This window comes from Rhipicephalus sanguineus, chromosome 10 (genome assembly GCF_013339695.2).
Source record: "Rhipicephalus sanguineus isolate Rsan-2018 chromosome 10, BIME_Rsan_1.4, whole genome shotgun sequence".
Taxonomy (NCBI): Eukaryota; Metazoa; Arthropoda; class Arachnida; order Ixodida; family Ixodidae; genus Rhipicephalus; species Rhipicephalus sanguineus.
Genome location: NC_051185.1, coordinates 23,566,979 through 23,711,157, shown reverse-complemented (window position 1 = coordinate 23,711,157; position 144,179 = coordinate 23,566,979). Strand labels below are relative to the sequence as shown.

Genomic DNA, 144,179 nt, shown 5'->3' with positions numbered 1-144,179 from the left:
TCCACCAAGGCACGACATTCGCCCGTCGAAATCGTGTCCTTTTAGGGGCGAAGCTCCTTAAGGCGGCACCCGTTCGTCCCTCGTAGTCGTCGTGGCCGTAGTAGTGAGTAACAAGTCTTACGCTTTGACCTCCAAGGTGGTGCCGGTGGGAGATTTCTCCTGTGCGTTGTTGAACAAAAAAAAAATTCGCAGCGTGCGCGTTAACTAAAAGCCGAATTCTTCTGTCTCTCATTCCCCATTAGCAGCCATTGGCATGTTCCAGTAGGAAACGTTAGTAGAAGTAGAAGTGTAAGTGTTAGCTAAAAGCCGACTTCTTCTGTCTCTCATTGCCATTAGCAGCCATTGTTACCTCCAAGGTAGTGCCTGGTGAGATTTCTCCTGTGCGTGATTAACAATAAAAATTTTGTTCAAAACGCCGTTGATTGATGAAATAAACCAACGAAAGACGCCAGATGTTTTGTAAAAGCAGAACGAAAGAACGCCAGATGTTTTCTTAAAGTGTGGTAGTAGTAGTAGTCCACCTCGCCCGATCGTCAACGGGCGAGGTGGACCGGCAACGGCGCGAGGACCCTGCCGTACGAGAATTAAATCACACTAAAAGACATACTTTGCGGGCGATACACTCTAGTGAGCTTTCAACTTTTCGTCTTAATGTACATGATAAAGAAATTATTTCTACGAAAAACGCAAGGCACACCTTGAGCAATATGTTTGGTTTTGGGACGCTAAATGGAACCATGAGGCGATGCGAAGCCGGAGCACTTGCACGATCGCGTTCCGTTGGCTTTCGTTGGGCATGCTACCGACCTCGCGTCGTGGAACGCGCGTCCTGTCTTCCCTCTAGCCTTGCCTTTAATTCGCACAGGGCGAGCGGGGAATGCGGTCGCTCTTGGCGCTCTTTCGCTCGGGAGCGGATTTCTTCCTTGCATTTCACCGATCACAAGTGATAATGAAGGGACCACGTAAACCAACAGTACAATAAAAGTTTGATGTTTAATATATACACGATGTTTCACACTCTTTATATTATGTACTGGGCGCATTTCGCGGAAGAGTTTCACGGTTTACAGATGATTCCCTCCGTAGCTTCGCCCCACTCATCATCATTCACACCGTGGATATGCTGTGATTTTCTTTTTGCAACGCGTAATGCAGCAATTTTGTTAGTCGGTGCTCTCGCAATCGAAGTAGTCGTCGGTGGAGAAATCCCGTTGGTGCATGTGGAAGCTGCACTACTCCGATGAGCCGGCGCACGCTAACACGAAGCGAAAGGCAAAATAACGTAACTGCGTCTAGGTTCCCTCGGCGACGCCTACGCGGCCAGTGTCCCTCGCTGGTATCGAGACGCTTTAACTATGACCTCCGATATCGCGCGCAATCTCGGAGTAAGCGCTAGAAAGTGTCGATCATGACGCATTACTTCTTTTCACCTCTCACAGGCGGCGGCACCGCCCCGCTCCGCCCCGCCTATTTACACCGCCAACAGAGAGCACCGTGCGAGAATGTGTGAAAGATATAAGGCGCATTCGCGGAGTGTCCGCAATCTGCTAACTTGGTGTAGTCGGTTGAGCGTTGGGCGCTTACCGTCGCGGCCGCAAAGTCGTGGGTTCGATTTCCAGTGGCAGATCTCTTAGTTTTTTTTCTTTCTAACCCGTTGGCGTCCATTTTATCAACGTCATAACCGTGACGGAAGTACTTGGTGAACCCCGGCATAAAACACTTTCGTGTTAAAAATCCTGCGCCAATATCGTTCTTGACTTCTTGTCTAGGTCTCGGTGTTCTTCAGATCCTGCGCCTAATGCAGCTCCACTCCCGTGAAATCTGAGTAGGTGCGTAGCACAGGCAACCCAGCGATTCTATCGACAATCGCGCGCTTGCCGAGGCCATGGCGCCCCCTCTTGCAGGAGCGGGTATCAGCCAAATCTTTCGGAAGCGTTTTTCGGAATTTTAGTTAACTTTAATTGCGATTGCTTCTTCGTTATTTCTCTTGTTTACATTATTTTGGGCCTAGTTAGTTTATCTTGCGCTGGTTTTGGGCATTGCTAGCCTTGTTTTAGGCCTGTATTGACCACTGTGTGACCATGCGACATGAGACAGCGGATGGACGACAAGCTGGGCGCCGAAAGTCCTACGCACTTAACACAGTATTTGTCAAAAGAGGAAAGGGAGCGGTGGTGGAGGCTGCAGAGGAGCCTACCCAGCGCAGGTCTCCGCTATCCTCTTGCCCCAATCCAGGATCTGGTCCTGGACCTCGGGCGCAGAGCTGCACATGGCAGCGTTCCACTGTTCCTTACTACTGATATTAAGATGTTTAGGTGGTGAGTTCTGAGAACACCACCACATGATATGATCCAGATTGGCTCCGTGATGACAGGGAGTGCATAAGGGGCAGGGATCTATCAAAGGGTGTATAAGATGGCAGCCAGAGGGGGAAGGGAATGTACGGGTCTGTAACTAGCGTCGTAGTATTTCGTGGTGGCCAGTAGCTCCCCGGTGTAAGCGGGTGTGTATGGGAGCTTCCTAGCGGCGTCCTTCCACGGAACGTTGTTATCGGCCGGCATCGCCGCGGCGTCTTTCTTCTTAACAGCGTTCGTGAGCGTCTGTGCCGTCACGGAACGCGTATCCCGCGATCACTGAAACGCGTGTTTGACATTATGTTTTCGCAAAGTGGGAATTTCTTTATAAGTACAATTCTTCCATGTCGTCTTTACACAATATCTTAGACAGGCCTCGCATTCTACCACCACGCCCTCTGCGCATTAACAACCAGGAGTGCCTGATCTCAACACAAGCATTTCCAACACATCACTAATTTCCTTGTCATTGCTCCCTTTAAGAAGTGTACTCCTGGGGTTTCGTGCTCCTTTTTACTTTACCCTTAAAATATTTGATTTTAAAAGTCTGGGCTACGAATTATATTGCAGTCTAAGAACTCGATCCGTACTGATCATTAACCAGTTAAGCTGAAACGTGCGACCCCGGTGTTTGTCGCGAGTTGCGATCTATCCAAGTGTGTTCTGTGATAGCTTTTGATTTCTCTATCGCCACATTTAAGAGATGCGTGCTTCGAACTTTGCCGTTAGCTTTGAGGTTATTAAGAACACGTACCTAAACGATTTCATAGGAAGCGATTCGGGTTGCGTCGGCAATCGCCCCTATATGCTGGCGAAACTGGAAGAGGAAATAGTGGAAGTGCGGAGACCCTTCCAGGTAGCGTATGCGAGCAATTATGCTTCGTTCCAGTTTCTGAGCACTCACGGACCACCATCTTTTTCCACCTATAAGTCCTATGCAGCTTCATTGTAATAATGAGGCTTTTTTTTCATACCAGGCGGTGTGTTCCACAACCTTGTTTGGTCACCCACTCCTTCGGTAACGTTGCACGCATACGGATACCAGTGGTGAGCAGAATCTTTACTCAGTAACATTACACTCCTCACCCGTTGCTAACGGCACTTCACTTCAGCACTTCTTACTTTTGCGATTGGCGACTGTGTTCTTTTTCATTTGATATTACGATTACTACGCTGCCTGCCCCGAAAATAATCGCGGATATTACAATTCGTCACGATTCTGATATGTTCTGACCAGACAGTAATTCCCTAGGTCTGTGAATCATCACGATTGCTCCACATCTGTCCTGAAGAGCATCGTGCGCCTAAACACTCGTCTCAAATCCTATATCTTTTTTTTTTCAGAAGGAATCGAGTTGTCTTACAATTATTCACAGTTCATCTGCGCATATCCTCACAGGAATCGTGTATACAAAATTCGTCATGTTTGCTTCTTTGTTTTTCGTCTTGAAATGAATTGTGTAGTTTCATGAATCGTCATGGTTATTTTATGTCCATCCCGAAAAAAAAAAAGATCGCATGCATATGTATAACTCGTCACTACTTTTAATAATTATTATTGGGATTTCACGTCATCGCACCACGATGTGATTATGAAAGACGCCATAGTGAAGGGCTCCGGAAATTTCGACCACCTGGGCTTCTTTCACGTGCACCTAAATCTAAGTACACTGGCCTCAAACATTTTCGCCTCCATCGAAAATGCAGCCGCCGCGGCCGGGATTCGATCCCGGATTCGAGAGGGAGAAAGTGTGAGAGATATAAGGTGCGTTGGAAGAGCATCGTGCATGTGCGTCGGTAGCGCAGTGAGTGGAGCGCTCAGCAAATATAGTCGCGGCCCGAGAGGGAATCGGACAGTCATCCACGTTCTTAGCATCGCAGTGCCTCAGTTGTTACAGGCAATAACGATGGTCATGCGTTAATATCCAGGCAACGTGAAATTACAAGTCACCTCGATAACCTCGATAAACGATCAGACATCCGTATCAAAAAGGGTTCTTCGCCGAAAAACGCATGATCGAGGGAAATCAATTGTCGAAAAACAGCTCATAGAAATACACATATGTGACCGGTGCGCCTTCAAGCGCCGCATTGCTTTGCGCTGGCGGGCGGCGGGGTTTGCTTGCGGTCACAGCTGCAATGCCAACAACACTTGTGAGACAATACAAGCCACGCTCTAAAAGGTAAACTACTCTCCAGTGGGAGAGCTATATGCGCATGTAAGGCGCAAGTTAGACCACGGCAAACTGCCAATGGAGCCGATGGTGCGGAGCTCCAACATTGCGTTCCATTGTTTCAGCAGCAGATGTTGCACAACCTTCCCCGACAAATTTTTGCTGAAAGAGTGCTTTCAAATTGAAAGTGTTTACGACTATACAGAAGAAACAAAACTATTTTTCGCAAAACACGCCGGTCCTTATTTCGAACTATTGATTATGATGGGTAAGCGCCGCTACAAGACCGGAACTGTGACTTTAAACGCCCTTCCCCTCTCTCCATGGCAAGGGCACGCTGCTGACTCGAGGAAGTTTGGTTTCGGGAGGAATTCCACGCAGTTTCTCCTATGCGAGTTGGTCTAAGTGGTGCGTGTAGGCGTGCAGCTTTTGTTGCAGGAAGGGGAGGAGGAGGGGAAAAAATTCCTGCACTCATGTCGTTCTTGTGTAGTTCTCGGGGTAGTTCTAAATCATGCGTTTAATGCAGCTCCACCACCGCGAAACCTGAGCAGGTGCGTGGCGCGGGCAACCCAGATATTCCCTCGGGAATCGCGCGCTTGCCGAATCCGTGGCGCCCTCTTGGGCGGCTTGGGTATCAGCCGAATGTTTCACAAGTGTTTCTCCCGATTTTAGGTAAACTTGCGATTAATTCTTGGTTATTCCTCTAGTTTACATTAGTTTGAACCAAGTTAGTTTACCTTGCGCTGGTTCTGGGCATGCTAGCCTTGTTTAGTCCTCTGTTGACGACTGCGTGACCATGCCACATGAGACAGTGGGTGGACAAGCCGGGCCCCGAAAGGGCTACGCACTTAACGCTATATTTGTCCCAAGAGGAAAGCGTGCGGTGGTGGAGGCTGCAAAGGAGCCTATTCGGCGTAGGTCTCCGCTGCCCTCTTGGCCCAATCCAGGATCCGGTCCTGGACCTCGGGTGCCGAGCTGCACATGGCAGCCCCCCACTTCTCCTTACAACTCATATTAAGATGTTTAGGTGGTGGGATCTGGGTACGCCCTCACATGATATGATCCAGAATGGCTCTTTGATGTAAGGAAATGCATAAGGGGGAGGGAAATATCGAAGAGTGTGTAAGAAAGAGGGGGTGGGGAACGTGCGGGTGGAGCAGTACCCAATTCTCGGAATGAATTATCAGGGATCTTCTGCCACCATTATCGCCAAAAACTTGTGTGGTGATAACCCTGAACTTTACGGAATCACTGTACAGCTCCGATTCACTTGGCGCCCCCCTTAGATAAAAAAATGGGGGAGGGGGGCAACTGCTCCCCCTGTGCGCACGCGTATGGTGGCATTGGTACTTGGAACTCCAGTAGGCACTGGCCGCACACTTCTGTTCAATGACTGTTATACGAAACTACGCGCGAGAAACACCAGTCCAGCATGGTTCGTAAATGACGTCACATTTCTTAATCTGAAGGATGGGTGACACGGCCAATAGACAGGCTTCACCGTTTGAAAAACTGAACCGTACGAAATCCGACAATGGTTATATTGTAGTCCACGTTCCGAGAAACCGTAGTTGACAGAAAAACACAAGAATACAGATGCTGCTTTTAATGTTGCAGCGACGTGAGCGGGAACCTGACGTCATGCGCCATCACAATTTGCTTTTTTTTTTTGTTATCTTTCCTATGGTGCCCTGTCTCGTTTTTGCAGGGGGGGGGGGCGGAGCTTTGTGGGGTTATTGGGGGAAACCCGGTTTGCCAAAACAAAAGCATCCGTGATCGAAAGTCGTGCGGATACCCTACCACAGCGTTTACCGACTTTCTCGCTAGAGGAAGGGTGCATGCGCCGTGGCACCGAGGGAAAAAGCAGGATTCGGTCTAGCAAGAATATCATTCTAGCAAAACAACTTCTCTTTGGGCGAGTTGGTGCTTGCATTGCTTAGGCACAGTTGACTGTGGCGCAAGATACATTTCGTGAAAAAGGGGCGTAGAGAAGAGAATGATGATGATGATGTGCCTCTACACATGGCTCATACCCACACTGCGGGATTGGCCAAGAATTGTAGATATGAAGATTTAAAGTTATAACTACTGAGTTAACACAAAAGACAAGCAAACATAAAAAAGAACTAGTGCAATAATTATTTCTACATTCAGCCCAGACTTCTTACCCTAACTAGAAATTAGAATAATGAAATTAATGTGAAAAGAGAAGAAGGCGGCGCTTCACTTTGTTCTCTTCTCGACGCCCCTTTTTCACGAAATGCATTTTGCGCTACAGTCAAGTGTACCTAAGCAATCATTCTAGAAGCCCTGACGGCGCGAAGTGTCTCTGCTGGTGTAGTGCATTTCTTTACGAGAGTGTGCATGTTACCGATATTCACTTAACAAAGAAAGTTTTCTAGTGGCAGGTGGCAAACACAATCATAGAAAAGACACATGAAACCTCTATGGTATAACTCGAAGACAGCTTAGGCTGAAAATATATCCCTTCGACGGGATCCACAATTTCTTTTATGCGACAGTCCGTAAGCTGACAGTTTACGAAGAGCGTTGCATGTAAAACTTAGTCACCTGACACGAAGCGACTCGGTGACACCACGCCACTCGTCCATAACTATATGCAGGTCAAGATCCACAGCAAGGTAGTCGTTCACTGTCAATGGAGCCGATTGAACGCTGCTCCAACACTGAGCTTCTTTTGTTTCAGCAGGAGCAGTGGTGCAAGCTTCTTTTACAACCTTTTGCTGAAAGTTTGCGCTTAAGCTGAGTGTTTCCGACAATAAAAAAAGAAGAAAAGACTGTTTTGCGCAAGAAACGTCGATCCTTCTTTCGAACTATTGATTATAAATGGTAAGCGCCGCTACAGGAACGGAACTATCATTCATTTTAAACGCGATCCGTTTGTGTCAGTACCAATAAGGCGACGCTGCTGACTAAAAATCTAAGTAAATGTGGTCCGGCCCCTAGACGTCCGGGAGCCCCCTGGCCGACATCTCTAGGCAGGCCCGGTGCATCAGCCCCAGCTGGTCGTAGTTGGGCTTCAGGAAAATAATCCACGCAGCGTCTACATTGCGAGTTGGTCTAAATGATGCGTGTAGGCGTACAGCTTTTCTTGTAGGGAAGAGGAGGAGGCGCAAGCCTGTGTTTACCCCAAGAGGAAAGGGTGCGGTGGTATAGACGGAGCAGAGGAGCCTATCCGGCGTAGGTCTCCGCTACTCTCTTGGCTCAATCCAGGATCTGGTGCTGGACCTCGGGCGCCGAGCTGCACATGGCAGCCTCCCGCTTCTCCTTACTACTGATATTAAGATGTTTAGGTGGGGGGTTCTGAGTACACCCCCACATGATATGATCCAGATTGTCTCCGTGATGGCGGAAAATGCATACGGAGGAGGGCTATATCGCAGGGTGTATAAGATGGTGGAAAGAGGGGATAGGGAACGTACGAGTCTAACTAGCGCCATAGTATTTCGTGGTGGCGAGTAGCTCCCGGTTTAAGAGGGAGGTATGTGGGAGCTCTCTAGCTGCGTCCTTCTACGGAACGTTGTTGTTGGGTGGCATCGCCATGGCGTCTTTCATTTTCTTCATAGCGTTCGCGAGCGTCTTGAACGGCGCATACCGCGACTGCAAAACGCGTGTTTCACATAAAATTGTCGCAAAGTCTGAATTTTCTTCATACCTACAATCCTCCATGTCCTCCTTAAATCGTGTCCTAGAGAGGGCTATTATTCCACCATTACGCCCTGCGCTGTATTAACGGCCAGGGCATTCTGATCCCAACCCAAGCATTTTCCAACACGTTACTTATTTCTCTTTCATTGCTCCCTTTAACAAATATATTACTAGAGTTCCGTGCTCCTTATTTGATTTACCCTGATAACATTTGATTCATAAACCCTCGGCTAAAAATTTTAAAAAAATTACCGCCCAAGCACTCTCTACAGATCATTAATCAGCGAAGCTGAAACCTGCGGCCCCAGTGTTGATCACGAGCTGAGCCCTGGTGTTGACTCACCCAAGTGTCTTCCGTCCTAGCTTTTTGATTTCTCTATCACCACATGTAAGAGATGCGTGCTTCAAACTTTGCGTTTGGTGACGTTAGCTTTGTGAACATTAAGAACACCTAAACTATTTTATGGTCTGCAATTCGTGCTGCGGAGGGTGTGATTCCTAGCTATGCATGCTAAATAAACCTGAACAGAAACTAGTGCAAGCGCGGTGACCCTTCCAGCTAGCGTATGCTGTAGCACTTATCGTTCATTCGAATTTGTGAGCACTCACGGACCACCACAGTCAACTTCACTGTAAAAATGAGGCCTTTTTCGCACCAGTCGGTGTGTCCACAAGCTTGTTTGAGTCGCCCTCGCCTTAGGTAACGTTGTACCTATGCGTATACCAGTGGTGAGCCTGAATGATTACTCGGTACCATAGCACTTCTCACCCATCACGAAAGGTACTTCACTTCAGTATTTCTGATTTTCGCGATTAGTGTCTGCGATTTTATTTTTTTTTTGCTATTACGATTACTACGCTACCTGTCCTGAAAATCATCGCGCATATCTACAATTAGTCACGATTCTGGTGTTTCCTGACCAGAAAGTAATTGCCTAGTTCTGCGAATCATCACGATTCCTACATATCTCTACTGAAGAGTATCGTCCGCACAAAACTCGGCACTATTCCTATAGTTTTCATCCTGAAAGGAATCGAGTTGTTTTACAATGTTTCACAATTCCTCCGCGAATGTCCTCAGAGAAATCGTGCATGAAAAACCCGTCATGTTTGTTTCTTTGTTTTTTTTGTCTTGAATTGAAATCGTGTACTTTTATGAATTGTCATGGTTAATTTGTGTCCATCCCGAAAAAATGTCACATGCATATCTCGTCACTACTACTCTTAATAATAATTTAGGTATTTCACGTCCCAGCACCACGATGTGATTATGAGAGACGCCGTATGGTGGAGAGCTCCGGAAATGTCTACCACCTGGGCTTCTTTGACGTGCACCTGAATCTAAGTACATGGGCCTTAGCATTTTCGCCTCCATCGAAAATGCGGCCGCCGCGGCCGTGATTCGATCCCGCGACCTTCGGGTCTGCAGTCGAGCAGTATAACCACTAGACCACCATGGCGGGTCCGTCACTATTCTTTTCATTATCTGTCCTGAATTCATCACGATTTCTCGATTTTATGTCCAGAAACGAATTACAGATATAAAAAATTATGCATGATTCCTCTAGATATCTCCTCAAAAGAATAGTGTGCCTATAGCACCTCACCATTCCTGTGTTCTCTATACTGAAAGGAATGGCGATGTTCTGCAGACCATTACAATTGCTCTACACATGTCCTCAGAAAAATCGTGCGTGCGAAACTCATCACACTTCGTTTTTTCTCGTTTTTTTTTTCGTCTTTCTTGTTTTCTCTTCTTTTTATTTGTCTTGACAAGAATAGCGTTGTTCTACGAGTTATGATGATTCCTTCATATCTGCCCTAAAAAAATCGCGTAAATTTACAACTCGTAGCGCTTCCTCTATTTCCTGTCTTGAAAATAAAGACGGTTCCTTTATTTCCTGTCCTGGATAAATTGCGCAGTGCTGCCAATCCTTATAATTCCTCTAAACCAAACCTAAAAGATAATCGTGCATCTATAACTCGTCACTGTCCTCCTATTTTCTGTCTCGCAATGAATTGTGTAGTTCCACAAATCATAAGAATTTCTCAATATCTGTCCTCAAAATAAATGCGTTCGTCTACAACTTTTAATGAATCCTGTATTGCCTCTTATAAAGCGAATAGCGTGGATTTTCAACGGTAAACTATACATTTATGACGGTGCGCAAGACCTAACTTGTGGCTTGTGAAAGCTCACGCGCTATATTTCACCTAAATTAATTGTTTTTAGTTGACATTTGTTGATTTCATTAGCTTCGACATTTCGAAAAGGAAACGTAACGCATCAAAGGAAACAAACTAGCACACCGCGAAACGCCAACGTTTCCCATTTAGATTACTTTTAAAAATTATCGCTATCACTGTCTTGTTACCATGGTACTGATTGGTACTACGTTGGCTTGTCTGATCTTTATCTTCGTTAACATCGGACGTAACGGTGGGCTTAGTTATTAACGTTGATTGTTCTAAATTACCACGCACTCATCTTTTTTTCTAAGCACGGGAAGGAGACACGTCTCTTCGCACACCAGCAATCATACCTGACTGTTGCAATTAAGTAAATATTGAAAATGCTCAACTCGCAACGCTACAAAACCACTTTAAAGACAGAGCGACGTTCAGGCGCTGTGAGCACGCTCTGCCTGAAAAGGCCGACACCCTTGTCTAGCCTGCTGTGACTAAGTAGTCTGGCAACTGTGATGATTCATGAAAGCCAAGCCAAATCACGCCGTTTCGACTAATGATGTGAGAGGTATTCTACTGTATCCTTACTGTTAATAAAACCAATCGCCTTGCCGCACATCTATGTACTACAGATTATCGTCATGTTGAACGAACGATGTAGCGTGGTACTCATAGGCGTGCACAACGTTTTAGGGGAGGGGGGGGGAGAGAAGGGGAGCAGAGGCGGTGACACTTGCTCCCCCCCCCCCCCCCCCCCGGTCGAGTCCTACATGACAGCGGCTTAAGCTGCTTCGCACCGGACGCAAAAGTGAAAATGAAGGGAAGACGTGCCTCCCACAATGGCCTGCCTTTGGTCCTCGGCTTTCAAAGGGTAAATATGGAAGTACACATTTCTTGGAATGCATCATCAGGGATCCTCGGCCGCCAGGGTTGCCACTGACTTTCGAGTAAATATCGCCAAACGACGGGCAAAAAGTCGGCAAAAGTCGCCATTTCTTTTTTACAAATTTCGCCAAAAAAGTAGCCATTCTAGATATGTGCGGCATACCCAGTAATAAAAATTTCCAGTCACGTATAGCCCCGTAGAATACAGTACCATCCAAGACCCTTAAATTATATTGACCTTTCTCGATGCCAGTCGTATCGCCCGCTTCACCATGGGAGTGCATGGTGCTGCTTCTCCGACTAGCCGCAAGATGTGCGTGGTGGCGCAAGGGTGAATGAACGAAACGCTCATGATATCCTTCCATCCCTGTCCTCTCGTTTCAAAGCTAAAAGTGGGGTATAAACCTTGGGCGAAAACCGTGAAAGCATTATTTGTAGACAGCTTTACGTACTCTTATATGAATTAAAAGGATTAAAAGGTTTATTGAAGGTAACACGACAGAATTCTTACAGGAACCGATCATTAGTGAGTCTTACACCTTTTCAGTGTGAACTAATATGATACCGGACATCACCGACCCTTTCTTATAGTTACTTATATCTACACGCGTCAACCCGATGCGTTATTGCTGTATAACAATGTAAAATGTTATATAGCAATTGTTTTTATTGCACACGCTCACCGAGAACAGGGAAAAATGCCTCAATAAATAATTTGTATTGCAGAAATAGCCGCGTATCCGCCTCTCTTCGCTATTCCAAAACAGTCTTTGCGAGCTGAACTGGGGGTACTGCAAAGTGAATAAGTCGCCAAGCTATTCAGAGCAGTTGGAGCTTTGGCGGAACAAATGGTCGGAACACGCGGCCAACCCGTCGTCTTGCCCCTCCAGATGCGAAACTTCAGATAAGCTTAAAGCACCTAAAGCCATAAACCTATAGTCAATCACTGCCCCCTCGCGGTTTGCAAGGCAGTCCGCTGACTTACATTTTGCTAGAATGTCGCTGGGGGACGTTCCAGTACCTCCTGCATCTAGATGACATCCCGAACTAGGGATCCCACTCATTGATCTTATTTTCACAGAACATCAAATAAACGTTTTATTATCTCTCTAGATGAATTGAGGAGGTACACACGAGTTACAGGACGGGCATACCGAATGACGCGTAATGTTCACATTCTACTCGTGGGTCTAAAACCAAGAAAAGTACTGAGAATGTTGCCGCTCATTCGTTGGGAAGACACTGAGCTTAGGATTCAAAACTCGGTGGAGACCTAAGCCGAAAATCGCCAAGAATTCGCCATGTCGCCATTCATAATTTTAGGTCGCCACGGGCCTCTCAAGTTCGCCAGTTTGGCGAAAAGTAGCCACCATTATCAACCCTGTCGGCCGCCATTATTGCCAAAAACTTGCGTGGTCATAACCCTGAACGTTACACAATGACGGGACAGCTCCGACTTCACTTGGCGCGGCCCCCTTAGATAACCAAGGGGGGAACTGCTCCCCCTGTGAGCACGCGTATGGTGGCATTGGTACTTGGAGTTCCAGTAGGCACTGACCGCAAACTTCTATGCAATAATTGTTATACGAAACTAGGTGCGAGAAACTGCAGTCCAGCGCGGTTCGTAAATGACGTCACATTTCTTAATTTGAAGGATGAGTGACACGGCCAATAGCCACGCTTCACAGTTTGTCAAATTGAAGCCTACGAAAGTTGACAATGGCCAGACCGTAGTTTACGTACCGAGGCCGCGTAGTTCACAGAAAACTAGAGGAATATCGAGGCTACTTGGAAAGTTGCAGCAAAGGTAGACATAACTTAACGTCAAGCGCCACCACAATCCGCCTTTCTCGTTTTTCTCCTGTGCTGCCCTCTGCTTTTATTACAGGTGGGCGGAGCTTTGCGGGGTGATTCGGGACAACCGCGATTACGAGACCAAAAGCCGCCGAAATCAAAAGGCGTTCGCAGACCCTACCGCAACGCGTCGCATATTTCCCACTATGGCATGGGCGTATGCGCAGTGACGCCTAGGAAAGAAGGATGATTCGGTCGATCAAGAATATCATTCTAGCGACCCTGACGGCGCGAAGTTTCTCTGCTGGTGTAGTGTATCTCTTTACAAGTTGCCATTGTATCGATATTCACATAACAAAGAAAGTTGTGCGTAGTGGCAGGTGGCAAACACAATCATATTAAAGACGCATGAAACCACTATTGTGAAACTCGAACTCACCTTATACTGACAAACCATTCCTTCGAGGCGGCTCACAGGTTATGTGAAGAAACGGTGCGCAAGATGACAGTCTGCCAAGTGTATTAAATGTGACATATAGTCACGTGACATAATGCGGGATAGCCATGTTGTGCTCCTTCCGGCATGACAGCGAAACGATTCAGTGAACGTAGTTGAGAACACTGCGGGAGCCGTCCGTCCTGCGAACGGAGCCAATTAAGCAGATCTCCAGCAAAGTGCTCCTTTGTTTAAACAGCAGCTGTGGCGCAAACTTCTCCAACAAAATTTTCTTGAAAATGTGCGCTTAAATCGAGTGTTTCCGGCTATAAAAAGAAGAAAATACTTTTTTTCGTCAGAAACGCCTATCCTTATTTTGAACTCTTGATTATAATGAGTAAGCGCCGCTACAGGAACGGAACTGTAGCTTTAAACGCGATCCGCCTGTGTCCGTGGCAAGGGGACGCTGCTGATTCGAGGAAGTCGCGTTTCAGGAAAAATTCCATGCAGCTTCCTTTGCTAGTTGTCTAAGCGATGCGCTTAAGCGTACAGTTTTGTTGTAGGGAGGAGTAGGAGGAGAAAACCTTTGTTTACTCCAAGAGAAAATGGTGAAGTGGTGGAGGCGGCAGAGGAGCCTCTCCGGCGTAGGTCTCCGCTACCCCCTTGGCCGAATCCAGGACCTGGTCCTGGACCTCGGGCGCCTAGCTGCACATGGCAGTCTCCCACCTGTCCTTACTACCGTTATTAAAATATCTAGGTGATGGGTTCCGACTACATCCCCACATGATATGATCCAGCTTGGCTCTTTGATGTAAGAAAATGCATAAGGGGGAGGGATATATCGAAGAGGGTATAAGATGGTGTAAGAGGGGGTGGGTAACATGCGGATCTGTAACTACCGCCATAGTATTTTGTGGTTGGGAGCAGCTCCCGGTGTAAAGTGGTGAATATGAGAGCTCCCTGGATGCTTCCTTCCCCGGAAGGTTGTTGTCGAGTGGCATGGCCGCGACGTCTTTCTTCTTAACAGCGTTCGTCAGCGTCTCGAACGGCGCAACGGAAGGCGCATACCGCGACCAGCGAAACGCGTGCTTGGCATTAAATTGTCGCAATTTCTGAATTTTCTTCGAAACGTACAATCCTCCGTGTCGCGTTTGCAACATGTCCTTCAGAGGGCTCTTATTCAACCACAACGCCCTCCATATATTAACAGGCAGGAGTGCCTGATTTCCCCACAAGCGTTCCCAGCACGTCACTAATTTACCCGTCGACATCATTGCCTTTCTCTACCGCTTATTGTAGCAGTTTTATTAGTCGGTGTTATCGCACTCGTAGCAGTAGCCGTTGGTGCATGTGGAAACGGCACCACTCTGTTGACGAGGCGTCACACGCTGACACAACGCGAAAGGCAAAGCACGTACTGCGTCATAGCCGAATCGGATCATTGCATACGGTGCATGGCACCGACCGTACAGTTTCCTACAATACTTTGCTGAAACGACCCAAGCCGTCCCTGTCGGCGCTCGTTAGTGTCACGATGTACTACTTCACTTCATCGCTCAAAGACGGCGACATCACCCCGCGAGAGGGAGAAGGTGTGAGAGATATAAGGTGCGTTGGAAGAGCGTCGTGCATGTGCGTCGGTAGCGCAGTGAGTGGAGCGCTCAGCAAATATTGTCGCGGCCGGAGAGGCCGGCGGTTCGATTCCTCTTCATAGGTCGGCAAACTTACTCATGAGTTGACTCACTCGGACTCACTCAGACTCAGATCGACCCGTGAGTCTGAGTTTGACTGAGTCTGGGGGAGTAATATTTTGGTGAGTGAGTCCAGCTGAGGAAATTTTTAGTGAGTCTTAGTCCGATTGAGTCCAGTTGAGGAGAATTTTGGGAGTTTTGGTGAGTCCGAGTGAGCCCGAATCGTAAAATATATTTCTTGAGTGAGTCTAAGCGAGCTCCACCTTTTAATGCAGATCTATAGTCCTATCTACTCATCTTCAGCATTACTGTCAGCCTTCTATCGGCTGACGTTTATACTCAAGTTTATTCACACATACCTCAACACACTCACGTTCATGTGCCACTTCGATATTTATTGGTCAGAGACGTGAATTGGACGGGGTGCCACGACCTCTCCCCACAAACTCTTTCACGGGAAGTTCTTGATAAAAATTTCTCGTTTAAGTCGTGTATTTCATCAACATGTCCTTACTGGATTACTGATAACTCGTATTTGAAGGTAGAAGATCAGAAGGCGTATCGACGAGCACCGATTATTTGAGATATTTGTATTAAATAGCATTGTCACCAAGATGGAAAAAAGGTAGTTTTACACTCACGGACCCATGTGTCTACTCACTCAGGCCACTCAGACTCAAGTCAAGCCGTGAGTCTGAGTTTGAGTGAGTCGGCTGAATAATATGTTGGTGAGTTCGAGGAGTCCGAGTGAGTCCGGTTGAGAAAAGTTTATTGAGTCTGAGTCCAAATGAGTCCGGTTGAGGAAAATTTTGGTGAGTCTGAGTCTGAGTGAGCCCTCAGAGCAGAATATATTTGTTGAGTGAGTCTGAGTGAGCTCCAACTTTTTTGCCGACCTATGTTCCCAGGTCATCCAAATCAACGAAATCTTTCTTTTGGTTTTCCCTATATCTCTTCGTTTTCATTTTCCCGACGTCACTTCCGTGACGGACTTGATGTCAGTGAAGTATTTGCGGACCACGGCAGAAGACACTTTCGTGGTATAATTCAGAAGCTCTTGTCCTATGGGAAAAGCGGGGGTAAGCTAAGTTTCTCGTGTCCTTGCCTGACGTACTACTTTTCCTAATTTCTTTCTTTATATCGCATTGCGCAATGCTCCCTTCTAATTTTTGCCCTCCTCATGCCGCGAATATGACAGTCATCCTCGTTCTTAGCAGCCTAGAACCTCAGTTTCGGCAGGCACCAACGGTGGTTATGTGTTCATATTCAGGCAACGTGAAATAACAGGTAACCTCAATAGACGATCAGATATGCGTATCAGAAACGGCTGATCGCCGACAAGCCCACAGTCGAGTGACATCAATTATCGGAAAACGGCAGCATACAAATACGGGGTTTTATCAGTTTTATTGTCGGTCACACCTACAATGCCAACACTACTCGTGAGGCAATGCAAGCCATGCTCTAAAAGGTAAACTACTCTCCAGTGGGAGAGCTATATTCACAATTCTATTGTGTGCTTTAGCAAAAATTTATTGTCACAGACGGTTAACATCAGTAACAATTCAACGTAACATTTGCTTGCTAGACCTACGTTTACGAGAATGACAAAACAAACTTCAGTTACATGGAACAAAACACGAAGTGACGGAGGCAACACGTACAATCGATGTTTCAGAAACATATATATACACACACACAAATTTGTCACAAAAAGATGGATATGCATATGTACATTACATGGCAAACAAAAAGCACAAATAAAAAAAATTACAGCATATCCACGGGTGAATGATGAAGAGCTTGGGCGAAGCTCCTTAAAAGGGTACTGACACAAAACTTCGCGGGCGAGATAGCCTGCTGGATCGATTTCCGTGTACGTGCGTGTACCATCTGCAAAATATCGACAGCGAATAAAGCTTGGAAGGTATTTTATATGAATTTCGAAGTTCGCGTGCACGATCCAGCATTATAGGCCGCACCTGTTGCATTGACACCCTCGGAGGTCACCCGAGGTGACCCCCCTACTTCCCCTACGTAACCGTTGTAGCCGGTACAACATGTTATGATGACGTCGTAGCCGCCATTTCTGTTTTGAAGTGCTCGCCGCTGCGCTGTTGGTGTCTCAAGAAAATCGTCGCCAATAGACGACGATGAGGAGGACGACGACAACGAGGACGATGATGGCGACGACATCGCGCAGCACGTGCGGCAAGCGTGCGAATGCGAGGAGAGTGCGTCACACTTCTGTGTGCTGACGTGCTCGAGCGCTGCAGCCGCTAGGTGGTGATAGTTGCACCCGGAGGCCTGTCGTTTTTGAAACCGAAACTGACACTGGTCGGTAATGAGGAGCCTGTAATGAATTATCTGTCTCGCGCTGCAGCAGACGATGTGCCGTGTTATGACTAACAGGCCCCCAGCAACACATTGCAGCAAAAAAACGCGAGGCCAAAATTTTTGTGTCAGTAGCCCTTTAAACAATCATGCTTACACCGTGAAATGTTCAGTGGTTTCGCCCAGCAGTAATCAAAGCGATACGCCGCTTTGATTATTTTTCCTTTTTTCTTCTTTTTTATTTTCTTTTATTTTTTATTTTGTTTTATTTTTACTTTTTATTTATTATTTCTTAATTTTGTATTTTTTTATTTTTATTTTATTTCTATCTCTATGCGACAGCGGCATCTATTGAATGATACGGGAGACGCGACGGCAGGGACACGCCGCATGGAGCTACGACCGACAAGGTGATGCTATAAGGAGCTCCGCTCCTAAAACGTGAGTATGTACATTTTGCGTATTTACATGGTATTTCGGCCGGCACCAAATGAGACATCAGCCTACCAGAACCAGGGATGCTGAAAGACAAGCTTCACGCGTCTGTCACAGACCAACAGAAGGCGTACGCTCTGGCATACCTTTACTACCGATGGAGCCGAGGGAGCGGAGTTCGAACACTGTGCTCCTTTGTTTCAGCAGCAGCTGTTGCGCAAGCTTCTCCGGCAACTTTTTTCTGAAAGAGTGCCTTTAAACTGAAAGTGTTTCCGACTATACAAAAGAAACAAGACTATTTTTCGCAAGACACGCCAGTCCTTATTTCGAGCTCTTGATTATAATGGGTGAGTGCCGCTACAGGAATGGAACTATTACTCGATAAACGCCATCCGCCTGTGTTCGTGGTAAGGACACGCTCCAGACTCGAGGAAGTTGGGTTTCAGGGAAAATTCCACACAGCTTCTCCTTTGCTAGTTGGTCTAAGTGATGCGTGTAAGCGTGCAGCTTTTGTTGCAGAAAGGAGGTGGAGGAGGAGGAGATAAAACCCTGCGCTAATATTGTTCTTGTGTAGGTCTCGGTGTTGTTCTAAATCCTGCGCTTAATGCAGCTCGACTTCCGTGAAACCTGAGTAGGTGCGTGGCACGGGCAACCAGAGCGATTCCATCGGCAATCGCGCGCTTGCCGAGGCCATGGCGCCCCCTCTCGCGCGGCGCCTGTATCAACCGAATGTTTCAGAAGCGTTTTCCGCGATTTTAGGTCAACTTGCGATTAATTCTTAATAATAATAATATCTGGGGTGTAACGTCCCAAAAACAGGATATGATTATGAGAGACGCCGTAGTGGAGGGCTTCGGAAATTTCGTCCACCTGGGCTTGTTTAAAATGCACCTAAATCTAAGTACACTGCGTGACTATGCAGCATGAGACAGTGGATGGACGACAAGCCAGGCCCCGAAAGTGCTACGAACTCAACACTAAATTTATTCCAAGAGGAACGCGTGCGGTGGTCGAGGCTGCAGAGGAGCCTATCCGGCGTAGGCCTCCGCTGCCCTCTTGGCCCAATCCAGGATCCGGTCCTGGAACTCGGGCGCCGAGCTACACGTGGCAGCCTCCCGCTTCGCCTAGGCTACTGATATTGAGATATCTAGGTGGTAGGTTCTGAGTACACCCCCACATGATACAATCCAGATTGGCTTTTGATGGCAGAAAATGCATAAGCGGGAGGGATATATCACAAGGTGTATAAGACGGCGCAAAGAGGCTGTGTGGAATGTATGGTCGTGTAACTGGCGCAGCAGTATATTGTCACGTGGTCGTGGTGGTGAAGAAGACGGCACTCGGTCTATTAGAGACGAAACTCTTTATTCGGGTGAACTCGTGCCCTGGAAAAAAAACTTTTCAAGCAAAAAACCCTGTACACTGATAGCGGCGATCACAGCGTCGGTAATCTGATCATCGGCGGAACGCGTTGTCCTGTATACATCAGTCATCGAACCTTGCAGCGTTATAGCTGGTGCTCGCGCAAACTCTCGAATAAACTTGACTAATCACGTCCTGCTCCTTTGTTGTGGCTTTTGCTTCCTCTGTCACGACATGCAAGAGCTCCGTGCTTCACGCATTGTCTTTGGCAACGTTAGCTTAGAAGATATTAGGAATGCCCAAAGGATTTTATAAAAATCATTTAGGCGAAAAAGGTTCGTTTGGTCGAGCAAGATAATCATTCTAGAGACCCTGATGGCGCGTAGTTTCTGGGCTGGTAAACTGCGCCTCTTCGCGAAGGTGGCCATGTTATCGGTATTCAGTTAACAAAGAATGCTGTTCGTCCTGGCAGGTAGCAAACACAATCATATCAAATACGCATGAAACCACTATAGTGAAACTCTTGAAGACGCCTTACGCTGATAATATATTCCTTCGAAGCGGTTAACAATTTCTTTTATGAGACGGTGCGTAAAATAACAGTTTACTAAATACATTAAATGCAAGAATTAGACACGTGACACAAAGCGGGAAAGACATCAGCATAAGTATGAAACGAGTTTGACGAAGATAAACAAAACATGATTGATCCCGCCGTCATAGGAATCGGTATAACGCGAAAGTGAACCGCGTGTCCACACAGGAGTAGTTGATTGTTTATTGAGCATTCATTCACTATGAGAGCTGCACAATGTCTCTTGGTGTTTGACGTGGATGCACCCATGTTGACGCCTAGTGGCACATCTCCATCCCGATGACTAACGTTCATGATCATTATTTAACCCTTGTGGTGGCTGAAGTAGTCAACATACACCTGGACACCTCACGCAAAGATGGCTTAAACAAGCACATAATAAACACTGGTACTCGATACGCATTCATTCAAGGCATCGTCATTTGACGAGAGAAACGCCAAGGTGTGCGCTCCCTAGTAATAGGGTAACGTATACGCGCGCGCTTATGCATATATCACAAAGCGCTTCAGGAATGCGGGAGGCAGAGTTCGTGTATATCTTGAGCCGTGAACGCGGGAAGGTGTTCCGCTGCCCCCTGGCGTCTCTCGCTGCGCCAAAGCGCTCGTTGCGCGACATTCGCCCGTCGACATCGTTGCCTTTCTGTGCCGCTTTTTGCAGCCGTTTTATTAGTCCGTGTTATCGCACTCGAAGTAGTAGGCGGCGTAGAAACGCCCTTGGTGCATGTGGAAGCTGCTCCACTTGGTCGACGAGGCGTCGCACGCTAGCACAACGCGAAAGGCAAAGCACGTACACTCTAAGAAAAAAAAAGGTGTATGTGTGACTCCTTTCGGGTAGTCCTGACTTGCCACCTATATGGGTATATTTAAAGAGGCACGTTAACTCCCTTGTGGGTCACACGACTCTCAGAAGAGAGTATAATGACCCCCGAAGAGAGTTGACGTGCCTCTTTAAAGGAGAATGATAGACGTGGCGAGCCAGAACTCTCTAAAAGAGTAAAAAAACTTTTTTTCTTAGAGTGTACTGCGTCGTCGCTGAACCGAATCATCGCATACTGCGCATGGCAACCACCGTACAGTTTCCTACAATAATTTGCTGAAGCTACCAAAGTGCTCCCTGTCGGCGCTCCTTAGTGACACGATGCACTACTTTACTTCACCGCTCAAAGACGGCGACACCACCCCGCGAGAGGGAGAAGGTGTGAGAGATACAAGGCGCGTTGAAAGAGCGTCGTGCATGTGCGTCGGGAGCGCAGTGACTGGAGCGCTCAGCAAATATCGTCGCGGCGCGAGAAGCCGTGGGTTCGATTTCCATGTCATACAAAGCAACGAAATCTTTCTTCTGGTCTTTTCTTTGTCATCTCTTCGTGTCCATTTTACCGACGTCACTTCTGTGACGGAATTGATGTCAGTGAAGTATTGGTTGAGCACAGCATAAAACACTTTCGTGGTAGAATTCAGGACCTTTTGCCCTATCGGGAAAACGGGGGTAAGCGAAGCTTCGTGTGTGCGTGCCCGACGTGCTATTTTCCTTAATTTCTTTCTTTATATCGCATTCCGCAATGCTCCCTCCTAATTGTTTCCGTCCTCACGCCGGGAATCGGAAAGTCATCCACGTTCATGGCAGCGCAGCGCCTCGGTTGCGGCAAGCAACAACGACGGTCACGCGTTCACATCCAGGTAACGTGAAATGACAAGCCACCTCGATAACCTCGATAAACGATCAGATTGCCGTATGGGAAACGGCTGACCGCCATCAAGACAACGATCGAGAGATCATCAATTATCGGAAAACGGCGCCTACAAGTACACATGTGACCGGTGCACCTTCAAGAGCCGCACTGCTTTGCGCTGGCGGGCGGCGGGGTTTTATTACGGTTATACCTACAACGCCAACAACGCTTGTGAGGCATTACAAGCCACGCTACAGAAGGTAAATTACTTTGCAGTCGTGGAGCTATATGCAGATGTCCATTGAAAGGCGTAATAGTGCGCAATCTGCCACTGCCAATGGAGCCGATTGAACGCTGCTCCAACACAACGCTCCTTTGTTTCAGCACCAGCTGTGGCGCAAGCTTCTCCGACAACTTCTTGCTGAAAGAGTGCGTTTAAACTGAAAGTGTTTCCCACTATGCAAAAAAAGAAGACTATTTTTCGCAAGATACGCCGATCCTTATTACGAACTCTTGATTATAATGGGTAATCGCCGCCATCCGCGTGTGTCCGTGCAGGGCACGCTGTCGACTCGAGGAAGTTGGGTTTCGGGAAACATTCCGCCCAGCTTCTACTTTGCGAGTTGGTCTAACCCCCGTATTCAGAAACGCTCCTTCACTTGAACCGAGCAGAGCCTCGACCGCACTTTCAATCCCCTCAAACACTTCAGGAGGATATTAGCGAGGAGGACAACGACCCATCCAGAATGGCCCCTCGCGAAATTCTGGCGCACCAGCGAGGCACTCGACAAAAATACAGCGCCCCCCACAAATCATTAGAAGGGGAGGACGCGATTGACCTCCGTAGGATTCAAACGGGGGTCTTTCCCAATCTACAAAGGTTGAACAAAATTTTCCCAACGCTGTATGGGCACGTCTGTCCGTGGTGTGGCGGCTCGCCATCCCTATATCACATCTCGTGGGGATGCCTAAACCGACCACCAACTTTAGATGCCTTTTTAGTAGAGCTGTGCGAATAGCAAAATTTTGGGTGCGAAGCGAATTCGAATATTGAAGTCTGAGTGCGAATCGAATCGAATATTTTTCGAATATTTCTCGAATATTTCTAGAATATTTTTCGAATACTTCGAAGTGAAATTGCAGAAAAAAACGTCAGAGAGGATTCCTAAGCATATTCTTATGAGATAGCAACATGGAAGTGTTTGTTTTCGCTCGGTTGATGAAGCACTGGCGGGGTGGTGTTTCATAGTTGTGTTATCAAGAATGAGGCAATGTAGACGCCGAATTGTATTTATGTACATGATTTGGTGCAACCAAAGTGTTGCCGACAACACTTTACGCGTGATAGGCAAAGATGCTATTTCCTTAGCCTCTCCTCTTTCAACTTCTGTGGAAGCCCAACTGATGTGGCGGACAAGGGTGTGCTCCCGCCCTTCAAGTCTGGAGTTCCAAATCTGCCTCATAGACGTCGATATATAGGAACATCTGAAATTTTGGATGCTAAAAAGCTTCGGCTTCCGATTTTTCGGACTTCCTGCCAAAATTTCAGGCCCAAAACAGCATTAATTGAGCCCCCAACTCTGCCACATCTTTCATCTCCATGTTGGAACCAGCGTTTTCTTTCTTTCTACATTTGCGCATGTAGCGGAGCTTGAAAGATAGCTTTGCCGCAATACAGGGGTGTAATGAGGTGAAGCATATTAAAAAATCTAGGGACCACTTCCAATCGGACGTTGACTGTGGTTGGCAAAGTTCGACCGTAAAAGAGCGTGAAAGGCAGCTTTGCCGCAATACCGCGGTGTGATGAGGTGAAGCATATTGAAAACTTAGGGCTTCTAATCGGACGTTGACTCTCTTTTGGCAAAGTTCGACCGTAACGGAGCTTGAAAGGCAGCTTTGCCGCAATACCAGAATGTAATGAGGTGAAGCATATTAAATATTTAAGGACCACTTCCAATCGGATGTTGACTGTCTTTTGGCAAAGTTCTACCGTAACGGAGCTTGAAAGGCAGTTTTGCCGCAGTACGAGAGTGTAATGAGGTAAAGCATATTAAAAATCTGAAGGGGTCACTTTCAATCGGATGTTGACTGTATTTGTTTTTGGGAAGTTCGAATAGTTCGAATAGTAAAATTCTAGTGCGAATCGAATCGAATAGCAAACACTATTCGAAAAATATTCGAAATTTCGAATATTCGCACACCCCTACTTTTTAGGCCAGTACAACCTATCTAATACTTTCGAGCAATGGGAGGCCCAGCTTGCCAGCTCTGACCCGGAGGTACAGCTTGCGCCTCTGGGTCACGTCAGGCAGGCAGCAGTAGCCAGTGGAGCCCTGGACTTGGGGCCCCACCCATAGAGCTCATGACCCCTTATCCCAACCCTTATGAATAAAGTTGTACTACTACTACTTGAACTTGACTTGCCACCACCTTCAACGCGTTTCGAACGCGCTGCCTTTAGGCTGTGCCAAGGCAGCGCAAACGCGTTTCGAACGCGCTGCCCAAGGCGGTGGCAAGTCAAGTTCAAGTCGAGGAGCGTTTCTGAATACGGGGGTAAATGATGCGTGTAAGCGTGCAGCTTTTGTTGCACGGAGGAGGAGGAGGAGGAGGAGGAGAAAGAATCCTGCACTCAAGTCGTTCTTGTGTTGGTCTCAGTGTAGTTCTAAATCCTGACATTAATGCAGCTCCACTGCCGTGAAACATGAGTAGGTGCGTGGCACGGGCAACCCAGCGATTCCCTCGGCAGTCGCGCGCTTGCCGAGGTCGTGGCGCCCTCTCCTGCGCGGCGCGGGTATCAGCCGAATGTTTCAGAGGCGTTTTTCGCGATTTTAGGTAAACTTGCAATTAATTCTTGGTTATTTCTCTAGTTCACATTATTTTGAACCTTGTTAGTTTATCTTGCGCTCGTTTTGGGCATTGATATAGCCTTGTTTTAGGCCTGTATTGTCCACTGCGTGACCATGCGGCATGAGACAGTGGCGACAAGCTGGGGCCCGAAAGTACTACGGACTTAAAACTATATTTGTCCCAAGAGGCAACAGACTGCAGAGGAACCTACCCAGCGGAGGTCTCCACTAGAGTCTTGGCCCAGTCGAGGATCTGGCCGTGAAACTCGTGCGCCGAGCTGCACATGGTAGCCTCCCACTGATCCTTACTGCCAATGTTGAGAGATTTAGATGGGTTGTTCTGAGTAAACCTCCCACATGATATGTTCCAGATTGGCTCTTTGATGGCAGAAAATGCATAAGGGGGAGTCATACATCGCAAGGAGTTTAAGATGGCCGAAAGAGGGGGTAGGGAACGTACGGTTCTGTAATTGGCGCCATAGTGTTACGGCAGAGCTGTTATGGCCTAGGTTTGCCGTGTGTCGTAGATAGAAAATTGTCATCATCATGAGACGGCACGCGCTTTTTTCGTCCTCTTCTTCATCTTCTTCCTCTTCTGCTTCGCTCCCAGAACACGTGCGCCGATTTGTCAGGCGTGGGATTCAATAAGTCTGATGACTTATAGAACAAGTATAGGGATAGAGAAAGAAAGAGAGAAAGAAAGGGAAATTCTTAGCGAACGGAGTTTCTTGGCGAGGCGATATTCGAAACCGCCTACCCGCGATCCGAAGGCGCGAGGGTCCTAACCACCCGGCTATCCAGGAACGCTAGCAGAGCACAGCGTAGTCTTGAATAGTATAGTATAGAAAGGGGTGGGAAAGAGAAGTGAGGGTAAGGAGGAGGGGAGAACGAGTAAAGAGAGAGAGAAAGAAAGAGTTGGAAGGAAAGAGAGAGAAATAGATAGAAAGAAAGGGAAGAAAGCGAGAAAGAAATGGACATAGAGAAAAAGAGATAGAAAGAAACAGTCACAAAAAAGATGGAAAGAGAACAAGCATTGCCATGTTTAGTATAGTATAGCAAGGGGTGGGAAAGAGAGAGGTGAGAAGGTAAAAGCCTAGCCAAGCCAGGACCAGCTATAAGTGAACACCAGCTCTGCTGTGACCCAGCATTGAGCGACTTTGTGCAAGCTGAGCAATTTTTTTTTTTTTTCGTGGCTGATCGGCTGATCGCCGACAAGCCCACAATCGAGGGAGCATTAATTATTGGAAAACGGCGCATGCAAATAAGGTCATGTGGCCGGCGCACCTTCGAGGGCCGCATTGCTTCGCACCCGCTAGAGGTGGGGTTTTTAACAGCCAAGCAGTTTAATCTCGCCATTGGTCCGTGACATGACACCCAATTTTCGATCATAATCTGTGACGTGTGGGTTAACCCTTGTGGGTTCACGAATAAGCTGGCGAAATTTTAGCGCATTTGGTCGAGCACTTAATTTTTAATTGAGTATTTTTGTAAACAAGTGGGCGGTCTGAGAGTAGGGCAACAATGGCGCGCTCGCGAGCCGTGACGTAACAAGCTGCTTGCTGTGCGAGCGTCTGCATACCGGCGAACGATTTTGTTCCGAGGTCAGCTGCGCGTGTAATCGAGCTATTCAGGATATGTGCAGTTTGGCAGAGATATTGAACGATTTGCAGCGGCTGAAACTTCGGTAGCAGACGACGGCTCGGCTACATGCAGCACATAACGTCACCCACGCCAAAGCAAAATAACGGTCGCCGGTGGTCGGCGGCGTCTATAGGCGGCGACTTGTGGAGCTTATTTTGCACTGAAATATTAATTCACAGTCCATTTTTCGTATATGCATCGGCATAATATACCCCCTACTTCTATTTTTCGCTGAAAACCACAAATTGATAAGTGACCGTGTCATGACCGTGTCGTGACCAACGTTTCTGAAACATTGGTCGTGACCGTGTCGTGACAATGACCGTGTCGTGACCCTTTGAAGAACTGGCGCGGCTCTGAACAAAATCCCTTATGCAAGGCGAATAGCACCTGCAGTAATGCTCTTTAAAAGTGTTATGTACCAAATCTGGCAATAAAGAAAAAAAATCTGGCTCGGCTCTGTGGTAGAATACTTGATTGCCACGCATAATGCCTGCATTCGAGTCCGGCACGAACCCTATTTATTTTTTTCCCTCAATGTGAGAGATGATGGCTGCGACGGACAACACCGCCACTAAAAGCAGCTGGTGGAAGCTTGCGCCTTATAGGTACACTAAAAAGAAAAAAAAACGATTTTTCACACATTAGTGAATTACTCTTTCACACTTCCAAGGTCACCACGCTTGCCGCGAGAAGATGCTTGGTAGGCGAGAAAATGCGCAAAAAGAAAATGCGGGTGGCTACCGGCCACCTTGAAATACCCACACCAAACGTCGTGACGTCGCAAATTTTGACGGCACCTACTATGTCCCACGTAGTTGCTAACCAGTAAAAATGAAGTTGATCTCTAAGGGGGCCATAGACTTAACATAATAAGTTTCAGAAAATTTCGTTGAGCCAATGCCACCAAAATACGAAAAATACACTTTGAAATCCGTGACGTCACGAGCGGGGACTTCAGCGCGAAATTTAAAAAAATAATAATAAACTTTGACCTTCATTTTTTCCTCTATTAATAAACCTATGATGGTGAAATTAACGACATCAGATTACTCAGAGTTTATCCCTCTGAATCGATTAATTGTTTCATTTTAGTGTCCCTTGTAAACTACCCTGCACTGTGAGTAAGATTATGAATCAGAAAGAGAAAAAGAGAGTAAGGTTCGAAGGTTGTGGGTTCGGATCCCACAGACGGAAAGTACAATTTTTCGCCCACTTTAATTTCTTTCGATTTAAGTGAGAATCATTACAATACAGTTAAGAAACCACAAATAACGTCCCCTATGCTTTCCTTGCCTTAATTGTCTGTCGGTTTCATTAGTTCGGTTTTTTTGTTTTTTTTTAGCTTAGTGCTGTATAAGGGCGAATGGCGTGTTTTCCCTTTCATTTATCCCCGCAGTGTGTGTTCTATGACGGTTATACGGCGAGCGGATACGGTACACCGTTTGCGACCGGACCCAGCGAGCCGGCCAGCTCGCAGCAGGCCCACGCACCGGCTGCCCGCTCTCCGTGTTCCGCAGCCTCCAGTTCTCGCGCGGCTCTCGAAATTGAACCCGTTACAGTCGTGTACAGTATCGATTCCGAGGTGCGGCGCACGGCTGGTATCCGGCCTGCGTGCGCTAACGTTGCTGCCTCCTCCGTTGCCAGGGGCAACGGGGCCACCCTCCTGCGTTCCATCGGACCACTACATCTCCACCCCCCCCCCTCCTCACTCTCCCATCCTCTTCGCTCCCAAAACCTTAGCCGCTCCATAGACGAGGACTAGCGCTGTGGCTGCCGTGCAGAAGTCGAGGCTCGCTCGTGGGTTCCCTTGCACGACGTGGCAACGTCGATCTTGTACTCGCAAGCTAAGGCTTGCGCACGGGGAAAAGGGGGGGGGGGAGGGGGCAAGCCACCCTCCCCCCCGCCTCTAATACCTTGAAGAAGCGCGAAAAAACGGGGACAAAGAAAAAGGGAAGGAACAGGAGAGGGCCGGAGGAAAGGAAGGGATGTTAATCAGTCTGGGAAAACTAGTATTACACCCTTACGCTGCAGGGGCGGCGCCAGGATTTTTTTACTGGGGGGGCACCCACGACAAGTGGGTTCCTTCAGGGGGGCAGAGAGGCTGGGAACATATGCATTGTATTTTGACTATGCTTGCTCTTGGGGGGGCAAAAAGGGGGCAGGCGGAAATTTTGGGGGGGCTGGAGCCCCCCCAAACCCCCCACTGGTGCCGCCCCTGTTACGCTGGGTAAAGGGGTAGGAGAGGTTGACAGTTAGAGGTAGAGAGAAAGAGAGCGAGGGGGAGCCCACACGCACAAAGTCGCACTCCTCGCAGTCACAATATCGTCGTTAGTCTATAACCACCGGTGCAAAGTCTGTTTGACTTCGATACTATGAACAATATGCCTTCGTCGTCTTCGTCCGCGATGACCTCTCGGGACGACATTCCAAAATGACTACTGCCGTCGTCGGTCTGTGGTCTATGCGAGATAGAGCGACCGCGAGTAAAACGAAGAAGGAACACACACGAGAACACTTGCGCTGGACGTCCCTTCTTTGTCCGCGTTGTTTTTGTTGTTTTTTTTTCGCGCTGGTTCAAGTTACTCGCAAGATGAACCGACTCGCCCAGGCCTACAAGTTGTTTTTGTTATCCCTAATACCTCGTAATTGCACTGCCTTCTGATGGTAAGGAACTCAGTGGGAGGGGGTTGGGAAAAAAGGGGGGGGGGGGAGCTGCGACGAAAATTCACCACCTCGCACCCCCCCCCCCAAATGTAGAACACTGCGGACGCCTATGCCCTCAAACCAGTTGACGCCGATGTGCATTTATTAACCCATTGCATGTTTCACCGACGCTGTCATCTTCTAAATAAATCCCATTCAGTATAAGCCATTAAGTATCCATATGTTATGATGAAACATTGTCTTTTAAATATCTCATTAAAACTAATTTGAATAGAAAATAAATTTTTTGTAGCGTCATGTTTGGAGAGAAGCTAGAATCGTTCCGAGTACTGCAGGAGTGTGACGATGCCGATAATTGTGCGTGCAAGTTGAAGAAAGAGTCTACAGATGGTCAAGGATAACACGCAGCACTCCCTGTCTACTACGCTTCCATCATTACTATTATATTATCGATTATCTATTATATCGTCCTCAGGTGCTCACAGCAAAGTTGCAAGGTTTGAACTGACTAACAGTAGGCGAACAAGAGAACTCAGTACACGTCAGGATCCAATACTCCGGCGGGCAAGAGCCTGTCTTCATCAAAAGGTCACGCATTGTGTGACGTTTCAATGGATCAACTGAGGTCGAACGAAGCATTGAAGTCTTAGCAAAAAACCCACGTTTTTACGTGGAGCTGTCAAAGTCACGTAATTGATAGCTACTGACGTTTCAGCTGGCTAACAGTAAGCGAACTAGGGAACACTCTGTCAAGACGTGAATTAGTCAAGAGGCCACTGCAGGACAACGATGTTCGAACTATAACCAATAGGGGACGAATAAGCCAAGTTATGGTCAGAATGACAGCATTTCAACATGTCTGTCCTCGTCAAGCGGCCACAACGAGATGGCCATGTTTCAATCTTTGAGTGGGCGCGCTAGGGAGGTCTTAAGCAGGAGCCAACACTTAGACAAGGATACATGTCCTAGTCAAGAAGTCAATGGAATATCGTGACGTTTGAATTGGGCAACGGTGAGCGAACTATGAAAGTCTCGGTCACACGGCCTACGTTTCGAATAGGTGACCCCTGTTCGTCGAGAATTACCGGAATGTAACTCTGTTGTACCTGGTGACATTAAGGAGTGCATCTGTTGACATCAAGAGAAGTCTTCTTCCTGCAGCTCAACACAAAAAACACGATGATGATGATTTACTACAACGTTATCCTTCACCGTAATATAAACTTTACACTTCGCCGTTCCCGTCAGCCGTTGACGCATTGTTGCGAAAGCAACACCCTTGTCATGCACCACTGCAGAAGAACGTGTTGCTGGGCGAGTTGGTACTTGCTGAATGACATAATGCAGCGCTAAAAACACACACCACAAAGTAAGTCCCGTCGGTTTGTGTTCCTTACTTTGTGGTGTGTGTTTTTAGCGCTGCATTATGTCATTCATGCACCACTGTTTCGCTCAGAAACACCACCACTGTCGGTAAGTTGATGCTGCCTTCTTCGCGTTCGCAAGGCGTAACGTAATAAATCGAGACATTTTCACGGATATGCCGCACGCTATACAGCGCCAAGGCGCCGAACAGTCCGCTCGTATCAGCCGCATACTTGAAACACACGCGAAGTCGAGCCATGCGAATGTTTTGTTTCGTCATTTCTTCCTGTTCTTCATATAGAAGCTCGCTCTGTCAGTATACCCGCAAGACCGCCGTGAATTATTCATTCGCACTGCCTCGAATTTCTCGGGCGTCTGTTTACAGCGCATACACTATACGTCACGGCGAGAGAGAAAGCGGTGCGGGAGAGTTTCCAACCCTCTCCCACCTCCCCGTTCCCGACATCCCCTTCTTCCCTTCCCGCGTCGTGGTATGCGCGCGCGATGCAGTAACAGTAAACCTGGAAGCAAGAATGCGTCGCAAAAACAAAGGCGGCCGCGTCCGTGGCAGCGTTGAAGACGTTACGTAGCCGGACGCGATGACAGCGAGGTTTTCTGCATCAGCGAATCCTAAATGTGCCGTCATCCTCAGTAAAAGCGTGCAACGCTCTGGAAGCTTAGCCGTGTCTTGTATAATCTTGCGCTGATACATACCAGGGTGTGACTGTTCGACGCGTGCTTTCACTGCACTCAACAGAACGGCGAGATATATCTCGCCGTTGTCGTCTACCGTCGAATGGGGATGACAGACGATGCCTCGAAACACCAGGGTGCGGTGCATGCATGAACTAAGCTGGCTTGATGGAAGGGCTAGAGCCTGTCTGTGGCGCAGGCTTTCAGTGATAACAAGTATGCTTCGCAGCGCACTTACTATTAAAGCTATAGATACAGTTGCAACCAAACTCCCAGTTCTACTTTCACTTTCACTGGCAACGTTACCTACCGAGAGGCATGTGTGAGCGACTGGCGAGCACAGGGAAAATCGGGACAAACTCTATTTCCAGGGACTCTTAAATCGCAGTATTCAACTCAGACCCTGGGATTCGCCGGTCTACAGCTGTAACGTTAATTGCTTCAATTGGTGCTTAAGTTCGGTGCCATATACCTCCCTTTGCGCAATAAGGACCAGTGTCTAAGTACGTATTCTTGCCTGTCTGCAGCACTGCACAGATTCTGTCAGATAAAACATACAGAATCGCCCGACAGGGCTGCCCGCAGGCTTCTCCAAAAGTCTGCCAGACGTCTTCTGCTCTGGAAATGGGCGGAGAAAACAACCATCGACTGCGGCGTACAAGCAAAGCCGGGGAGCACAAAGGAAATCCGGCAAAATGGGGGTCTAGGGACGCGTGCGAGGCGGAAGGTAGCGCACACTACGCAGCCCTTGGGGAAAGAGAGTGCAGTGCTCAGTCGCGGTCTGTGCGAACTAAAGCAAACATAACGGGACAGAAAATAAAGAAAGGAAACATCTCGTGGAGTGCGACGGCTGCTGACTGGTCGATAGAGAAAAGACCCGGCCGCCGCTCCCGCTAGCGCGCCACCAGCCAGCCATCTCCCCCCCCCCCCTTTCCTTCCGTCCCCATTCTCTTCCCGAACTCCCGGTTGGTCGCCATGGCAACGGAGGCACGAGAGAGATCTCGGTTCCACACCATGGCCTCGCTCGCAGACGGATCATCATGCTCGAGGGCTGCACGACCGCGCGTTGCTTTCGTTATGCGTACAACGCGACGTCAGTCCTTGTCGTACTGACGTCGTTCCTCGTATGCTTTTCTCGCATCGCCGTCTGCGTGCACTCCCGCGCGCCGTCTCCCATCCAGCGATGCCGTCCGCTATATATTTCTCGCGACAAAAACCGCCGCCGCCTCTGCTAAGCCTCGTCGCGCTTCTGCACCGCCTACGTATAAATTGTTGATGGCAGGCGTGGACGTGGGAAATAATTCACCGCTCGAGCGTCTCTCGCGAGCGCGGTGCACGCTGTACGCAGCCTCGGGAGGGAGAGAGTTCGCGGTATGATTCGTGAAATGGGGACTTTCTTCCTTTTTTTTTTCCATTTACGGGGCTGTGTAATGGGTTCTCAGCGCAGCAGCAGATATCACGAGCCATGACATTTCGCGTAAGCCCCCGTAAAAGGCGCAATGGGCGGTGGAAGCTTTGTATGTATAGCTGCGTTTCCTACGAGAAAGTAAGTGCCTGCGGCATCGGTTCTTGCGGGGACCGTTTTAGTGCGGGAGCGCGCGTACTCGTGCAGCGTTATTGAAAACGTCCGGACGTCGATATTAATACCGTTCCCTTTGTTGCGTGACCTGGCGCTATGTTCAAACAATACGGCCTCTGCGCAAACGTATATGCGACACTCGAAGTCCGCAGAAAGAAGCGGCTGCAGAGTTTGAGGGGGTAATAAAAGTATACTGCCATTAAAAGATATTTTGTCTGTTCGGTAGGAACAAGAAGAAGCAATTTCACGAGCGAGGACAGCGAATGAAATTGCTTGCACGTGTGACGTCAAATACGCGTGAAAAGTGGAGGGCGGGAAACTGTGCTGGCGGGAGGACGTTTTGAAAACGAACTGGAACGAAAAATTTCACTTGGTGAGTCGCACGTTAAACCTTCGAAAAATGTGCAGTACTTGCACGTTATCGTGCGATCTCAAACATGACTGGAGCGTTCGCATTACGTCATCTGCCGACGTAATGAGCCCTCTATCAAAACAGTCAAATCCCGTCAAAGTCACTTATTAAGCAGGAAGGTAATTACACTGTACCAAATAAAAAACCTTGTTGAAATATTGGCCTGCCTGATCGATTTGACATGAGACTTGAATTACGAGCGACCGGACATCCTGACAAAAATCAAAAGGCAGGCTGGTAAACCAGACGCACACCCGGTTTTCTAATTTGCAAGGAATAAAGAGGCAAAAAGAGTTTCCTTATGGGAAGGGGTGATAAACTTACGATTCTCAAATAGTGTCACAATGTGGGAGCAAGCATTGGCAGCACAACCAAGTACATTCCATCACACAGGCGGGGTGACGAATTGCTAGCTATAGAACTTTAGGGGCCCGGCCTGTCGTCCATCCACCATCTCATGTCGCACGGTCATGCAATGGATACAGGCCTAAAACAAGGCTAACAATGTTCAAAACCAGTGCAACATAAACAAGGTCTTAAATACTATAAATTAAGGAAATAACCAGGAGTTAATCGCAATATTTTCCTAAAATCGCGAAAAACGCTTCTGAAGCATGCGGCTGACAACCGCGCCGCGGAAGAGAGGGCGCCACCGCTTCGGCAAGCGCGCGATCGCCGAGGCGGTGGCAAGAGCCAATGGAATCGCTGGGTTGGCCGTGCTACGCACTTCCTCAGGTTTCACGGTAGCGGAGCTTCATTAAGCGCAGGATTTAGAACTACACCAAGACCTGCACAAGAACATTTTTTTTTGTACGCGTTGTAGCCGCCAGCTTTCAATTCTCAAAACGTACGGGTTTCCATCGTAGATGAATGATATAGATCTATATATAGCAGGGGCGTAGCCAGAAATATTTTTCTGGGACGGTTCAACCATACATTATATATGTTCGTGCGTGCGTATGTGTGCGTGTATGTATACGCAAGCAAAATTGAAAATTTTCGGGCGAGGGGGTTCGACCCCCCCCCCCCCCCCCTTGGCTACGCCCTTGATAGATAGCATAGACGAATTACAACTTCCCATTTCACGATCTTTTCTCCACACTGCCGGTTTCCTCAGAAATGATTTTCCAGTGACACTATCCGTGTGCTCGACTTGCAAATGTGTGTCGATTTTTCGATGTTTCTGCCTGCGTAATGCAGCAGATGTCGGTATATAGCCCGCCGAATAGGCTTACCTTTTAATTTTCCCACGTTTCAATATAAGCGCAAAAAAAAAAAAAAAAACTAAACAGACGGCGTACAGTTAAAACCCCGTTTATAGAAGTGGTGACCACGTTCCAATTATTTCGTTAAATCGGGAAGTTCGTAAAATCGAGAAAGGAATTTTTTCGGCCCATCGAAATCTGAAGTTGCATCGCAGCGACACCGAGAAGGTATACCGTATTTTCCGCTAAACCAGAACCCAACTAGATCCACGGCCTGCAAGTGGGATCAATTTGCTTCAAGTAAGCTGAAGTGATTCCCAACCGATACCAGTTGCTTCTAGTTCAACTGGAAATGTTTCCAGTTCAATCCCACTTTTATAGTGAAATGTTCTAGTTCACTATAACCACTTTGAACCAGTTGGTCTCCAACTGGCACCAGTTGCTCCAAGTTCAACTGGAAACTTTTCCAGTTCAATCCCACTTGGAACCAGTTGCTTCCCAGTTTGTTTCCAAGGGGAACCAGTTGATGCAAGTTTAGTCCAGTTAAAACCAGTTGTATTCCCAGTTACCTATTTTTTTCCCGGGACGCAGCTGCAAGTCCGCGAGGGCGGCGTGGACATGGGAGGCTCGATCTATATACGGGCAATGCAGGCTGGGTAGACGGTCACGTGAAACTATGACAAGCTGCCGAAGTGCAAACACGGGGAGAACGATGCAGCGATTATGCGAGCAAGACAGTTGCGAGGAGACGAACAGTGTCCCCTGTTGCATAAACCATGAAAAACTCACAGGACCCCTTATGCATTCGCCTAAAACGACTCGAAGGCGAAAGCCATCTTCTCTTTCTTCTCAGTCGATGTATTGATACTCCCCCACCCCTCACAGAAAGTCTTCTGCACCTCACAGCTGGTTTTGCACTGCCTTCATGATGGGAGGCACGGCAAGCTTTCTGAGCCTCACCTGGTTTTGCACTGCCTCCGTGATCAGCCCACCTTCGACAAAGCGACGATGGCATGTGATGACGTCATCACATGACGTCACAACTTTTGGCGATCTGTGACGTCATCACGTGATGCTTCTTTGCATCCCTTGTGTTGACGCCGCTGACGGTCAATTTTCGCGGTTGATGAGGCATCATATAAGACGAAGCATCTAAGGCTAAGGTATCTCGGGCACGAAAGCAACGACCATAGCGTTTCTGTGGGAGAATTTACGGGGACGCCAAACCACTGCAGCGCCTAGCACAATTTGGCACGCAAGAGCTCTACCGACTGTGCAGTCCACTGTACAGGCATGGGTGCGGCATGCAGCCTCGTCAAGTAAAGCTAAAGTACTGAATAGGTCGGCTGTTTAACGTTATAGTGCACCCCCGAAGAAAACCTGTCTGCGGCAAAATTAGAAACAAGTTTTGTACTATTATTTGAGGTTGAGGAAAAACTTCGTTAGAACTGGTTTCGTGCAATGTCACTTTCGTTCATTTGTATTGATGACAACCCTATGGAATTCCGGGGAATGGACATTTCTTCGTTTGATCGGCAACTTCGTAAAATCGGCTTTCATATGATCGAGTTTCGGCTTTATACGTAGACGACAAAAGCACACATCGCAGAAAGACATTGAAGGGACCGACAACTAGCTTTTATGTTATGGTACCAGTTTTCTTTAGTGCAACGGTAAGCTTACCAGTCAGAGTGTCTAATCACTGAATAGCAAAGCAGCAAATGCCGTGAAACATTTATCATGTGAAACATATATGCTGCAAACAGCGGGGGTAGAGTGTGAAAACTGTTAAGTCTTTGTGAGCAGCGGTTTGCTGCGCATGCGCCACGACTCGACATGTTCCACTATTTGCCACGAAGGCAGAGCCACTTCTCAGCGCGAGCTTCTCTTACATCGTAAGCAGCACAGAATGAGCACCAATTATGGTTTGCTTAAAGCAATCAGACTACGTAATGCAAACGGAACAACTCCATTGCAGCATCAAGGCTCTTCCGCTAGGCTGCGCGACGTACCGGTCTTTTGCGGCTTCTGAACTCGGATGTAAATGTGGACTCGTACAATAGGTCGTGGTATGTGGGTGTCCGCCACACGCATACCACTCCACTCTTGAAGGGGGGGGGGGTAAGAATGATCAAGCATGTTGCTGTAAGAACTTGTAACGATGGAAAAATATGTTTATTCTTTCGCAGCTCACCAGAACAGAAGGTATTGCCACATGGTTCAACTTGGCATTGGCAGTATAGCTTGCAGCTTGATCACAGGTATGTGTTCAAATATCTGCCTATCACAGGTACAGAATTACATTGCAACATATTTATATAAGCTTGTCCCCTCAAGCATCACTTATGAAGGTGCCCTTTTTGAGAGAAACACCAGTGTAAAGACAGAAGTGTGACCCTCACTCTATGCAACTAGCACAGGCAACATATCCAACCCTCTAAAGGCACCGTTCACATTGAAAAATATCCGGTCGGCGATGAGACTGCCGACACTTCGTGCGACGTTACGAGGCCGAAGGAATGCTCTCGTCAGGTCGATTGGTCAGACCGAATTTCGTAGCCGGGAAATAAAAGCTTCGTTTGCCAAAAGCCAACTGGAATGAGGCATTATGTTAAAAAGGGGAAGCTTGTGAGAAGCGAAACTTTTTTTTCCACCGGCTAAAAATATCAGTCTCGGGCTGACCAGTTCATTGACCACTTTTTTTCCCCGTCATGTGACGTGTCACCGACCTCTCTGCTCGGGCTTCACTTTGAAAGTAATTTGTTGGCACGCAGCTAATCGCCACACAAGACAGCGGTCTAGGGCGTGTCCTGCGCAAGTCCACTAGTACACGACTGTCCGTTTCATTGCCCGCCGATTGGCTAGAGCGGCAATGCCCGAATGGCCACACAACTTGGCGATTTCCCCTGCCCGTTTTGCCAAAAACTACTCGACTAGAAGAAAGCTGTACACGAAACTACAAAAATGACAGGCTTGGCTTTTCTTTGTTGGTCTCGACTTGCATTGCAGTAGGATCACTGTAAACTGAAACTGCTTAAGCCAATTTCTTCAAAGGGACTTCGCAGTACACACACCTCCTTGGAAACGAACGTAAGCTAAGCTTGTAGAAAGCTATACGCACTCTTAAGGCCAGACTTTGAACACTTGTCACATCACCGTAACGACATCCATCAACGCTCGTCACGAGACTGTGTTCTCTTCACTCTCTTGAAAGACTAGACGCTGGGTGACGTTGAGAGCACTTGCGGATGTCACCGGTGTTTGCTCTCAGAGGAGAATGCGGCGAGTGTTGCCACAGGAGGGACAATGTTACCATCGCGCAGCGTTGCACGCCTCCGCGACTCATGCTTAAGGATTGTTAGTTTTTAATAGTAGCAACAGCCTCGTTTGACACACACAAAAAGTTTGTGTTCCAAGTGTTTCAAGTGGCTCAACAGAATCCATCTGGGTGCCTTCAAGATCTTGTGAAAGACTGCAGAAAGCACAACTGGTGTTGGCGAGACTGGAACAATCTTCTGTGAAGGCACCGTGCAAAGGCTCACAAGCAGTCTTGTTTGCACAACATCAAGTGAACAGGGGCAAAATTTAGCTAAATGATCGTCTTAACTCGTCCGAGCAGTTAAAAATCTGTATGTGGCACAGCTACGGAACTATAGGTACTGAGCAATGCTTGTGTTCAAACACAACACGTATGTTGAAAGGACAAGAACAAACTATGACACATATCTTCTTAACACAATATGAACTGCACACTGCTGGTCTACAGCCTATGAGAATGAGAAAACAAAAACGAATGACAAGTGTGCTAAGCTTTAAACCAATCAATCAATTTCCGCAATTCCACTGATGACAAGAATGATTTGACAAGGAAGTGAGAGTGAAATAATACCAGTGCCACATGGTGCACAGCTGATCCGCTTAAGCATGACCAGGATCGAATTTCTCAGCGGTGATTGGCTCCCAATCGCGATTGAGAAATATGACTCGGATCGGGCCCAATCACAATCAGAAGTGACCGTGCGACACCGGTACTATTCGGCCCTTTATAGCTTAGCACACAGAAGGCTGTGGTCTATGTCACAAAGAGATGCAGTCATGGACAAAAAAAAAATGTAAACGAGAACTCCCACTGCAATTTCACTTAATTGGTGGCAAAACACTATGTAGCAATTAAAACAGTGTTATGAGCGTGAAGCACAGGAACTAACAAAATAGCAATACAGTTTCATTGTATGGCAACCCATCGTCAAGCAATTGTAATGTGGTGAAGCAAACAGTGCTTTTTGCAGGAAGCACTACAACCGTACTGGGTGCAGCTGATGAAAATGAAAAAAAAAAAGCATGTAGAGTACTAATTGGCTCTAGCAACAATTTCATTCGAACTGATGACAACAAGCTAAAGTACCAAAAAAGTGAGAATGAAGCAATAAATTATTTCAATGCAAAATGCCAAAAGCTAACAGAATGAAAAAAATAAAAGGCATAAGTACCCGACATCTCCGGTTTCACTGATGACAAGATTCACCTTACAGACAAGCGAATTTGGTGCATAGGAAGCCTTGCCGTTGTCTTTCTTACTAGCTAGTTCTTACGATACGGCTCGATGTGAAAAAAAAAAACTGCAGACACTGAAAAAATGAAAAGGGCTTTTAACATTCCTTCACAAGTTCAATGTCCCTTTGGAACAATGGCAATTGTGACATGACTACACCATGTTCATGTTGAAAAAAAAAAACTTAGGGAGCAGAACAAAAAAAAGAAGGCACTCGGGTGTTGGGCCATGAGACTCTTGCTGGTACCGCACGCACTTGGTGGCTCGGTGAGCGTTTGTAGTCCATTCGACGTGGTTGTTCACGCATCCCCTGAAACATAAAAAAAAAGAGGCGGAAACACTTCAACACGCCTGCAAGCAAGGCAGTCTGTAAACACTACAGGGTCTGCCCATAAAGTAATGAGACTGGGTCTGGTATGAAGAATTTACTGATCCGATCTATACATATTTAAACTCTGATAGTTTTCTCGGGCGTCTATACACAGATTTCAACGTGATTAACACGCTCCGTAGAAATGGCGACCTTTCTGGCTTCCCTTAAGATTTGGGAACAGGAAGAAGTCTGCCGGGTTCACATCAGGGCGGTATCGGGACTGCATCAACCCTGATGCGATGTATGCATTAGTAGTCGGCTTGTGCAAATACTCGAGCACTTTGAATATTTGAACGAATATTACAGTATTCGAATTCGCTTCGATTCGAATTTAAATTATTGGAAATTTCGAAGTATTCGAAATGAACGAATAGGTGCATAATTAGTCCGCATTTAACCCCCTGTAAAGGTGGTTTCACTGCAGTGGAGGGGTGCTATACCGTGAATACACCTTTCCAAGGAAAATCCGCACTGCCGCAAAGCCCCACTTCAAGGTTAAATGAACACATTACCCTCGCATCGAATCATCGTTTTTTAAGTTTAAAAGCTTGTTATACCAGCTTATATGCTCTATGTATAGTAACTTTTAAAACTTGACATATTTTACAGGTTAGCACTTGCATCTTACCGAAAGTCAAATCCTGCTACTATTCAAAGTTGCTTCCACTTGCTCTGAACCAAAAAAATTACACCATCTCCCGGCTAAGGGGACCATGAGGCAATGCAAAGCCGGAGCACTTGCACAATCGCGTTCCGTTGGCGTTCGCTGGGCATGCTACCGACCTCGCATCGTGGAACGCGAAGAGGAACGCTACGCGCGTCGTGTCTTCCCTCTAGCCTGGCCGTTAATTCTCACAGGGCGTGCGGGGAACGCGCTCAACAGGCGCGCAAGAGAGAGGCAGCATAGGGGAGGAGAGGGGGAGGGGACGCGCATGCGCTGGCCCTCATCGCGGCGCTGCACAGGAGAGAATTTCGGCATGTCGAGCCCGCGTTTCAGAGGAGCCAACCGAGGCAAGCGCTGGACTGAACGCGCGCAGCGCTCTACTGGCTCTACCACTTGAAGGAGAGGAGACTAGAGGAGGAGAGTAGCGTATACGCCGTGAGAGCAGAAGCGAGAACGCAGGAGAAGCGCAAGCAGTTGCTGGTAGAGAAGTGGAGAGAGTAACGCGCAGCTGGAGAGAGGGAAGGAGGAGAATCGCGCATGCTTAGTGTGAGTGCGGACCACAACGCTGCGTGCGGATGACCACGCCGCGTTACATACCCCCGAGCAAGAGATACTTCGCATCTAAAAGAATGACATTTGCACGTGCCTCGTTTCAATTAAAAAAGAAATATTGTGCAGCAGTTTAGTTAGGTAATGACAAATATGCTCATTTTTCTTTATTAATATGCGACATATATACTATTCGAATTCGATTCGAAATTATTCAACCAAATCACTATTCGCTTCGAACCTAGAATTTACTATTCGCACAAGCCTAGTTAGTTGGGGCACAGTAGGGGGATTTCTAAAGACGCAATTAGTCTTTAGAAATCCTGGTATTCGTATTTATTAATACAGTAGACTATCATTAAACGGAACCTGAAGGGACCACAAAAATATGTTCTATTTAAGAGGAGTTCCGTTTCCTGAGAGATGACCAGAAGTGCAGAATTCAAGTACGACACCAATCACATTAGAGACAGTTGTTTCGTTTACGCAGCAATACCGTTTAAGAGATTTCCGTTTACCGAGTCTACTGTAATCACGACATGACAATTCTAGAGAACACAGCCAATAACTGTGACTTATTTGGGGTGGCTAAAAATCGCCCCATTTTCATAGAGTAGTCTTTGGTTAAACCCTAAACAACAATCCAATTTGAAAGCGAATATATGTTTATCTCGAAGAAGATTACAGTGTTTTAGCAGTGCCAGTTCACTGTACAGTGCTACTAAAGCAGAGAAATACCGTACCCTCGTGGTCAGCTAGCAGCATTCTTTAGAACTTTTTCGCCTTTTGAGTTGCTTATTGCGTACGCGAACTTGATTATATGATTGAAGTCGCTACTTGACGACCAAAAAAAGCTACATGCTGGTGATGATGATACGCTACTTCCGTACTTACTGTACGATATTGTCGTTGCTGCTAAAACACCCTATCATCTGCCACTTCTTTCAGTCGCAGAAACGGCAGGCAGACTCCTGAAGGGGGTCGCCAATTTGTACTTGCGGTTCGTTAGGCTGTTATCATTTCGGGACAGGCCCCTTTACACGAATTCTTTTTTTTTGCGTGAACGATCGTAACTTCACTAGATGAGGATAATTCCCTACATGGAAATATAGTGCGCAACAAAAATGTTTAACAAGTACAATGGTATGCCTCCCACTATAACGAATTAAGACATTGCTTCTAATTTTATTTTTGAAGTTGTTGATTGATTTCAATGAAACTTGAAGAGTTTGTGTCTATTTGTGTGCTGATTTCAAATATGCCATTATTTTTATTGTACAAGATGCAGTTTCTAAAATATCAGTAATTTCATGTGCCGCTATGGGTGTGAAATTTTTCCTATGCTGGGACCGTTACAAAAGTAAATCAGCACATCTCAGTATTCTGGAATAAGAACTTCAGGCAGTAGAACAAGAATAGATTTCAAAGTCAGTTTGTAAAAACGTTATCGCATGTTCAACATTCATGAGTGAACCGATGTGAAGCTGGGATTTCGCACATTAATGTTCAACTTATCACAACTCTTGTTTGAATGGACTTACAATATCCATTCTTGTTCTACTGCATGTAGTTTTCATTGCAGATTATTGAGATACCCCGATTTGCTTTGTAGCTGTCTCAGTTAAAAAAGAAAAAAAGAAATTTCGCTCCAAGTTAGGGACATGAAATCTTTGATACCTTAAAAACTATGTGTATTGTACTAGAAAAATAATTGCATATTTGGAATCGGCACACAAATCAAGAATTTTAAACGTTTTCAAGTGCCATGTCCCCCCTTCACAGAGTACCGACACAAAAATTTTACTTGTTTTTTTCTGTTGCAATAAGTAGCTAACGACCCACTTGTCATGGCTGGCAAATCCCAGCTTGAAATTGACTCACTTGCGAGAGAGAGAGAGAGAACAACTTTATCAAAAATAAACGAACCCCAGTCCGGGTGCACTAATAAAAAAACGCAAGGCTTAGCCATCAGACAAGCCTAAAAGTTTCAAATATCCGAGTAGTGCCTTCATGATGTCTGGAGAAGAGTCCGTCAGCCACTCCTCCAGGGTCGCAGGTCTTAGATTGGTAAGCATGTGTTTGAGGCTCTCGCCCATGGCTGCATGGCCACCCGGACAATCCCACAGAACGTTGCACTACACACAGTTCCGATTCCACATTGTTGTAATATGCTGATTTTCTTTGTAACTATGACAGTTTAAGAAAAATCACGCTCCTCAAAAGGCACATGAAATATTTATATTTTGAAAACTACCCATTATACTAGAAAAATAACTGCATATTTGAAATCGGCCCACAAATATACATAAACTCATTATTAAGTTTCATCAAAATCGATCAACACATAAAGATTTTTTTCAAGGAGCCGTGTCCTCCCTACCGTGAAAAAGGAAGAAAATTGTGCCAGATTTACCGGAAACTTTATCCGCTCATTTTGTAGAGCTTTTTTTGTAAATAAAATGGTGCCTTTATTTCAATTCAATGGGGTTCCATTATTTCACTAATTGCGTAAAAAAAGATATATCGAAGATGGTTTCACTGCATGGCAATAGAATGAAAGCTGACAATAAAATGAAAGCCAAGACACAAATGTCCCAACAGGGACATGTGTGGCCATCTAGCGTCAAGTAACAAAACTATGAGTATGGTCATCATTGGTTCCAGATGGGACCAATTTTTGTTGATGACAAATATACAGTAGAACCTCGTGGATAAGTTTCTGAAAAAACACGGAAAATAAAACGTACGATCCAGGAAAACGTACGATCCGAATCCAGTAAAAGTTGAGGCTGACAAGCCCATACTGAGGTGCAAGGGCAAAAAAACATTTATTTCTCAAAAAACATGGAGGGAATCTTTAATTTTTGAACTCCTGGCACCTTGCTCCACGGAGAAAGAAGTATTTGAGGAGGAGAATCTCTCGGCCGCGGCAGCGCGCGAGGGCGGCGCGATAGCGTCACGGCGGAATGCGGTTACGCCGAAGCACGACAGATGACGCTTTCGGCCTGTTGCCATCTTTTACATGCTCTTCTATGGACGCGACGAATAAAAATCGTGATAGCGGCTCGTACATTGTAAAATTTCTAAGATTTCTGTCTGTAACATCAATCGGTAGATAGGACAGATATTTTATCTGCAGTTCCTAATCGATACTGCCAGAATTATAGGCCGTACAGCGCTTGAAACGAACTGCTAGTAGTGGCCCCTGAGCAGACGACGTCTGCCGCCGCATGCACGCGCCCCTCGCTCCTCGCTCGCATGTTGTGCGCGCGCATGCGTAGGTGGCCTTGAGAGGGAAAGTTCCCTTCGCGATGTGCTGGTTTCTTTCTCTTTAGCCCTCTCAGTGGCTCTCGCGCGTTGCGCCGGCGGCGCTGACTCCTCGATGTTTGCGCGCGCTTTTCACGCCGCGACAAAGGAGAGTGCTTTGCAGATTTCGACCAGTGCTTCTTCAGGGTGTGGCGGAAATGTGCCGTGCTGTGGGTACAGCAGTGGGTACGCGTCCTGCAAGGAGAAGGTAATTACCTTCGAAGTTCCTAATGACCCAGTGAGGTTGGAAGCGTGGGGTCGCGCCATACCAAGAAAAAGATCGACAGCTGACGCCTCGTGACTACGTTTGCGAGAAGCACTTCTCGGACAGTGACATAGACAGACGGCGCTATTATGGCGAACTTGGTGGCGAAGTTCTCCTTGACAAACCGAAACGGCCAGTGTTGTTACGAGACGCCGTGCCTTCAATCTTTCCGCGTGCTGTCCCAGATACTTGTCTGATGTTCTCAAAAAAAGACAATGTGAAATTTGAACCACCTGGGGTTTTGTAACGTGCACCTAAATGTAAGCACACGCGCCTTTAGCATTTCGCCTCCATCTAAATGCGGCCACCGCAACAACCTAAATCTGCATTGATGGCATATAGGGTAAGTCCCATCATTCGTTGAAATAAGTTGCATCTAACTCATTGAGTTATCAAAAATTATAGATTTCACGTTGTACAAAATATATCACGCTGGTAATTTTCCTGTATGTGATGCCATTTTTCTCGTTAATTTACCGAAAAAACTTGGAGTGCGCTTGAGCTTCGCCTTTAGGAGTAGAACGCGATAGCGTAATCGGGCCCCGTGCGCATCGCCTTCTCAACTGCTAGCCTCACCGACACGGACGCCTACACCGGTATTTCTGCGAAACGGACTCTTTAACGCTGTCGCGTTAAAATTTGGAGCCGGCGAGGACGCACAAAAACACATCCATTCGGGCGTGAAGCGCGAACGGCGAATCGGCGACGAATGGCCTTGAACCGGCGAGATTCGTCTGAGAGTGCGGTGAGAGGGACGCACACATTTTTCCTTCTCCGCTAGCGGACTCTCACGACAGAGGGCGCATGAGCGCTGTGCCCGATTACGTGACTTTATTAGGACGCCCGAGCGAGCGCAGTTTCGCCTCTTCAAGAATTCTTGCTCCGTGCCTTGCTCGCAGCCAGAGGTCAGCCAGCAAAGAAGCTTTGCACCGCATGAGCGTTGGTTCTTTCTGCATTGTTACTTGGAAATATGGGGCTACGTTTGCCGAAGAGCGGAAGCGATATTCTCGAGCATATGCATTTGGGATACGATTTCATACATTGGCGACACGCCCCGTCCATGAAGAAAACTGCCACCCCGCTAAAGGCTTAACAAGCTCAACTCTGCGCAGTTGAGGAATCGCAATACAACATGATATGCGAAATTTCACGGAAGTGACAAGCGTCCTCGCGGATATTGCATACTAAATTGCACACTCACGCTGATCAGTTTGCGTTCTGTCTTAACTTGAGACATGCGGCGGTGTGTTCGCCGCCCCTCGTAATCGCACCATCTCGCACGGCGGAATGGGCTTTAAAAGGTAACGCCCGGCATAATGGCAACCGAAGGTGAAGTCCCCAAGCGCCTGCACTACGATCCGTCGAGTCCTCACAAAGATGGTGGCGAGCGCGCATCGTCTTGCTTTGGCGTCTGATAACCAGAAACTTTCCAGATATCTTCCAGAACAAACTTTTTCTGGCAGCTTCTGACGACCCACTGGTAGGCAGAATTGTCCAGCCAGAGAACAACGAACGCCGAATGGTGCCGCGCGATGGGCGGAGCAATCCGAAAACGAACGCGCCCTGGGAGAAAAATGTGGAGAAAATTATTGGCCGTATCCACTGGGCACAATGGCGGTGTTGCTATGGTTACGTTATAGTTACGTGTTGCGGCGTGTTGTGCAGCGTGCTGTGCAGTGGCGGCGATGTGGTGGCGGCATGTGTGTTTCTGTAGGTCTTGTACCGAACCGTGGCGGACTGGAGGAGCGACAGCCTCCATTCTTTGTGCCGCATTGTTAGTTCCCCCGGCTGTTGTTGTAGCCAGAGGGTCTGAACAAAAGTGTGTGGAACAAGCGTGTATCTGTGTACCGTGCTACGGATGAAGGACTTGCAATGCTCAGCGAAATCGTGTCAAGTGCTACAAAGAAGACTTTTTTTTAAAGCCATTTGAGGATCTTGATGGCCAGCGTCGCCGCCTGCCTTCGGGTCGGTGTGTGGTTGACAGAGAGCAGCGATCGAGCTATTTGGAGAAGATGTGGAGGGGGAAAGGCACTGGGGAGGAGCCGCCGCGCAGCGGCTGTCTGCCACTTCGCGCTTCACAAGTGCACGAGAGGACCCTTTTTGCACACCTGAATTTCTGGTGTGACACATTGCACACCTGAGTTTCTGGCTACAAAATGTTATCATATGACCGCAGTTTTCCGCGGTGCTGAACGTTGCTGCCGAATAATCGTATTTTCCGGGAACGCATTCACTGGGACGTATTACACACAGGTGCATTGAGTTATTTTTAGTTTTCGCGACTGCAAGCGTAGGAGCCGGGAAATCGTACTAAGTAGGAATGTATCAACGAGGTGCTACTGCAACTGTGATCAGTCATTTTGTTACAAAATCTCATGACGACAATACTCGTCAATGGGAAGGAAAGAATTACAGTTGCCGACCAATTTTTCGGGCCCTCGTGGGGCCGAGATAGCGTCCGGAAAATTGGGCAACTTGAAAAAATGAATTCATGCAAAAAAGACACTTTATTTACCCAGCGGCTTGAAACAATGGTGATCTGTTTCCGCGGGGCTCTACGTTGCCATACCAACTGTTTCCCATCGTTAATCAGCTGTAATATCCTCACTTGAAAGCTTTGGCCGAGGAGGGGGATGAGGAAGACAACGTCAGCGCCATACATGGCGATGGAACCACTAGCGGTTGTTGAAGCTGTGACGCAAACAATACAAGCGTACGCAAATGGCACTGTGCACAACTGACGAGATCAGCTGACGATACGCATGCAATGCGGGTTTGAGGCTGCAGAAACACAAAATGGCAGTACTAATGTTGTTTGTGGTTTCAGCGGTTTTCGGTAGCTTTTGATTTGCGATCGAAAGCAAAAAATCCAGAAAATAGAAAGAGAAGGGTTTCAAACATCTGAAATTTTGATTGGTGTTTCACATTGACTCTATGGAGTGCGTCACTGCGTTATAGCACCCTCTGGATATTCAGGCAGATACTAAAAATAAGGCGTCTGAAAAAGTGGTCGGCGACTGTAACAGCCCTGCAAAATAAACAATGAAATAAAAATAAATCGAAGGCTCGTCCACGGCGCTACTGACCTGACGAACAGTGTGACAAGAGACTCGACGTGGCGTCCACTATCCTCGGCCACAGTTCACACCGCAGAAGGGTCTCCTCTGGACCGTTCGCTTCCCACTGTTCCATCGAGATGTGCAGGTCAATGATGTAGTCGATCATGCGGCGCCACCGCCAGATGAGATCGGCATCTCGCTCGGAGCACCGGAATGTGAGCAGTCGCTGCTCATCAACAACCAAGCACCCTTGGTCGGTGTCCCCTTGGTTTGTGTGTGCGTCGAAGAGGTAACCCTGCGCATGAACGGGACAATGTACAAATGAAAAGTTCTGCTGACCGATGGATTTATGCCGAATTCCAACGGCAGATTCGGAGCAGCCGTCCAACTCCGCGTGCGAGTGTTCGACTCTTGCGTGCATAGAGCACAAGAAACGCGAGAAGGGAGGATGGCACAGGACAAGCACTCACTTTAACCTAGCCTTCCTTTCTTGTGTAGCCGTGTGTTTCAATGAGAGCGAGGGGATTTAGAACAGTACTTATGGTGAATTCCATTAGCAGATTTGAAGCACTTGTGGTAGCAGTCTTTCTGCCATTCGGAGCAAGTCTGTTCCACTGGCAGATTGAGCATGCTCCCTGTATGTTTTACTGGCAGATCAGGAGGTGCTCCGCCACCAGATTCACTCCACAAAAAGTGGCAGCTTCGACCGGAAGTCGCAAGCTCCCCTCACGTGCGCAGAGTGTGGCGTACCACATGCGCGATGCAATGCGCTATTCAATCGTGCTGTTATTTCCGCTTGCGCCCATGAAGGCAAAAACGGCGCGAAACGCGAGAAATGCTGTGCGCTTGCGAAGCAGCTGTGCGCTAGCGCCCCCTACCATTTGCTCTGGCGGGAGCGCATGTGTTCCATTGGCAGACTTCCTTCGGTTGCTCTCCGCCGAAGCGGAGTGCTCTGGCACAGAGTTCGTCGGCCACTCTGAATCCACCATTGGAACTCATCATTAATCCATAGAGCAGGAAAAGCTGCTTCGCAGAAATCGGGGAAGCCGACTGGAACTCTGAATGATGAATTCCGTTTTACATTTTTACCTTGCCGGAGGTGCCATGTAGTCCCCTGTTCTTTTGGTAATGGGGAATGGCAGGGAAGAGCAAAAGGCACATGTGAATGACGACACACAAGGTATTCTGGTTAACTCTGCATTTGAAGAATAGAAATTCCACTTTGTTCCAGTGGAGGAAATTGTGTTCAGAAGAACAGACACTTGGGCGATTTTGAAATGATCTACAGTGGTACTTGAAGCGCAAGAAACAAGAAAACCAGACAGGACGAGTACTCACTTCAGACTAACCTTCCTTTCTTGCGTTTCTTGTGTTTTTTGCGCTTCCAAGTACCATTGTAGGTCTTTACAAGCTCGCCAAAGTATTTGTTCTTCTGAACACAATCCCCTACAAGGAACAAAGCGGAAGTTCTGTTCACCAGATGCAGAGTTACCCAGGATACCTTGCGTGTGGTCATTCGCTCATGCCTGTCGTCTCCCATTACCCCAAGAACTCGTCACTACCACAGTGCCTCCGGCAAGGTAAACATTCAAAACATAATTCGTCATGCAGAGTTCCAGTCTGCTCTGCCGATTTCTCTGAAGCAACATTTCCTGCTCCACAGAGCGAGTGCTGTTCTGAATCCAATCATACTCTCATTGAAACATGCGACTACACCCCTTACTGGAACAAACTCGCTTCGAAACTAGCAGAAAAAAGCTTGTTCCGACTACGACATTAGAGTTCAATGTCAGTTAAAGCAAATGAAGGAGGCTAGGTGGCGCAACTTCGTGATTATATTGAGTCGAATTTTCCACTGGAAAAAAGAGCGACACGAAAAGGTGTAGTGCAAACTACCAACTCTTCATTTCTGTTCGCATACATGTTTGTAATTGGAAGAAAAGGGGATGTGAGGGTGTTGAGGTCATGGGACAATGGGACAGCTAGGTTAGTTCATCCCATATAAAATAAGCAGCACAACACAGGATGAGGAAGGAAGCACAGGAGAAAGTGCTTCTGACGCCCACCAAATTGCCTAACTGTCTTAGAAGCATTCGATTAAGTGAGGTAGGGGCACAGCATATCAGAACTTGCTGCTGTGCTATTTGACGCAAGCAAGCAAGCGGTGACGGCAGTGTTGACATTAACGTTTTCCTTAACATGGTGTTTTTGATAGGTTACACTAGATCTTTTTTGCTGAACGAACTACTGCACCTGTAGAATGGATAGGGCGCAAACAGGGGCGCCAGTGAAAGACGAAGACGAGGACGGTTGTTGGTGCTCGTGCTTGCTCCGCTTCGGACTGCTGGTCGCTGAACCTGTGCTGTTTATTCATTAAACGCTCCGCGGACTCAACGCTAAACGCGTACCATCAAGTGGTGGAGAGTGCTGGTTCTCTTTTGCACCCTGGAACTCCGCAACCGGACACACCTAATATTTGATGTAATACATAAACAAAAAGCAGAATGAACTCTTCACGCATACAAGTTTCATTAATGAGATATACATGTAGTGCAAGCACTACAAATTACCAGAAGTGAACGACATTGGGCCAGCTGGTGCTGCATAGCGAAAAGAAAAAACAGCGCTTAAACGACGAGGACAGAAAGGGAGCCTGCGTCATCCTGCATAATTGTACGTAGTGCTTTAAATCATGATGCATATGATGACGTAATGCGTCTTCGTACACATTGCTTTACATCATCATATGTTGTCATCAAGGACGTTTACAGCAGAGAGCCATCTCTGTAGCTGTAACGAGCACTGGTAAAATGATATTTGCGCAAAGCCTGCGTCATCGTACATAGTGCTTTAAATCATCGTATGTATGATGACATAAGGCCTTTTCGTACGCAGTGCTTTATGTCGTCACATGTTGTCACCAAGGACGTTTACAGCAGAGAGCCATCTCTGTAGCTGTAACGAGCACTGGTAAAATGATATTTGCGCAAAGCCTGCGTCATCGTACATAGTGCTTTAAATCATCGTATGTATGATGACATAAGGCCTTTTCGTACGCAGTGCTTTATGTCGTCACATGTTGTCACCAAGGACGTTTACAGCAGAGAGCCATCTCTGTAGCTGTAACGAGCACTGGTAAAATGATATTTGCGCAAAGCCTGCGTCATCGTACATAGTGCTTTAAATCATCGTATGTATGATGACATAAGGCCTTTTCGTACGCAGTGCTTTATGTCGTCACATGTTGTCACCAAGGACGTTCACAGCAGAGAGCCATCTCTGTAGCTGTAGAACAGCCACTGTAGAACAAGCAGCTGCAAAAAGGCAGAACTGCCCACCTCCTTCTTATGAGTGCCAAGACCGGAGAACAGCAGCACATGTAGTGATGTGACCATGCTGCAGTCGTACACGGTAGTGCGCTGGTACGCCGAGGGCTGCAATGCGCTGTAGTATATCAACCACGGGTGCTCGTACACTGGCGGCGTTCTGTGGAGTAGCGAGTCCTCTGATATCGCGGCCAGCTTCTGGTCCCTGCATGACCCGAGTGTACCTGTCTATCCGATACTACACAACTCCGTACGTCAAAAAGACCCTTCTTGGTGACACCGAAAAACAGGAAAACTTAGCGCATGCAGGACGTAACTTATTGATTTCACATTCCAGAATCGTTTTTTTCTAGCTGTCTATTTTTCAACTTCTTGAAATAAGATGTTATAAAAGAGTCAAGGTTTTGTGTATGTACATGTATGCACATATATTTCATGCATTTAGTATCCCTTTAATTTCCGACTGCACCTAAACAGGAACAGACAGAACACGGCCAACAGGCAGTTCCCCCAAAACACTTACAGGCAGGCGAACTCGACTCCTTCGCGCATGATCTGGTTTTTCTTTATCTTGCCCCGCAACACTCGAAGCACATTCGGGTACAAGCCGGCAGTGAGCGCTGCCAAGACCAGCTGCCTGTCGTCGCGGCGGTTGTTGAGACCGAGGCCCCAGTGCTTCGTGGCAGGCGGCTGGGACGAGGTGTCAATCCCGGCCATCACTCTCCTGAGGGTGTTCACAAGATCGTCCCCCATGCCTGCATGCACATTTGAAAACTGAATATGTCAAATTTGCAAGGGTAATTTGGAAAAATTGAAGGACACTTTGTGAATTCTAAAGTGTGTCCGGCGAAAGTGCATGGCAATTCAACCCAACCGACTATGCCATGGCATCGGGGGAATCCACATTCTTGGGGCACTTCTCCGAACCGCTTGCCGTGGAATCATCACTGGGCCGCTTAGGAGCCATATCCAACTAAACTGATTGCTGCAACGAGACGTCTGACAAAGGAGCGTTGCCGCAGGCGCCATCACGTGGTTGCTGAGAGAGTGTAAGGGGTAGAGGCCACAGCTGGCACCGTTTCAGGGCACAGACAGACGGATGCCCCGAGTACGAGACATTAAAGGCTTTCGCCTTAATACGCTGATACTACATCAATAACTTGATACGTACCAAATTATGCTAATATACTTAAACTACAATATAACGAAATTGAAGGGGTGCTGCAATTAGCTCGTTATAGCCAATATTTCGTTATAGCTGCAGCAGGCATTTACTGCAAATATTACGCACTGCACTTAACCAAAACAAATAGCGGCAAAAAGGCAAGTGCGCCGCGGCCATGCATGCCATGTGCAGCAGTGTGCGCGTGGCACGCCGTCCAGCTTTGCGTGCTTTGCTGGAGGATGCGTGGCGGGTTTTGAACTGCTAAATGCAGTTGTTGCGTCACGCAGATTCTCAAATCTGTGTTGCGCACTGTTGTGACATTGGAACAGAATTTTCTCCTTATATATCCCGTAACAGGCAAATTTAACCTCTTAAAACAAGTTTTTAAAACGTCCGTTTCTATCAGACTTTCAAGGGGAATTACGATTTGATCATTATATTAGAGCTGCGCGAATAGCAAAATTTTGGGTGCAAAGCGAATTCGAATAATAAAGATTGAGTGCGAATCGAATCGAATAATTTCGAATAATTTTCGAATATTTCTCAAACATTTTTCGAATAATTCGAAGTGAAATTACAGAAAAAGTTGCAGAGAATCCCTAAGTATGTTCTTGTGAGATAGCAACATGAAAGTTTTTCTTTTCGCTAGGTTAATGAAGCGCTGGTGGGGTCATATTTCATAGTTGTCTTTCTTATCAAGAATGACACAATGTAGAGGCCAAATGGTATTTATGTACATGATTTGGTGCAACGAAAGTATTGCCGACAACACTTTACACGTGATAGGCAGAGATGCCATTTCCTCAGCCTCTCCTCCTCTTTCAACTTCTGTGGAAGGCCAACTGATGTGGTGGACAAGGGTGTACTCCCTTCAAGTCCGGAGTTCCAAATCTGCCTCATAGACGTCGATATATAAGAACATCTGAAATTTTGGATGCTAAAAAGCTTCGGCGTCCGATTTTTTGGACTTCCTGCCCAAATTTCGGGTCCAAAACAGCATTAATTGAGCCCCCAACTCTGCCACATCTTTCATCTCCATATTGGAACCAGCGTTTTCTTGAGTTAATACATTTGCGACCGTAGCGGAGTTTGAAAGGCAGCTTTGCCGCAATACGGGGATGTGATGAGGTGAAGCATATTGAAAATCTAGGGGCCACTTCCAAACGGACGTTGACTCTCTCTTGGCTAAGTTCGACCGTAACGGAGCTTGAAAGGCAGCTTTGCCGCAATACGGGGGTGTGAGGAGGTGAAGCATATTGAAAATCTAGGGACCACTTCCAAACGGACATTGACTGTCTCTTGGCTAAGTTCGACCGTAACGGATCTTGAAAGGCAGCTTTGCCGCAATACGGGGGTGTGAGGAGGTGAAGCATATTGAAAATCTAGGGACCACTTCTAATCAGACGTTGACTCTCTCTTGCCAAAGTTCGACCGTAACGGAGCTTGAAAGGCAGCTTTGCCGCAATACGGGGGTGTGATGAGGTGAAGCATATTGAAAATCTAGGGACCACTTTCAACCGGACTTTCTCTCTTGGCTAAGTTCGACCGAAACGGAACGTGAAAGGCAGCTTTGCCGCAATACGAGAGTGTAATGAGGTGAAGCATATTGAAAATCTGAAGGGGTCACTTTCAACTGGACGTTGACTGCATTTGTCTTTGGGAAGTTCGAATAGTTCGAATAGTAAAATTTCAGTGCGAATCGAATCGAATAGCAAACACTATTCGAAAAATATTCGAAATTTCGAATATTCGCACACCCCTACATTATATGCATTACTTCGTTATAGCCCGTATCCTTATAATGAGGTTTAACTGTATAAGCTCTAAACAAAAAATCTTGCACATCCCGCATAACTGTCTCAAATTGTTACGGGAGCCTACTGATTGACGTATGGTTATAAAAACTTTATTTCAGGGCAAAGAAAATATCATAATAAACCATAACCACAAAAAATAACACCACATATTGCCAGAATGCAGCTCAGAACATCAAATCTAAAAATTTCTCTTGTTTGTGGCGCAACACCACAGCAGTATCACAGATACAATCACTTCCTTTCTGATGTGACACCCTTCCCCAAGTTCTGTATATACATAGGAGAGATTTTTTTTTTCACAATTAAGATACTAGTTGCGAGTTGACGCTTGTCCAGTGCTGCGAGTGTTGTTCTATGTCCCATACCGAATTTGCGCTCTGAAGTTCAGCGTTTGAATGTGACATTGCAAATTTTAGGAATTCTTTTGCAGTCCGAAAAGTTTCCGTAGTTAATGGGTTAAAGGATCCATGCAGTTTAGAAAAACGATGAGAACCGTGGTGTAAATCGTGAGAAACCTACCCTTGCCGACGTCCAGGCCATACGAGCTCAGCTCATTGCGCTGGCAGAATGACTGCTGCTCAGCTCCCGGCATGAGTTGGTTCCAGCGAAAAAAAATGTGTGAGAGCGCCATGTGGTCACTCGTTCCTACTGTGTCGTAGCAGCGTTTGATCTGGAAAAACACCAGAAAACCAATGCCAACAGGCTTGGGAATGCGCCATGGTCTGTCGTTTCTTCTGTTCGTCCCTCGTTCTTTCGCGCGTTTTATTTATTCAAGTAGGAAATGCCACTTCTCTGACTAAGCTTGCTATTCGGCCTGCTTATACAGAGCACGTAGCGAGTTATGAACAATATAATTAATAATAATTGCTGGGGTTTAACGTCCCAAAACCGTGATATCATAATGAGGGACGCCGTGATGGAGGGCTCCAGAAATTTCGACATCTAATCACATGGGCCTCGAGCATTTTCGCCTCCATCGAAAATGGGGCGGAATTCGATCCCACGACCTTTGGGCCGGCAGTCGAGCACCATAACCACTAGACCACCATGGCGGTTTAAGTTGTGAACAAGGACAGAAAAAACAATACAAGACCAACATAGCCATGTGTTTTCAATATACGCAGTGCTAATGGTAAGTGTGTATCATCAGCTTCTGTAGGCTGTCTAACATACCACAAAATCTGTGATGTAAGAACGGCACTAGAATAACAGACAGCCGAGCAAGTTGGTAGGTACAGTAAAAGCTCGTTAATTCGAACTCGGTTAATTCGAATTTACAGTCAATTCGAATTTACAGTCAATTCAAACTGACGCCCTGGTCCCGGCAAAGCCCTGTGCATCTCTATGGGGGAAAACTCCCGATAATTCAAACACGTTGGTATACAACGGTTAATTTGAACTGGGAGCCCCCTGGCTTTCACCGCTCCTCGCAGAAGTCAGCCCAGAGTGATCACAATATGTTGCAAAACCAAACCAAACTAAATTTACTAGAGAAGCAAAACAACGAAAGAGCAGCATTTCTCAGATGAGAATTCGGATGCTGCACTGAAGCTCTTGGGCAAGCTGCAAATGATGCTCACGGAGTCGTGACAGAAGAAGCGCAAGCAAACGAAAATTACTGATTACTTTTAATTTTGATTGTGTTAACTGTGCCACGCAAATTAAACGTGTTTTGGAGCACAAGTGTCATATTTAAGGCTCAATGCTCACATGAATGCATGTCGCTGCTTGTTTCTCGCGTATCACTGCCTGATCAATCAATTCTGTTCGCTCCATGAACTTAATTTACGAAATCACCTGCCACAAATGTGTAGTATCGCCTAATTCACTGCCTGATCAATCAATTATGTTCGCTCCATGAACTTAATTTACGAAATCACCTGCCACAAATGTGTAGTATCGCCTAATTCACTGCCTGATCAATCAATTCTGTTCGCTCCATGAACTTAATTTACGAAATCACCTGCCACAAATGTGTAGTATCGCCTAATTCGCGATAATGAGTCCAGAGCGGCTTCTTGGGTTCTGCCTGTGCAGTATGGCACAATGTCCTTTCATTCTAGCGCCCACCCGCTAATTCGAACACGGCTTAATTTGAACAGTTTTGTAGTACCCTTTGAGTTTTAATTAACGAGCTTTTACTGTATTCATGTTAAAAGACTGGGCGTGCAATCACTGTCACAAGAGAGAAGTCAAGACCCCACACCAGCATTTTAACGTAAGAATGACGTGATGTTAGAATGCGCGACTGTGCCATGAAGGCATTTGTATTTATCAGGCATGCCTGAAAAATGTTCCGTCAATGTACAGTGCGAATGGAAAGAAACATGAACATGTGGCATCTACATTCTCTGCTGTTTCGCATTTATTTTCAAGCGGTTGTAGCCCGGATGGTGATGAACATTCACTAGAGTCATCCATGATACAATGAAGAACCATCTAGCATCTTTTTATTGCCACCAATGTCAGGGTGTGATGAAAACAGCGTGCCACGCTTTTCACGTTTCTTTTCATCCTCCCTGAAATGCATCGTCCGATAACAATCATTGTTTCATTAAAAGAATTCCATGTACATGCCAAGTGTATTAAACTAGAAAATTTTTCAAGTGAAAATGCCCATCTTTGGAATGGAACACCACATAATTCGGGATTTGATACGAAATGCTGTTCTGTTTGGTAAGCAGAAAATATTTACACTTACTGCTCAAAACATAAACGAAACAGATAGAGCATGAAAAAAATAAGACCACAACAATCCTTTATGAATTAGGTTTGTTGTCCTAATAGCGTTTTACGAAAAACTATAATATCACATAGGTCCGATTTTTCAATGTTGCAGGTTATTACACTTCATTAGTCAGCTCACTTTACAAAGTCGCTAGCAACTTCACAAAACAAAGGTGCGCTGAGGAAAAAGATTACATCTTTGCTGCGGCTGGCACTGTTCGAGGTGCGTTTGATGGCAAACAGGTTTGAGGCTTCAGCCAGAAGTGACACAGTCGACACCACGCTGTCCAGGCACCTGGAGTACAGAACCAATTACGTAAAAATGGTGGCACTGAATAGTAAGCGCAGAAGTCAAAACGCAGTGAGCTTTTTTGAAAAATCTGCTTCTTTAACTACCTTTTTGTTCTTTTACACTGCCTGTAGGAAAAGAAAATTCTTCTACCCCATTTCCACATTGGCTGCCTGTCTGATTAATCTCAGCCTCCACGGTTCCTTGTTATTAAAGGCACACATAAAAGGGAGCTCTATGCCTCTAATTTCACCACCATAGGTTCATTAATAGATGAGAAAATCAATGTCAAAAGCTTCACTTTTAAATTTCCCACCATACTCCCCGTCATGGACTTCCAAGTGTTTTTCGTATTTTGGCCACATTGGCTCTACGAAATTTCCTCAAACAAATTGTGTTAAGTCTCTGGCTACCTCAGAAAGCAATGTACTCCTTCATTATTACAGATTCAAAGCTACCGTAAAAACCGGAATATAGGTCGACCCCCCAAACTTTGAATCTCCAAAAAGTATCGCGGCGCACCCTTACCTTGATAAATACGCGACACAACCAGCTGCACTGTGGTGACATTTCTTTTTATTTGGACACTGATATGTAGTTAAACGCCAGAAGGCCACAAAGTGCTGCCACTCAGACTCGTCTGAACTTGAGTCGGACGACGCCTGCTTGTCACTAGTAACATCCCAGAGTGCATCGTCCTCCATTCCATCCAATGCGTTGCTGATGCAGCATTTGCGAAAAGACTTGTGCACCATCTCTTCCGGGAGAGATTTCCATGCTGACGACACCCAGCCACAAACGGTCGCGAGAGGTGGACGTCGTAGGTGGCGAACGGGGGTCTTGGGATTGTCGCCCAGCATCCACTCATTGTAGAGCTCGCGCACGCGATCTTTAAAGGGTTTGTTGAGCACTACGTCCAGTGGCTGGAGGATTGATGTTAGTCCCCCAGGGATCATGACAAGATCCGTCTAGCCATCGGACAGGGCTCCCTTTTACATCTGCCATGAGGTGGCCTTAAAATGAGTCGAGGACCAACATGCTCGGTCGCTGAAAAAGCGCACCGGGTCGCCGATTCCACACGAGCCGGATCCATTTGAGCATGAGGGACTCATTCATGAACCCTTTTTCGTTCACTCTCACGATCACATCCCAAGGAAAGTCTTCTTTCGGTAGCCCTTTTGTCTTGAAAATGATATAAGGGGGCAGCTTCTTTCCATCGGCTGTGCACGCGAGCATCACTGTAAATCACGAATGCTCGTTGCCCGTTGTCAAGAGCTTCACTTGCTTTGATCCTTTAGCAGTCACAGTCGTGTTTGAGGGCATATCAAATCAGATCGGAGTTTCGTCAGCGTTGCCCATGTGTCCCATCATGTAGCAACGCTGTCGACGAAGTGCTGATACTCGACCAGCTTGTGATAGAAATCTTCGGGCAGTTTTCTGCAGACGGAAGTACGCCGCCGCAGCGCAAAGCCGTTCTGCTTCATAAATCGGCACACCCACGATGGCGAGCCCTTGAATTGCGCCCTCGTGAGCCCAGAGTCACGCGCTATCTTGAGAGCTCTCACGCGGATGCACTCCGCTGTCACCGGTAGCAACCTTGCACGCAGCTCCCGGACGAACTCGGCGAGTAGCGTTTCCAGTTCGGGGTGCACTGCAGTCCGTCCACGAAACAGTTTTTCATTTGTTGCTGCAGGATGTGGTGCGCTGCTTTTGGCTCCTCCAGTATCGGATGCTTTTCTCTGATGCACCGAATTCCCGTTGTGCCGCCAGGTTGCCGTGCGCTTCGGCATACTCGATAACTTTTTTCTTAAAGCCTATCGTAAACTGCCGTCGTCTACCACACATTTCTGAAGGAAACAGAAAAATAAAAACAGCGGATAACCGAAGCAGCCACACTTGACAGAAGAAAAAGCAAAATGGCGTTGCCCAACGGTGCCGCCAGCCCGCCACTGCTGATGCTCACGATGGCAATGGAGGCTTCCGACTTCAGCTGCCCATTGTTACGAGACGTTCACATTTTTTTCTGCCAATGACCGGTATATAAGACGAGAATCGTCTTATCATCGCGTTTTTTTGAAAAAATTCGACCTATTTTCCGGGTTTTTACGGCACATAGGCCCTAGCACACGCTGTCAAAGTCTATGACGTCACTGTGACTAGCGCGGGAATTTGGACGTGGTGTTGCATCTAAGCTTTGAATTGAATATTCGAAGTTTAGAATCTTCACACATCCCTAGAATTTATATATATTCAGATTTAACTGCGTATTATTCTGATGAACAAATGACAATGCCAAAACTTGACCCGAAAGGGTAAAAAAAAATCTGCCATTTTGAAAATTACGGTGACAGAGGTGCGAGAACAAAACACACACCCGAACAATGCGCCATAGATGACAGCCTTCGCCAACTGTGGTGTCGTCGCAAAGTGACAGACGTGGTGGCCCAGATCAGTCAGTTGCGCATTGTCGTTCATCAGGCCCATGTCTTGAAGGTCTTTGATGGCCTTGGTGATCATCTCCGGAGTAGGCGGGTCCGGAACGAGCGACAGCACGTCTTCCACGGACATGTGTGGACAGTAAAGCTGCATACAAATGAAAGAAGAAATTGGGCACAAGGATTCTTAGGTGGGCGGGTTGGTTGGTGAACATTGTGGCAGAACAGCACAGAAAACTGGACGAAGAGCACAGAGGACACAGCATTGACCATGACTAGGTGGTCAGGTCAGTACAAAACTGATTAAAACAGCTAAAACTGGGCATTCAGAAATCAACAAAAACCAAGAACCAAAGTCTAACAAAACGAGGTTTGTAAGAAAGTGACAACGCTAAAAGAACAAAAACGAAAGCATGTGACAACAAACAGCATGATCCTAAATGAGGCTCAAGGTAGCTAATTTCTTTGTCAAAGAGTGCTACTGATGGCACGCGAACACAAGCTGCTTCCCTTTTTGTGAATTATGTGCACCTCACAAGTTTTGCGTGCACGTTGATCCCGATATTTCTTGAGAACTTGCACATTTGTCGAGCAACACGTCAAGTAACAACTGACAAAGGAAAATTAGCGGGAAACCAATGGCACATGAAGCTTCAAGCCTTCGTAACATGCGTCAGTTTCCCGCCAATTTTTCTTTATAGAATTGCGCAGAAGCAATGAAACCTTCCTTCAGTTGGCAGTCGGCACTCGTGTTGTGTGTTCCTCCGCTTCAGCTACGCCTCCGTTTGCGCCGTTTTTCCCATTCACAAATGTGCGACCAACTGGCCCAACGAACCACACTTCAGAATGGGAAGCTTCGTAGTTTGTATGCACAAGCTGCCTAATGTTGATTAGTGTTGACCACTGTTGCCTAGTGTTCCTAGGGATGGCACGAACAGCTCACGCTTTGTGCAGAAAAAAGATCCCCTTAGAAAAATTCTTTTTTTGTTTGGCACGAGCAACAAGCGACTCTTTTTTCTCAAGAGTCACTAACATCCAACTACGAATAACACCCCCTATAGTTTCCCTGGCTTGATTGGGTGTTAGTTTTCATTAATGTTGTGTCTTATCGAGGTAAGGTAATATGTACATTTAACCTTGAAGTGTGGCTTCGCAGCAGTGAGGATTTACCCTGGATGGGTAATATAACGGCAGAGCACACCCACGCTGCAGTGACACCATCTTTACAGGGAGATTACATGCAGTCAAATATACGTCTATTTGTTTACCCCTTGAGGGTTCTCGCCGTACATATACGGCAGAAGCTTCCTGGTACCAAAGGGTTTTCGTCGTACATGTACGGCATATCGTTTATTTTTAAAACGCGCGCCTTTTTTGATCATTTCTCTTGCTTGGCCTGTGCTGCCACACTTCTGGAATACGTGGAATTTTTTAATGCGCCGATGTCTCTGTCTTTTTCTTTTTGCTTTCCAAAGCGGCGCGGCGGCTTTCAATTGCGCATCAGAATGCGCGCACACAGTCCGGCAGGTTTCGCCCTTCGGGTGGTTTTCACTTCTTGCGCCCGGAAAGCTGATGGCTGTTTGGTTTCTAATCTCTCAAAGGGTGACCACTTGTTACTATCTCGTTTATTGCTCCCCGGGGCGCGATTAGATCTGTTTCCGTGCGGCGCTAAATTACACAAATGACGCTGCCGCGATCGCATTTCCTGTTTTGGGGTCTCGGAAAAACTAACTACGTCTTGTTGGCGATAAGACGAAGGATTACTGTAGCTTTGTCACTCGTTTTGCTTTCCGGACGGGCGCACAACCATAGAGTTTTCTTCCGTGCGCTCACTGAAGCAAGTTCGCTTACGCTATGGAAATCCGTGCCGGTTGCTGTGCTGCCGGTGAGTGAGCAGCGATTCTTCCGATGCGGACTATTCCCCAAGTGTGGAATCAGAATCTGATTCATTGGATTTCAGTTTGTCAGACGAGGATTTTTTGACGAGTTCAGACTTCGATGACTATCAAGGAGCGACATCTGAAAAGTGTGCACGGCGAGCCATGCTTCGAAGACTATCACGCGCTGAAAAGTTTTTAGTGTCAGAGCACAAACATTTTTAACCGGAAAAGTACTCTTGTGCGCTTATCTTTGTATGTCTGTGAGCTATGTTTAATACAACGCATAATGTTTATTTATAAAAAACTGTTAAAGTTTTTTTCTAGGATTTTGCTGGATTTTACTACGAATAAACCATGTGTATGTAACAACAGAAATGATTTTTTTGTCACTTTACAGTCACGAAAAAAATTTTAGACAATTTTTTTCTTAAGTAGAATCGTCTGAAGAATTTATTTCAGCAATAAAAAAATTACACATTTTTGGACTGGATTTCGCGAAAAAATTCAACCCTCAAAGGGTTAATTTTGAATACTGCAATATTCGTTTGAATATTCAAAGCACTCGAATATTCGGCTATGCCTAGTATTTTTACATTCGCATTTTATCATCCACCAAAATCCAGTTAAGTCAGTGCTAAGCGCTGTTAGCCACGATCAGCGCCTCCTCTGTTTTTTTTTCGGTGCCAGTGCAAATGCTCGCTCCTCAATGGGAACCGTTTGTCTGCATTAGTTCAGGGAGCTGTCATGGTGCAACACAACCTAAAGGGTACGACTAGAGCTGTGCGAATAGCAAAATTTTGGGTGCGAAGCGAATTCGAATAATAAAGATTGAGTGCGAATCGAATCGAATAATTTCGAATAATTTTCGAATATTTCTCAAACATTTTTCGAATAATTCGAAGTGAAATTACAGAAAAAGTTGAAGAGAACCCCTAAGTATGTTCTTGTGAGATCGCAACATGAAAGTGTTTCTTTTCGCTAGGTTGGTGAAGCGCTGGTGGGGTCATATTTCATAGTTGTCTTTCTTATCAAGAGTGAGGCAATGTAGAGGCCGAATTGTATTTATGTACATGATTTGGTGCAACCAAAGTGTTGCCGACAACACTTTACACGTGATAGGCAGAGATGCCATTTCCTACTTCTGTGGAAGGCCAACTGATGTGGCGGACAAGGGTGTGCTCCCTTCAAGTCCGGAGTTCCAAATATGCCTCGTAGACGTCGATATATAACATCATCTGAAATTTTGGTTGCTGAAAAGCTTTGACTTCCGATTTTTCGGACTTCCTGCCCAAATTTCAGGTCCAAAACAGGATTAATTGAGCCCCCACCTCTGACACATCTTTCATATCCATGTTGGAACCAGCGTTTTCTTGAGTTAATACATTTGCGACCGTAGCAGAGCCTGAAAGGCAGCTTTGCCGCAATACGAGGGTGTGATGAGGTGAAGCATATTGAAAATCTAGGGACCACTTCCAAACGGACGTTGACTGTCTCTTGGCTAAGTTCGACCGTAACGGACCTTGAAAGGCAGCTTTGCCGCAATACGGGGGTGTGAGGAGGTGAAGCATATTGAAAATCTAGGGACCACTTCCAATCAGACGTTGACTGTCTCTTGCCTAAGTTCAACCGTAACTGAGCTTGAAAGGCAGCTTTGCCGCAATACGGAGGTGTAATGAAGTGAAGCACATTGAAAATCTCGGGACCATTTCCAACCGGACTTTCTCTCTTGGCTAAGTTCGACCGTAACCGAGCTTGAAAGGCAGCTTTGCCGCAATACGAGAGTGTAATGAGGTGAAGCATATTAAAAATCTGAAGGGGTGACTTTCAACCAGATGTTAACTGCATTTGTCTTTGGGAAGTTCGAATAGTTCGAATAGTAAAATTTCAGTGCGAATCGAATCGAATAGCAAACACTATTCGAAAAATATTCGAAATTTCGAATATTCGCACACACCTAGGTACGACTGCTTGCGTCACACATGCATTTTGAAAGCGTTTCCGTAGAGGTGCGGTAGACGCGTCGTCCCTCTCCTATATCACACGTCTGTCAGATTTGGTCCTTCGTTCACCTTCCTTTCTGGCTCGAAACAGTGCGGCCACCGCCTCACAGTGCTTGTATGCACATTTTAAAGCCAGCACATGCAGCAGCGTCACAGCGACGTGTCCCTATTTGTAGCGCGCATAACACCACAAACGGAGACGTGCCATCACAAAACACGGCGTCTCTTAGAGGGCCAGCGCGACAGCCAATACAGTGATAATGAAGAATGCAAGACGCTGCCACAAGAATAGAAACACAACTGAACAAAAAAATGACCTCGTGAGGTAAAGAAAGGACGAGAGGAGAGGATGGTGAATGGTCGGATCAAGCGCATCTGACTGGTACAGTCAAACTTGGTTAATACGTACCCACTTTAAACATACTAACGGTTAAAACGTAGTTGCGACGAATCCCCGACCGAGTCTCAGAGATTAACGAATTCGCTGACCGCTTAAGCCGTAGTGGTTCGTCCTATGCCTACCGGTTAGTGCGTACCTGTGCATACCGCAATAACGTTCTCTGTAGGCTTGTGCGAATAGTAAATTTTAGGTTCGAAGCGAATTTGAAGCGAATAGTGATTTGGTCGAATAATTTCGAATTGAATTCGAATAGCATATATCACATATTATAAAGAAAAATGAGCATATTTGTCATGACCCAACTAATCTGCACAATATTTTTTAAGATTCAAACAAGGCATGTGCAAATGTCATTCTTTTTGGTTCAAAGGGAAGTGGAAGCAACTTTGAATAGTGGCAGGATTTGACTTTCGGTAGAATGCAAGTGATAACCTGTAAAATATCTTACATTTAAGAATTTGGTTAGAGCATATAAGCCGGTATTACGAGCTTTTAAACATAAAAAATGATGAATCGATGTGAGGCTAATATGTTAATTTTACCTTGAAGTGGAGCTTCACGGCAGTGTGGATTTTCCCTGGAAAGGTATTCACGGTACAGCACCCCTGCACTGCAGTGAAACCACCTTTACAGGGGGTTACATGCGGTTTATATATGTCTATTCATTGATTTCGAATACTTCGAAATTTAGAATAATTTAAATTCGTTTCGAAGTGGACTCGAATATTGTATTATTCGTTCGAATATCCGTTTGTAATAGCAGTTCGAATATTCGAACTGCTCGAACATTCGCACAAGCCTAGTTTTCTGCCATAAATGTTTACAGTGCCGCTGAACTTGCCGATGCCAAAAGGTGCCATAAAATGTCTTCTATCTTTTCTGGAATCGCAGAGATCTGTCAATCAATGATTCCAACTTCGGCGCAATTGCAGCGACGCCTTTGCAGATAAGCATTGGGAAAGAACCAAGGCGTGATGGTGGCCGCCGACGATTGCACCAGTATGACTTATCGCCGGCAACCCTATCACCTTCAGCTCTCTGCTCGGGCACACGTGTGACGTAGCGCTACCTTAAGCCTACTGCACGATTTTGAGAGGCGACAACCTGAGCGCGCTGGGCCGCCGATCATTGTCACCTCGTTGTGCGGGACGGCGTTGAAGTGTGCGCCACTTTGGAGAAACGAAAGTAGCTTACTGTGGCTGAGTTGAGCGTCGCGGGCGCCGAGAAACCCCGCTGCATTGACAATTTCACGCCAAGCGCGCTTACGGTACAGCAAGCGTAGCGCTGTTGTAACCATACTGCACGCTTTTGTTACACGGCCGCCTAAATGCACTTCCGTCTACTACCAGGAGCGCTAGGGCACGTGGAGATGCGGTGTGCACATCACTTGCAGAAAGCTCGTTGGCGCTGCGATAACCCAAGTACCGTATATTGCCGATTATAGGTCGACTCCGATTATAAGTCGACCCCCTAACTTGCAACCCCTTCTAGGGGAAAAAAAAAAGTTGACTCCGAACACAGCCTCATGCTGCGGCCATAGCTCACCAATAAGTTTTTCAGAAGAGGGAGTGATGCAAAGAAACATTTATTTGCCCGTGAAACATTGCTCACGACTCGTCGTCGCTTGAGAGAAGGACGCAGTCACAGTCATTGCCATCGTGTGAGCCACTGCTGCTGCTCGCCGTTGGAACGGGTGCCGGTGGTCGTGAACCCAATCTCGAACCGCCTCCTCAACGGCAGGGTATCATCCAGACTTCGGTCCGCCAAAGGAACGGCTTGTAGCAGCGCACGCGAAGATCTTGGTCCTTTGTTTTCTCCATTCCCTCACGCACTTTTCCCGACACATCAAACTTGCGCCCTGCTTCAACGTTGCTTTCCGACTCTGCGCAGAGGATCGCTTGCCTCTTGAAAGCAGCGCTGTACTGCTGCTGGCGTAGCGGTGGCATCTTGGCATTCGTTTGGCAGCGTCGCAAATCGTGCACACCACTGCTCGCAAGCGAAGCGAAATGCAGAAATGGCGAACAGGCGTAAGCGCAAAAAGATGCGAAGACGCTTGTGGGCGCATGTGACTGGTCATGTGGTTTAGTTCCCCGTGAAGTGTTGCCAGCCCACACGGACGCCAATGGTTTGTCGTATGTTGTATCGTTTCTATTGTATGAAAACAAAACTGCAGGGTGCGTCGCAAGGTTAATTCATATAGAGTTACTGTATATGCTACCTTTAGGTAGCAGAGTTGCGCATCTGTCTTCCAACGCCGCTAGCAACCATGCATTGCGGAGAAGCTGCCGCTTGGGCCAATTTTTGTATTTCTTGACGCCGCCGCTGCAGCGAACTGAATTAACACTAGTCATCGACAGCCAATGTTTATCGCCGGTCTTCGACACGCCAGACAGGTTAATCGGCGACACGGTAGGCATGTCGCCTGCAAAAACGAAGTGCGACTTCACCGCACAGCTGTGGTTGCTAGCCGGACCTATGCGCAACTCTGCTACCTAAAGGTAGCATATACAGTGACTCTAAATTCATAGAGCATCGTTCGCCCTCTATCAAAGGTTTGAAATGCTACTTTCGAGACAGTGTTTCCCAAGCAGTTCGATTTAACGCCGCGCGGCGGTGATTTTTAAACGCACTCCGTAGTTTCGCCTCGCGCGGTTTCGCTATAGTTTCCCGATCGTCGTGGCAGATCGTAAAAATGTCCGGCTCAGGAAGTGACGCGCGCATTGGGAGATAGCTGCTGCCGCGACTCCTCTGCCTCTGCGGCTGATGTTATCGATGCGTTGAATAGCAGGAAATCCGAGGACGACGACCTTTCGTCGGACCCCACAGATAAGTCGACTTTATGATTCCGCGTATAGGTTAACCCCCGAACTTTAGAAGATCATTTTATGAAAAAAATGTCGACTTATAATCAGCAATATACGGTAGCTAATCGCCGCATCTGTGCGCGGTCTGGAGCGGAGTGGGCACGAAGAACATTCACACGGCAAGCGCGCGTGTACGGTACAGCAGCGGCCCCGCACCACAGTGACGGCGTGAGCCGAGTAGGCGACGCGCTGCACGCAACTAACCAGGCGACGATCGGCTCCACACGGCCGTACCATGTTTCAACGAAACTTGTCAGTTTTCGCTTACTGGCAGATCGCGATGCAGACGCATACACATGTATTGCGGAGAGCCGATACTGTCCGCTCTGTCACTATGTCAGCCGCTGAGTATGGCAAACCCTGCAATAGTTTTGATATGTGCCTTGGCATCTCGACCGCGCGCTATAGGACGGTCGTCCAAAAGAGCCAGAATCTTTTCTGCACAAAAAGAAAGAAAAGACGTTGTAGTGGGTACTTCTGCTGTGGTACTGTGTTTATTTCTATGTTGGCGGTGATGGCGCATGTCAGGAGATGCAAATTTGTACTTGCTGGTTAATGCGTACTCCCATTTAGTACGTAGTTATGCCGCGTTCCTGTTGGGTACGTAGTAATGAGGTTTCACTGTATTGAAAAAAAAAATTAACGCAGCTTCGCACGAGTGGTGCCAAACCTGAAGGAAGTAAGGAGCTGGGCCGACTGCCTTGTTTCTCTTCATTTTTCTTTCTTCCTCTCATTCTTTCTCTTTCTCTCTGTTTTTTTATTTCTTCTTCGTCTCTTCTTATTTCTATTTCTGTCTTTCTCTCGCTATTTCTTTTTCTCACTCTTTCTTTCTTTTTCTCTCTTTATCTCTCTCTGTACTCATTCTCTCGCCCATCATAGTTAATGCATCCCACGCCGGAAAAATCTGCGGACATGTTCTGGGAGCAAAGCAGATGAAGAAGAGGACGAAGAGAGCTAGTGCCGGTTCATGATGATGATAATTTCTGTTCGCTGTGCACGGACTAACGGTCGGCTTAAACAGCTCCACCGTTCAAAGAGGAGGCATTGCCACAACGAACTGACCTACCTTGGCGTCGAGGACCACTCTGGTCAGGTCGATGGTCTGTATTTCGGGTCGCTTGAACTCGTCCCACGTGCTCAACACATCCCGAGTGAACAGGTGGTAAGATTCACCGGGCCGCACACGGCCCGCGCGACCCGCCCGTTGACGGACGCTGGCTTGGGACGTTGGGAAGGTGCCGAGAAGGCACACACCTGTGGATGGGTTAAACCGCTGCTCGCGGTGCAGGCCCGTGTCCACTACGTAAGTCACATCCTCGACTGTGATGGATGTCTCGGCGATGTTGGTGGAAAGGATCACCTTGCGCACGTCTGAAAAGGCAGGAGGGCGCGCAAAGCGAGAGACGCTTGTGAGAAAATGCGACTACAACCGAATTAGTTTGTTACAACCGATATTCGTTGTAACAGTAGAGATAAATATCAGCACTAGCACTTGGCAATCTGGCTAGCGCGAATATCCTAGATGCAAAAATGAATAATTCAAGGTTTCAAACCTACAGAGGTAATTCTCTCCAGACTCCTTGTTATTAAAATTACAACAGAACAGTTCATTTGACAAAACACCTGTGTGTTCACATTTATTTGAAGAGGGATGTGACATCAATCAAATTTTTAATGTCACGACCACATTTTAAAAACAACCGTGTTTGCAAATTGTCTTTCAATAACTATTTTGCTTTTTGTGCTACCTTCCGAGTTTTGAGCCTTGCGCAGACCAACTATCTCTTCGTTACACCCGATACCGCGGCAGTGCTCGCGTTTTCGGTTTCGTTATAAAAATAATAAATGCCACTGAAATAAAACATGGCCAACCAAAGTTCGTATTTAGTTTGCTATAACCATTAATTCACAATCAGTGTTCGTTATGACGATGTTCAGCTGTATACTTGGTGACATCTGGTGACAATACTACGCAACAAGCAGCTTGCTGACAACACAAGAATTCTGCACAAGCTCCACCAACAAAAACTGCATTCAAATGGCCTTCTACTTTTGTAAAGAGAGCTGTGCAACGAAGAGTCTGCACTCACTTTCTGCTCTGCTGATGCAGACCTTAGGCTTATTGGAAAATCGAAATCTGCTATTTTTAAGCCCAATAAAGCTTGTTGCTGGGTGAATGGGTTCATACTTGAAATGTAAAAATGGTATGTGCAAATTTTACTTAACACAGTAAGAAAAATATGGACAAGAGCGAACTTTTATCTGGCTATGCTGCCCGTCATTCTTCAATATGTATATGCATTAACACACATGCACAACAAATGTGGCCACATTTGTTTGCACGTTACAAACTGAAACATCATCTTTGACGGAATGCTGCTATTGGAATTTTCTGTAAAATTTGCCAGGACGTTACAAGTTTCCATTTCTCAAGCCTAATTTTCATAGCAGTTCAAGCATTGGGCATCAGCACTACAAGACTACTGTTAAATCCCGCTGTCGGAACATTTTTATTAACATTTTTATTCATGTTTACCTGATGCATATGTGCGCTGCTCTGACTTCACTTACACGAGTGTCTATGACATCATTTTTGGTTAGGTGCCCAGTCAGTCAATTCAAATTGCCAGTTGGTTCCTAAAGAGTGCGCATTTAACAAGCACACCAGCAATTTTGGCTGGGTGGCAGAACCAATCAACAAAACCAACCTGATGGTGGATTTGCGAAGATCTTTTGCTGCTCCTGGTACTGGAGACGCGAGTGTAGAGGCAAAATCCATTCGTGGAACTTAGGCGGCGCTCGCTTGCACAGCTCCGTCCGCACCTTGTTGATCTCGTTCCAGCCGGGCAGGAAGCAGAGAATCGCACCAGGCGGCTTCATCTCCATGAGGTACGCCAAAACGTCTGGCACAATTTTGATTGAGTCGTCACGGCACTGGAGGCAACAAATCAGGTGTGACGACTGTTATGGTAAAACGCTGACAAGTCGCAAGATACGACAATGTGTACGCAAGACATCCATCACCGACGATTGCGTACAACGAATGTGTTTATGATACAAGCTACACTTGATAATTTTCAGCTGAACAGTTTTTTTCTTACCGTGTCCCAAAACAATAGAATGGCAGCTTTGTTCTTTATGATGAATTATTGCATACTGTGTTTGAAATCGGCATAAAAACTAAACAAGTCTATTTAGTTTTATCAGGTATGGACGTAAAATACAGGAAATATTTTAGCCGATGTCCCCCTTAAGCAAGTATACATATATTTTGCAAATAAACATACAGTGTTGTAACAATATAAGATGTTAGCTTTCCCCGAATCATGTGTTTGTTTTCCTCGGTACCCTTAAAGATTTAACAGCGATGTTCTAACGCACGTCATCTTAGAGAAGAAAGAGTTGATGAAAGATGGCAGCACCATTTTAACGTGATGGCATTAAAGCGCTCGTTTCACAGAAATTCTGGTGCTGGCATCGTTGGTTGGAACAAAAATCAGCGCTGTCCGTGAGCGAAAATTTGAGTTAGGTGCAAATAAAAAAATAATCATGAACTCTGGTTCGAGTGGGAATCAAACCCAGGACTTCTGCATAGCAAGCAGATGCTCTAGCCCAGAGCCACGCCTGTGCTTGAAATCGTTTTGGAAGAAAGCCCTACAGCAGAAGCTCGGTGATACAATCACGGCTTGTACAAATTTCGGGGCGTTACGAATAAGGTGTCCACTGAGATGCAAAGTTAGGCCAGCGATTGAGAAGTAGATGTGAACGGGGCCCAATTATGCTATCGCATTCTACTTTTGAAGGCAAAGCTTAAGCAATCTCCATGTTTTTAGTTATTCTAGGAAGTTTAGCATTCACAGTCATTACAATCAGACGCAGTAATCTACAACCATTTCGCATGCGGATGGAATGTCCAGCCAACCGTCTGCACCATCACCTTTTCCAAGGCCGCTTTGGTAATGATGTTTTCCGCAATGAGGTCTTCCAGAAAGAACTGGGTGACTGGATGCGTTCTTCCGGGAATCTGGATGACGGGCGCGTCGTCGAAGTACTCGGAAAACTTCTCGGTGTTGATGGTTGCACTCATGAGGATCACCTGCAGGATGAAAAGGAAAAGAAATCGAAAACGATGACATCAGGTTTCCTTCAGCAAATTATCTACGAAACCTTAAAGGGGCCCGCAACACTTTTCCAAGTAATCATCGAATAGCTTCATTCGACTGCCGCAAAAATTTTTTGGATTCCGTCAAGTACGAGCAGAGTTGCAGGGATTTGTTGCACGATTTAATAGGTGCTTTCTCTCTCCTTCTGTACCAGCGAGCGTGCTGAAAGATAGGGAAGGGGGCAGGAGGGGGGACGACAAGGGAGCAAGAAACGTCCGTTCGTCAGTGCATGTCGTGACCTTGAGCCCTTTTTCTTCTTCAAACGCACAACTTACTTTCAGAGTGATTGCGAGTGCGTGGACACGGTAACTATGCAGCTTGCGATGCTCAAATCAGCCAATGGCCATGGACTTTGTGTTTATGGTAGGCTTGTGCGAATATTCGAGCACTTCGAATATTCGAACGAATAATACAGTATTCGAATTCGCTTTGATTCGAATTTAAATTATTGAAAATTTCCAAGTATTCGAAATGAACGAATAGATGTATATTAGTCCGCTTATAACCCCCCGGTAAAGATGGTTTCACTGCAGTGGAAGGGTGCTATGCCGTGAATACACCTTTCCAGGAGAAATGTGCACTGTTTGCTCGTAACTTTTTGTAAAGGTAGTTTCACTGCAGTGGAGGAGTGCTATACCGTGAATACACCTTTTCAGGAAAAATCTGCACTGCCGCGAAGCCCCACTTTAAGGTTAAATGAACATATTCTCTCACATAGATTCATCATTTTTTAAGTTTAAAAACTTGTTATACCGGCTTATATGCTCCAAGTATAGTAAATTTTAAAACGTAACATATTTTACAGGTTATCATTTGCATTCTACCGAAAGCCAAATCCTGCTACTATTAAAAGTTGCTTACACTTCCTTTGAACCAAAAAGAATGACATTTGAACATGCCTTGTTACAATTAAAAAAAAAAACGTCGTGCAGGTTGGTTGGGTCATGACAAATATGCTCATTTTTCTTTATAATATGTGATATGTACTATTTGAATTCGATTCGAAATTATTCGATCAAAATCACTATTCGCTTCGAATTCGCTTCGAACCTAAAATTTACCGTTCGCACAAGCCTAGTTTATGGCATCATTTGTTGAGAGAAGAGCGAGTGATTTCTAGCTGACTTTGAGAATTATTTGTAAATTCCAGGCCACATGCAGTGCTACAATGTTTGGATGACGTTCTCAGGAGCGTTGACCGCCGATCAGCAGCGTTTTCTGACCATGCTGAAAAAGTGTTGCAGGACGGCTTTTCAAGATATTCAGAAAAGAGTGGTGCATTACAGGACATCTGACAGATTACACAATAAAGAAAAACAGCACCTGAAGCTAAAATAAATGAAAATGTGCTAATTTTGTCTAATGCATCACAAAAGGAGGAATTATCCTCGACATATGCAGAATTTGCAGGAATGTAGGTCCACTAGCGATATATGAGAAAGAAATGACTGGGAAAATGTATCTGGATGCGGCAAGAAGGTACATGGACAGTAAAATGATCAATGCAGAAGAACATACAGTGCAAAATACATACCTCATGCATGAAGCATCATACAAGAAACTTTGCATCAAGGAGTGCTTTTTCATAGCCATTACGCTGGCAGCGCCTGAGAACCGGCAGTCTCACATGAGCTTGTTTCTTCCGAGGGACCTATTCACTACAGCACTTGCATGCAAATTTTGCGGCAGCTACTTTAGATAGTGCAATGAATACTGGAGGGAAAAAAGATAACTGATGATTACAATGCTTCCTAATGCGAAACTTGAGTGCAATTGCATGCGAATGCCTCCGTTTCGGCGGTGCAGGTTGCAAGTACAGCATAGACCGCTTATAACATAGCGTATTTACTCGATTTAACGCGAGCGGTGAATTTTCATTGTGTCCAGGAAGAACAAAATAAAACGACGAAAGGAATGTGAGGGGCGACTTTCTGTTGCGTCCAACAGAAAAAGAAGACCGTTAATGTAACATGAGGCTAGCAGAGGCATGACAAATTGCATTTATTTTTGAAACACTGTCTCAAAACGTGGCATTTCGCACCAACCCACGTGACGCGTTGAACTTCGTTCACAGGATGCCCATCTGCCGAGCAACATCGCTCGCTTTCAACTGCATCAGTTCAACACTGACCGCCGTAAAGCAATTGCACTGTTCTGTGGCGAAATCAGCAACACGCTGCTCCAATTCAAAGTGGTGGCCGTGCTCGCGCCTGAAAAGAAGCTTCTGCTGGAGCCGCCACTCGCAGATGGGTGCCTCACCCACACTGAAGCTTCGGGCCGCAGCTAATTTTTTTGAGCCGTCAAAATAATACACCTCTTGAAACAAGCATCGTACTGAGCATGACATGTTCCCCATTGCCAGGGGAGCCGAAGGAGAGTCGAAACATCCGAGGACGACCAAGGCCACCGAGAACGCGAAATGCATGCCGGCACAGAATGGAAATAGCGTGGCTAGAATGGGGAGGTGTGAAAAGTGGCCGTGGAAACCGGTCCCCGAGTAGCCGTCTAGAATTGAGTGCACCATTGCACCTTTTAAACAACTTGAATTTCAGTATTCAATTGTAACGCGAGGGTCGACTTCAGGTAGCAAATACAGTCGAACCCCGCTACAACGAAATTGACGGTGCGCGTAAAAAATTTTGTTGAAGCAAATATTTCGTTGTAGTGAAATAAAAAAAATATAGCTGACCTGAGCTAGTAGAACAGAGAAACCTTTATTTCCACTATTCAAAAAGTGTCGGCTGCTGCCTTTTTTTTTTCCAGCAGCGTCATGATGCGATTCTCATATGCATAGCGACGGCACGTTGACAAGCACGCTGAAACAACGGCTTCCGCGAATGACCCAAACAGAGGCTTGGGCGCGACACGAACTGCACAGTTGCACTAATACGCTAACACTAGCTATTCGCTGACAACAAGGTATTCAACAACGCAGAGATGCAGGCGTGCTATCGCGGAGCGATGACTTATGCCTCATTCTATGTTATTCTTATCATCTACCACTCGCAGCTGGATGATCGCATTGATAACGCGAAAGAATTATTGCTCTGACCACTGGCCACACTGGCCAGGCGCTAAAAGCACGAAAAGCATTGGCAATGGAAAAGGCATCGTTCCGCGATTGCATCCCAGGCTGCAGCATGGAGCACAGACAAATGAGCTTCGGCTTCGGATTGTCTGCGACTAAGAAGCAACTCAAGCCAGTTGCGAAAGCAGGGCAGTCTCATTGCCGTCGCAATCAAGCAATGGTGGCCCCCATGCTCAGTCATCAGCGGCGGTTTCTGGTGGTGCCAACAAGTGATTTAGACTTTGTAGACGAATTTTTATGTTCTAACATGCACAAATATGTTCGAGATTGTGTTATTGCACAGTAAATTAAATTTTTGAGCCCGGGATTGCATCGTCAAATTTCGCTGAAGCGGAACGACAGAAGAAAAAGTGTTCAATGTGGCGAGCATATTTAGCATATTTATGCACTCCTATGGACTGCTGATGGGGAACAGAAAATTTTTCATTGTACCGGAAGTTTCATTGAAGCGGCATTCGTTGTACCAGGGTTCGACTGTATCTAGAAAAAAACTCGCGTTACATTCGAGCAAATACGGTAGGTCGTGTTGTAATGTTATACAGTATAGACCGCTTATAACGTAAGTCACCGGAGTCGCGAATATCCGCACTATAAGCGGTACCGCACTATAACCAAAACAAGCTTCTTCAAAGGCTGCACTTGTGCAAAATGTGTTGAGCATGTAGCCTCGCGTGTCGTGTCCAATAATCGACATATGCGATTTGGGGCGCTAACCACCACTTAAATCTCCAAATGCATGTTCAAAAATTAACCGCCAAAGACCCGCATTGCCAACGAAATGAACACGGGGGAAAAAAGCAAACAAAACAAAGTGCCATCGCGGAAATTCGCCGACTACGTTTCAGGCCACCTCGAGGTATGCGCAGTACACAGAAACCATGTCGAATCGCGACCGAAATTTCACGTGCTGAGCGCGGTACCGATCGTTCGATTTCACGGGCGCGCACGCGATGTTCAAGACATTGCAATCGAATCCGGAACCACCATTCGAGAGTTGCATGTGCCAACCACGCCCTCGTTTTCATTAACGATATGATTCCCTTCCCTTCAAGTGCAGCCATCGCAAAAAGTTTCGTTGATTCCGCACCAAACCGCAACTTTTATCGCCCGCAACCGCTACCGAAAAGCAACCAACGCTGATTAGGCCTAGCCTGCGGTTCAGCATGTTGTCGCGGGAAGTTTGTCCAATACAACTTGAAGGTCGGACGTCGAAAAGATCGCACTCAAGCACTAACTCAAGAACCGCGCGCGTGATACGAAGTTTGTGTTCGCGGCCGGGAGACCAACGGCGACAAAAGCCCGCCAAGCTCGTTTAAGTCCGCGCACTGGCAGAAAAGGCGAAAGCTCGCGCCATGAAGCCGCAAAACTTTTCAATTTGCGGACGAGGTAGCAAACGCGATATCTGTAGCAAGTGTGATAACGACGACGCTTTTCCCGACAGGAAAACTTACTTTAAAGCGCACTCAGGGGTGAGACGGCTGAAATCGATTTGGGAGCAGTTTTGGGAGCAGCAAAATTTCAATTTAGGAGCAGGAGAACCTTGTTTGGGAGCAGTTAGTGGCATTTATTATGTCGTTTTTGGAGCTTGAAAAAAAACAAATTTGTAGCAACTTGGAGGAAGAAACGCACATTTTAATCGGCTTAGAATACACATAACGTTCAAAGAGCCTTTGGAGAAAGCTTTTTTTTAACTGATTATTGCCAGGTATGAACTACACTACCTTTTTACAAACTACGCAATTTATATAACCCGGGTAACAACATATGAAATAGATGAAAAAAGTTTTTTAACTAGGTTCACTTTACATTTGAAAATAAAAAAAGAAGAAAACATCACATTTTTCAAATAATAAAAAAAAGTGATTGCACAAGAATTGTAGTCACATAGCAGTAGGTCTTTGAATGGTCAATGAACGATTCTTACTAGCACGCGATTGCGGCGATGCCTTCACGTGTAACATCAGGAAAGAACAAAAGCGGTATGGCGGCCACCGATGAACGCATGGGGGGGGGGGTCACATATACAGTCAACTGCAGATTTTTCGGACGCCCGATTTTCCGGACATGCTCGAAAATTCGGACACTATCGCGGCACCGTCACCAGCCCCATAGACGTCAATGTATAAGAACGTCCGAAATTTTGGACGCTGAAACTCTTCGGTGTCCGATTTTTCGGACTTTCTGCCCGAATTGTGGGTCCGAAAGGCATTAATTGGAGCCCTCACCTCTGCCGCGTCAATCATCTCTTAGGTTTGAACCAGCGCGTACGCGAGTCGATCTGTGTGCGACAGTAGCAGAGTCCGAAAGTCAGCTTTGCCGCAATGCCGAAGCGTTATGGGGTGAAGCAGACCAGAAATTCAAAGGGGCCGCTATCGCGGCGCCGTGCGGCGATGTTACGGATAAGCAGCGGAAATGCACGGAGGCGTGATGGCGGCAGCTGGCAAACGCGCCGGTACGACTTAATCGCTGACGACCCTTACGATAAGCATCTTCAGTTAACTGCTCGGTAGTGCACGTGGCCTAGCGCAGTTGCATGCGTACTTGGCTTCAGAACGGCGCAACAAGGAAGACGAAAAGACGAAAGATCACACGTCTTCCTTGTTGCGCCGTTCTGAAGCCATGCATCTGTACCAACTCGCCCAATTGTCGGTGCATGCGTACTGCACGCATTTAATAGGCGAGAGCCCAAATGCGCTGCGCCGCCATTCCTGCTGCCTCTTTGTGCGAGACCGCTAAGTGCGCCGCATAGACGCGTTGCCTTCGCGGACGAAACCAGCTCGCCATTGCCGCGCCCGTGTGCGGTCAAGAACTAAGTGCGCATCACGAACCCTTTCATGACAAATGCGTGCGTACGATACAGCAACAGTAAAGTGACGGCGTCAGTTTAGTTGGCGATGTACTGCACACAACTAGAAACAATCGGCTTGATACGGCAGCAAATGCTGCGTATCAGCGGCGATTCGGCGATGTGTGTGCGCATATGCGCACACGCATCGGGGAATGCCGGACGAGTCGTCCGCTCTTCCGCCACAGTCTTTGTGTTCTGCGTCATCGTTTAGAAACGCTGCATGCGAGATAGCCGTAATTTATTCCGCGTTTTGCTGTTATCAGCGGCGCTCATCACGAGATGTAAAAGTGGCGGTTGGCACGTACGTAGTTAAGCGGGGTTCGCGGCAGGTACCGAATGTATTTGCGAGAGCCTGGGCGCGCACTAAAATGCCTGATAATTGTACTGGGAGGCATTAAAGCTATTTCGGACGTGGCTGTGGCGATTTGACCGCTTAAGCGGAATAAAAAAGCATGAATTTGTTTTTTCGGACTGCCCGATTTTTCGGACGATTTCGCGGTCCCTAGGGAGTCCGAAATATCGGCAGTTGACTGTATTTACAACCACTCAGAGGCGATTACCACAGCACTATGGAAGCCTCCATTACAAAGGCGTGTAGAGGACACGCTTGGGCGCGTTAACATGTTCTGCGAACGTATCCCTGGCGCTGCTTCTAAAGTTACGTTTTCCCATGCTGAAACTGATGCAGGCTTGAAAATTCTTGCTTGCGGGGTCGTTTCGGCGCAGTTCGGCGCAATTTTTGCAATTTTTATGCTTTCGAAGCAGCTTGGCGCAGGAAAACGGAATCGTATCAAAAATGCGCAATATGCGCAGCTGTCTCACCCCTGCGCACTTGATGAGGACGCGATCGTACGTTCCACGCATTCCACGCGGAACGCGCTGCCGGCAAGCGGCCGCGGAGCCTTGCCGCCGCCGGTGCAAAGGCTACTCCGTCGCCTAGGCAACCACCATCCTTCCCCACTCGGCGAGCCCGCACAGCGCTGCCGCGGTCTTTTTCCTCCCTCCGCCCCTCGTTCGTTCAGTGTGCGTGCCCTCGCCCTTCGTAACGACCTCGTCGCTCCCTCCCCAGCGGCGTACCACCTTTGAGAACCGCACTCGCTGCCGCGTTTGTTAGAAATATTTTCCCGCAACCGCATTATAAACGGTATTTCATATTGGAGGACTGCACAATAAGCGGTATGCGTATACATGCGGTTCTATGGGAGGGTAAACGGGAGTCGAAAAAGACCACATTATAACCGGTCCCGCACTATATGCGGTTACGTTATAAGTGGTCTGCACTGTATACTGTACTATGACTACAACGACGACAACGCAGGACAGATTAAGACAGCACCTCTGTAAAAAAAACAAAAAAACCTACCTTGAGACTGGTGTTTGATGACAGCAACTCCCGAAGGAGAGCAAGTAGGAAGTCCGTGCGAACGTCGCGTTCATGCACCTCATCAACGATGACATGCGAGACTCCTTGCAGGTCGCCGTTGTGTTGCAAGTGGCGCAGCAGGATGCCCACTGTGCAGAAGAGCATGCCTCCACGTGTTGCCAGCAGCCGCTTAGATAATCGCACCTGGTAGCCAACGGTGTCGCTCAACTGTGGAATCGAAAGAATTGATGGGGGGTGGGGGGGGGGTTAATGTTAAGCGCAGTTCACATACATTTGCATTTATTTATTTATTGATGTACCCAAGGGCCTATGTGGGCATTACATGAGGGGATGGGGTAGTTACAATACTGTTGGGTATGTTCACAAATAAATAAACGGATCAAAAAAGGAGTCTGAAAAGCACAAGACCGCATACAAATAAAACATGTTAATGCAATGTAGTACCGTATTTACTCGAATGTAATGCAAGTTTGTTTTCAAGATTTTTGCTACCGAAACTCGACCCTCGCGTTACGATCAAATACCAAAATACCTTTTTTTTTTTGCTTCCTCGACGCAATGAAAAGTCGCCCGTTGCGTTACAATCATGGTCGCGTTACAATTGAGTAAATATGGTACTAAGACAGGCACGAAACAAGGCATGAAATAATACAGGTACCTATTATTGAAGTTAAACTCAACAAAAGAAAGCTACAAAATTTTACAAATCTACATTTCACATCTGCTTCAATATGTCAACCAATGAGTCATGATCACGCACAGTTACATCGCTTGGTAGTTTGTTCCAATGATAAATTGCAAGAAACAGTGGTGAGTCACGAAGGTAGTATATGTGCAACACATGGGTAGTAATTTGTATGCGTGATCCACGCGTGAAAAAATGCGGTGAGCTGGTTTAATCGGTGACGGTAAGAACGATGAATCACCGAAATAAAGCCTGTGGAAATGAGGGAGCAGTGCGATAAGCCTACACTTCTCTGGTGCAGGTAATTTTAATGAGGTCTTAATAGCTGTTTTGTTATAGACCCATGAATACCTTCCAGTGATGAAGCAGGCTACTTTGTTTTGGATGGCCCCAAGTTTATTAGTTTGGTAGTGCTGATTAGGATTCCACCAATGAACACTTGAATTTTATTTGACCACCAATGCATCGCCGAAACAAGAAAACGGCAGCCACAAAAACAAAGCCACTACTGCGAGGAAAGCTAACGAAACCAGACAATTAGGTCAAGGAAAGCCAAGGGAGATTATTTGTGTTTTCTTAACCGTAGTGTAATGATTCTCACTTAAATTGAAAGGAACTAAAGTGGACGAAAAGGTGTGATAAGTGAGAAAGCACAGTGGAAACTAACTACACTCAAAGCCTATTATAACGAAGTCGCGTCTGACAAAAAAAACTTGCGGAGGATGCTTGAGCTTCGCCTTCAAGAGTAGAACGCGATAGCGTAATTCAATTGCTAGCCTGGCCTTCTCAATTGCTAGCCTAGCCTCGCTTCTCGGTGGACACCTTTACCATGCCACAGACGTCTGTGCACGTAACATTGACCATTTCAATCTATTCTAGAATGCTTACTGCAAGCACAATTGCGAAATGCCCCCTATGCCATAATTCTTCCTTTTCCAAATTCTTGAAGTATCTATGCGTCCGTAAGGTAACACGCGCACCTGCGCGCTTTGTTGATGCTGTTGCAGATGATGATTAATTATACCTAAGCGTGCTATAATGGGTGGGCTTTTACACCACCAACTCGTTGCACAATTCCCATGTTTTGATGCCTAGTGTGGTTCTACACTTCTGCCACGCAATATTACATGCGTTAAGGAGACTCCTCACATATGGCATTCATATAGGGTTTCTTCGGAAATAGTTCCAAGGAAATGGTGTAGCTCTGCGGTAGAACATCTCCTTGCCATGCAGAAGGCATGGGTTCAATTCTCACTCGAACCAAACATTTTTATTATTCATTTATTTGTGTTTATCGTGAATTTTGCGTTCACGGATAATGCAGTTTTTTTTGCTCAGAACCAAGGATGCCAACACCGACACCACAACTTCTGCTAAATGAACTCTTTAATGCTATCATGATAACTTCATTATATCCAAAAATACACCATAAACGTATAGTACTCATAACACAATCTACAACAGGATTATTCCTTATTTACTCTATTATAACCAATAATTCATTATATCTAAGTTCATTATATCGAGGTTTTAGTGTAAATGCTAAGGGTGCCGCAAGTTCGTTAATTTCTCGCACTGCCTTGTTGCAACATCATGGATTTTGACATCAGCTAATCAAACTTAGGTTGTTTTTTTTTAAACTAGAAAGCTTTCTGAACGAGATTCACAAAGATGCACCAGAACCTGGGTTTCTCATCTCAAAAACTGGAATAAAAATGAAAGGCCGTTCCACATCTGCATTTCTCAGACAGAGTACGCTAGCAAATGGGCATGTCAAAAGCCATTTATCCATGCGAGCATCTTGCAACGTTAGTCTGTGAAAAAAAATGTCATCAACTTTTGCTTGTTTGACACAGCCTTGGCTAAGCAAATTGCAGGGATGCAACAGCCGAAATAAAATTTGAAGCAATTTTTGGAGCACCAAAATGTTGCTTTTGGAGCACAAAAATCCAAATTTGGAGCAGTATAACAAAGAAGGCTTATTTTTAGAAAAGCAAACAAAAATATGTAAAAACCATTCAACATCAGCTAATTCGCACACAGTGCACGTGAACACTGCTATTTTAATAAAAGGAGTGTGTTGAGCCACCCCACAGTGCGAAAAATGACTAAGTCCACATTAGCATTTGCAGGACCTGTCAAATAATTCGACAGGCACTGGAAATGCTAATGTGGACCTGCGAACCTGGCAACATGGAAATTTGGGAGGTTCGTAAAGCAGGAGCAAGTGGGGGTAGCGAAACAAGAAAACTGGCATGCGCTTTTGTCTATTGCTTCACAAGGCCGCAGAAACGCCATACACAGCAGCTCCAAATGATTGCCAATAATTTTTTAGACGTAAGCGATCATACTAGTACTCGTAATTACACGGCGCGTGCACGAATGAGTAATTAAGGAACAAAATGTGCTGTGTCCCTGACAGCTAGTACTAATAGCCCCTTCTAAATCTCAGTATGCTTTTCCGCAGGACACCAGTGTACTGCGGCAAAAGTGGCGTAAATAAAAAGCGTTCTGCACGCAATAAAATAAGCATCAGGAAATTTGAGAAGTACTGTCCTTTTCTAATGCGATAGCAAATATACGGACACTTTCGATGAGATTTGCCGTCATCTCCCGTATAAAGTCCAAATTGATAACATATCCCTGTGCATAGTATGTTCTACCGCGGGTGAAAGCGCGCGAATGCGGGTGACGAATGCAACTGAAGCAGATATCAAACGAGCCAGCCCATCTCCGTTACTCGGAGGGCGTATGCGATAACACTACTCCGCTCGGGAAGCCTGCCATCAAAGCATAGAGGAAACGCCCCGCCCATCTTCAACGAGCATGAAAAGACGCGAGAAAGGGGCGGGGGGGGGGGGGGCTGTCGCTCGAGTAGCAACTGTGAACTTTGATTCTAAGGCCGCAGTCGCAATCGCTGGCGCGAGCGCTGGCAGCCATCAGCGGGCGGCTCGTATATCCTGCTACATGCCGCGCTCTCAATGCGAAGACACTGTGCAGAAAGAGCGTCTTTCCCTGGAGCGGCCGTATTCTCTTACACCAACGTTTTGTAGAGTTACGCGAGATCGGATACAAAAGAGTTTGCTGCCAGCCTCACTTCGTACAACATTACAATTTGTTGCTATTGCATTCATTGCTTCGTCCATGCGGTGAAACTGACTTATTTTTTCTTTTGCGAGGGGTTAGGGTCTGCGCGTCTGTATTGGATGACGATGCCCACACTGCAGATGACCAACGCGGCCTCCATTTCTTGCTCAATCTTGCGCAACTGAGAAAATTTTAAGCTGGTCGGGCATTTTGGTGCAGCGTGGCGCAATTTTAACCAATTTCACGGTTTTGGCTCAGCTTGGCGCAAAAATAAGGAATTGTATCAAATTGGCGCAATTGGCGCAGCTGTTGCATCCCTGAAATTGGCAAACTGACATTCTATGATCATGGGAGGCACTGTCCTAGAAGGACTTTCCAAGATACGCTTCTAATAGGCATATACTACTTTGAATCATGTGCATGTTAGGAAAGTTTCGTATTTAAAATCTGCATGCAAATATGCATAAACTTGGCAAGTTTTATTGACATCTATCAAGAATTTTTATTTTAACTCTTAGAGGCACGTTATGCACATTTGTGCACATAACTTGTTTTTGGTAGTTGTGTTGAATGTGGGTAAGAAAAAGCAAGATACACTGAGGTTTCGATGAACTGAACCTCCTGCATAATAAATGTGGCCTGAGATGAAAAAAGTCCAATTTCCAGCTGAATTATTGAAATGGAAGCTTTCCATCCGGAAAGACTGTCGTTCGATAATTCAGCTTGATGTGGATTGATGTGGTCCACGGGAATTTTTTGTCAGTTTCCGACTGGAATTCGGCCATATTCCAGGTGGACATTCATTAATTTCGAGCCGAGTTATAATGCTACAGCCGAATTATCAAAACCGAAGTCCTTCCAGCAGGAAAGATTTTGGATTCAATAATCTAGCTGGAAATGGAACTTTTTTCATCTGAATCTTCATAACTTCATTTTGCAGTGCACTGTTACATACGATGAGTTTGCCAAAGACAATAACATGTTCAACGAGTCGTTCGACACGCCGCTTTCCGCGAGCCACATCAGAAGTACATTCGAACACGGATATATCGAACCCACATATATCGAATTTTCGGCTATAACGAACTCGTAAATTATCCCCTTGAATATCCTTTGTAATTTTTACCCGTCATCAGATATATCGAACGCCTCGCGAGCTGGAAGGCGCGCTTCGGCACTCGCTGAGCCCCACGACCTTCGCGGCACCGCGCCTCAGCCGACACCCAAAACGCTCGAAAAAAGTGAGGGCGAGAGGGCTCGGACTTTACTCCTGCTGGGCGCGTTCTTCAACTTGTGGAACAGCTTTTTTCCCCCTCTCTCTTTCTCCTACACGCTCCGCGTTACCGTCGGCTCGGAGAGCAGGAACGAAGGAGTTGGCGGGCTCCTCCTTTCACCTTTTCTTTTTTTTTTGTTGCTATTTTGTGAGTTTTCATCAGCCAACCACAGCCCGCCCCTTTCGTATTTGCTCAGCCAACCACAGCTCGCGCCTTTCATACATCGCTGCTGCCCTCGCAGGTAGCCCGGGCGCCCGGGTGGCCATCGCCGCCTTCGCGACTGATCGCAAGCGATTTGTTGGCGGAGTTCACTTCCGTGGGTTGTCGCATACCACCGCATTCCTCTTTTGCATGCGTGCTCTCCTGCAAGCTCAAAAAACACCGAGCTGAAGTTTCTGCTGGCCAACACGAAAGCGAAGCTGCAACTGCTCGACCAGGGCACCATCAAGTCCTTCAAGGTGGGCTGAAGGTTGACCTGCTTGGCGCCATTCAAATGGTGACGGGCACCTGGCGAGACGTGAAGACGGACGCAGTGCCAACTGCTTCCCGAAGGCAGGCTTCGTGATGGCGGAACTTGCGGAAACCAGTGAAGACGGTGACAAGTGCATAGATGACACATTTCACGAGTTGTCGTCCCTCTTCCCGGCTGCCGTTCCACCCGAAGTGTCTGCGGACGATTTTGAGGAAGCGGACTGCAATGTTCAGGCTGTTACGAGCCTCGCTGACGAGTACATTGTAGCTGCGGTTGCAGGAACCCAGGATACCCAGGCCGACAGCTCAAGTGGCGACGAAGATCGTCTGGACAAGGCGGTGGTTACACGCGCATACTCCGCCGCTGAAGTGGCGGCACCGTTCGGCTCGATTCGCCGTTTTTGCGGCGACATGGAGGGAACCACGCTGTCGCACCTGGACAGCCTTGATAAGATCGAGGCCAGCGTCTTCAACTTCATTTCGAAGACAAAGAAGCAGGCCAAGATAAGCGATTTTTTTTCGCGCAAATAAAACATTCTGTTGCATCGTGTGTGTGCAATTAGTTGTCATTCTTGAATGCGCCGATTGTAGGTGATTGTCTGCCACTGGCAAGGTCTCGGGGCCTGTATTTTTTTATGTCGAATTTTTCATACATCGAACTAATTCACGATCCCCTTCGAGTTCGATATATCCGTGTTCGACTGTACCAACTTTTCTTTGCTAGAAATGAATAGAGCCGAAAATGAAGTTACACTACAGTGAAACCTCGTTAATACGTACCTGCCGGGAACGCGGCATAACTACGCACTAAACGGTAGTACGCATTAAACACCAAGTACAAATTTGCATCTCCTAGCGTACGCCATCGCCGCCAGCAAATAAATAGAGTGCCACAGCAAATATTGCCTAAAGTATCCACGGCAAAGCCTTTTCTTTCTTTTTGCCAAAGTGGTGAAAAGATCCTGCCACACTCGCACGACCGCCCGATAGCGCGTAGTGGCGACGCCGAAGAGCATTTCGAAACTATTGCAGGGTCCGGGATACGCGGTCAACGCAGTGACCGACGTAGCGACAGAACGGACAGTGTCTGCTTTCCGCGGTATATGTGCGTGTGTCTAACCGCGATCTGCTACTAAACGAAAACTGACACAGTTCCAGTGAAACGCGGTACGGCCGCGTGGCGCCGATCGTCTCCCGGCTAGTTGCGTGCAGCGCGTCGCCTACTCGGCTCACGCCGTCACTACCGGGCCGCTTGCTGTGCCGCACGCGCGCATTTATCGTGGGAATGTTGTTCGTAACCACTTCGCTCCAGATCGTGCACAGATGCGGCGAGCAGCTTGTTCGGTTAACGCAGCGATGACGAGCTTCATGCAAGCGATGCGCACTCCGCGATGCTCTATCGGTCCTGGCAGCGGACGGAGGCGCTTTGGGTGGTCGCCTAATAAAAGCGTGCAGTATGGTTACAACCGCGCTACGCTTGCTGTATCGTACACGTGCGTTTAGTGTGATAGCGTCAATGCAGCAAGGTTTCTCGGCGCCCGCGACCCGCAACGCTAACTACGCAACAGCGATCTGCTTTCGCTTCTACAAAGCGGTGCGCGCCTGATGACGGCTTAGTAGCGTTTGCTGTCGGGCTAGTTGGTACATGGCTGAAGTTCTTCGTCCCTGCCCGAGCATTTGTGCCATTAATTCAACTTCAGCCTTGAAGACGGCCGCGCACAACGAAGCGGCAGCGATCGGCGGCCCAGCGCGTTCAGGTTGTCGCCTAATAAAAGCGTGCAGTAGGCTTAAAAAGTAGCGCTGCGCCGCACGCGTGCCCGAGCAGATAGCTGAAGATACTTATTGTGATAAGGTTGTCGGCGATAAGTCATGTCGGCGCATTCGTCGGTGGCCGCCACCTCGCCTTCGTTCTTTCCCGATGCTTACCCGCAAAGGCGTCGCCGCAATCGCGCGGAAGTCGGAATCGGGGATCGACTGATCTGCGCACTTCTCAAAAAGGCGGAAGACCTTTGGCGGCACATTCTGGCATCGGGAAGTTGAGCGGCGCAGTAAAATATTATGGCACAAAAAGTTATCGCGGTACGCAGGGTACGCACTAACCGGTAGGCATAGGGCGAACCACTACGGCTTAAGCGGTCAGCGAATGCATTGGGCTCTATGGGACTCGGTCGGGGATTCGTCGCAACTACGTTTTAACCGTTAGTACGTTTAAAGCGGGTACGTATTAACGAGGTTTGACTGTATACTTCTAGCCTGAGATTTGATTCTACTTATGAAAAAACAGAACATGGATGACTTCAGCCTAGGTAGGTATTAATTACAATTTAAGATTAATTACTACACAAATTGGCACATTATGGCATTATTTTTGCTAAAATAGAATATAGAGTGGTTTGAAATAATAGGCAGCACATGGAAAGGTGGCATTCATTGCGGTCGCCCACCATTTCAGTCACTTAACGGGGGCCCGCAAGAGGATAGCGTATGACGCACGCGCAGTCATGACAAACGCTAACGCAAAGCTTTGTATACGCTATTCTGAAACTGCCTAATGTGTAATGCTGACACAATTATGGACAGTCCTTCATTGGTCATGCCTGAAAGGGTTAAATTTCAGAGAGAAGTTCCCCCTTCAACAAGCTATTAGTAGAAAACATGGAAGTGAAACACAAGCTTACTGACCTCTTCTCTCCGCTCCGTAGCTACCCGCTTTGCCATGGAGATGGCTGCGAATCTCCTGGGCTGGGTGATCACAATGTTACAGAGAGAGCCTGCTCCCTCGCGCACTTGGTCCTCGAAAATGAACTGGGGCACCTGTGTGGTCTTGCCCGACCCAGTCTCGCCGCAGATTACAACCACTCGACTCCGATTGATGGTGCTCAATATCTCTTCCCTGCAGCGTGAAAACGCATGTTGAGTGCTTTTTGTGTGCCGGAGCATACGTTAAAGGGGTATTGACACGCAGATTTTCAGTTGTACTTTTCTTGCGTCAAATGAAAGGCCAAGCATCAAGAACCTAGAAAATGTGCTGGTAGGCGTGAGTGCACCCTGAAAAGTTACTTACGTTCTAAAAAGCCAGGGCGTGCAAACACAGACACAAGAAAGAAGTCAGGACACCACAAACGCCGACTAGACGCACAACGGCGGAAAAGAAAGAAGGCACGAAAACTTATCTGCGCATGCCCATGCAATATGCAAACCTATCAACCCGGCACGCGTGGGGGTCTACGTGGAAGATAACTGTTAAGGCATTTCATCTCTATGCAAGTTAATCGATGGTTGGCTCACGTGTGTGCTACCACTATTCTTGATATGCCATGCTTCGATCATCAGGCGCGTTTCTTCATTTCTATGCTGGTGCAACACTGCGCATTCACCAAATTTTGGCGTGCGCTTACAATCTCTGCAATGTAAAGATAGATTGGAAGGTGAGCCTCCGGTTAGCGATCTCTTATGTTCCAATAATCTTTGGTTAATGCAGGGGGGCATCTGTCCTACGTAGAAACGGCCGCAGCTGAAAGGGACTTACCAACTCGCTCAGCTCTCTATTATTCTAAGTTACTTACGTCGTGTTTTTAATAGCCAGTTTAGATTCCCACTGTACCCTCATGTCACGACAAGGTATGATCTTCTCGTCATGTGCTCACTCAAGACGTCGTTAATTTCCATGGCTGCTCCACTCCGTGGCTCCATTGGTGATGCACGAGCGGCCATTTTGTATGTTTTGGTAGCTGATGTCACAACGAGCCCAACTGGTGCGTGACGTCACCAGAATTAACACTGTAGCCTAACGTCATGCTTGTTAAGGGGACACTAAAGACAATTAACATTTTAGGTCATAGAGAAAGGTCAATGACATCTAAAACGTCAATATTACACACAGCAGTACTTTAGTAATTGGGAAATTAATGTAAATGTAGGACACAATTCGCACCATCAAAGGGACATCCTGGAACACTAGCCCAATTACGCTTCAGTACAATTAATCACCAGTACTCATACTATCCACGACAAAAAAGAACATTTCAGTGCATTCTATGACAAAGTAAAATGCAAACTGTGCATTTCGAATCATGCAATTCAGACCTTCACATTACCCTTAAGAATAATGCAAGTTCTGTATTCGCCGGGCTGTGCTCCGCTGCTCCAGCTGTCGGGCAGTAAAGAGCGGGCGGTTTGAATTGCGCTAATAATGCGCGGACCACTAGAACGCGATTTTCTTTCAAACTAAGCATTTCCTTGGCATGAAACAAGCACTATGAGGTTTCTGGAATGCTAGTTCAACAAATCACGCCGGCTTAACATTTGCGTTTAGTGTCCCATTAAACGTGACCTTCAACGCTTTCTGAGCTGCTTATCGGTAGTCGAGGCTCCTGAGAACAGAGGACAGAACATGCGAGCCAAACATTATAGCGCAGCATGCGACCTGGTATTCACAATTAATTCTCATGTCAGTAGAAATCGCTTGCTCTATTCTCAACAAATGATGCCATAATCCAAAATGACCGCTTCATAAAGACAAAGACCCCAGCCAATGGTTGACCTGAGCATCGCGAGCTGCAAGGTAACCATAGCCACTGTTTGATGCCGTGGCTTGCCTGCGCCGCAGTTTGTAGGGCTAGAATTACAAGTAGTATGGAATTACACCAGCACAATCGCGATCACACAGAAAGTAATCCATGCGTTCAAAGAAAAAGGAAAGTGCTTAATGTCACAACGCATGCTGATAAACGGACGTAACATTTTGCCCCCTTGTTATACCCCCCCTCCCCCCGCGTAGCTTTCAGCATGCTCGCTGGTACGAAAAGAGAGAGAAAGCTCTTAAAGCATTCGACAAATCCCTGTAACTCCACTCATACTTGAGGAATTTTGAAATGTCATTTTTGGTAATCGATTTGCAAGCCAATAAACTCTTTTTAATGAAGTCATCCAATGATTACTTCGAAAAGTGTTGCAGGGCCCCTTTAAGTTACCAGTGAACAATTATGCAAATTGCCCAGTTACTGCGACTGTGCATGCTGCCCACTTGCAACAAACATAAAGGGACACCAAAGTGAAACAACGAATCGGTTTAGATTGATAGACTGTACTCTGAGAACTTTAATTTCACCATCATAGGCTTATAATAGAGGATAAATTCAAGGTCAAAGTTTAATTTTTAAATATTGCACTGAAATCGCCACATATGAGGTCATGAATTTCAAGGTGTATTTTTCGTATTTCAGCGACGTTGGCTCAACGAAATTTCCTGAAACTTGGTAGGATGTTAAGTCTGTGGCACCTTCAGAGGACAATGTACTTTACTTTTACCAATTAGAAACTACGTAGGACCTAGCACATGTCAAAATATATGACATCACGGTGATTGGTGCAGAAATTTCAAGGCAGCGCCGCCACCCGCATTTTCTTTTGCGCGTTTTCTCGTTTACCAATTGTTTTCTTCCAAAATCAAAATCTTGAAAATTTTGGAATCTTGAAAAAGTAATTTACTAATATGAGAAATATCGCTTTTTCTCTGTAGTGTCCCTTTAACAAAGGTGAAGTTTCTCCACAGCTGGCCTTTCAGGGTGTCTACACATTGGCTAGACATACACCCAGGTTTCCAGCGCATTACCTGTAGGGAAAGATTGGAAGTTCTGTCCTCGCCCGCTGGTAGGTGTACGTGGTCTTGTAGAGCCAAGACTTCTCAGCCTTGGACAAAAGCTCACGGTCCCTGCGGGTATTGCAGCCGTTCGGTGACCTGAGCAATCGGCCGGTCATGATGTCGTGCAACTCTCTGTCCCCACCTCCCGCATTGTTCAGCAACTCGTCAGCGTAGGTGGCCTCGTCCTCGCGATCATCGTTGTGAAGGCGTGGCGCACTGGCCACGAGAGCCTGAAAACAAACAAACAGAACTTAGGGCAGCTTCGTAGTGGCGGTGCCAAGCCTGAATGAACAGCAGAGCTGGGCGGCCTTCCCTAGAAAACGTAGGCTTGACTTGGATTGGCAAGCAAGCGCCACAACCCAGCAAACGCAGATCGACTTCTTTTGTCATCTTCTTCTATCATCTGTCTATCTTTTTTTATGTGGCGCATTCCTACTCCCCCTTACATCACTCCTCATCCTCACTTCCCATTCCCTACCCCTTGCTATACTTATACTACGCATGACTATGCTATGATATGAACTGCTTGGCACACACCCATTTCCTGTGGCGCACACCCACTCCTTCCCTTTCTTCTCACCCTCACATCGCTCCTCACCCTCACTACCCTTTTCCAACATGCACTACATGACGCATGTATAGGTTTCTTTTTCTGAAACAGCGTCAAGCACTGGCGTGGCTCCGTGGTAGAACACCTGCCTGTCGCACAGACGGCCTGGGTTCGATCCAAAATTTTTTTTTATGCTATGCTAGGAGCTGCTTGAGTATTCTGGTGACGCGAAATGGCCTAACGAAAAGCTGAACAGGTCCACTGTAGAGAAAAACTTTTCTTACAGCTCTTGTGTGGCCTGGTTGGTCATGCATTCACGCTCGTGCTCAGTAAATGTGTGGAATCTGGCCAACTACAACTGCGCAATGTTATATCGAAATTAGCTACAACACAGTCTACCGTCAATTCTACGGTAGACTGTGCGGCGCAAAAAAAAGGACAAAGGAAAGACTACACACCACATGATGTCTGAAGTTTTGAACGCTGAAACTCTTCGAAATCTCAATCTTTCACTCAAATTGCACATTTTAACAGAAGCCACCGCCGCTCCCGTGCCTTGAGGATTTCAAAAGTTAGCTTTGCCTTGGTGTGTAGTCTTTCCTTTGTCCTTGTTTTTGCGCCGCCCGTTTCGAAGATTCCATAACCAATTCCAACTTGCCCAGACATCAATTCTTCTAAATCGTTATGTGAGGTTTTCAAATATGCGCACACCCCTAATATTTAGGGAACATGTAATAATAATATTAATAATAATAGTTTTTAAAAAACGGGATATATTGTATTTAACAAAGACAACATGAAATATTTCTGTTGTTAGCTTGAACAGCGTAAAAAAAGATGCTGTGCGCAAACATTGGAACACAGCAGTTAAACAATAAATACGAATTATTCCTTTCAATTCAGGTGTGAGGGAACTCCAAAAAGAAATGAGAAAACAATGCTTTGTTTCCATAATCAGCACATATTTTAGGCAGTAGAACGATAGTAACGACCGAAAATTCAGTTCTGCTAGGATTGGATAATGCTAAGCCACATTGTGATTTAGCTGTCTGAAACCTTTAGAACATTTGAAGAATGTTATTATCATGTGTGACAGTGCACCATTGGCAAGAACCCTCTGCGAAGTGCGAAAGCCATCATACGAGCTGTGAGCCCGTAAGCTCGGATTAAGAAACGTAGTTCTGCAGGAAACTTGTCCGCTTCGTTGTTTGACTGACGAAAACAAGTAAAAGTTATGACGAAAACATGTAAAAGTTATCCGTATACACTACACCTTCAAGTACAGTCGTGACCAATATGAGAGAAAAAAAACAATATGCTGAAAAAAAAAAGTTTTTGCTTGCCAACTGCATTTAGCCACTATGACTTTTAAAAGGTAATTTCAGTGTTCATTCTCATATTGTTCACAACTGTACAGTGCGCATTCCTCCAGGCCGCAGTCAGCACTTGCCTCGAACTCCGTCAGCAGCTCTTGCATTTTGTGGACCGAGGCTTCGGGCAGGACTACCGAAACCGGAGCGATCCGCTGGCTTTTGTGGCGTCGCACTTCTTGGTCTGAAGCGGTCTTCGGGCTCAGGTCACTGTCAACGTGTCCTTTTGTCACGAGATATTGGATTAGGGCTTTGGCAGCCAATGCCTCCGCTTCGGATTTGTTCCGGGCACTTCCTTCGTACACCAAGTCGCGCGGCCACCTTACCACGACCTTCGACGTCCAGTGAGCAACGTTGTCTGAAAAGTGCACGAAAGTGCGTTTAAAGGCCAACTGCGCAGTGTAGACGCCACAGAGCAGGCTGTGTTGAAATCTTTAGGTTTTGACTGAAATATGAGCTCATAAGAATAGCCACATATGATAGCTAAGTGCAAACACAATGCCTCGTTATCATGACCATAGGCATGCGCAGGGGTCCCCAATGAGGGGGGGCAGAGCCATATATTCCTTCGGAGAGTTCGGCGGAGGGGCGGAGCCAACAACCATCCAAATTTAGCGGCGGCGCTGTCCGCCAGCCATTTTGTGCCGCGGCACTGTAAGCTCGCGTTGGCGTGCGCGCGCAACGCTCCGTCTCTGGCGAACCCTTTCTTCAGCGAGTTAAGGGGCTGATATACTCCAGCGTAACGTCGACGCGCGTGCACGCTCGGCACAGTGACGCTACGCTAACAAATGTGCAGCACTCTATAGGCCAACACGCGATGCGACTGACGCGCCCAGCGTCCGTCAACGCGCCCCGGCTGCAGCCGGCGCGAGATGCGACATGCTGCATTCCACGCCGTCGACGTTATCCAGACTGAACTGCGTCTGTGTCTCTACGTGAAGAAGGGACGCCAAGTGCGCTCAATTGCGCATGCGTCAAGGCGACGTAGTGCGTCGCGCAAGTGGGAGTATAGAGTGCTCTGTTTTCGCGTCAACGTAACGTGACAAACCTAGCGTCGCCAACTCCCGCCGCCGCGGGCTACTGCGCTGCAAGCTCCCATTGCGACGTCCGTGCAGGTCCACGATGTTCCACGCAGCCGACACGTGCACGAACAGCAGCAAAGACACACCAGGTCGGTCACAGAGGAAGCATAAATGCCGACAGCGACGTCACGGGTACAGCATCACGAGAAACCTCGGCACGAAATGGCGTCGGCGGCGCGGAAGCGGGCTGTAGCCAGACTGGCGACAAGATCAAAAGAGCTCCGAACTCTCCCAAAGGGAATATACGGCTCTGAGGGGGGGGGGGTGCAAAGGTCCTTTGCAGCCCCCCCTCCCCTTTTAGTCGAATCCAAAAGACGTCATACTTCACATAGGATGAAAAACTTAAAATGAAGCCATGACATACTTCTCACAATGACCTGCCCTTGGTCCCTGGCTTTTCGGGCGTAAAGACTTCCCCCGGGGAAGTAAGCAGTCCTTGGAATGCAACATCAGGCAACTTCGGCTGCTATTATCATCAAAAACCTGCGTGGCCATAACCTTGCTGTGCAACATTTTTCCGAGTAATCATCTAATGGCTTCGTTAAAAAAGCTTATTGTCTCGCGAATCGACTGCCGTGAAAATTTTTAGAATCCGTCAAGTACGAGTGGAGTTAGAGGAATTTCCTACAAGCCTTTAAGTGTTTTCTCTCTCCTCTCATACAAGCGAGCATGCTGAAAGCTACACAGGGAGGGGGATGATAACGGGGCAAGAAGATGCGTCCCTTCGTCAGCGCGTCATGACCTTGAGCACTTTCTTTTCATTTTTTATTCGAACGCACAGCTTACTTTCAGTGTGATCACGAGCATGCGCGTGGGCACGTGGCAACATCCCACGGTCGCCACAGGAACTATGCAGCTCACGATGATCAAATCAGCCAACGGCCGTGCACTTTGGTTATATGGCGCAGTAATTTGGCTTTATGGCATCATTTGTCAAGTGTCAAGAGAAAAGCAAGCGATTTCTAGCTGATTTTGAGAAATGTAAATACCAGGCTGCGTGCTGCGCTATGTTTGGCTCGCGTGTTCTCGGGAGCCTCGACTACCGATCAGCAATGTTTTCTGACCATGCTGAAAAAGTGTTGCAGAGCCCCTTTAAACAATGATGGGACAGGTTTGAGAAAGTAGAAGTATGGGACAGACTTTGCACCTCCCTCTTAAATGATTGAGGCGGGAGGCTCTTCCCTGCACCACTCTTGTGCGCAAAGCTACGATCATCACACATGACAAAGGCACAATCTAGAATGTGCGGCTCCCCAGCATGACCTCCGAGATGTGGGGTCGCTCAAGCATCCCGGAGGCAATGTGCTCGAAGCAACGTCAAAGTGAAAAAGCATGTGCTGCGCGAGTCACCTGCTCAGCTGTCGTTTGAAGGCCGCAAACCAACAAACTATACATTACTAGCCCTTCTGCATTCCCGCTTCAGTGTTAGATATCAGTCGCTCGACGGATTTAGCCAAGCCAAAGTGAAATTTCGTTGCAGGGCCAAGTGCAAAAGTTGGCCTAACACCGTTTGATCAAAGTTCCTCAACCAAAGCTGTTTGGATCTTTGTTGTATGAATCTTTCTTTCGGTTTACGGTGCTTAAATGAGCAGATACATACAATTCTATAAGCCTGTCTCTAACTTGATGTCCCGTTTTTCTGCCGTTCCAATTTTATTAAAGTTCCCTTTATATATTCAGTAGAGCTGTGTGAATAGCAAAATTTTGGGTGCGAAGCGAATTCGAATAATTTCGAATAATTTGCGAACATTTCTCAAACATTTTTCGCATAATTCGAAGTGAAATTACAGAAAAAGTTGCAGAGAATCCCTAAATATGTGAGAATCCTAAGTTGCAGAGAATCCCTAAACAAGATTTGGTGCAACCAAAGTGCTGCTGACAACACTTTACACATGATAGGCAAAGATGCCATTTCCTCAGCCTCTCATCCTCTGTGAACTTACGTGGAACCACAACTGATGTGGCGGACAAGGGTGTGCTCCCTTCAAGACCGTAGTTCCAAATCTGCCTCGTAGACGTCGATATATAAGAACATCTGAAATTTTGGATGCTAAAAAGCTTCGGCGTCCGATTTTTCGGACTTCTTGCCCAAATTTCAGGTCCAAAACAGCATTAATTGAGCGCCCAACTCTGCCACATCTTTCATCTCCATATTGGAACCAGCGTTTTCTTGAGTTAATACATTTGCGACCGTAGCGGAGCTTGAAAGGCAGCTTTGCCGCAATACAGGGGTGTGATGAGGTGAAGCATATTCAAAATCTAGGGACCACTTCCAAACGGACGTTGACTGTCTCTTGACTAAGTTCGACCGTAACGGACCTTGAAAGGCAGCTTTGCCGCAATACGGGGGTGTGAGGAGGTGAAGCATATTGAAAATCTAGGGACCACTTCCAACCGGACTTTGTCTCTTGACTAAGTTCGACCGTAGCGGAGCTTGAAAGGCAGCTTTGCCGCAATACGAGAGTGTAATGAGGTGAAGCATATTGAAAATCTGAAGGGGTCACTTTCAATTGGACGTTGACAGCATTTGTCTTTGGGAAGTTTGAATAGTTCGAATAGTAAAATTTCAGTGCTAATCGAATCGAATAGCAAACACTATTCGAAAAATATTCGAAATTTCGAATATTCGCACACCCCTAATAATCAGACAAATTTTTTCATACAAAGGAAAGAGATACTATGCTAGAACAGTGAATTTAACTGGCTTCCTTGCAATTCGAGAAGTCTAGTACGACTGGCTTGTCCTACATTGAAGAGAGTTGTGAGACTAATGTAGATGAACATTCCAAAGGACATGTTGAGCAGTGCCTAGACTGAGCAATGTTCTAGACTGAGCAGTGTTCTAGACTGAGCAGTTTCTAGACTGAAAGTGGATTGAGGCTCCCCTTCAATGCTATAAAGAATAATAAATTTGTCGGTGCTCCCTTAACCCTTTCCGGTTCGTTGTCGGCCCCTGCCCGACAACGCTACATGGCCGCAGCGGTCTGTGGTCGGACACTGCTGGACAAGTTCTTTTGCGGTTGTTTCACGCGTGCGTTTCCTAACTACATTATGCACCATCTGTAAGAGAGTAAGTAAACTTGAACTTGAGCTTTGAGTCTTTTACTTTCGGACCAGAATAGGCGGAAGCTGGGAAAGGGCTTCGGACTGCAAAGGGTTAATATCATAGTGTCTTCCTAACACATACCTCATTTCAGTTTCACTTTAACTGTAGTCGGTTTCAGACATCAGGTGCAACGTTGTGGAAGCTATGCCTCAAGTTCAATTGGCAAAATGTGTAACTCAACGCGTCTCGCGCTTGCTTTTCGTCGTAAACGTGGCTTCCGCGACTGCCTCCAGCTGTGTGCTACTGGAACTAATCGCGGAGGCCACGACACAAAAAGAGACGTGACACGATCCAGAAAAACCTATCTACGACCATTTAAATAGCGGGGTTTGTTGATTTCTAAGGCACAAAGCATCTTCATTTATTACTCAGTCTGAAAATGAAAAATAAAGTAACATTATGGGTGATAAAATCATTGAACTGTTTCTTGGTGCGAACGTAACTACAGCAAGAAATCTTGCTAGCTTCATTATGTTATAGCATGGCAAGAACGAGGAAAAAGCTAAGGCACACACAAGACAGGCCACTAGCTTCCATAGCGTCGCACCTGCTGTGCGAAGCGGATTACTATAACTTACCCTGGAACAAGTTTGAGTGGTACACAGGCATTAGGCTTCTGTCATCCTTGAGCTTGCTGACGTGTGCGTAGATGTTGTGCAAGATGGACTTGCATCGACCAAGCTCCCGCTTTTGAGACCACGATTTCAGTCTTTGACTGGGTGCCGTGGCATTTCCTCCCGCCACTTCTCGTAACTGTGCACCATGGAGCTGCGTAGGTGCAGGTGGCATTGGCGCACCTGCAAAAAAAAATTTAAGAAAAAAAATGCAGATTTACAACTGTGGCAAAAGAAAGACAGCCTGACATCAGTGTGGCAACACAAGGGGCAGCGCTTTGCTATTTTGAAGCCCGATGACAACACACCGCTGTTAACGTTAACAGGACGAGGCGCACCTGCAGCAAAGAAGTTGGGAAAGCTACACTCAAACATCGATATAACGAACACGGATATAACGAAGTACATGAAGAATAGTCTTGTCATAGCTACAGTGTTACGAATAAACGTTTATAACGAATTTCTGGATATAACGAAGTTATTTTCGTGGCAGATGTGACTTTGTTATAATAAGGCTTTAGTGTACTCTGCATGTCAAAAGGTGATGACAGGAATGTAGCATACAAGAGTAGAAGCATGGGCGAGTTAGTTCTGGTTCATGACGAAGTATAACACAGCACGCGAACAGTTGGAAGTCTGCTGTCTTTTTCTACTCTGTCCCTCTTTCCTATGTTCACGTGCTGTGTTATACGGCATTGTGACAAAAGGATATTCACCCAGAAAGACCAGCGGAAGGCCTCCATATTTCAGAGGCTCTGGTTGTTGGGTTGGCTTATAGGGTTTAACATCCCAAAGCAACTTGGACTACAAGAGAAGCCATAGTGGAGGGCTCAGATAATTTCTACCACCTGAGGTTCTCTAACTTACGCCGAAATCGCGCAGCACACAGGCCTGTAGCGTTTCGCCTTCGTTGACATGTGACTGCCGTGGATGTGATTGAACCCGTATCTTTCGGGTCAGCAGCCGAGCAGCGTAACCCATCGGCCACGGTGGTCTAGTGGTCATGGGGCTCGAGTGCTGACTCGACGGTCGCGGGATCGAATCCTGGTTGCAGCAGTTGCATTTTCGATGGAGGCGAAAACGCTTGAGGCCCATGTATTTTGATTTACGTGCATGTTAAAGAACCCCAGGTGGTCGAAATTTCCGGAGCTCTCCACTACAGCATCAATCTTAACCTTATCATGGTTTAAGATGTTAAACTCAACAATTATTATTATTAGCAGTGTAACCACTGAACCACCGCAGCGGCTAAGAGGTTCTGTGTTTCAAAGCAGGAGGTAGGGTCAGCAGTTAAGGGGGGTACTGAACCGGTTTTTCAAGTAATCATCAAAGGCCTCGGTACTGGAGTTTGTTGCAGCAAAAATTTCTCAAATCCATTAAGAACGAGTGAAGTTACACAGATTCTCTGCACGCTTTAGGTGCTTTCTCTGTTTTCTCGTCCCGTCAAGCACGAATGGAAGCGACACAGGGAGGGATGGCATGGGGGAAAGAACTTCCATCAGTGCGAGTCATGGCCTTGAGCGCGTGATAAAATGCGATTCCCGTGCACGCTAGTGTGTAATGTTAGCAGACTATGGAGTGCGGCAGCAGCACCCCCCGTGGCAAGTGCATCTAATCTAAATGCCGCTCTTGATTTATTTCGGCTATTAACCAATATCATGCTATCTGTTGTGTGACGCCAAACAGCAGGCACCAGCAGCTCTTACGAGAGTGAGTGCAGGCCTCTGTATGAAAAGAGGGCACCTGATAAAATGGCAACTTCGCGCTTCGTTTGTAAGCTCTCTTTGCCACGCACGACTGCAAGATTTGTTTTACCTGTTCATACTGTCTTGCTTTCTGCAGGATGTTTCTTTTACCAAGCCCTAGGGGTGGTTCCCGACCCCTTTGAGTGGAGGCCATTTATTAAAAGCCATGCCCGATCGAGATTGTTGAAAAAGAGAAAGTGCGGCCCTTAGACTAGTCTGTACAGCAGCTCAGGTATTCACCACGGATATAAATAAACGCTTACCATTGTGGCACGGCTGCCGCTCAGATGGAAAGGGCGACAGTGTCCCATTCTGGGCCGGATCTTGAACCAGTGAAGTGCCTTTGGAAGAAGATCTGAGAGGACAAGGTTCGCCAGCAGCTTCTAGGGCTGGCCCTTGTTTAATAATGTTGTCAAGCAGACCTATCTCCTGTAAGCAAAAGATAGAGAGGGCCACAATCGGTGATGCAGACTGGGCATCTAATATGCGATAGGCAGTGTCATGCGCTGCTAGAAGAAATTGAGATAGAGCGACATTTTAATGCGAGAGAAATGAGAGCTCGGCCACAGGATCTCTGTCTTAGGCTTGCTGCTTTGCAGTGCAAACTGAGCCGTGAAAAGAAGGTTCAAGGCGAACTGATAGCTCGCACGCGACGTCATGGTCGCGCAACATGTCTCCAGCATGGTGGTTTAGATGACATCAAGGCAGTATAATCATGCGGCGACTAACCTGCTTCAGTGTGATAACAATGTCGCTGGAATGTCATTGGGCCTCCGTGCATGAATAACGAAGGAACCAGCATGCCAAGTACTGATAACACTAACATGACATCACAAAGTCCGCGTCCCACCATGTTGGTCCTCCAACATGGTTGTTCCACTGATGTCAGTGCACGCCATCTACATGTGAAAATGCACGAAGTTGTTGATGTGGCGCAAGTTCCGCGGCAGCCCCCGAAGTTGAGGAAGATTTAGGAAAAGTAGTTTATTGCCCGTTCGTAGGGCGAAACTACGAAAGAATCGGCTGCTGACCCGAAGGTCGCGGGATCGAATCCCGGCCGCGGCGGCTGCATTTTCGATGGAGGCGAACATGTTTGAGGCCCGTGTACTTAGATTTAGGTGCACGTTAAAGAACCCCAGGTGGTCGAAATTTCCAGAGCCCTCCACTACGGCGTCTCTCATAATCATATCGTGGTTTTGGGACGTTAAACCCCAGATATTATTATTATTAACTACGAAAGAAATTTGTAGATTACTGGGAAACGAAGCTTCCTCGCTGAGGAAGAAGTGCCGTCTTGATTTGGGATTCGAACCCGGGACTAACTCTTTTCCAGTGTGGTTGCTCTACCATTTGAGCCAATCAGAAAGCTCGCACATCGCCGCGCGAGTCAACCTGAAGCGCGCGGTTTACGCTGAATATGGCTGCTTTCATTTCAGGAGTTGTGCTCTTTAAAACAGCACATTTTTAATGGCACGATGCAAAACACTGATAGAGAACTGGAGGTCAAGAAGCTTGCCATTAGCATGTTGAACTGAGCAGTTTTACACTTGTGTGAAACATGTTACTGGAATTACTTGTACACAAATTATTTATTTTTATTTATGTCATTGGAAATTTTCTTGAAACGCAACTGTTTTTGAAGATGAATGTGGGAGCAGCCGCATAGGATGCACTGTCAGAATGAAACATTGATTAGTGCAACCTACTAATCATAAAGGTATCCAATAAAGAGCTTGGTTGCACTAGCCATCGCACTCATTCAGAAAGGATGATCGTAACATTCATCCATACACACAGATATAGAATAACTCCACTGCCAACTTCTTGCGCATGTTATTGCTCTTGTGCACGGCCCAATCTCTTATAAACATTCCTACTTGTAAAACTACAAGCAACATTATTAACATTGCAGAATTAGCAAAAGATCATTAATATTATGACAAACCTATATGGTTAAGTTTCTTGTGAGCGACGCTCGATCAAGTTTGCACCCCACTGCACACGCCTGGTGTGAAAGTAGCACGCGCAGTTTTCGAGAAAGGAAAGGCAAGCAACCAGAAAGACGCCCCAAATACACAGTTTTTCTTTTAAAGTGTAGCAAGTTTATTAATTCCTACCTGCAGCGCCGAACACATGCGGGCTCTAGCAATCGTGATGGATTCTTTTTTATTGGATGTCACTGCATCGACCGACAGTTGTTTGGGCCACAGGACTGAAACCTGTGCCTTCCATAACTGCTGGCCATCTGCGAGAAAAATATCAGATTTAGGAGAACGATTTTTCAAACATTGTGAAATGCCCAAACGCGCCTGCGTTATAAACGGTTGACCAAAGCGGTCGGGTATCACCGAAGGAAATGCGCGGTATATCGATAAAAACAGCTCGATAAATTGGCCTCGGACTGCTGCTGCCGAAGTTTTCGATCACAAATTTCCAAATCTCACCCAAGACGACCTTGCAGACCGAAAGACAGTGGCCGGATCCGCAGTGCTTCGTCATCACAGGATCCAAGGCAGCCAGCACGTTCGCTGGATCCATGGCGTCTAGAAAAGACAGTTGATCGAACAGTTCTATCAGTGGTCGGGAAACAATTGGATAAAATTCGTACCGGTGTTATCGCCCTGTGGTAGCTTGGTGTCTCCTGTACTATTCAACGCATCGCCTGAGGTAAGCGTCGAGCTTTCTTCAAAAAGAATCCTCGTGTCTCTCGAATGGTGCCTGCTGCCTACCTGACCTAACCTACTGGCGCACGCCCGCAGTCGAACTAACGTTGCTAACGGGGAATTCATTCCGAAACGCCGAACGCGCCCGCGAGCGCACCAGCCACCACGCGCCAAAGCACGTTTTCTGCGGCGGCGCATGTCACGTGACCATAATACCACCTATCACCTATCGTATCAAAGATCTTTCTACAACACCCCATTAGTGTGACCAATTTTTGCACGTTACATGTTGTTGCGTCATCTATGAGTATAAAAAAAACTAATAATTACTCAATTATTGACGTTATTTGTATTGATTAGTTGTTTGCGGCTTGCTAGATGACTCGTAAACTCTTAGATGAGTTCGTATTGGTGCGTAAGCGTGTTTGAAGCATGTGTGAATTGTTGTCTGGTTAACGCGCCATCAGCTAACGACAAATGGAAACGCTAGTATCGCGAGCAGCCCTTGCCGCTGTCTATTATTGTCTAAAAGAAGCTGAGAAAGCGATTTGCAGTTGACGCGCTCGTTTAGTGGTCAGTAGTGGAGTGGCTCGTTTCCTCAGCTAATGAATGCTATCTTCGTTACTGTGTGATTATTAGTTAGCCTTATTGCCCAAAGATGACGCGACAATCGGCTGATTCTCGAGATTTCGTCCAATCAGCATGCGCGTTTCGTAAGCATGCAAGTTGTTTCGCAGGCTTGCGTGAATCGTGATGCAGTATGCAGTGTGCAGTGTGTGTTGAATGTGTTGAATGGTTGCAGCGCCCATAGCGTTCCATTCATTCGCCGTCGACAAATGGTTCGCTCAAACAGCGTGTTCGCTTTGTCGCGTGGAAATTCGCTCACGTTTACGGACCCGTAAACGTTCGAGCAACACTCTTTCGCGCAGTACTTTAAAAAATTGTAAAGAAGAGCAGCGTGTGATTGCGCAAGTTGGGAGCCCAGCAAGCATCTACGGCTGACTCACAGATCTCAGCGCCCCCATCCAAAATTGTCCATTGAGGAGAGCAAGATGGCGGAGGGCGGTACGGAAGGTGTCCTATGTAGGCAAGTAAACATGCTTTACAATTTGTCTCTCGCGATAATTTCCGCCCGGAGACAAGGCCTCGCGATAAATGACTCCGCCGTGCAAAGCCTGCACAAACGCTCTTGCCAATTGGCTCCCGGCGGTGTGCTTTTTGAAGCCCTGTCCTTTTCTCTAGTGAAAAGTGTGTTACTGTACAAGATGAAGCACTAAAAGGAGCGTTTCGTAATGTGCCTAATCTAATTGAACGTCCGGCAACATTTCGTACGGGAAGCTTAGTACAGTAGGCCGTTGTTATCTGCCAACTTTACTTGTTAGCATCGATAAACACGTTACGTAACTGTGTGCGCGTACCAAATGGCAATAATCGTATGGTGCCACTAAGCGGAAGAGCTCGTACCAAAAAAGTAACAAAGCAAGGTCTACGTGTTCGTTTGTGGACCGTTGTCGCTGTTACAGGCACTGCCTAGCGAAGAAAGTAGTGGCTTGAGTTCGCGGCTAGTATTTTGGTTTTGTTGTGCGCGTTGCCAAAGCTGTCCAGATTTGCACCGTTCCTGCAAGAGTGACACGACATCGACAGCACCTGAGCGCGGCACTGTTTTCCCATTCAAATGGGGACCGGATGGTTAACGCTGTTTGAGTGGCCTCTTGCTATAGTTTGATTGAAGCAACTGCCGATAATGAACTAACTAAACGGCTTATATAATTTTTTTTCCATCGCTAATCACCGCAAGCTCTTAGAATAAGCGCTCAACTTTTGCACGTTGTATCGGTGTGAAAAATTTGCGAATAACTACCTCCGTTCCTAGTTTCTTTCGCCTCCTAGCTCCTGATACCGTGTGCTGACAGTTGTCCGAGTAATTTTAGTATGTCAGGCTTGCTCGGTGGTTGAAAACTACACGTTCCTCGCCACATCGTGCGGTCTCCTTTATCTGGGCTACTATTCCTGTTCGCCAAGCGTTACCGTTAACGCAGTGTCGGCTTTACTGGTACGCGCCTTTGCTATCTTTTCGGTTTGCGACTGCGATACGATGCTGCATTGATGATGTGGCGCCTGGAAACGGGCGAAATTCTCCGCAGTGCGCGCCTACGTTCAGTTATGCAAGCTTACATGTAGTCGTTTGACGTTTTTAGGCATCTTATGTTTGTGTGCTTTATGTTCAGGCGCATTGCTAACCGGTAGCTTGACGATATCCAACAGAAGCGAGAGTACGAAACACCTGTTGTGATGGCTTAGCGGCCATGCCATTGTGTTGCTAAGCGCAAGGACTCTGGTTCGAACCCTGACAACCGCGATCGCGTTTTGATTGAGACGATGCGCAAGAACACTCGTGGGCTTAGGTTTATATAGGTGCACATTACAGAATCCCAGATGTTCAAAATGAACCCGGAGTCCCCCTGCGATCGCTTTCCTTGTAATCATAGTGTGGTTTTGGCATGTAAAGCCTCGAAATTTATGAATATAAAACATGCAGACATCCAGTGAGGCATCGTATTATTTGAATGTGTGACCTGTTATCTAGGGGAACCGACCACGGTGGTCTAGTGGTTATGGTGCTCGATTGCTGACCCAATGGTCGCGGGATTGAATCTCGGCCGTGGTGGCCGCGTTTTGGTGGAGGCAAAATGCTAGAGGCCAATGTTCTTAGATATAGGTGCACGTTCAAGAACCCAAGATGTTGCAAATTTCTGGAGCCCTCCACTACAGCGTCTCTCATAATCATATTGTGGTTAAGCATTTATTATTACGATGTAGGATACTTCCTGTGTTGTGTGGTGAAAACGCTTTTGCTGGCATGCCCCCACACTGCCCTCATTTGTGTTTTTATGTCCTACAGTTCTGAAAGATTCATATGTATGAAAAAAAAAAGTGATTCAGGAACTTTGACCCTACTAGTAAATCTCTGCAATATCTGTAACTTGTCTTTAAAGACTAACTTCTGACGGCAACATTATCCTAATGGCAAAAGTTCATAATTGTAGTAGACCAAATTTTGTTGTGGATCTTGAACACTGAGATTGTTTGTTGTCATCATAACAAGTGAAAATGGGTCACAACAAAATCCACAATAAATGGCTTCGAAGTGTTTCAAGGCTTCACAACAGTTGTGGCAACTGGCAGCACAGCACAAGTGTCGCAGTACTTGTCAGAAAAAAAAATTTTGTTCTCATATGTGTGTTTGTTATACGAGTTACCTCACTGCAGCTGCTTTATAGTTCTTTGCAGTGTCATTAGGCTTTTAAGAGTTTGTGAAAGAAAAGTTAAATTTATTCTATGAACTTTGGAAGCAATGACAGTGAATACACATCAGCCACATCTTTTATTCAATATTTGCATGTCGGATCAAGCCACAAGGCCTAGTTTCAATTCTGTGTAACATTGTGTCTGATAGTTGGCGGTTTGTGCTGAGCTGTGAGAATCGTTAGATCACCACTGAGAATCTTTTAAGCTGAAAAAGAGATCAATAGCAACCCTTGTATCTTAAACAAAACTTTAACTGGAACAAGCACAAGGTTGAACAAAAATTTAAACTTGAAGACCAACTGCAGTTAAATTTTGGACAGCACAAAAAAAAAGGTAGCTAAATACAACACAGATTTTAAAGAGCCTTCGTGATTTTTTTTACATTCGTCACACAAATGGAAACGTCGCCAACAGCTGGCAGGAATAGCCATTGTCAATACCGAAGCTGGGCGGAAAAAAAAAGAAGAAAATTTTACCGCTTGGCATAGAGAAGTAATGCGAAAGCTAATCTTGAACACCTGACTCTTCAGCATGATATCTGAGATGAGGCATTGGTCAGTTTTTGCACGACCTCAGAGATTAAAGTACTCTTGCACAATCTCGGAGGCTGCACTTGTGAGCATGATATCTTGCCTGCTGCTGAGTGGCTTTAGTGCAGTCTCGCAATGCAACGCACCTGTTTTAAGCGAACGGGTGCCACTTGGGGGCTTGGCTGTAGTCGAAGTGCGTCATCTGTCCATTACTGCCAGTCGGTCATGGTTTCGTGGAATTCTCGTTTTTCTGGCACTCCCACGCTCATATGTTGGGAGCTCCCTTCGAGTCTTGCCTTATGCAATGCTAATGCAATTGCAGGCAAGAGTGCTTATACTCAGATTCATATGTCGGGTGCAATGCTGTCGAAGCTATGCAAGAAGTTCAGTCAGCAGAACGTGCAAGTCCATGCATCTCGCACTCAGTATTTCGTTGTCGTAAATGTGGCCTCCGCGGTTGGCTCTGGCTGCACACTGCCGGAACTAATCGCAGAGGCCACAACACGAAAAACAAAGAGACACTAAACGATCCAGAACAACCCATTGGCAACCACGTATATGAGGGGTTTGTTTATTTTTAAGGCACAAAGCATGTTCATTTATTACACAGTCTAAAAACAAAAACAAATCGCATCACGAGTGGTGAAATCATTGAACTCTTTCTTGGTGCGAACGCATTTACTGCACGAAGTCTCGCTAGCTTCCATAGCATTACATCTGTGGCGCGATTTTGTATGCGTTCTTAACCCTCCCAGCCCTGGACATTTTATTTTGTTCGGGGACGTTTTTTGTGTGTGTTTTCCTAATAGTTATGGCCTCAGAAGACCACAAACGAAAATTTGAGCCAGTGGTACACGTATTAATGGATTTATAGACATGACATCAAATTAGGTCATCAGGGCTCAGCGGCTGTGAAATGACAAAAATGGCATCTTTTTTTCCTGCTATTCACTAGAGTAAACAAAATGTGAACCACGTCTCATTTTTCAGTGTGATACTCATTGAAACAGCTTCGGTACGTCGATTCGAAAACGGCGCTTACTTGCCTCAGCTGACCCGCTTCGGCGTCACCCATGACTTCGGTCAAGCTTCTTCTTCTTTGTGGCTATCAGCTCCGCACGCATGTCACCATTTTGGTGTTAATCGCAGTGGGGCTCATTGAAGAAGTAATTCCCCAAGAATGGGCGGTTTTGGTTTCATTTCCGAGGTGCTAGGAGAAATGTGTGATGGTGTCAATTGACACTGCCAGGGCCAAAAGGGTTAAAACAGATGGGGGTGGTCCGTTACATCCAGTCGCACGCGATTCGTCAATGCAGGGCCGTGACGTCTGTCGTGGTTCACATTGGCCATTTGCGTGCGGCTGGATGTAACGTCACGCCTCCGTGCTTATTTGGAATGCGTACAAGATCGTGCTACTGATGTATGAAACGGAGTATAGAGTCCATTTTTACCTCTACTGTTACAACTGTGTGTGCCAACTGTGTGTGCCAATCTTCCTCACAATTGGCACCTCCACCAAATTTTACGGGGGGGGGGGGGGGGGAATTATTAAGGTATTCCGTGACAGCAACAATTGTAGCAGTAGCAGGCAGGGCATAGCCAGAGAGCAAACTGTGGGGTGCGACCCAGCCAATGACCATGCGCTTCTGTGTGTGCCGATCTCTTTCCTCACACAATGAATGTCGGGTATAATGAACTAATTAATGGTCCTGATGCTACTTCGTTATGAGGTTCGACTGTACAATAATCACTTTTTTTTTTATTGTTGCAGATATTTTTTAAGTGGCGTGTGCAGGGATGGGCAGCGGTGCCTCTTTTCGCACGACCGTTCAAATGCCCAGGTTGACAATGTGTGCCGCTATTACCTCAAGGGCGAATGCGTCTACGGCTCGCGGTGCAGGTGAGTCAATCGTTTTGAGGATCTGAGCCTGTTTTGAACAGCGTAAGACGATCTTGCTAACCCTTAGTTTAGTTTAGTTTATTTCCAACAAGCATGTTTACATACATGTTTGAGGCATATGGGAGTAAAAGTTTTTGAGAACTTGTCTTAATGTATCTACCTTCAATTTTCTTTCTCTCCTTTCCCCCCTTCTGTGATTTGTAAGGGACTGTGACCGGTGTCCTGGCCCTACAGAGTTTTCTCTTGTAATACAAGCTCTGGTTCGCACTGGCTAATGTTGGCACTGGCAACAGTTTTACTGTTGGCTATAAGTGATCGCTAAAGTTGTCTACATGTGGCTGTATGATTGCCAATGATGGGTCATAAGTGATAGCTAAAGTTGGCTACATATGGCTGTGCGATTGTCAGTGCTGGCTTTATGATGGGTCATAAGTGATTGCTAAAGATGGCTACATATGGCTGTGTGATTGTCAGTGCTGGCTCAATGATAGGTCATAGGTGATCGCTGAAGTAGTCCATGTAAGGCTGTATGATTGTCAGTGCTGATTCAATGATAGGTCGTAAGTGATCACTGAAGTAGGCTATGCAAGCCTGTATTATTGTCAATGATGGGTCGTTAGTGATCGCTAAAGTTGGTCTCTTGAATTGGGCTGGTTGGTTACATATGGCTACAAGTTGGCTCTATATGGCTGTGCGATTATCAGTGCTGGATCAATGATGGGTCATAGGTGATTGCTAAAGTAATGATGGACCATAAGGATCGCTACAAATGGCTGTATGATTGTCAGTGTGGGCTCAGGGATAGGTCATAAGTGATTGTTAATGTTAGCTACATATGGCTGTATGATTGTCAGTGCTGACTCAATGATGGGTGACGCCAGCCTTCGTTGAGTTCCAGCGCATTTTCCTCTCTCTCTCCCAGGTATGACCACATCCGGACCAAACCCCGGACTGACAACGGTGCGTGGTCGGGGAAGGCAAGCCGAAGCACAAACCAGGGCATCCGGTCACAATTAAGTTCAGCCGAAGGGACAACGCCGGCCTGCTCATCGTCGGTCAACCGCACACCACACACAGGTTGGTTCTTCCGTGCAACACCAAGATCAGGAAGGGAAGATGGATCGGTTAGCCCATTTAAAGAAAACGAAACAAAAGGAGGAGCAGTACACTGCAAACTTGAATTCAGTGGGAACTTCCGTGGAAATAGGGAATCTTTATGTGGGTCAATTAGTTGTGACAACTAACGCCTCACTTCCTTGGTGTGAGGCCACAGTATAACTTTTTTTAAAATTGGCACCCCAAGGAGTTCCTAAGGCATGATGAGCCAGCTTAAGATTGAGGAGTGAAAAGTCAAAAGGAGCAACCTCCTTACTGAGCATAGCTAATTAGTAATTAATAACGGTAGGCAGATGCACATTTTGTCACTTCCTGGTCACTGTATTCTAGCGGACACACTTGTTTCGCCTGCACATTGCCCTGCATGTCTCATCACACTTCCGAATGCATGCAGATGCCTGCATCCTCTGTGTCAACATTGTCTCCCTCATTACGAGCACCCTGTCCTTTGCCAAATGCATCTCGGAAACTCCAAGTGTGCTTTTAATTCTAAGTGGCGTCTTCTAGTTAGCGATATCAAAGTGCTGGGAAGGCTGGGACGGTTCAATTAATGTCTATTTCGCTTTGACTCTCAGTTGCAACATGTTTCCATGGGTGCAGGTTAAAGGGACACTAAAGGCAAATATTAAGTCGATATAGATAGTTGAAGTTGAAATAGCGATCCAGAAACGTCGTAGTGCTTGTTTCGTGCCAAGGAAATGCTTAGTTTGAAAGAAAACTGTGTCTTAGTGGTCCACATACCCTTCGCATAATTCAAACTACTCCCTTCAGAGAACGGCCCTCTGACGCAGCTGTGCCCGCCCTTCATTCGCTCTACTGCCTGACAGTGAGTGCTGCGGTGCAGCTGGCTTTAGCGGAACACAGCCAAACGGAACTTGCGTTCTCGAGGATCATGTTGGAAAGTTCTTTTTTTGCATGAATCGGACTGAAATGCACTAGTTGCATTTTATTCATTCTTGCGATGCACTGAAATGTTCTTTTTCATCATGGGTAGTTTAAGTACTTGTGATAAATTGTACTGAGGCCCTAACCACATGATTGGGCTCGTGTTCCGGGCTGTCCCACTGGTGGCGCAAATCGTGTCCTATATTGATCTTAATTTCTCGTTTCCTAAAGTGCTGCTGCATATAATATTGACATTTTAGACGTTCTCAAGCCTTAACCTTTCACTATGACAGAAACCGTTATTTGCGTTTAGTGTCCCTTTAAAGGGGCCCTGCAACACTTTTCGAGCATGCTCAAAAAGCGCTGCCGATTGGTAGTCGAGGCTCCCGAGAACACGCGAGCCAAATATTACAGCGACGCGCACGGCCTGGAATTTACAATAAATTCTCAGTCAGCTGAAAATCGCTCCCTCTTCTCTCGACAAATGATGTATTAGTCCGCAAAATATGACGCGATTGTCGGCAGTTCCACCATTGGCTGATGTTATAATCACAATAACACCCTCATTATTACTTTCGTTGTTAATTTTGAGTTCAATAAGTAGATAATATGTATGTTTATATTCTGTTATCGCGTTAAAAACACCGAACAAACATTAATATTAGCACTTCCGGTCTCACCGACAGCTCGTCTGCTCGTAGTTGCGTGGTTCCGTTTTCTTCGCCATGCGCAGTGCCGAAAACGTGAATATTTCTGTGCTTTTGACCATCGCCGGTTGCCGTTGAGAGTGGCAGCCGTTCGAGTGTTGCCTCGTCAGCTGAGAACTGCATCGTCGGCACGTTCTCACGACCGACCGAGGCACGGGCACAGCGTGTCTCCGATAACAATGCTGGCGTCCGGTAATGGCGGCGCTTCGGGGTCGTCTGCCAGTGCCGTCTTACGAGGCGGTGTATCGGAGTATGGGCCGAAACCGATCTCAGCTGTCATTCGTTCCAAACGAGCGCGCAGGTTTGCTTCCATGGTTGGCAGAGCGATGAAAACACTACGGCGTTCGAGGTGCACACCCAACATTACCAAACCGACGCGCAGTTTTCAAGCACGCGCGATACACAGTGCGATCGGCTCCGCTCGACGACAACGACGCAAGCCGACCGGAAGTGGCGGCACAGACCACGTGGTTTCGCCCAGACGTCAGAGAGAAAAAAAATGAAGAAAAAAACTCCGCCGGCGCTCTTGGGCGGAGCCTCGCTCCTCTGCGCTGCCTCCCTCGACTCGCCGCCTAGCTTTCTGCGCGCTCGCGGCGTTGAGTTGAGGGAGAAAGCTGCGGAACGTGATCTCTATAATTTGGTAACACCACTTAGACTTGACGGATTCGAAAAATTTTTGCGGCATATGACTCGTGAAGAGTCATACGTCAATAATGAGACTATTCCAATATAACTAAGAAAGGTGTTGCAGGGCCCCTTTAATGCGCACAAATGTTCTAGTCTCACCTGCAGATCTTCGATTTAGATGGTGAGCAACTTGAGGTAAAAAAGACACCTCTTTGGTTGCCCTGTGTGTTGTATGCCGTTTTCTTTTTCTTTTTAAGCAACAAGCCAAATCATATCGTCAAGATTCAAAATCTAGTACTTTGAGAAAACCTCGAGAAAAACGTTGCAAAGCACTGGTGCAATATGGGAAACATACTTTATTAGACAGTATGACAATAGGTATATCGGCAACGCCTCAGTTCCACGTTGAAAATGACACTTTGTATGTGATAGATGAGTTTTAATTTGTAAACCTTATCATATGTGAGGAGCACTTGAGATAACACCTATCTTGTCGCAAAGCAACTCAGCAGTGATTGTAAAATATTGATGCCACATGGGAAGCATACGTTATTAGACGGGATGACAATAGGCATATCGCAAGACCTCTGTTCCACGTTGAAAATGAAACTTTGCATAATAGATAAGCTTTAAGCCTTATCATTTGTGAAGAGCACTTGAGATAACACCTGTCTCGTCAACGGTAGGTCATGGACAGCTAGCTTGCAACGTTTATTTCTGCGTGCGTCCAGTCTCATTGGCCTACAAGCAGCATACAATGATTCACGCAGTTGCGTGATACTATTAACAGACAGCGGTATCATATTGTGCTTTTGTATTCGGTTAAAGCATCTGCTGATTGGTGTTCGCTGCAGCATTGTGCAAAGTGCCTCTTTTTTTTTCTTTTTTTGCTTTGTGTGTGTATGTGTAGAAGCATTCACATTCAACCAGCTGTAAAGGTACCGAGATAGCCACAATTTCTTCAGAAAATTCTAGGCAAGTGGTAATATCAATGCATGACACTGGATCAGTTGAATGGGAAGTATTTCGGAATGTGCAGCTTCATTAACGCGACTCAGTTACCAAAGCTATGATGAAACAAAGCTTGCAATGTAGCCGAGCTTTTTTGGTGCGTACCACTACATCGCTACATCGAGGTTCAACTGTGTAACCTCTGGAAACAAAACCAAAATTGGCAATGGAAAATTTCGATAACGTCACATATTCAGGATCCCCGAAGCCGTGGCAATATCTTTCCTGTGGTTTTGAGGTCACAGACATTCATTTTAAAGGGACTGTCTACCGCTCGGAAAAATTTTTCTGATTGTGGTGAAAATGAGAAGATCGGTCGTCACATTGGCGGCAACGAGCATGTTTTTGCCCCATAAAAAAAGGAATTATATTTGTAATTTGATGTTGAAAGTCGTGAAAGAGTGACCGCTAGCGTCACCTAACAGCGATGTGGTCAATATACTGGTAGGACAAGAAATCCTCGCAGGTAGACTCATTCTGCTTAAAAACAAACATGTGTAACTTGAAATTGTATTTTACGCACTTGAGGCAACTTTCGGTTGTGTCAAAGAGTAATTTTTTGCTTTTTTTTCTCACGCATCCAAAAACGTGCCCGGTGGTGCTGCTTGCGGTGCTGTCTTCGAATTCGTCTGCTTCAACTCATGCGCTATGCCATGTGGCTCTCTGCGCTGGTCGTACTGTGCCGCTATTGTTGTTAGGATGTCTCACATGTGTTGCACTGTGAAGGCGTGCATTTATTGTCTCTTTTTGATGAATCGACTTGGCTTGGATTGCTGCAGCAGTGCTAAAATAAACGCATAGACTGCGATTACAGCAAAACAGGTGTTCTGTAGTCGTATAATAGGGCTTCATTTAACCGCTGGCTCGCTGAAAACGACTGTTACATTCATTGCAATAGTGTTCGGCGAAAATAAAGTAATCCTACAGAAATCACATGTGCTTTCGGTTTTAATTTTTACCGGCACTACAATAGTCATCGCGTCCACCAACCAGTGTTGTGCGCATGTTTCACGCCAATGGAAGAAAACCGAACGCAGATAGAAAAATTCTGTTTTAAAAATTTCTACTCACTTTCCAGGGAAACCGCTGCAAGGTTGGGCACTTCAGACCGTATGCTTTCTATTGCGGTTCAAAACAGAAAGGCGATGAAGGACGGTAGACAGACCCTTTAAGGAAAACAAGGACTTTATACTTTGCTCCACACATCAGATGCAATGCTATAGAAGCTAGCAAAACTTGTTGCAGTACATGAATTTGCACCAAGGAATAGTTCAATGGTTTTACCACCTGTAACATCATTTTTCGTTTTTAGACTGAGCAATAAATGAAAATGCTTTTAAGCCTTAGAAATAAACAAACAAACCTCGTTATTTGTACGGTTGTCGATAGTTTGTTCTGGATCGCTCAGCGTCTCTTTGTTTTGGTGTCGTGGCCTCTGCGATTAGGTCCGGCAGCGCGCAGCCGGAGCAAATCACGGAGGCCACAGTTACATTGACGAAATCCAAGCGCAAGACGCATGATGTACTTATTTTGCTGACCGAACTTCGTGCATAGCTTCCACGGTGCTGCATCTGACGTACGAAAGAGCATACATAGTTTTCACGTGACGTCACAAACAGGTTCTCTGCACTGGGTACCTCGATATGGCGGCAACTGTGATCTTTTATCTCATTAGAGCGCGTCAGTGCAGGGGAGGACAGTCGTTTCGTCCCCGCGTTCTTTCGTGCTCACTCCGCTTTCTTTCGTTTGCTAGCCGCGCCAAGGGGAAACGCAAAGGAACGTGAGGGGGCACCGGCACTAATCTGATGTCACCATTTCTTGCTCCGTGCGTTCGAGTAGGAGTTTACGCAGCATCTCAACTAGCTGGTACCCTAAGATGGCAGCCAAGGTGACGTCAGTGCAAACTTATGTATAGAAAGTATCGTGTCATTGCACCTTGAATGTTGCTTGCTGCATAACGGCGTTGTGGTGGCGGGCTCACTTGATTGAGCATTCTTTCTTCCCACGTCTTCTTCTTCCTCCCAAGGGCCGTTGACGGTTCTTAAAAAGAACAACAATGAGTCTCCCTGGAGCGGCGATCCAACTTGCAAGACGGTGCACTCTTCTAGTTGGGCAGACGCGCCAGAGTTTGTCCCCAAAAGTAGGTCCCCTTCGTTTTCTCTTCAACCGTTGTACCGTTCTTGCACAAGCACTTTCGGTCGCAAGCGAGTTCATTCAGGGTCAAATTTGGTTAGCCAAAAAATCACAGCTGGCTAGCCCCACCAAGGAGGTTTAAAAAAAACTGTTGGAGTGGAAATTATGTCTGGAAAGTGAAGCCAGGCCTCTGCCATCTTACTCCAGGCATGATAAAACGTTAGCATGCAGCAAAGAAAAACCAGCGTTTGCCTCACACGCTGTACGCAGTTAGCATCTATAATTTTTTTTTTCGGACAGATGCTGCTCAGCGGTTGTTGAGCAGCATCTTTTTCTTGCAAAAGATTGCATGACAAAGATGGTGCATTTTGCGAAACAAAACACCTCTGTTGTATTTGCCTACACTAATCTTTTGTCTTTGTTTCTTTTTTTTTTTCCTAGCTCGATTGAGACCGAAAGTGCCCGTGCAATGCTAGCGTTAGCGCTCAATGGCAAGACTGGTTCAATTTGTAACGTTTTATCTTATTTGCTCATTTGTAGTGCACCCTCGTGCTCTTTGGGTCCATATTCGCAAAACCTCAATTGCATGCTGTCAAAAATGAAAGTTTACGGACCCCGGGAACATAGCAAGAGCTTAATACTTCATCAATCTAAGCACCTAATCCGGTGTTAGAATTTGCAACCTCTGGCGTTACATGTGAGTGATATAGTGCACGTAAGCTTTTTACCGTGCTGTTTTAGCTGCCATTTCACAGAAAACGTAGCTTTATAAATGTTGTTTATGGTCCCACTTCGTTAACACTTAGCATCCTCTCTCCTCATGGAAAAGCATGTCGATTTTGCCATTTTAACAATTTGGCATCCCAGAGACCCGACTAATGTGTGGTTAACTTTCCTTTAACACTAAAAAAAAAGCCGGGTAGAATCACTGTCACGCTTCATTCAGCATTTTTCAAGCAGTACGACCGCCGTTTACTTTCAGCATGTTTTGCACACAAAGTGGAGGTCAATCTCTGGACTAATGCTTTCTAAACTTGGCATGTGCTTGTTGTGGCTTGACTTGCTTATTTGTCTTCCAAGGCGCGTACGTCAATCCGGATTTGCTGATCTAATGTAAGGCCGGTCATGGCAGAAATACAGCCTGTGCATCTTCTATTAAGGCATGGAAATTAGATATATAGCGTAATATCGTACTAGGTCCAGTGGTATAGCTAACGTGTCTCGCATGTTGGCGTTGCTGCTAGCATCTTCGTAACCTGTCGTTGCACGTGCATGGCCCACATTCTCGCACCTTCGGGGGCACTGGGATGTTAAGCCTGCTGCTAACAGCAGTTCAGCTTTTAAGTCATTGCGAGTTCAACTACCACTTGACTTTGTTTGCATGGCAAATCCTCTGAAATTTCAGCTCAGGCTTCCGACTTCGTAATTACGCTTCACTGTGCCGACCCTGCTGTCCTTGTAACAGTAGTATTGTTTGTTTAATAAATGCCCGCGAAATTTGACCTTAGTGCATGGTAAATGATCAAAGTGGTAAGAATAGGTCCCTAAACGTTGGCAGCTGTGTCCCTCCTATACGCGGCGACAACTTATCTTGGCAGTGGAGCGAAGGCTACGGAGGCACATTTGTGTTACTGCTCAAATAGTCCGGTAGCTTGCAGCCGATGTCAGTTCCAGTTTTGGTTTTGCTTGCTCGCAGCATTCGTCGACAATTCAGGCTGACGGCGCTTTACCCCAGCATAGATGTTGCAGATATCTTGCTTCTGTTTTTACAGCCATTTTCTGTCGCATTTTGAGTATATCTTCCTCGGAAAACGAAACGGCGAGGTTGCGGCCGCACAGGATCCAGCCAGCATTGGGGACGCCATGTTTACTGCGAGAACAGACATGTAGAAAACATGCTGTCAAAGTGTACAATAACATTTTTTACACCAATGGCTTCCCATTCGTGTTTTACTTTTATACTGAAGGAAGCTTTATTTATTCGAGCTAGGTAACTCCGAAAATTGGAAAATAAAAATAGGAGCTATTTCTTGGTGCGTGGCAGGCATGCGTTTCAGTTCTGTAGCTTCCACAGTACTGCCACGAAAAGTTGTCGCCGAGTGTAGCAGTGGTATTCATTCAGGACAATTAATTAGATCAGTAGTCAGTCCTATGTCATCAGAATTGATCTCATGCCTTCCAGAAATCTTTGCCTGTTGTCTCTTTGGCATGCTGAAGCCAAACGTTGAATCCGTTCTAGTGCCAGCTATAAAGGTCTCCATCAAGTTATGTATTGGCCACACTAGTTGCGTTCTCACGGAGCTGTAACACAAATTGCTTGTGTACAACCTTCGGATGCATACCTAGAAAACCAGCATGATAAAAAATCCAATGAAACAGGTGCTGCTCCAGCGCGAGCAACAAAGTCGTACGCGTCCATCGTGCGGCCCGAGGGCAGCACCGAAAAGGCCCCGCCCAGCAAGGAGGCCTCTCTTCCACTCTGCCCGTACGAGGTGGCCAGCAATGGCTGCCCGGTGGGCGCCACCTGCACCTACCTGCACGGCGAACTGTGTGACCTCTGCCAGAAGCCCTGCCTGCACCCCTACAACGAAGAACAGCGAGCACAGCACAGAGAGGTAGGATGTTTATGTGCGTGTTCTGCCATGTTCTCTGCGTATTGTTGCTGAGTTTACTGGTGTTCAGTTTACGGGCTGCGCGAGCGTGCGGCGAGCAACCTCTTCTCGACATTTACGCCACGCCAGCGGCGATCGGCAACAGCACTTTGCCCAAGACGTATCCCTCCCTTAATCAATGGCCTACACTCGCGCCTCATTTTAAAAAGTTCATTATCTCCAATAATTCATTATAAACCTATATTTGTAACACTGTATCTATGGCTAGACTGTCCTTCATTAGTTTTGTTATAACTGATCATTCGTTATATTGAGGTTTTCTCACTGGGCACAGATATTTTCTATCTTTCTCTTTTCCAACACAAGGCACTCTTCGGCAACTATGGCTATGTGCAATTGTGTCTCAAGAGCAGTACAGTTGATCCCGGATATATCGGAACTCGAAGGGGACTGCAAAATAGTTCGATGTATCGATACAGTAAAAGCTCGTTAATTCAAATTTATAGGGACCAGAAAAAATGTCCGAATTAACCGAATGTCCGAATTATCGAATGGTCGAAATAAACACAATAAATGCAAGAGTATTTTCAACGTACCTTTACAAGGTAATCACGGATGCTTCTCTGTTTTCGAGCAAAAATTCGCGCGGACACAATTTTTCTGAGCCCTTCAAGGTGTTTAGCAGCTCGCATGCTGTCTGCAGTGCCAAAACAAAATTCTTCAAGGACGACGAGGGCCTCCGCGGCTTCCTTCTCACCAAAATATTCTCACCAAAAAGCAAAACTGTTGTCAAAACAGCGTACTTTCGCAAAATGCGCATCTCTCATAGGGTGAAAACATGTTTTCTTATTATATGCAGTGTGAGGTGTAAATCGTGAACTCAATAAATAAAATGCACATAGGAGTTTCAACAATGCACTTTAATTAATGCTGACAGTTATTGAAGCTGCGTCAGGAAAATGCTAGATAAGCCAACGATATCAGCATCCACATATATACACAATATTTACAAACCCATTCATGGCAACGTGACCCCAACATGTTTCACTTGCATGTCCATTAACTTTTTTTTTCTTCCATTTTGTCGTAGGTATATTTGCAGCCTCATTCAGGTGTAAGCCGGGTATAGCCGCTTTCGAATACAGCCATCAGTTTCGATCATTCGCCCCTGCACAGAAGTGCAAAGTGCCCCTTCACACCTGTCAATTATGACAATGATTATCCACCGGGCATCTGTTTCATTACTCCGCCTGACAAATTTATCATTAAAGAATATATTAACAGCAGCATGAGTGGCTGCATCATTTCCAGGAACATTAATGCAACTTATAGCGCACGCATTGTGTGTATACCCACAACAACAGGTATAACAAGGAAAAAAATCCCAAGTGTTCAAATAACGACTGTACTTGCACTGCATATACGTGAAGAGTTTGCGGGGTGCCATTTGTCCCGCTTTGTATTCACCGTCCAAAGGAGCGGGCTCAAATATCGTGGCCATCCCTCGAGGGATGGTCGCCAGGCCCTCAAGAGGCTAGAAAATGTACTGCTAAGTGTGAGTGCACTTTGAAGAATTAATTACAGTATGTTTTTAAAGGCTAGTTTTGCTTCCTACTGTGCCCTGTCGTCGTGACACAGTGCTATAAGCTCGCGCAGGATATACGTGCTCGCGCAGGATATCGTGTCGTTTCTACGGCCACTCCTCTCTCTGGCTCCGTTGGTGACACACAAGCGGTCATTTTGAATCACTTGGTACCTGACATCATGACAACTAGCTATACTGGTGCGTGAAGTCACCAGGATTAATTCTGTAGCCTGACATCACGATGGTGTCAATGTCAATAGGTGCACTAAGCAAAAATTGACTTTAATGTCAAAGTAAAATATCTTATCAGCAATTATTCAGCTTCACACTTCCTCAGAGCAATCTTTGTTCAGGAGATCTGCTTGGCAGAGGAAACTCCGCTTTGAAAATTGGTGTCGGCATCCTTTTGAAAGAGTCCACTTGGACATCGCGTTTTTACAACGCACACACATCCCCAATCGTTCCAGGAGTGCATCCAGCGGCACGAGCAGGACATGGAGCTGTCGTTCGCGATCCAGCGCAGCGCGGACAAGTGCTGCGGCATCTGCATGGACGTGGTGATGGACAAGGAGCCCCCGTCGGAGCGCCGCTTCGGCATCCTCGAAAAGTGCAGCCACATCTTCTGCCTCAACTGCATCCGCAAGTGGCGTGGCTCCAAGCAGTTCGACAGCAAGACCGTCCGGTGAGGAGCGACTCTCTCTCTCATCTTCTAATCTTAAATCTCAAGGCGTGTCTACAATCGCCAGATCTCGGCTTGTCTTGTCTTATAATTGGCAGAGGACGGTTGGTTTTGGCTTACGGTCGCCAGATGTCGGCTGGTTTCTTGGCTTACGGTCGCCAGATGTCAGCTGGTCTTGGCTTACAATCGCCAGATACCCGCCGTGGTAGTTTAGCTGTTATAGGATTGCGCTCATGACACAAATAGTTGAGATTATTCTAGAGCTAAAGTGAACACCAGCGATAAAGCTGGGTTTTTTTATTGTTCATGTAAAAAAGATGCGTTCTGCCGACAGTCATACTGCTTTCGGCCGACAACTGTGACCACCGTTATGAGTGTACAGCGTGTATTGCTTGTACTTTGATTTTTTATTTTCTGGGGACAAGTTCATCCAATAAAGTGTTGCATCTTTAACAGCCCAACTGCCGCCTTGTTCACCGTCACTACGACGTGACAATGCAATTGGCAGATGTTCGCAAGACTTGGCTTCTGAACATATTTAAAAACGGCGCAAATACTATGCAGACACAGAAGGGAAAAATCGCAGCACTGTGGTTTGTCCCTTCTTCTTCTGTGTCGCGTCGTATTTGCGCAGTTTTTCAATGTGTTCAAGCATTGTCACCAACTGGCCCAGCTTTCAGTGCTTCTAGTTTTGGCTTACAGTTGGCAAGAATAGCCAGTGTTAGGTTACATTTGGCAGATGTCAGCGGCTAGTGTTTCTGAAAATGCCATTACTGGGGGCTGGTTGGTTATACGTACAGATAACAGCATGTATTAAAACCTTCCGTGTGTGTCAAATTTCGCATTCTGTGTATCCAAAGTGACTCAATAAAAACAATAAGGCTACTGTTGGCTACATGATTGCTTTTGCTGGCTTACTATTTGCCAAATGTCGTCTAGTGTCGCCCTATGTTGGCTTAGTGACAAAGAGATAAACCTAAAACATAGTGAAAAAATGTTTTTTTTTTCCAGGACATGTACGCCTAGAATATAATGAAAAAAATTTCCGTTTTCCAGGTCGTGTCCAGAATGCAGAGTTCCGTCGGACTTTGTGACGCCAAGCAGCTTCTGGGTGGACATGGGGGAGGAGAAGGACAAGTTAATAGCAGACTACAAATCCGCCATGAGGTGGGTCCACCATTCTGTGGTGCAATCTTGTATGCGTTCCAAAATAAGCACGGAGGCGTGTCATTACATCCAGCCGCATGCGATTGGTCAATGCAGGGCCGTGACGTCTGTCACGGTTCACATTGGCCATTCGCATGCTGCTGGATGTAATGCCACGCCTCCAGTGCTTATTTTGGAATGCATACAAGCTCGCACCACTGGAGTACAATTCATACTGCAGAATGAACGAGCCTGTGTCATCTCTAGTACGGAAAAAAAGACGTTGATCCTAATTTCGATTTTGCTCGCAGTGCGAAGCCCTGTCGGTATTTCCAGGAGGGTCGGGGTGAGTGCCCGTTTGCGGGTGCCTGCTTCTACCAGCACATGTACCCCGACGGAAGAAAAGCCGTCATGCCGCCTCCCCGGCCAAGGCGCAGGCAAAACCACAACGGTGACCTCGAGATCATGGAGGTTGGTTTAAGAAGGCTTTTTATGTAGGTTTTGTGCCATGTTTTCAGATAACATTACAGCCGTTGTAGAATACAGTCGAACCCCTTTATAAGAGACACTGATATAAGAGACACGTGGGGTATAAGAGACACCAGCGTGCTACATGAAAGTAAGGGTTGATAGGAAAATGCATAACTTAGTACCCTGCTTATAAGAGACACCTCATATAACAGGCAAGAATTTCTCCCCCATGCGTGCCTCTTATAAAGGGGTTCAACTGTATTACGGATTTCTAGGATCCAGGCAAAATCTGGCAGCTCCATGAAGTAAATTCAGCAGGGCACACATACTATACTATAGTCGGATAAACTTAAGAAGTCGGGAGAGGCCCTGCACAGACGACCAAAGCGTGGCAGCCGATCGCCTCTGTGACTAAACAAATAGTCCCACTCATGCACACGCCAATGTTCTCCGAAGGCCGTCCCGCTCATGACGTCAGTCCCGAGTGCGCGTCCATTGGTGTTGGCTTGTGTTCGTCCGCCTTTGAGGAGGAAATGCCGCTGACTTCTAAAGTTGACTGTAGGAGATTCCGTAATGGGTGGACCCAGTCTCATCAGGTTCGGTTTAACGAGATTCTACTGTGCTGTGCATCCTTTCAACATTTTCTTGTTAACTCTGGCTTCTGTCACAGTCGGACATCAGTGTAATGCTCACTGTCATAACAGAGTAAGGGAACATTAAACTATTGTGGAAAAAGGAGCCTACATTATAGTCTAGTAAATTCGGCAACCCGACATGTGCATTCAGTCTGTTAGATGTATGTTCCTTTGCCTTCGCCTAAAGAAGTAGACATTCATCTGTTTTTGTTTTTTTTTCTTCTTTCTTTCCCTCCCGGACTCTCCAGCGCCTGTACCTGTGGGACTTTCTCGACGTCGCCGACAGTCACATGTTCGCGCCTTTCAACCTCGAAGACGTGTTCGAGATCCTTTCCGAGACGGAAGATTCGGACTCGGACTGGAGCGACATCGACATCCTCCTCAACTAAAACGCTCGTCCCACCTGACCCTCGGGCCTGTCGACGCAGCAAGATCAGCTCTGCGCCCAATCGCCCCCCCTAAAAAACCAGAACCCCCCCCCCCCTGAAGAAAAGAAAAAAGAGGAAAAGGGGGGTGGGCAAATAAGGGATGAATGCACAAAACACGCACTGCTTTACGGCCCTCTTCATCGCCCGCTTTATTAATTCCTACCGGAAAAACCACCCCTACAACAATTCGGGCGTCTGTTTCTTTTTTTTTTTTTTTTTTTTTCGGTTAGAGGCGACCGCCAAAATCGTGCGCATGCGTGCTTCATGCATTGCCCGAAAAGCAACTATGCTGTGATTCTACGTTTTTTTTTTTTCTTTTGCTCCGTCGCCCCTCAAATGGGTTGCCAGGCAAATTTAGACAAGAAGAAGAGATATTATTATTATTATTACTAGTACTACTACTACTACTCCAGTCGTTGTGGTCAGAGTCCGCGGCAATTCCCCACCTTTCCCCCACGCCTGCCCTCCTTGTCGTTCTTGCAGAGAGGAAACAAACAAAAAAAAATTAAGAGAGCATGGGATGTGTTTTTTTTTTTTCGTTATTGCATTTTCTTGTTTGTCTTGAGAAGCTTCCTCCCTCTTGCAAACTTGCGAAGAAATCTTGAATGTCACTCAGTTGTTAGCTTCACCTTTGTTTCTTTTAGTCACTCATCACAGGGCTCGTTTGTTTCTTTACTTTGTTCCGTTTTTCACATCAAGTCAGTCATTATTAGCGAAGAGTTGTTTTTTTTTTTCTGCCTTCCCTTCACGTTCCCCGCATTTCCTGCACCAAAGGCCGAGAAATATAAAAAAAGAAAGCGAAGGAAGTTAGCAGCTTACTAGGATAAAATAATAAACTAGGTTTTCTTTTCAGTCTCGAGAGAGAGACTTAGGACACACCCCCTCCGCCGAGACGAACAGTTAAGTCAACAGATGCACAATAAACATTTAACTATGCCTTGTTCCTACGGCTCCCTTCGTGTGTTCCGTGTGTGTGTGTGTGTGTGCAGACCAGCCCAGTATTTCGCTGCACGTCCCTATTCTTAGAGAGTTTTGCGATCGTTGTCCTGATGTGTGGCATACCGTATTTTCCCATGCATAATCCACCCCTGCACATAACCAGCACCTCGAACAACAAACGACTGAAAAAAACAAAACGAAGTTCCCGTGTATTGGCGGGAATCTACCTTGCGCACCGAAATTCTTGTATAACCTGCACCCAGACATTAGCTCCGAATTTTCCGTGCAACTTGTGTGGGTTGTACGTGAGAAAATACGGTACTTTCAAACCACTCCAACCATCCCGCCCACCCAGACCCCCTTTTTTAACGTCTTGATTTTTACGCTGCGAAAGATGAACACATGAGAGGAGACAGGACAGGCACTACTAACAACTGGTTTATTGCAAAGGTCCATCTGCCTGTATAAGAGCCAGATTTAAGTTTTTTGATGTCACGTGTCCTTATCCTGATAAGTGTTGTCTTGATATGCGTTCCGTACGTCTGTGCATTGCTGTGCTACATATTTTATTGCAACCTTTGCAATAAACCAGTTATTCGTAGCTCCTGTCCTGTCTCCTCTCGTGTTTGTCTTTCATAGCGCAAAAATCAAGACTTTGAACTCGCCCAACAACAAGTTCTTATTAAGACCCCCCCTTTTATCCATCTTGAAGTACAATGCATAGCGTGCCTATCTTTACGAAAGTTGTTGCAGTGTTTTACAATGATGCTGGCTTATTTATTGCCACGTTCCCGGGAGTTCGTTCTTGTGGATCTTGCAATGACTTTGGCTGCGTCCCCAAGAGACTGCAGCCAAGCCAAGGCTTCTGTACAGGTTATAGTGAAGGAACAGCTTACGGGAGGAATGCGTAGATTTATTGAGTCTTTGGGACTGGGAAAAAGGGGAAAGCTGCATTTTTGTTTGTTTTGTCGAGGAAGGGAGAGATGGAATGGCATGTCATTGCACACACTTTTTTCTTTCCAGTCATTCAAAGTTGTGTGCACGGCTACTATGGAGCTTGCGAATGATTTGCGCGAACTGGCATGGAATAAAGCTAGTGTCTCTGAGCATGTCTCTTCTGATGAGTTTTCTGTGACCTCGTGAAAAAAAAAAAACAATGCACGAGGTGCCATGCAGCCACTCGTTTGGGTTCGTGCCAAAACTTCTGGTAACTATTTGGTTTGCCCAGGGCTACATTACAAGAGACAGGCCCTTAAAAGGCTGAGTAGTACGTTGCTACTGTCGTTCTGAACAGCCTACTGTAACTGACGACACCACGATGCTTTCTTCAATCTGTTCTGAAAACCAACTCTTGAGTAGACACAGCAACGCTGCTAAACCACATTTACACCTTGCCTTATAAACGCAAGTGTTTGACAGCCTTGCCATTCAATAGAAACGGAGTTCAAGCCTTCTTTGATTTACTACTCATTTGAGTTTATGCAACGACTTCTGGTAACTATGTGGTGTGTCCACTGCATTGTTACCCAGGGATACATGAATAGACACAGGCTGCTTCAGAGACTGAAGAGTATGTTGTTACCGTGTCAGTACTGTGAACAGCCTAATGCCACTGACAACACACCACGGTACTTTCTTCAATCTGTTGTGCCTGAAAACCAACTCGACAGAGACGCAGCAATACTGCCAAACCATACACTTTGCCTCTTAGCTGTGAGTGTTTGACTGCTTTGGCTACAACAGAAACAGACATCAAGCCTTTTTCGATTTACTACTCGTTTTGACCTCGGCTAGAATGTCTGGAAGCTTCTTGAGTAGTTCGTCGGCAGTCATTGTGAAGTCGCTGTCGAACCAGAGCTCTTTGAGCTTCGTCAGCACCGTCGCAAACTTGGGGCCACTCCTGAGGCCCCGCTCTATGAGCATGTTGCCATTGACTGGAAACTTGGGCACGTCCCAACACCGGAAGCGCTCCAGGAGTTCGGCGTCGGCTCGGTACTTGAGGACCTCGCAGATCCACTCCTGCACGTCCCCGACTTTGCCCTTGGTTGTGAAGAGCAGCGCCTGGAAGGGCTTCAACCGGTCTCCGAAGGAGGACTCGTCGTCTCTGTGGGCGACAACGAACAGTGCGAGGTCTCGCTCGTAGGCAGAGAGCTTTAGCCGGTTGTGCATGTTTGTGACGTCCGAGTCATTCTGCAGGAGCGCAGAGAGGAGGGTTATGGGCTGCGGGTCGAGCTGTTTGGAGGCGTCGCAGACCTTGCAGAACTCGTGGAGATCTGGAGACTCCGGAAGGCCCAGGAAGGGAGCCGCGCCCACGTCCACGATGCGACACACGAGCTCCTTGTTGAAGTTGCCCACGAGTATCTTCTTGAGCTCGGTCCAGAGGCGCTCGCCAGATATGCGAGCCAGACCTCCGACATTTTCCCGTATCGCGGTGAGGGTCTCGGGTTCGTGGCTGTCCGGTTGAACTGCTATGCGTCCGTAGAACCGGAAGTAGCGCAGTATCCTCAGGTAGTCCTCCTGTATCCGCTGCGCGGGATCTCCCACGAAGGCGACGCGCCTCTTCTCCAAGTCTTCGATACCGCGAAAGTAGTCATACACGGTGCCATCCAAGCCGAGGAAGAGTGCGTTCACGGTGAGGTCGCGTCTGTTGGCGTCCGTATGCCAGTCGGTGGTGAACTCGACCTCGGCATGACGTCCGTCAGTGACGACGTCTACACGTAGTGTGGTGACCTCAAAGTTGGTCTTGTCGTTGATGCGCGCCGTTATGGTCCCGTGCTTCTCGCCCCGGGTGTTGATCATGCGCACGCCTTCGTTGTCGAACATCTCCTTCATCTCGGTCGGCGTCGCGGTCGTGGCGAAGTCCAAGTCGTGAGGCTGCTTGTGCATCAGTAGGTCGCGAACGGCGCCTCCGGCTATGCGAAGCTCGTGGCCGTGCCGCTTGAATATATCCACCAGCTCTTTCACCTCGGGAGTGAAGAGCGCGCGGAACTGAGGGCTGTCGAGCTTCATGGTTCGCGGCAACACGCGATCACCCTCCGTGGTGCACGATGTTGCAGCGGTGCCGCGAAAGTCCACGCGGAGGCAGCAGCACCTTCGCAAAACAGTGCCAACAATCTTGCGGCTCCAGGCGTGTAACATGGGACGAGGGTTACTGCTAAGCCTTTTCAGCTTCTCTAATTGTGGAAAAACTTTCGGAACGCATGTTTCTACGGACACTACGCTAGATAATCTGTACGTAATGCACCAAACAAAACAGGGTTACTTCAGACTGAAATCACGCGGCAGCTGATCCTGCGTGCAGTAGAGGCTACGTCTTTGGATCCACTTGCCTCCGTGCGTCTTTGCATTGGTTAGATTGAAATTGGAGAAATTTGAACAAACTGTTACTAAACAAACACATCTTAGCAAGTTAATACAGCCACAAAATTTTGCATCAAGTGAGTACTATTTTTGGAGAAACGAACGTATAATTCTAAAAAGACAGGGCGCGCAAACACGGACACAAGAAAGAAGTCAGGACACCACACTGACTTCTTTCTTGTGTCCGTGTTTGCACGCCCTGTCTTTTTAGAATGAATACTTACCAACTAGCTCAGCTCTTTGTTATTCTAAACGTATAATGATTGTGTACGTCATGGCGACCATGTTGAAAACGTTGAAAACGTGTTATTTTTGCCGGTTTCGCTTTCTCGAGCACAAACAAGCCAACAAGCTGCACAAGTCGCGTTGTTTGAAAAAATGGCGGCGGCAGCAGGTACGGAAGCGACGCTCGCTACGAAGCGAGCTGCCGACGATGGAGAAATCGTCGACGAATCGGCGAAAAAGGCGAAGCTCGATCATGCCGCAACCGCTTTCCAACACGTCTCCTCTTTCGGCGATTTCAAACCCCGCCGCATACTGAGCGAAGACGCACGGACCAAGTTCATGGCTGTAGAAGGTACGTTCGGCGGCGATGCGTCCGATAGCGCTGCTGCCGTTGTCGTCCTCGAAAAGACTCCGTTCAGCCGTGAAAATTACGAACTCGTATTCACCGCCGACACGAAGCTGAAAGAGACCTTCCACAACGACGTCTACACATCGTATGGAGGCAAACTGGCCGCTACGTTGAACGGTGAGTGAAATGTTGTGATCTGTTGTGGTGGGCTCCTAGCCTACCGCATACTACCGCGGTCAACGTTTATCACATATTACCGGCACTGGCTAATACCGCTAATGCTGTCTGGTGTTGGCTTTATATTTGGCTTGCAATACGTCGCGGTCAGGAATTCTGGGATACCAGTCCGCCATCATGGAGGACCATCCGTGCCAGTGAACGCGCGGAAGCGTTTCCGCGATCGCTCTAGTCATGGCGATATGTGCCGTATACGGGTGCTCGAACCGTAGCAAAGCGAGTAAGAGAAGAAATTCGGGGAACACAAATCTCTACCGCTTACCGAGGGTCGTGCATCATCAGTGCGACCGCACGAAGGCGCTAAGCGTGAAGCGGCGCCGTTTGTGGCTAACACGTATCAGGCGCGCCGATCTCGATCCCGACCGTGGCGATATCCGAGTGTGCGGCGCCCACTTCGTTTCAGGTGAGCTCGAAAACATTTTGTGATGATGGAAATGCCCAAGACACGACCAAAAAACGGTGCAACTTGCATTCGTAGGCAGGCCATCTAAGCCGTGGGAGGAGACGAATCCCGATTGGGCACCGACACTTCTGCTAGGATACAGCACGTGTCATGAAGACCCTGCGCCCTACGACCGAGTGAATGTACCGTGTCTGCAGAAAGATGAGGCTGATGCGGCGGCAGTTCCGGAGTCGATCGGCACCGGTAGCGGCGACGAGCCCCCACCAGAAGACGAAAGCCGCATGGAAAGAAGCGATCCTGGTTTGTAGCCTTCTCAAGGGGCTTGAACGCTTTCATCTCCCGCAGGGTGCAATAGACGAGGCAGTAGACGATGTCTCCGTGCATTACTTCAGGTAGAACATCGATGTCCATTGACGTTTCGGTGCCCGGTCGCAGCGTGTACGGTTTGACACTGTTGTGCACTGATCCAATTAAATTAGTGTAATATGCTGCACCAAGGGTCTCTCCGCTGGGAGCGGGTGGCATTGCGCCCAGAAAGTCACAAAAACTCCAGAAGCGCTTCGAGTGAATGAATGTGTGGATACCACTGCAGAGAACGAGGCAACAAATGGTCTTCCAATATGGCCGCCGCTTCGACGGGGAAATGGTCGTGACGTCACGTGCAAGCCATGTATTGGCAAATGCCAGATGTCGCCTAATGTTGGCAAGTGCTGGCTAACTGTTGGCAAATGTCAGCTGGTCTAGGGTTGCCACCTGCCCGGTTTTGGACCGGCCGGGCCGGTTTTTTAGACAAGGGGCCGGTCGCCGGTTTGCACCTAAGACCGGCCATCATTGGCCGGTTTTTTGCTCATCGTATCCCGAGTATTTTTTTTTTTTACTCTTCTCCGTGTTGACCGCACGTGTTGACTGAGGAATTCCACCTGCGCGGTCGGGTACTGACCGGCGGTCAGTCCCCGACCGCGTAGTTTAACAACTACGACGGTAAATATTTATCGTCAATCACCAAAACCCTTATGCTATTAGTCAACCACTTTCTGGGATCCCTTCAAGTCTAGCGATCGTTGGAATAGAGAATATTATTGTGCGTGTATGGTACATGAATATCCGACATTTTTGTGGCATAGGCACATTTTAACGTTCCTTAACTATAATGCCACTGGCCTGTTGGATTCAGACGCAAAGAAGAGCTTTTTTTTATGGACGAAGCATTGTGGTTCCTTTTCAGTGCAGCACATTCAGACTAATAAGCGAAGCGTCATTCCAATCACGGGTACTTTTGTCAGCAATTAGGCTAGTTGCATGGTTAGCTGGGTGTGCTGCTTTTGTTTGTGCATTAGGTTTATTTGGCTCAATGAAAGCAATGGTACATTAAATGGCAATGCATGCCGAAGAATTGACATAGCATCTATTGTTCAACATTATTTTAATCTCCTGTTAACTCCCCCCCCCCTCCCCCGAAGGGCCGGGTTTCTTTTCGGTAAAAGGTGGCAACCCTAGCTGGTGCTGCTGTCTTTTGGTCAAACTATGGCTTATGCTAGCTCTCCATTGGCTAATATCAGCTAGTGTGGCCATATCTTGGCCAAGTTATGGCCTGTATTGTCTTACAACTTGCAAAAGTTGTCAAAATTATGCCTAATGTTCGCCAATGTTGACCCACTATTGGCAAATGTCAGGTAGTGTGCCATATCTTGGCTGAATTATGCCTTATTGGCAGATCTTGGCTAGCATTGACTAATGGAGGCATCAACTGTTATAATGGTGACATTGTCTTGATTCCATCTCAGACCAGTGATGCGCGCTCTCACATTCACATAACAACCTCATTTGGTTTTGCCTGGATTTATTTCCCCAAATGGTGTCTTTCTGCGTTGCATAGGTCTCACAGCCACTGTCATCTTCCCTGCAACTCAAAAGCACGTGGACAAGTACCTCTTCAAGCCGCAACACATGATCACTGAGACTCCAAAGCTGTACAAGGAAGTAACAGAACCATACATCACCTCACAACAGCTTTCATTGCAGGTGGGAGATTATGTTCTTTGTAACAGATGACTAGTAGATATTTGGCTCTATTTCAAAAGCGTTGAGCAAACCAACTGTTGTCATTCAACTCGATTTGTAGGTAAGGATTTTATGTGTGTTCACTCTATTGCATCGGAAACCGGCTGCATTTACTTTGAGCTAGATTTGTAGTGGGGTCGTACATTGTGGTCGGCAACTCTGTAGCACAAAACTGAAATGATGATGAGCATACACACACCCATAGATATGTGCACTCAAATGAACAGGGATGCCACCTTTCTTTGAAAAGAAAAACAATAAGAAAAGAGTGATGATAGGGCTGTGTGCGCTGTTTGCTGGTGATTGGCCACATTAACATCTACCGCCTATAAATAATCTTTCTATGTTTCGCTGTCTTAAGTTCTTATGTGGTATAGCTCCAGGGGTGCAGTGCAAACGCCTAAACACATTTATGTTTCCGAAATCTAAGAAAAAGCCAGGACAAGACAGACGAGAGGACACAAAACAGGCGCTGTGTTGTGTCCTGACCTCCGTCCTTATTTCGTTTGCACTGTGTAAACGCGTCGATATAGAATCGCCAACTAGCCCAAGCTACCATTCTATCATGTTAAGCAACATCTTCTTCCTTTCATCTCAGCATAGTGGCTAAGTTGTCTAAAACTTCTTTGTCTACGAATAGTGGGTCTACAACATCCTCGAGCACAAGAAGGAGTCTGAGCGGATCCTGTTCGAGGATCCGGACCCGGAAACGGGTTTCATTCTACTTCCGGACATGAAGTGGGACACCAAGCAGCAGGAGAACCTTTATGTGCTCGCCATCTGCCACAAGCATGGCATCAGGTCGCTCAGGGACCTGACGGCCGACCACCTGTCGCTGCTGCGCAACATCAACGAGAAAGTCAATGTAAGCCATTCTATTTTATGCAAGAACGTATCTTAGGGAACTCCCTTGTGAACAGAGACCATTGTACCATAATATCCCGAGCAAGCACCCCCCTCCCTCTTTCGAGAGATTTGAAATATGCGCCAATGACCGAGCAAGCACCCCCCCCCTCACCTCCCACAATTTTCAGTTTCGTTCACTCATTTTATTTACCCGATGAGGTGAATAAAAACAGTGAACACATGCATGTTCAATAAAGCATTTCATTAGAAGCACGGGTGTGCCTTATTCTGAGCGTATCTTCCGCCGCCATCTTAAAGGACCCCTGACAGCGAAATTTTTGTTGGTGACTTTTTGGCTGTAATTTGTAGCTTTGTGTCTGGTAATCTCTAAATTAAATCGTAAATGCTCTAGCGTATCGTACAACTAATTCTAGCGTAGTTAATTGTGACCATTTTAGCATCACTTCAAAACGCCCGCCTAAAAACCACAAGAAACTGGCGCCCCATGCGGGGGAGCGTCAAAGACCACGTGCACTCAAGCTGTGGTGACGTTGACAGCGCGGTTTTCAAATCGGGGCCCCGAGCGCGAGCGCGGTAGAAATTGAAAGTATGTGGGTGCCTCGGTATGGGTTAAACCTGTTAAGCGCGTATCCCTTCACGAAAACTACCTCGAGAGCAGCCCGACAACAGAGCCAGAGGGGTGCGGAACAATAGGCCTCGCCGGGTGCCAGTCGTCGTATTGTGCACGTGCGCCCCGCAAACCTTCTGTGACGTCCACAATACTTGCTTTACACTTGGAACGTCACACGGGGCCTCTATCTACGTCATACCAGGATGTCGCAAGGTGCAGCCAACTCAAGTGAGCACTCACGCTTACTTTAAAACCAAATTAAGATATCTTAAAGGCAACGTTCGTCACTAATAATCGGTCAGATGTGCCCCCGTATACAGGAAAGTCAAACAACACAAAGATCTCGAGGTTTCAATTTTGGTGTCAGGGGTCCTTTAACTTTTGACCCATGACTGAGCAAGGGCTCCCCTTCCAAATCTTGTCAGATTATCTTTCACTGTAGGAGGGGCGCTTGCTCGAGATTTTGCGCTGCCCTGAACCACCATAAGTGCAAAAGTTCAGGGCAAGATGGAAAATTGAAGAGAAAAAAATCCTTGAACATGGGTAACGTTGCTTCAAGCGGTCCTGTCTTCTTGAAGACAAGACCACTTGCTGCTGTGAAGAAGACAAGACCACTTGTTGAAACTTTTGCCCCTAGCGACAACCCTTGTTCAAGGATTTTGCATCTCTGGACCACCATAGTTACTTGCGCTCTACCATCACTGCTTAGCAAAAGGGAATTTCGGCTAGTGTTGGCCCACTACTGGCACACGTCAGCTAATCCTGCCATTTGCTGGCCAAATGATGGTTAGTGGTAGCCAGTGTCGGTTAATGTAGATTATCCACTGTTACAACAGTGACGTTTCTAGTCAATGTCAATCCAGCGATGTTTCTACACATACATAGACAACATGTCATGTTTATGTATGTACACATGCCTATGTGTAACTCACATAGGCATGCGAGTCAGTCCTCCCTGAAATTTTCTTTCCTTATTGTAAGTCTTTGTTTGGCTCACCCTGAACATCAACTGCAGTGACCGCTCCGGACGTACAGAAAGCATCGGATAGCATTTGCACAGGCATGCACCCTCCATCAAGGTGTTACATAAGGGAGACAGAGGCTGTGCTTTTTACATGATGCATTTACACACATGGAGATGAGGCTTGAAATAACATGGTGGATTGCTTGCAGTCAGCAGAATCACCATAATACTGGGTTGTGCAATACCTTTACACTCTAAATATGTCGACATATCTCCTTCGCAGTTAACCCTTTCACACACCACCTGTGAAGAACTGTCTGTAAATACATCAAATCGATACATTATTGCAAGGCACTCCATATTCTATTGCAACTAAAATGACGTCATGTTTTAATTTATGTGTGTTATAGTAATTAATCCTAGTTAAGTTGTAATTAAATATCTGTTTATTCTGAAGCCATTCATGCTCTGCTTTTGCATAAGTAGAAGGAAATGTCAGGCTAGAAATATAGTGCACATTCATTTTTGGTCGTGTCCATTTTGAGCAAAGAAAAATTATACTTTGTAAGTGGCTCGCAGGAAATGACATGTCAAACGACTCATCAAATGTGGCAGTGCCTTCAGCAAAGTGATCATATGCAACAGTACACTTCAAAATGAAGTTAAATGAAGACAAATTTATTTTGCGAGTGGTTCGATTCCTCCAATGCCCAATGTATCTCGCGCCTCAGAGGGCGCAATTCAATTGAATTCTTTATTTGCAGGCGTAGAACATACAGAAATATCAAAACTGATTGGACCCATAGCCAAAGGCTAGTTGCGGTTGAGATCACAGAAGGCCTTCTACTGTAGCGTCCAAGATTGGGCAGCACATGTAGTTATGACAGGTATCATGGAGGCTATAAAGGTAATGTGTTGTCTCTCTCTTCACCCAGGCGGCGTTGCTGCTGCAGTTTGGCGTTCCGTCACACCGGCTGCGCAGCTACCTACACTACCAGCCCTCATACTACCACCTGCACGTGCACTTTTCGGTGCTGGGCTTTGATGCACCTGGCACGCAGGTCGAGAGGGCGCACCTGCTTTCCACGGTCATATCGAACCTGGAAACATGCCCCGACTACTACCAGAAAGTCACGCTGGGCTTCACTGTCAAGGAGGGTGATGGTCTGCACGTGAAGTACAAGGAAGCCGGCTACTTCGACTAGACCAGCTCAAACTTTGATCTCTATTACTTTGTTTTGACAAAACACGTTTGTTTGCAACAATGTTTCTCGTACGTCTTTAAATCGAAGGCATAGATAGCCCATAGAGGCTGTGCAGGCCTGCCTCAGGGAAGAGTCATGACCGGTTCGATGACCAGCGGGCCTATACCGTACCACGAAATACGGAATACTATTCCGCTTTGATCTACCCTGATCGGCCATTTCAAATTGTCCGGGCCCCCCACATGGGCAGTGCCGGTGGCTCGAAGCGTGATAACATGGAGCGAACGGAATAGTATTCCGTGCTCTGTGGTACGGTATAGGCCTGCAGTAGTGCAAGTGAGTAGTTTGGCTAACCAAATTACAGTGGCCTTTCAACAGCTCATTGAGAGCTGTTGCGTCCACGGCGTATGTCTAAGCCATGCAATTTTTATACCGCTGACAATCCTTTTCTTTTTTTTTCTCCTTTTTTCCCATTGTGACATCTTCAGGGGTGTCATGTACCACTAACCTAGTCCACATGTTGTTTGAGTAACAGTGACTGCATTTGTTTTGTTTTTTTACATATTTGTCTTCGTGCACGGCAATTACTGAAGTTTCACTGTACATCTAGCGGGCACTGTGAGCCTCCACTAAAAATGAAAACTTTAGGTGATTGACAAATGAAAATGAGTGACTGCTTAGCTGTAATTACACATTAACTGAAAATCAAGAAGTGTCGCTTGTTCACCGAGCGTTGTGGCATCATTATAACATGTGGTAGCCGCTACACAGTCAATGACGGAGCACAAAACCATGAACAATAACCACCTTCCTATTACTGTCAAGGCTGTGTTACTTGCCACGTAGTCTGGAGGAATAATTAATTGGGAGCATTAGTGCTTTTCCGTCTAATACCAATTTCTTGATATTCATTCATTCATTTATTAATACTGTCAGCCCTGTTGTAGGGCTATTACAGGAGTGGAAGCTACAATGTAAACATGCTCGCAATGTACGTACAGAGACAGAAAAAAAAAAAACTTTTTGAGAAAATGTGGTACAATAGGGCATATCACACTTTTGATGATCTGTAACATATTTTATAACACTAAAGTACTAACAATAGTATATAACGTATATGAACATAATAGTATGTGAACAGTGTAAAAGAATACCGCAGACTTCAGCGAGTCCTTTGGCTCCAAACTTGGGTACTGTGACAGCCGCAAATTCCGCCTACCCGATTTGCGTTACTGTTTTGTTTTTGTTGCGAAGATTTTGCATAACCACTACATGCAATTCACAAAATTGAAGATCGACTTCTGCTGCAACTGCAGTGTGCACATATGGTACGTAATGTAGCTGCTAAGAATCGTGCGACAAAAGTGAATCTGCAAGTTAGTGTGTTGCGTTGTTTTTCTCAAGATCTTTATTGTTAAGAGTGATGCTATGCGTAATGTCGACGTTCTCAGCAAATGTGTCGCCCTCAATGAATTTTCGTGTTGAGGTGTACTTCAATATCTAGAATAGCTTTTACAACGGTGATACGAAAACTAGGTCATTAAGCCATAGCCAGTAACGAAGGGGAATGGATTGTTTAACCGGGTTGTTTCGAAGCCGTTGGAGTACTACTTGGCTGTTGCTAAAGCTGTGTTCCACAACCATGACATAGTATGCCCGCAAGGAATGTGCCCTCTATTAATTTCCCGTTGATAAACCTTAATGTGTTTTAGCTTCTGAATGGCTGCATGCATTCAAAATTGTACAGGGCAGTAAAACCACATAGTAAAACATTTAGACGCAGCGCCCTTCGACCGAACTCTATTCGACCAGCAACATTTTTATGTCGGTGTCTTCAGCTTCTGCTGACGCTGCTGTTTTTTGTTTATATATATAATGATCACTGTGTCCATCTTCCACAACGACTTGAACCACCGGTACTGTACCACTCTGTTATTAAATAAGATCGATGCGCCAGCAATGCCAGCCAGTTAGCAATCAATGAGCTGCACAATACTAATGATATCACGAGTAATTAGGGTCGTTCATCAATGTCACATAACACTAGGCAGTACAGAGGCTGGCACCGTGCATGACCACCAGACTCGTTCCGATTAAACAAGTGCCACCTTCTCATTGTCTATGTCATTGGCCCCTTGGTCAGGCTTGTCGCTTGTTACCGATGCCGGCGTCCGCCATGTGCACTTCAAGCCGTTGTGACATCAGACGTCCAAGCTGTGAGGCAGCACGAATCTCTTCTTCTTGTAAAGATAGATGGCCACCATGAGCAAAAACAGCGAGACGATGTAGGCCAGCGTGATGCATAACTGGTCCGGGAACAGGGCAGCAGAGGCGAACATGTTGAGCAGGCTGGAAGTGGCCGACAGATGGTACTTGACCCCGTTGTCGAGCCGCGTCACAACAAGCGCCGCGCAGAGGCCATAGGTGGCGCTGTACACTATGGTGGCGACCAGGAAGAATGGCACGCTGCCGGTCAGCTGGTCTGCGCATAGTTGAAAGTGAGCCTCGCGAGACCGACAAGCACTGCATGATTCCAAAGCGAAACGGTCTACCCAAACCTGTTGCTGTGGTGGCATGTTAGTCACCACCATCACCACTGGCATAGCTGTGGTGGAGTGCAAAATTTTTCAATTTTACATGTGTATACACACACACACACATATAAACACATGCACGGACATGCAAGAATGGTGGTTGAGCCCCCCCCCCCCCCCCCCCCCCCCCCCCCCCCCCCCCAAGATTTCTTCCTGTGCCACTGACCATCACAACTGAGCTAGCAGAGCAGCAAGAGCAGAATAATGTCATCTCCTGGCGTTTTTCATTTGCTACTCCCGTCCTATCTGCTTCAACCTAATCATTGCACTGTTTATGTTCGGTATGCTTACAAACCTCAACACAACCAAGCAAGCAGATCAGTAACAAAAGGTTTCATGCATACTGCAGGAGGCAGTAGCGCACCCAGGAATTCTCTCAGGGGGGGGTTGAAATTCTTAGAAGCCTACAAGAGTGTGGGATGGGGGGGGGGGGGTGCAGGAACATTGCATAATACGCCATTTCGTTGTTTAGGCTGGAGGATTGCAACGACAAAGAAAATATGAGATACCAAATAGTAATAACAATACTACTACTACTGCTAATAATAATAATAATAATAATAATAATAATATCAGATGTGATGATGATGATGATCTTTCAGCATTTTACAGCAAGATCTTGAAAAACTTGAGAGGGCCAAGAAACTGTTCAGTGAAGCAGCGCACGGAGAAAATAAATGGCAAATTGAATAAACCAACGCGTAATATAGTTCCAACAAAGATGCCTTGCAAATACTTATTTTTGCTAGTTTTTCAGCTCCAGGTAGTGATAAGGGTGCTGACGTGCCGGCCTGCTGGCGGTCGCGCATTGCTGTTAAAAATATTATTACTATGTTAGCGCAAACAAATGGGACGCAAGAAAGGCACACGAGGACACCCGGCGCCGTGTGCCTTTCTTGTGTCCCATTTATTGTGTCTTGTGCCCGATTACCACAGTAATCAGGAAATGTCATACAAACAAGCCCCATTGGCAACTTTAGCAATTAAAGAACTCTGCAACTGAGAATGTTGTGCACAATGTGAGCAGAACATCCTATATTATACTTCCTTCAAGCCTCACCAAACTACAAATCTGAAAGTGCATCGTAAATATTTACTATAAGCTTTGTGGCATTGATTATAAACAGTATATACGTGCAGCTCAATGCAGCTGCACTGTAGCCAGGCTTACCGTTTTGCCATGTCATTCGGGTGCACAGGTTCGGCGACTGAAGTATCCTCAGTGATAAGTGACTGATCGATTGACGCATCTGAAGGCGATAAGTGCTGAGTCATCGCTTCCTTTTTGGCCGCAATCGGGCATTCCGGTGCTGTCGCTGCATCTCTTGAATCTGAACACGGACTCTTTTTCGGGAAGTAGGTGAGGATCGTGTTCGACTGGCGCTTCAGCGAAATGCATGTGATGTGGTAGCTCATTCGACGCAGATTCGCGCAGCAGACACAGAAGCAAGTTCTAGCAAGCGAACTGAACGTGTGCATGGGGGCACATCAAACTTCGTAGCTTCCGTCCGATGTACAACATACAAAAAAGAAGTGGTAAAAAGAGAGAGGGCGAGAGTTGTCTGAAAAAAGAGAAAGAAAACGTGGCATCCCAATATAACTCTCGCACTTTCCAAAGCCCTTTTTTCTTGTCACGCGTCCTTGAAAACAATTACTCATTCTGCCCCATCGTCTTACTCCTCCCATCTTCGCAACGTATGGATTTTCGCATAGCATTCGTGCTTGCTTGGGGTCCCTGCGTGCGCGCGGTATGCGGCATGGCTGTCGACGCACACACTAGTTGCGCCAAGGCTTGCTCATAAGTGCAGGAACCACAGTGTACGTGCTTAAACGAATATCGCCATGTGCTCGAGCTGTACGGCCTCCCGGGTTTGCTGTCGCTTTGACGAACGAGCCGCGTACGAGGTCGCCTTTCTTCTCGCCGCTCCAGTACAGCTCGTCCGTCCTCTGTCAACAAAGTTTAAAAAAAAAATGCGCGGCCACCCCGCTGGCGACACCATTTGCCTGTAGAAAACGCAAGCCCCGAAGAAAACAAAAAAACACTATTTTCGAAGCGCCGCCGACGCCCTCTTATCTTTGGAACTTTGAGTGAACATTTTTCCCTACTTTTCGGAATACATACGGTTCCTTCTTGAGCGGTCGAGGGAGGGATGAACCGGGCTTCTTTTCTTGTTTGGTGGGTATGAAAGGGTGAGGCAGGCGGCGGCAGTGCTCTTCGGTCAAAGAACAGAGGAGTGCGAGGGATTGACCGGTGGGAATGAGTTGAAGAGTAAAAAGTGGTGGGGAGCACCTTTGGCGTGTGGATGTGTCGAGGTGCACTGTTAGATGAGAGACAGGGAAAGGGGGATACTTGGAGTGCCGGACTGTGAGGCTGTACGCGTACATCTTTTTTTCCTTTTCTTTTTCTTGCGCTTTGCGCGGGGAAAAGCGAAGTCCTGCCAGCATTCATTTCCGGTAATTGGCTTCAGCTGCGATGGATTGGGGACGTCTTTTCCGTCTCTCTCAGTTCCGCTGATGCAGCTCGCGTCGCAGCCAGTACAATCAGTTTTGTTGAAGATGGCTTGGGTACGCTCTTCCGGTGGCCGGTTTTTGGGAGAAGGCATAGAACGCGCTATTGTGTTCGTAATGCTGCAAACATTTTCACGAACCGCCGGTCCCCATCGTCGGCTACGGGTCACACGCTCGGAGGAGTGGGGTGTCAACAAGACCGTTTCTTTTTCTTCTTTTTTCGGCAGCCTAGTACGCCGGCGGCTTTTCGAACATGTGGTTTCACTTTGAAGTCGCGCGCGCGCCACCGTTAGCGGTTTCGAACTGGCTTCGGTCAGGTCTTTATCCCTCCCGTTTCGGACTGCACGTGTGCATGGCACAAAGGCGGCAAAGCCGCGGAAACGGGCGATGGTTTTGCTGGCGCCACGGATAGCGGAGATATGTATTTCTGTCGTGATGTTGATTGGGGGACACCTGTTACTGGATTTCTCAGCTTGCGTCGTTGTGTTTTTGGAAGCGAAATGCTTCCTGAATAAAAGATTTTGGGTAGCCGTTCCTGGCGCGTTTCCTGAATATATCGCGTTTTTCTTGTTTTTCTTTCTAAAGTTGTGTGCTGCAGTGCGTTCCGGCTCTTCGCATTAATATCTTTACTACTGATGTATTGCGGATTTTGTGGGGTTCTAAAGTGAACTGAAAATATCGACTTGTGTAGGTGTGTTCGCACAGTTTCATTTGCAAGTTACAAGGGCATCTAAAAACGACAGGGAGTCTTCTGTTCCAAGGGTGAACTGTACTCGTTGGATAAATTTAGATGAGAGAATAATTGTGACTTATAACCTCTTGACGCTCGAATGACAGTCGTTGAGACGTATCTGTGAAAGATTTTTGACAGCGGCTGCAATGAATTAAGAGCTTGTTCTTCGATGTGTTTCATTGTTATATTTGCCATGGCGACAGACATGGGCACAGGGTTCCAAATAGTGAAACGTTTATGAGAAAGTTTGCATATTTAGCAAAATTAATGCATTGTGATAAGGCAGAAAAAGAAGATTCGCACCATATGTCTCTGGAAGGGCCCAAGTTCTTCAAATGCTTTTCTCCTTTTTTTTTTCGTTTTGGAGGATCGATAGTTACCTTGGTTCGGTCCTGCCAATTAGAATTATGTTAGAGCTCGTCTGCACGTAAAAAGTGGCGCTAATTGGTAACACCGTGAATATAAAGGGCATTTTAGCGGTGACACGTGGCTATATACTTTAGAGCTTGCCGTTGAATGAGTGCCTTCATTTTCATTTTGTGTTTTGTCACGGCCAGAGGGCGTGGTTTTGTAGAGCCATCTATATGATGAAAAAAGAATGTTTGTCGGCAAGGAGAGCGTACATTATTGACTATTTAAAGGAAAACAAAGGTGCTCCGTGACGGACACAATTCGTGTTCACTATAATATCAAGGATTTAAGAAAAAGTAACGAGAATGCCACCGGCATCGCAACAGGAAATGTTCATCACGCTTAAGCGAGTTTCGTTTCCATAGCGAGTAAGGCATTGAATGTACATGAAAGCGCTTGTTATTTCTATAAAATGAGTTTTATGACGTAGAATTTGAAAGAAGTTGCACATTCAAGACAAAACCAACATATATTTATTGCGCAATTTTGTCGTCGCGCCATTAGTGCCATTAAATCAAGCCATGTGACACCGACAATTTAATGGTATTTAGGCACTTGATATCTTAATCTCTAATTACATTAGAAGCGTCCCAGTGAACCAGGTATAATTTGCATGTGCGCAGGTAAGTGCATTAGATTTGCCCGTGTGAACCGGATAATAACGTTACAAACGGTAAACAACACTGCGAACTCTTGTTCTGGACAAACATGTATGTAGCACTGCGTACACAGCTGGATGAGCTGCTATACGTAATATTCTTCATGTCACATGCACTGTGCACCGACGTCTGTGGTCAAGTCACGCGGCGCATTGTCATTGTACACAGCCCCTTTTAGACTTCCCCCGAGAATCAAACAAATAAAAAAAACAATAGCTTGTTTCGAATATTCCGAAATATCTCCTTGCTCTATTGCAATAATCAGAGGGGGCAAGAAAAGAAGAGGGGTCAAACTGACGACCCGTGAAAGCATCTTTTATTTCGTCCAAAGCCGCTTCACTGGAAGTGAGCGCTCTTTCAGTTTAGGAGTAGATGGGTGAATACAACGTATTTCTGGAGTAAATGAGAGAAAATCGACCTCAGACCACCTCTTGAATTGAAATAACAACGTCTGAAAGGCCCGTGAACGTGTACGCTGGATTCTCGGCGACAATGACCGTGAAGCAGTTACAAGGGGGGGGGGAGGGGTCAGGTCGGCCTCAGGGGGAGGTTACAACCCCCAAAACCCCCCCCGTCGGTGCGCCACTGGCAGGAGGAGAAATGTGTCATTCTCCTTCCAAGGGACCGTATACTGGTCCTGTGGCAGCTGGAATTGTACATCTGCTAGCTTCCAGCGCCGGTCGTGTTTGGTTTTTCTTGTCTTCATTGTTTTGCACTGCTTTCCACTGTGATTATGTACCAACAAGCTCAAGTTCATACGCTTTTAAAATTCCACGCCACAAGCAAATGAACCGTAACAGCTCATTTATGTATCCTGCAGGACAAATTTAAGTCATCCATCTCTCCCTCCTCTGAAAAGGCCTAATTACCCTGTTCATCGTTAGCGGAAATTGTATGTCTACGAAATTCACCCTAATGCGCTAGAAAAAAATTTAGTGAAGGCACTTAAATTGCTGGTTGATAATAAAGTTTATTCCTCCTCCTCCTCCTGGCATTTATGTATCCTGTGAGCATATAGGGGATGTTCAGCTGGCAAGTGAGCGATTGCACATGGTTTTTTTTTCCAAATTTCATCCTTATTGGATTCATATGGCTTTGTTGTTTAGGTCGTTTGTTGTTTTCACCACTATATAGCACTGCAAAAGTGGCCGAGATTGAGTATGTAGGAAATTGTGAAGAAAGGGTGAAGCCCAATAAAGCATTGGAAAAAGTGTAAAACCGTAAAAGCACAGAGTATGCACAGAGTGATAGCAATGCCGGTGCCTTTTCATGCCCCAGGTAAATTTTGCGGGAAACTTCGTGCCCTGATCAAGTACTAGAAAAGTGGTTTCCTCTAAGTTATCTCTTATGCACTAACTTCCTGAGAAAGATTTCTGGAGAAGTTCCTTGTGAAACTTGACGGGGTGAGGAAGCAACATATAGTAGTAGACATATATGTATTGTTTTATTACATTGTTCTAAGAGTGGATAGCAAGCAGCTAGTAGACATTATGGAAGTAAATATGGTAGGCTTCTCTCTTTCTCAAAACAACTTGGTCTTCTAGAGTATTGTTTATTTTGTTGATATGATTAATTAGATAGTTCCTATGCTCTATTTTACATTACTGCAGATTTCTTACAAATGTTAGCTCATGATGTAGTTTTGTTTTATCCTGATCTGAAAACTGCATTTAAAACACCAGTTTGCTTCACATAGACAGCTTCACATTCATACAGAAGCTTATGCGAGAACACAGGTATGCAGGATATTTGTTACCTGTGCAGATGAGTGGCTCTGTGGAGAACAGTGGGGCAATGCCCGAGATGACGGCCGTGTCAAAGTATATCTGGCACTTATGCTCCCAGATGGAGTGGCTGTCATTCTTAAAGTAGTGCTGCGATTGAGCACGCAGAGAAGGACATGCTGTCATGACATAAAAGAGAGCACAGCCTTACAGAATGACAGCTAATAAACAACAAGTCATTGGAAATCTGTAGATTTTGGGTGACAGTTTTAAGCTGGTTTTGGATGTATGATTGATATATACTATATGGATGTAACGCACAAAATAAATTTTTTGATTTGTTTGTCTGGAAGGAATATAGGATGAACCACTTTTTCTGTGAGCATGTTAATATGCTGTCTCACCTCTATAACCTACATAATGGTGCACACTTGCAAGCAGTAACAGGTGATATGTTGAATGTGTTGGCTGAAGAACTAGGCTCACTAATAGCTGACAGTTGCTGCAGATGCAAAATTATTCAGAATTAGCGCCTCCTATGATGACTGATGCGTGTTGCTTTAACTAGCACATTAAATCGATTAGTTCAATCAACTCACTTGGCCTGGCCACTTTTTGATGTTTAAAGATCAACTTTGACCGTGAGGCTGATGGTGAGGTAAACGTAGGTCATGGTGATTTCAATTTACTGCAAGATGATACATTAGCCACCTTATCCACGCCTATGTTTCATGTTTCCATCCATCCACCGACAGTCACTTTTCACATTTGATGAGGCATCTAAGGGTTTCGCCTTTTAAAGAAATTGGATAGGGCCACACATTCGATTGGACATCTTCATGTTATGCAAAGCAGGAGCATGATGTAAATGAACGATATAATTTCCTCATGACGAAGTCACATCAGAAAGAAGCTCCGTTATATCCTCTATTCGTTATAAACATATCTGTGCTGTAATAGCGGCAAGACAATTGTTTAGGGGTGTGCGAATATTTGAAAATTTTGAATAACAAATTGAATAGCATTCTGTTTGATTCGGTACTCGAGTTGAACATTGCATATTAGAAATACCGAATATTTTTCGAATAATAAGCGCCGATGAAAAAGCCTCAAAGGAACGAAATTAAACATTGCAACAATTGGAACATTTCTTGTTTTAATCTTCGAAACAAAAATTATCAAGATGCATGCAGTCCAAGGTTTTGCGAGACTATCGATCCTATCTTGATTACAGGATGAAAGCATTTCTGCTTAAAACTCCAGTGTCGCCGAAGCGACAGAATCATCAATCCACTATCTTCATCAATGCATTCACGACGACGTTTACTCATGAATATTGTTTGATATTTATATATCAATTTTATTTAAAAGCTGTTGACAAAGTGCCACCTTGAATACTATAGTCACTCCTGTATTTCAACCTGCAGTTACAAAATATTTCTAAGACTATAGTTGCTACGTGCTTCTGCTAGCTTGCCTCAGTCTACAAAATTGTGGTATTTATTTTTTGTCAGTTAAAAGTAATCGTAATGTTCCTTTGTTAAACCTAGTGAATATTTGTTTCAAATAAAATGCTATCGAATTCTTGGGCTGTTACGAAAATGGTTACACAACCATTCTAGGGCTGCTTTGAAAATGTTTCTCTTACTATTCGATACGTATTCGATTCGTATCCGATCCGGTTTAAAATATCGCTATTCTTCGTTATATCCAAATAATTCGTTATACACGTTGTTGTGTGGATATTCATCTGTACCTCTGTGTAGATAGACACCATAGTGGATAGGGCTCCGGAGAGCAGTGCCAGCGCTATGGCCGTTGCCACTGTCGACGAACGCGCCTGGCTGACCAGGGCGTCTGCCTGGCTGCCCGCCGCTGCCACCGCGATGAGTATGCAAGCATTCCACTGTGCTCGGGTCACGTGCCTTCCGAACGGGTACCTAGAAGTAGCACGGGGGACAGGAGCGCCCCACGGCGCTAGAGAAGCGCCGTGGGGCGTTGCCAGGGCGGTAGTTTGGGGGCGTTCTAACAGCTCCCCCTAATATTTGCATTTTGTATGTGTACATATACGCGCACACATGTACAAACACATGCACGAACTTACATAAGAGGGGTCGCCCCGCCCCCCCCCCCCCCCCAACCCGAAAAAAAAAATTCTGGTTACGTACGCCCTTTCCGTGGGGCGTTCCAAATTGACGGCGGCAGAAGATGAAACTCCGTAAAAATAACGTAGTCGGTCTTTCCATCCTCGTTTAAGTTAAAGGTAAACATTCGGCAGAAGTCTGCCTGGTTGGGTGAAAGACTGAAGGCAAAAAAAGAAATCTCCAACCAGAAGGTTTATTTTAAAAAACCCGACGTTTCGAAGCCTGACCGGCTTCTTCTTCAGGGGTGAGATGGCCCGAGGTGCACGGCGCTTATATGCGCTTTCTTGCCGACAGTTGCCGCAAGCCTTGACAATAGAGGCGGGGCAAGGTTCCCGTGGTGCGGTTGATGTTTTCCGTTGTATTCTGTATATGCCACGACTCGAGGAGAAGCCGCCGGCGCCAACAGCTTTCCTGTTCCAGGATCACCGCATCGTCAGGACTAATGCGGTGGTCACATTTTTCGCAGTGTTCCGCTACTGCACTCCTTTCGCTGTTCAGCTGACGCAGATCGTTCTTATGCTGCCGCATCCTTTCGCGGAAGTTCTTTGTTTCCCCGACGTACGCGGCGGGGCAGTCTGAACACGAGATCCTATACACGATGCCCTGCGCTTTCTCCGCGGGCGCGCGGTCTCTGGGAAGGGGGAAAAAACGGCCGATGGTGGTGGTTGGCTTGTGTGCCACGCCGACCCCCGCCTTTCCCAGAATGCGCGCTAATGTTTCGCTGGTTCCCGCGATGTAGGGAATCGGCACACGGCGTCGCTGAGGCGGCGCCGCTGGCTCTCTACCCCCACCGCCCTTATTCCTGCGCAGGGCCTTGCGAATGAACGCCTTTGTGTAGCCGTTGTCGCCGAGATCCCGGATTATTTTTCCTTTTTCTTCCTTCTGCCGTCGTGGAGACGAGCAGATTCTTTCGGCCCTTTTCACGAGGCTTCGTACAACGGAGAACTTGTGGCAGGCGGGGTGATTTGAGCTGAAATGGAGGTAGCGTCCTGTGTGTGTTGGCTTCCTGAAGACAGAGAAAGAGAGGCTCTGACGTTGTCTTCTCACCAACACATCCAGGAACGGGAGGGTTGAATGGATCTCCATTTCCGCTGTGAACTGAATGTGGGGTATCCACGGAGTTCAAACGGGCGAGCAGGTTGTTGGCCTCGCCGGATTTCACCACGCAGAAGCAATCATCTACGTAGCGAACAAACAACTTGGGCTTGGGGTCACACACGGCAAGCGCTCGCTTTTCGATGTCCTCCATTACGAGAGCTGCCACTGTTGCCGATATCGAGGCCCCCATGGCTGTCCCACTGGTCTGTCTGTAAAACACGTTCTTCACCAATCATCCCCATTTCAAAAACCTCTACCTGAAGTTGATTTGCAGAAACGGATCCGCCCCGAGTTTCTACGGCCTCCCAAAGGTCCATAAATCGGGAATTCCTCTCCGACCCATCGTTGACTTCACCCGCTCCCCCCTACGGGCTCTGTCATCCTATCTTCACAGGGTAATCGTGCCTCTGACCGGGAAGACGGACACATACATCCGCCACTCGGGGCATTTCGTAGAACTGGCGTCCAACGTTGTGCTTGAGGAAACCGATCGCATGGTGTCTTTCGACGTGGTTTCCCTTTTCACCAGCGTGCCCGTGCCCCTCGCACTGACTGTGACGCGCCGGGCCCTCGAAGACGACCCCACCCTGATCGACCGAACTCCACTTTCGGTAGACCAGATATGCCAGCTGTTGGAATTTTGCCTCTCAAGCACTTATTTCTCTTTCAACAACGTGTTTTAAGGGGTATTCAGACGGGGGAGGAATGCTCGGGGGAGACAGGGGGGTTGCGGATCACGTGACCACGACGTCACGGATTAGCGAGTGGGCGTGACCCCCCCGCGCCTCCTCGGAGGAGACGGGGACGTTTTCCCCGAAAGGACAAACAATCCCCCGGCGGTGGGGGATGTGGCGGAATTTCTGGCTCTTGTTTGGCCACATTGTTGCACTTGCTCCTGCAGAGAGCGGCAGTGGGTGTCCAGTCTGCAGTTGGGGTCATCTGTAGCTGGGGTCATCGTCGTCAGCAGCTGGTGAAACGGGCGGTACAAGCCACAGGAGTAGTCTGGTAACACTGGTCTCCCCCTCCGTTCGCTCCGTCCGTGTGAGTGGGGGGCATTTGTGGCGACTTCTCCTCGCGAGTTGACGTCACTAGGCTCCGCCTTTACCCCCCGAGCATTTCTCCTCCGTCTGAATACCCCTTTACAGACAGACCAGTGGGACCGCCATGGGGGCCTCGATATCGGCAACAGTGGCAGCTCTCGTAATGGAGGACATCGAAAAGCGAGCGCTTGCCGTGTGTGACCCCAAGCCCAAGTTGTTTGTTCGCTACGTAGATGATTGCTTCTGCGTGGTGAAATCCGGCGAGGCCAACAACCTGCTCGCCCGTTTGAACTCCGTGGATACCCCACATTCAGTTCACAGCGGAAATGGAGATCCATTCAACCCTCCCGTTCCTGGATGTGTTGGTGAGAAGACAACGTCAGAGCCTCTCTTTCTCTGTCTTCAGGAAGCCAACACACACAGGACGCTACCTCCATTTCAGCTCAAATCACCCCGCCTGCCACAAGTTCTCCGTTGTACGAAGCCTCGTGAAAAGGGCCGAAAGAATCTGCTCGTCTCCACGACGGCAGAAGGAAGAAAAAGGAAAAATAATCCGGGATCTCGGCGACAACGGCTACACAAAGGCGTTCATTCGCAAGGCCCTGCGCAGGAATAAGGGCGGTGGGGGTAGAGAGCCAGCGGCGCCGCCTCAGCGACGCCGTGTGCCGATTCCCTACATCGCGGGAACCAGCGAAACATTAGCGCGCATTCTGGGAAAGGCGGGGGTCGGCGTGGCACACAAGCCAACCACCACCATCGGCCGTTTTTTCCCCCTTCCCAGAGACCGCGCGCCCGCGGAGAAAGCGCAGGGCATCGTGTATAGGATCTCGTGTTCAGA

General features: G+C 46.6%; 4 protein-coding genes across 5 annotated transcripts; 2 read left to right on the top strand and 2 right to left on the bottom strand.

The window, feature by feature from the left end:
- Window positions 1-36,695: 36,695 nt before the first annotated feature.
- Window positions 36,696-99,600, bottom strand: LOC119407261 (ATP-dependent DNA/RNA helicase DHX36). The gene is made up of 19 exons (XM_037674147.2): window positions 99,382-99,600; window positions 99,218-99,316; window positions 98,891-99,018; window positions 97,037-97,202; window positions 94,993-95,211; window positions 90,307-90,584; window positions 88,277-88,536; window positions 85,345-85,555; window positions 77,125-77,352; window positions 69,600-69,758; window positions 68,371-68,596; window positions 66,729-67,033; window positions 58,458-58,666; window positions 55,990-56,089; window positions 53,587-53,737; window positions 50,609-50,840; window positions 50,098-50,290; window positions 46,787-47,054; window positions 36,696-38,853 (listed from the first exon to the last, which is right to left on the bottom strand). Exons 1-19 carry the CDS (start codon window positions 99,560-99,562, stop codon window positions 38,843-38,845), a joined length of 3,624 nt encoding a protein of 1,207 aa, XP_037530075.1. The 5' UTR covers window positions 99,563-99,600; the 3' UTR covers window positions 36,696-38,842.
- Window positions 99,601-100,217: 617 nt separating this feature from the next.
- Window positions 100,218-121,256, top strand: LOC119407264 (probable E3 ubiquitin-protein ligase makorin-1). Of its 2 annotated transcripts, XM_037674149.2 has the most exons (9): window positions 100,218-100,523; window positions 105,047-105,175; window positions 106,098-106,252; window positions 111,548-111,661; window positions 114,034-114,269; window positions 116,319-116,533; window positions 117,587-117,697; window positions 117,988-118,147; window positions 119,031-121,256. In XM_037674149.2, exons 1-9 carry the CDS (start codon window positions 100,489-100,491, stop codon window positions 119,169-119,171), a joined length of 1,296 nt encoding a protein of 431 aa, XP_037530077.1. In that variant the 5' UTR covers window positions 100,218-100,488; the 3' UTR covers window positions 119,172-121,256. The 2 variants fall into 2 exon arrangements, with proteins under 2 accessions (XP_037530077.1, XP_037530078.1); XM_037674150.2 differs by lacking the exon at window positions 111,548-111,661.
- A 640-nt stretch (window positions 121,257-121,896) lies between these two features.
- On the bottom strand, window positions 121,897-123,458 carry LOC119407262 (CCA tRNA nucleotidyltransferase 1, mitochondrial). Its single transcript, XM_037674148.2, has one exon. The coding sequence runs from the start codon at window positions 123,285-123,287 to the stop codon at window positions 121,902-121,904; it is 1,386 nt and encodes a 461-aa protein (XP_037530076.1). The 5' UTR covers window positions 123,288-123,458; the 3' UTR covers window positions 121,897-121,901.
- Window positions 123,459-123,861: 403 nt separating this feature from the next.
- On the top strand, window positions 123,862-130,490 carry LOC119407265 (m7GpppX diphosphatase). Its single transcript, XM_037674154.2, has 4 exons — window positions 123,862-124,260; window positions 126,600-126,745; window positions 127,425-127,649; window positions 130,161-130,490. The coding sequence occupies exons 1-4, from the start codon at window positions 123,888-123,890 to the stop codon at window positions 130,428-130,430; spliced, it is 1,014 nt and encodes a 337-aa protein (XP_037530082.1). The 5' UTR covers window positions 123,862-123,887; the 3' UTR covers window positions 130,431-130,490.
- The last annotated feature ends 13,689 nt before the right edge of the window (window positions 130,491-144,179 follow it).

What these genes read in the sequence shown, in the direction of transcription:
- LOC119407261 (XM_037674147.2), bottom strand. Translation starts at nt 99,562, where the DNA reads ATGAATTCCCCGTTAGCAACGTTAGTTCGACTGCGGGCGTGCGCCAGT. An exon ending in GCGGCAGCCGTGCCACAATG is followed by an intron (nt 95,212 to 97,036) that starts GTAAGCGTTTAT and finishes TTTTTTTTGCAG; the next exon opens with GTGCGCCAATGCCACCTGCA. An exon ending in CTTCCAATCTTTCCCTACAG is followed by an intron (nt 85,556 to 88,276) that starts GTAATGCGCTGG and finishes TTCACGCTGCAG; the next exon opens with GGAAGAGATATTGAGCACCA.
- LOC119407264 (XM_037674149.2), top strand. Translation starts at nt 100,489, where the DNA reads ATGGCGGAGGGCGGTACGGAAGGTGTCCTATGTAG. An exon ending in GCCAGAGTTTGTCCCCAAAA is followed by an intron (nt 111,662 to 114,033) that starts GTAGGTCCCCTT and finishes CCAATGAAACAG; the next exon opens with GTGCTGCTCCAGCGCGAGCA. An exon ending in TTCGACAGCAAGACCGTCCG is followed by an intron (nt 116,534 to 117,586) that starts GTGAGGAGCGAC and finishes TCCGTTTTCCAG; the next exon opens with GTCGTGTCCAGAATGCAGAG.
- LOC119407262 (XM_037674148.2), bottom strand. Translation starts at nt 123,287, where the DNA reads ATGTTACACGCCTGGAGCCGCAAGATTGTTGGCACTGTTTTGCGAAGG.
- LOC119407265 (XM_037674154.2), top strand. Translation starts at nt 123,888, where the DNA reads ATGGCGGCGGCAGCAGGTACGGAAGCGACGCTCGCTACGAAGCGAGCT. An exon ending in ACTGGCCGCTACGTTGAACG is followed by an intron (nt 124,261 to 126,599) that starts GTGAGTGAAATG and finishes TGCGTTGCATAG; the next exon opens with GTCTCACAGCCACTGTCATC. An exon ending in CACAACAGCTTTCATTGCAG is followed by an intron (nt 126,746 to 127,424) that starts GTGGGAGATTAT and finishes GTCTACGAATAG; the next exon opens with TGGGTCTACAACATCCTCGA.